Here is a 143888-nt window from a genome sequence, read left to right on the forward strand (position 1 = left end):
AGAGACATGTTGGGGTACAGTCCCATGGGTACTAGCCCTGGGAACAGCGATAGGCTGGGGTATATTTCTGTGGCTGCTGCACATCTATTGCACAAACAGTGAGCAACAGGAGGCTATTTGACTGTGTGGGCATCACAATGAACCTATTCCTGTTCTGGTCTGATGTCTCCACAGCTGCATGTTTCCCCAGAGCTGCCTGGAAGTGTCCAGGAGCTGGTACATAGGCTGTTGTCTCCCTATCGAAGGGATACTGAGGTTAGGTGTAACACCACTGTCCCCAGCTCAGGGCCGCACAGACCAGAGACAAGCTCTGAGTTACTGGGAAAATATGGACCATAAATAAAAGGAAAGGCTCAGTGAACCTTCAAAGTCTTCAGCAGCAGAGGAGACCCTGTCCAGTGTATTCCAGGGGGTAACGGTCACGGTGTCACATCACTGGAGCCCGTCAGTGAAAACTCCCCAGATCACATCACATTTCACTAAAACCACTGATTATACATCGGGAAGGAAAGAAAATAGTGGTGTTGGTGGCAGTGTTGATGAAGGGGAATATTGCAGTGCTGGAGAGAGAGGATGTCCCTGTGGGGCCAAGGACAGACTCTATTTGTTTAGATAGAGTTAAGAAACAATAGAGGTGCCAGTGCACTACTGCGTGTATTCGATCGGCCACCAAATAGTAGGATGGGTATAGAGGAGCAAATTTGCAGGGAAATTACAGAGAGATGCAAGAACTGTAGAGTGGTGATAATGGGAACAGCGATAGGCTGGGGTATATTTCTGTGGCTGCTGCACATTTATTGCACAGTGAGCAACAGGAGGCTATTTGTCTGTGTGGGCATCACAATGAGCCTATTCCTGTTCTGGTCTGATGTCTCCACAGCTGCATGTTTCCCCAGAGCTGCCTGGAAGTGTCCAGGAGCTGGTGCATAGGCTGTTGTCTCCCTATCGAACAATCCCAATATCGACTGGGATTGTGATAGTGTAAAGTGCAAAGAGGGGGATGAATTTCTGAAGTGTGTTCAGGAGAACTTTCTTGCTCAGTATGTTTCCAGCCCAACAAGGAAGGAGGCATTGCTGGATCTGGTTCTGAGGAATGAGGTGGGTCAAGTGGAGCAAGTGTCAGTGGGGGAACATTTAGGGAACGGTGATCATAATATCATAAGGTTTAGATTAGTTATGGAAAAGGTCAAGGAGCAAACTAGAGTAAAAATACTTAATTGGAGGAGGGCCAATTTCAGTGGGTTGAGAACGGATCTGGTCTGGGTAAATTGGAATCAAAGATTGTCAGGCAAAACTGTAATCGAACAATGGGTGGCCTTTAAAGAGGAGATGGTTCGGGTACAGTCGAGGTACATTCCCACGAGGGGGAAAGTTAGGGCAACGAAAGTCAGAGCTCCCTGGATGACGAAAGAGATAGAGAGTAAGATGAAACAGAAAAGGGGTGTCTGACAGATGTCAGGTTGATAATACAAGTGAGAACCAGGCTGAATATAGAAAGTACAGAGGAGAAGTCAAAAGGAAATAAGAGGGGCAAAAAGAGAGTATGAGAATAGACTGACGGCCAACATAAAAGGGAATCCAAAAATTTCCTACAGGCATATATTGGGAAATGGGTAGAAAAAGGAGGGGTGGGGCCAATTAGGGACCAAAAAGGAGAGCTACACATGGAGGCAGAGGGCATGGCTGAGGTACTAAATGAATACTTGCATCTGTCTTTACCAAGGAAGAAGATGCTGCCAAAGTCACAGTAAAAGAGGAAGTAGTTGAGATACTGGATGGGCTAAAAATTGATAGAGGACACATGAGAAAGTACTTAAAGGAGATGAGTTACCCGGTCCGGATGGGATGCATCCTGGGTTGCTGAGGGAAGTAAGGGTGGAAATTGCGGAGGTAGTGGCCAAAATCTTCCAAATATCCGTAGATACGGGGGTGGTGCCAGAGGACTGGAGAATTGCAAATGTTACACCCTTGTTCAAAAAAGGGTGTAAGGATAAACCCGACAACTACAGGCCAGTCAGTTTAACCTTGGTGGTGGGGAAGCTTTTAGAAACGATAATCTGGGACAAAATTAATAGTTACTTGGACAAGTGTGGATTAATAAAGGAAAGCCAGTACGGATTTGTTAAAGGCAAATCGTGTTTAACGAACTTGATTGAGTTTTTTAATGAGGTAACAGAGAAGGTTGGTGTATATATGGACTTTCAAAAGGCGTTTGATAAAGTGCCACATAATAGGTTTGTCAGCAAAATTGAAGCCCATGGAATAAAAGGGACAGTGACAGCATGGATAGGAAATTGTTCAGTGACGGGAAACAGAGAGTAGTGGTGACCGGTTATTTTTCAGACTGGATGAAGGTGTGCAGTAGTGTTCCCCAGGGGTCAGTACAATGACCATTGCTTTTTTTGATATATACTTAGACTTGGGTGTACAGGGCACAATTTCAAAATTTGCAGATGACATAAAACTTGGAAGTGTAATAAACAGTGAGGAGGATAGTGATAGACTTCAAGAGAACATCGACAGGTTGGTGGAATGGGCGGACACATGTCAGATGAAATTTAACGCAGAGAAGTGTGAAGTGATACATTTTGGCAGGAAGAACGAGGAGAGGCAATATAAACTAAATGGTACAATTCTAAAGGGGGTGCAGGAACAGAGAGACCTGGAGTTATATGTGCACAAATCTTTGAAGGTGGCAGGACAGGTTGAGAAAGCGGTTAAAAAAGCATGCAGGATCCTGGGCTTTATAAATAGAGGCATAGAGTACAAAAGTAAGGAGGTCATGTTGAACCTTTATAAAACACTGCTTCAGCCACAACTGGAGTATTGTGTCGAATTCTGGGAACCACACTTTAGGAAGGATGTGAGGCCTTAGAGAGGGTGCAGAAAAGATTTACTACAATGGTTCCAGGGGTGAGGGACTTCAGTTACCTGGATAGACTGGAGAAGCTGGGGTTGTTCTCCTGAGAGCAGAGAAGGTTGAGAGGAGATTTGATAGAAGTGTTCAAAATCATGAAGGATTTTGATAAAGTAAATAAAGAGAAACTGTTCCCATTGGTCGAAGGGCCAAGAACCAGAGGACACAGATTTAGTGATTGGCAAATGAACTAAAGGCGACATGAGGAAAAATGTTTTTACACAGCGAATAGTTATGATTTGGAATGCGCTGCCTGATAGGGTGGTGGAGGCAGATTCAATCGTGGCTTTCAAAAAGGAATTGGATAAATCCTTGAAGGGAAAAAAGTTGCAGGGCCACGGGGAAAGAGTGGGGGGAATGGGACCAACTGGATTGCTCTAACAAAGAGCTGGCACGGGCTCGATGGGCCGAATGGTTTCCTTCTGTGCTGTAACGATTCTATGATTAAAATGTACAATCCAAATAATACGGTATATTTATTAAAATGTACAATCTAAAGAGTACGGTATATTTATTAAAATGTTTCTGATTCTCTGTCCTGCAGGAACTGAAAAGATTGGGAGAAAGGTGAGTACCCAATCCAAACCCAGACTCGGTCTTACACTGTGATCACAGATTGTATCCAGCAGTGAGTGAGTGAATCAATCCCATTCAAACAGGGACCTGGACAAAGGGGAGGGAGGAGAAGGTGCAGAGAGAGGGGAAGATCAAGAGAGATCGTCAGAGGAAGGTGAAGATCAAGAGAGATCATCAGAGGAAGGTGAAGATCAAGAGAGATCGTCAGAGGAAGGTGAAGATCAAGAGAGATCATCAGAGGAAGGTGAAGATCAAGAGAGATCGTCAGAGGAAGGTGAAGATCAAGAGAGATCGTCAGAGGAAGGTGAAGATCAAGAGATAGTGGTGTCTGCAAGTCTGAAATTGGCCGTGTTTCGAGGCCCTTTACTCTACGCAGTGTGGAAGGAAATGAAACAGATCATCTCTCCAGGTATGAAACGACTCCACAGGTTTGGGTGAACTTTCTGTAGAGTTTCCTGCTCTCTTCTCCCTCTCCTGAATGTACTGACTGTTGTGTACCGATCACTGGGGCAGCAGTCTCTGGTACCTCACTCAAGGGGCCGTTCTTTTTGTGTGACCTCAGATTGAGCGATTCAAGTAGAGACAGAATCAGAACATTTTCTCATTTGAATCCAGACACTCGCACCTTCCAGTAGGGTTCACTGGACAGTGGTCAGACTGAGACCCCCCTGACCCAGGGTTCACTGGACAGTGATCAGACTGAGGCCCCTCTGACCCAAGGTTCACTGGACAGTGGTCAGACTGAGACCCCCCTGACCCAGGGTTCACTGGACAGTGATCAGACTGAGACCCCCCTGACCCAGGGTTCACTGGACAGTGATCAGACTGAGACCCCTCTGACCCAGGGTTCACTGGACAGTGATCAGACTGAGACCCCCCTGACCCAGGGTTCACTGGACAGTGATCAGACTGAGACCCCTCTGACCCAGGGTTCACTGGACAGTGATCAGACTGAGACCCCCCTGACCCAGGGTTCACTGGACAGTGATCAGACTGAGACCCCTCTGACCCAGGGTTCACTGGACAGTGATCAGACTGAGACCCCCCCTGACCCAGGGTTCACTGGACAGTGATCAGACGGAGACCCGCCTGACCCAGGGTTCACTGGACAGTGATCAGACGGAGACCCCCCTGACCCAGGGTTCACTGGACAGTGATCAGACTGAGACCCCCTGACCCAGGGTTCACTGGACAGTGATCAGACTGAGACCCCCCTGACCCAGGGTTCACTGGACAGTGATCAGACTGAGACCCCTCTGACCCAGGGTTCACTGGACAGTGATCAGACTGAGACCCCTCTGACCCAGGGTTCACTGGACAGTGATCAGACTGAGACCCCTCTGACCCAGGGTTCACTGGACAGTGATCAGACTGAGACCCCCCTGACCCAGGGTTCACTGGACAGTGATCAGACTGAGACCCCCCCTGACCCAGGGTTCACTGGACAGTGATCAGACTGAGACCGCTCTGACCCAGGGTTCACTGGACAGTGATCAGACTGAGACCCCCCCTGACCCAGGGTTCACTGGACAGTGATCAGACTGAGAACCCCCTGACCCAGGGTTCACTGGACAGTGGTCAGACTGAGACCCCCCTGACCCAGGGTTCACTGGACAGTGATCAGACTGAGACCCCTCTGACCCAGGGTTCACTGGACAGTGATCAGACTGAGACCCCTCTGACCCAGGGTTCACTGGACAGTGATCAGACTGAGACCGCTGGCTGTCTGTTTTCCTCTGCCTGGTCTGTAATATCTGTTCACTGTACACACTGGAGTCTAGGAATATATCGAACTGTACACTGTACCCAGTCTGTAATATCTGTTCACTGAACACACGAGTCCAGGAATATATCGAACTGTACACTGTACCCAGTCTGCACTATTTACTGATACAGAAATTATAGACTGGGGGCCGAGCCCAGTTTTCCAGATATCAGATATTAACCTGTGTCTGTCCACCTTCCTCTGTCTAAAATATTTAACATGATGTCATTTTTATTTCCCCAGTCCCAGCCTCACTGACCCTGGACCCAAACACAGCTCATCGTTCGCTCATCCTGTCTGAGGACTGGACCAGTGTGAGATTCAGTGACAGAGAATTACAGCTTCCCGATAACCCGGAGAGATTCAATTTGGTTCCTTGTGTCCTGGGATCACAGGGATTCACATCAGGGAAACATTACTGGGAGGTGGAGGTCGGGGACAAGACTCAGTGGGCCGTGGGTGTGGCCAGAGAGTCAGTTAACAGGAAGGGAACGATATCACTGGGGCCTAAACGTGGATACTGGGCTGTGTGGCTGAGAAATGGGAATGAATATGGAGCTGCTGAAAGCCCATTTGTCCCACTGACCCTGAGTGTGAAACTCAGGACCATCGGAGTTTACCTGGACTATGAGGGAGGACAGGTGTCATTTTACAATGCTGATGATATGTCCAATCTCTACACTTTCACTCACACATTCACTGAGAAACTCTTTCCTTATTTCTATCCTGGATCGTACGATAAGGGTAAAAATACTGCTCCCCTCAAACTGCGTCATTTCAAACTGTAGCTTCCTAAACTGATGAGTCAGAGTACAGAGAGAATGGGGGCAATATTAAACCCCCACGATGGGCGGGGGAGGGCCGGGGTGGGGGGGTTAAAAATGTCAGATTGCAAAATATGACCCCAACCCGCCGTGTTCACGCCGGCCGCCATTTTTACAGCGGCGGGTTGCGTGGTGAGTCTGTGTCCCGCTCTCGAGAGGTGAGACATCTCATTATTACTGGTACGACCCCCTCCCCCACTTCAAACCCACGATCCCTCCCCCCCCCACCCCCCTGAACCTGCGATCTCTCCGTCTCTCCCTCCCGATTGCCAGTCCAACTTTCCCTTCCTTCAACCCCTGATCTTTCCCGATTGCCGGGCTCTGTCCCCAGTTGTCCTCGGATGTGGCTTTCTACCGCAGGCTTTCCCACGGATAAGAGACTGGAATTCCAGAGAGGCTGTCAGACTCTCATTGTATATTGGGAGTAATGTATCACAATATGTGGAAGCTGTACTGTAATCACACAAAGACTTTCACAACAAATAAAGAGTTTTAAAAGGAACAGAAAAGGTGCAGAGTGAACCCATCACAGGAGCAGGGGCTGAACTGGTCGGTCAAGGTCCTGATGTACTGTATTTGGACACAGGCAGCCTGGCATCATTGATGTGTTTCCATTCCCAGTAAATTCCAGAGCTGAGTTCCCGGTCGATGGGCTGGGACCCATCGTGTGGGGTGAACGAGCGCAGGTCAAATCGGGCAGGGGGCCAATCCCTTTCACACCCGGTCCCCACCGGATTCTGGCTGAGCGACATCTTTAACCAGGACTTCCATTCGATGCCACTTTGTCCTCCTGAGAAACGGGTGAGAGTCTCGAAAGTCCTGAATATTTCTCAAGGGATGGGAATGTGCCACGTTCGGAGATTTCCCAGTGGCTGCTCGACCATGTAAACTGGGCATTGCCATCCTTCGAGGGATTAGTTCCTCAAAGGAGTTTTGCCCCCTGCGGTCCTTTCATGCACTGTTATTTTCCCTTTACCTCTTCTGCACTTTTTTCTGTAATCAATATTCAGAAGTGGGGATTAATCGGGATGATTCCCTTTCGGTCTGTGGTGTTCTGCCCCGAGGGCAGCTCCTAACTCAAGTCTCACACAGGAGGCTCTTGAACTGCTCACTGGGCAAGAGAAGCTGAGAAGGTTTCCATTTGCCTTCCTCATGGTTCTTATCTGCGGAGAACCTTCTCCCAGGTGGGCAGCAACCAAGATTACAGAGCCCACAGGAAACAGACACATCTCTCAGGATAGGGTTACAGGGAACTGACTGACACATCTCTCAGGATAGGCTTACAGGGAACTGACTGACACATCTCTCAGGATAGGCTTACAGGGAACTGACTGACACATCTCTCAGGATAGGGTTACAGGGAACTGACTGACACATCTCTCAGGATAGGGTTACAGGGAACTGACTGACACATCTCTCAGGATAGAGTTACAGGGAACTGACTGACACATCTCTCAGGATAGAGTTACAGGGAACTGACTGACACATCTCTCAGGAGAGTTACAGGGAACTGACTGACACATCTCAGTCAATGGTGAAGATAATTGGACAGGATGTATATCTGCAGCTGATTCACTATTGCCCGATTGTTCACTACTCCCCCCAAGGCCAATTTCACCCCCCCCTCCCCCACCCCGGACTCAATGACCTGACCCCCAGTCAGAGACTCTCACTGGTAATTTCCTCAGGACTGCTCCTGAACGTCTGCCGTAACTTCTGTACAATTTCCACTGATCTTACGCTCAAGTTACGTCAACCAATCGAGAGAATCCTCCAGGAAATCCGACCTCCGACCTGAAACGACTTCGAACTGGAGCAGAGACATTGGTCACACTGATAACATGACACAGTGTTACAGAGTCACCTACAGACTTCACAGGGTTAGTATGGACACATTTAACAGGGCAGAAGTCCATAGGAACTGTTTACATTAGAGGTTTCAATGGGAGACGTGACAGGTAGAGTGATTTAATAATACACTGGCAGATATCCCGTGGTATTGTACACGGTGAGTCACGGCCAAACGTAATCTTCAGGTGAAGCAGGGTTAGAGGGTGGAGGATAATGAGATCTGGGTGAGCAGTTGTAATTCAGAGCCTCTTTAAAATCAGAGACTCGGTCGTTATTTTTGTAAATGACTTTCATTTGACATTATTACTTGGAGTTAAAGAGGAAAACAAGGGGGACTTGGGAAGCAGAGGTCGAATTGTTCGGAGTTCGGAGTTTCTCTGTATTGCAGGCTGAGGCTCTACAGCACCGCCACTGGTGGGAGGGTGAAATTACAGCGTGACTGTTTACATAGGCCGGTTCCATCTCATGGAAAACATTGACATGAAAGTGTGACAAAAAAGTGACAACAGGGAGTAAGGCTTCCTTGACCCCTCTGTCCTTGCAAACTATCGTCCCATCTCCAACCTTCCCTTCCTCTCTCAAGTCCTTGAACGTGTTGCCGTCTCCCAAATCTGTGCCCATCTTTCCCGCAACTCCATGTTTGAATCCCTCCAATCCGGTTTCTGCCCCTGCCATAGCACCGAAATTGCCCTTATCAAAGTCACAAATGACATCCTACGTGACTATGACCGTGGTAAACTATCCCTCCTCATCCTTCTTGACTTGTCTGCGGCCATTGACATGGTTGACCACACCGTCCTCCTCCATCGTCCAGTGGGACTGCCCTCGTCTGGTTCCATTCCTATCTATCCAACCTGCAATGGTTTCTCTTCCTACTCCTGTACCGTTACCTTTGGAGTCCCCCAAGGATCTACACTTCGCCCCCGCCTATTTCTCATCTACATGCTGCCCCTCAGTGACATCATCTGAAAAGATGACATCAGGTTCCACATGTACACTGACGGCACCCAGCTCTACCTCACCGCCACCTCTCAACCCCTCCACTGCCTCTGATTTGTCACGCTGATTATCTGAAGCCCAACAGTGGATCAGCAGAAATTTCCTTGAATTAAATATTGAAATATTGGGAAGACCAAAGCCATTCTTCTATCTATCTTCCCTTTCCTTTTGGATGGGAGGTGGTTGGTGGCGTAGTGCGGTGACTGAAGGAGCCAGCAACACCTGCCCATTGCATTTGAGGTGGGGCCTACAGGGAAAATGTGGCCCTCAGCTGTTCCCTTCCCATCTCCACCCCAATCACTTGTGTTTCCCTCCCCCCACCATCACATCCTTCACCCTTTAACTTCCCACAACCCCTCTCCTTCCAACCACCCCCACTCCCATAACTAACCTCACCTCTTCCCCTTTGAACTATCCACTCAACCTCTGCCTCCTGTGCCCCCTCCCTTCACTGACACTCACCTCACCCTTAACCCTCCACCCACTCCCCTCCGCCCTTATTTGCTCCCTCGAGACCAGTTGGAGAGAATCCAAGCTCCCCCTCCCTCACTCTCAACCCGTTTCCCTCCTCCCCCTCCCTCCCTTCCTAGCTGTTTCCCTCAAACAGACTCTGTTTGCTTTCAAAATTCAATGTACTTGTTTTTAAATTTGCAAGGAAATGTAATTAGAATTGTGGAGAGACTAGTCTGTCTGCCTCTCTCTCGCTCTCAGGTGTAAGCAAATAGCATTTACCTTTTCTAAACAACAAAGGCAAGATAATAAATAGGTTTTAAAATTCAATTGGTTCATTGTTTTATTTACATGTGGGAAAATTCTCTGTCTTTCTGATCCCAGCCTCTCTGTCTCTCAACTTAATGCACTTTCTGACATTTATAGAACAGAAAACAAAAGCTACACCAGGTCTGTCAGTGTGCTGTTGTTTTTTTCCCCACAATCCTCACAAATATACTCACACACAGCAACTCTGTCATAAAAAAAACCCCAAATTTTACCTGAATGAAGCTTCTAGAAATTATCCTATAGCTTTTCTTCAAATAATTTTAAACAATATAACTGCTAGAAACTAAAGGAAAACATCCCATCACCACTGTTCATAGTAGGTACAGTACAGGAGGAGGCCATTCAGCCCATCGTGCCTGTGCCAACTCTTTGAAAGAGCTATCCAATTATTCACATACCTCTGCTCTTTCCCCATAGCCTTGTAAATTTTTTTCTCTTGAAGTATTTATCCAATTCCCTTTTGAAAGTTATTATAGAATCTGCTTCCACCACCCTTTCAGGCAGTGAATTCCAGATCAGAACAACTCGCTGTGTAAAAAAAATGTTTCCTCATGTCGTCTCTGGCTTTTTTGCCGATCACCTGAAATCTGTGTCCTCTGGTTACCGACCCTTCTGCCACTGGAAACAGTTTCTCTTTATTTACTCTGTCAAAACACTTCATGATTTTGAACACCTCGATCAAATCTCTCCTTAACCTTCTCTGCTCTAAGGAGAACAATCCCAGCTTCTCCAGTCTCTCCACAGAACTGATGTCCCTCATCCCTGGAACCATTCCAGTAAATCTCCTCTGCACCCTCTCTAAGGCCTTGACATCCTTCCTAAAATGTGGTGCCCAGAATTGAACACAATACTCCAGCTGAGGCCTCACCAGTGATTTATAAAGGTTCAGCATAACGTCCTTGCTCTATGCCTCTATTAGGACCACTGCTCTTTTTGATATATATTAATGACCTGGACTTGGGTATAGAGGGTATAATTTCAAAGTTTGCAGATGACACAAAACTCAGAAATGGAGTAAACAGCGTGGAGAATAGTAACAGATGTCTGGAGGACATAGACAGACTGGTGAAATGGGCAGGCACATGGCAGATGAAATTTAATGCAGAGAAAAAAGAAAGACTTGCATTTATATAGCGCCTTTCACAAGGTCCCAAAGCACTTAACAACCAATGAAGTACTTTTGAAGTGTAGTTATTGTTGTAATGTAGGAAACGGGCAGCCAATTTGCACACAGCAAGATCCCACAAACAGCAATGTGATAATGACCAGATAATCTGTTTTTAGTGATGTTGGTTGAGGAATAAATATTGGCCAGGACACCAGGGAGAACTCCCCTGTTGTTTTTCAAATAGTGCCATGGGATCATTTACCTGAGAGGGTAGACAGGGCCTTGGTTTAATATCTCATCTGAAAGATGGCACCTCCTACAGTGCAGCACTCCCTCAGTACTGCACTGGGAGCGTCAGCCTGCATTATGTACTCAAGTCTCTGGGGTAGGAATTGAACCCTCAACTTTCCGATATCAGAGGCGAGAGTGCTGCCCACTGAGCCACAGCTGACACTAGTGGTACATTTTGGTAGGAAGAATGAGGAGAGGCAATATAAACTAAATGGTACAATTTTAAAGCCGGTGCAGGAACAGAAAGCCCGGGATCCCCTATGCTTTTTTAACAGCTTTCTCAACCTGTCCTGCCACCTTCAAAGATTTGTGCACATACACCCCCAGGTCTCTCTGTTCCTGCACCCCCTTTAAAATTGTACCATTTAGTTTATATTGCCTCTCCTCATTCTTCCTACCAAAATGTATCATGTCGCACTTCTCTGCTTTAAATTTCATCTGCCCTGTGTCTGCCCATTTCACCAGTCCGTCTCTGTCCTCCTGACGTCTGTTACTATTCTCCACATTGTTTACTGCATTTCCGAGTTTCGTGTCATCTGCAAACATTGAAATTATACCTTCTATACCCAAGTAAAAGTCATTAATATATAAAAAAGAGCAGTGGTCCCATCACCGACCCCTGGGGAACACCACTGTATGTTTCCCTCCAGTGTGAAAAACAACCGTTCACCACTACTCTCTGCTTTCTATCCCTTAGCCAATTTTGTATCCACGCTGCCACTGTCCCTTTAATCCCATGGGCTTTAATTTTGCTAACAAGTGTGGTACTTTATCAAATACCCTTTGAAAGTCCATATACAAAACATCAACTGCACTACCCGCATCAACCCTCTCCGTTACTCCTCAGAGAACTCAATCAGGTTAGTCAAACACGATTTCCCTTTAACAAATCCGTGCTGACTTTCATTTATTAGCCTGTACTTTTCCAAGTGCCAATTAATTTTGTCCCCATTATTGTCTCTAAAAGTTTCCCCACCACCGACGTTCGGCTGACTGGCCTGTAATTGTCGGGTTTATCCCTCTCCCCTTTAATGAACAGGGCTGTAACATTTGCAATCCTCCAGTCCTCTGGCACCGCCCCACATTAAAGAGTTGACAGATGCATTCTGCGAAATCGAACTGCACAATTGCTTAAATGCTCACAGCGTCCCACCTCCGGGTAAGATATTAAGGCAAAGCCCAGGCTTTGGAGACAAAGCTGAGGCCTACAAGTAAAAACTTTAATGAAGGCATTAAAAAAACACAAAGGACAATTCAATGGATAAACTCAATTTTGCAATATTGTACATCTTTTTCTAATTAAAATTGTTCAAACCTTTATTTTTAACATTAGAAAATTCAGTTACCGAGAATAAAATGGCAAATCAAATGTTTGAGATGAATAATTTCCAGAAATCATTCTGAGTGTCAGAAACGACATGGAGCGTTATCCCTCCTCGTCCTGTTCAACCTCCCTGCAGCTTTTGACACTGTCAATCCCACTTCCCTCCTCTCATCCTGCCCCTCCTCTGTTGTCCAGGTGAATGGGGCAGTCCTCACTTCAATCCACTCGTACCTACCTGATCGTAGTCAAAAGCATTTCCAGCATTGCATTCCCACCCCGTGAGTCTCCAAAGTATCCATCCTTCACTCCCTTCTGTTCCTCCTCGACGTGCCGTCCCTCGGCAACTCCATCTGACAACACAGGGTCAGGTGACACCCAGCCCGTCCTCTCCACCACCTCTCTTGACCCCTCCACTGTCTCCGTGCGGTCAGACTGCATGTCCAACATCAAGTCTTGGGAGGAGCAGCGATTTCCCCCAGGAAAAATATTGGGAAGGCTGAAACCAATGCCTTCGGCTCCCTCCACAAACTCCGTACTCTCACCACCGATTGGTTGTATTCACTCTCGGGCTGTGAGCATCGCTGGCATTTATTGCCCATCCCTAGTTGCCCTGGATACAACGGAGTGACTTGTTCGGTCACTTCGGATGGCAGTTAAGTGTCAACCACGTTGGTGTGGGACTGGAGTCACAGATAGGCCCAGACCGGGTAAGGACGGCAGGTTTCTTCCCTATAGATTATACCTATCAGGAAAGACGGAACAGACTGGGGCTCTTTTCTCTAAAAAAGAGAAGACTGAGGGGTGACCTGATAGAGATCTTTAAAATTATGAAGGGGTTTGATAGGGGAGACGTAGAGAAGATGTTTCCACTTGCGGGGGAGACCAGAACTAGGGGCCATAAATATAAGATAATCACTAATAAATCCAATAAGGAATTCAGGAGAGTGGTGAAAATGTGGAACTCGTTACCACGCGGAGTAACTGAGGCGAGTCGAATAGATACGTTTAAGGGGAAGCTGGATAAACACATGAGGGAGAAAGGAATAGAAGGATATGCTGATAGGGTGAGATGAAGTAGGGAGGGAGGAGGCTCGTGTGGAGCATAAACACCGGCATAGCCCAGTTGGGCCGAATGGCCTGTTTCTGTGCTGTAAATTCTATGTAATTCTATGTGAAGGACGTTGATGAATCAGTTGGAATTTTACAACAATCCGACAGCTTCATGGTCACTTTTACTGATTCCAGCTTTTTATTTCCAGATTTTTAAAACTAAATTCAAATTCTCAAACTTCCACGATGGGATTTGAACTCAAATTCTCTGGATTATTAGTCCAGGCCTCTGGATTACTGCCGTACCCAGTTCCATCCCCCTTCCATGGCCACTGCCTCAGACTGAACCAGACTGTTTGTAATTCACCCCGAGCTGAGGTTCAGACCCCATAATCATCTCCATCAGAAAGACCACCTACCTTGCCCTCCATCACATTGCTCGTCTCCGCCCCTGCCTCAGCTCTTCTGCCACTGAAACCCTCATCTTTGTCTGTCACTGACCTACATCGGCTCCCAATCCAGCAACGCCTCGATTTTAAAATTCTCATCCTTGTTTTCAAATCCCTCCACGGCCTCGCCCCCTCGTTATCTCTGAAACCTCCTCCAGCCCAACAACCCTCCGTGATCTCTGCGTTCCTCCAATTCCGGCCTCTTGCGCATCCCCGATTACTTTCGCTCCACTAATGGCGGCCGTGTCTTCAGTTGTCTGCACCCTAAACTCTGAAATTCCCTCCCTCAAGCTCTCGGCCTCTCTACCCCTCTCTCCTCCTTTAAGACGGTCCTTAAATCTAGTTGGACCAAGCTTTTGGTCACCTGTCCTGATACCTCTTTATGTGGCTAAGTGTCAAGTTTTGTTTGATAATCGCACCTGTGAAGCGCCTTGGGACGTTTTAGTACATTAAAGGCGCTATATAAATGCATGTTGTTGTTGTCACCTCCAGACTGGATTACTCCAATGCTCTCCTGACCATTCTCCCATCTCTTACTATGTGGAACCTTTGCATCCAAACCACTGCTGCCCGTCTCCTGTCCCGTATCAAGTCCCAATTACCCAGCACCCCTGTCCCACTGACTCCCACTCCCCTGGTATCTCAACTTTAACATTCTCATCCTCATGTTTAAATCCCTCCAGGCCTCACCCCTCCCTATCTGTAACCTCCTTCAGCCCCACAACCCTAACCCCAAAAACTACCTGTTCCTTTGACTTTGTCCTCTTCTGCATCCTCCCTCCTATTGAACCATCATTGGCAACTGTTCCTTCAGCCACCTAGGTCCCACACTCTGCAACTCCCTCCCTAAAACCCTTTGCCTCTCCACCTCCCTCCCTTCCTTTAAACCCTACTAAAAACTCAGCTCTTTGACCAAACTTTTGCTCATCTCACTTCCTCCTGAAGACTTGTGCTCCAGAAATAGCCACGCCTCGAGCCAAGCTGTTCCAGTACAGCTACAACACTGGTATCTACCCGACAATGTGGAAAATTGCCCAGGTATGTCCTGTCCACAAAAAGCAGGACAAATCCAATCCAGCCAATTACCACCCCATCAGTCCACTCTCAATCATCAGCAAAGTGATGGAAGGTGTCGTCGACAGTGCTATCAAGCGGCACTTACTCACCAATAACCTGCTCACCGATGTTCAGTTTGGGTTCCGCCAGGACCACTCGGCTCCAGACCTCATTACAGACCTCATTGGTTCAAACATGGACAAAAGAGCTGAATTCCAAAGGTGAGCTGAGAGTGTCTGCCCTTGACATCAAGGCAGCATTTGACCGAGTGTGGCACCAAGGAGCCCTAGTAAAATTGAAGTCAATGGGAATCAGGGGGAAAACTCTTCAGTGGCTGGAGTCATACCTAGCACAAAGGAAGATGGTAGTGGTTGTTGGAGGCCAATCATCTCAGACCCAGGACATTGCTGCAGGAGTTCCTCAGGGCAGTGTCCTAGGCCCAACCATCTTCAGCTGCTTCATCAATGACCTTCCCTCCATCATAAGGTCAGAAATGGGGATGTTCGCTGATGATTGCACAGTGTTCGGTTCCATTCACAACCCGTCAGATAATGAAGCAGTCCGTGCCCGCATGCATCAAGACCTGGACAACATCCAGGCTTGGGCCGATAAGTGGCAAGAAACATTCGCGCCAGAAAAGTGCTAGGCAATGACCATCTCCAACAAGAGAGAGTCTAACCACCTCCCCTTGACATTCAACGACATTACCATCGCCGAATCCCCCACCATCAATATCCTGGGGGTCACCATTGATGAGAAATTACACTGGACTAGCCACATAAATACTGTGGCTACAAGAGCAAGTCAGTGGCTGGGTATTCTGCGGCGAGTGACTCACCTCCTGACTCCCCAAAGCCTTTCCACCATCTACAAGGCACAAGTCAGGAGTGTGATGGAATACTCTCCACTTGCCTGCATGAGTGCAGCTCCAACAACACTCAAGAAGCTCGACACCATCCAGGACAAAGCAGCCCGCTTGATTGACACCCCATCCAGCACCCTAAACATTCACTCCCATCACCACCGGCGCACAGTGCCTGCCGTGTGTACCATCCACAGGATGCACTGCAGCAACTCGCCAAGGCTTCTTCGACAGCACCTCCCAAACTCACGACCTCTACCACCTAGAAGGACAAGGGCAGCAGGCACATGGGAACAACACCACCTGCACGTTCCCCTCCAAGTCACACACCATCCCGACTTGGAAATATATCGCCGTTCCTTCATCGTCGCTGGGTCAAAATCCTGGAACTCCCTCCCTAACAGCACTGTGGGAGAACCGTCACCACATGGACTGCAGCGGTTCAAGATGGCGGCTCACCACCACCTTCTCAAGGGCAATTAGGGATGGGCAATAAATGCCGGCCTCGCCAGCGACGCCCACATCCCGTGAACGAATAAAAAAGATCTGAAATAAAATCAGAAAAAGCTGGAAACACTCAGCAGGTCAGGTGGCACCAGCGCAGTGAGAAACAGAGTTCACATTTCAGGTTGATGAACTTTCATCAGTATTGGAGGTGTCTGAAAGTCTTTAATTCAGACTTGATGCGGGTGATTTTAAACCCCGAGAACGGTTGGGTTGTGAGCGGAAGATAATTGTTTTTTGGGTCGCAACCGCAACCCCGGCTTTATTTCCGTGTTTAACGTCGGTACGGAGAAGTCCAGGTTTCCCACTGGGAATGCAAAGTCTGAAAATTTTGCAGTCGCGACCCAAAAAAAACAACTCTTTTCAACTCCCACCCGTCCCCAACCCACCCGTTCTTGGGGTTTAAAATCACCCCTGATAACTCATACCAAGTACCGTTCTCCCATCACTCCTGTTCTCTCTGACCTACATTGGCTTCCGATCCGGAAACGCCTCAATTTTAAAATTCTCATCCTTGATTTCAAATCCCTCCACGGCCCTCGCCCCCTCCCTATCTCTGTAACCTCCTCCAGCCCCACAACCCACCGAGATCTCTGCGCTCCTCCAATTCTGACCTCCTGCACATCCCCGATTTTAATCACTCCACCATTGGCGGCCGTGCCTTCGACTGCCTAGGCCCTAAGCTCTGGAATTCCCTCCCTAAACCTCTCCGCCTCTCTCTCCTCTTAAAGACGCTCCTTAAAACCTACCTCTTTGACCAAGCTGTTAGTCACCTGTCCTAACATCTCCTTATGTTGCTCGGTGTTCAAATTATATTTGACAATCGCTCCTGTGAAGTGCCTTGGGATGTTTTACTACGTTAAAGGTTCTATCTAGTTGTTGTTATTGTTTAGGGGTCCATGTACACAGAACACTAAAATGTAGTGGTCAGGTATAAAAAATAATCTAAAAGTCTAATGGAATGTTAGCCTTTATAGCTGGAGGGCTATGTTCTTATAAAGGGGAGGAGTTTTGCTGCAGCTACACAAAGCCCTGGTTCAGCCACATCTGGAGTACTGTGTGCGGTTCTGGGCACCGACAGTAGAAAGGATATATTGGCCTTGAAAGGAGTTCAGCACAGATTGACCAGAATGTTACCAGGGTTAGATTATGAGGAGAGATTACATAAACGAGGCTTGTATTCCCTGGGATATAGAAGGTTAAGAGGTGATTTGATTGAGTTTTTTAGGATTTTGAAAGGAATTGATAGGGTAGATATAGAGAAACTATTTCCACTGGTTGGGGAGTCCAAGACTTGGGGACATAACCTTCAAATTAGAGCCAGGATGTTCAGGAGAGAAGTTAAGAAACACGTCTTCATGCAAAGGTTGGTAGAAGTGTGAAACTCGCTCCCACAAAAAGCATTAGACGCTTGTTCAATTAATAATTTTAACTCTCAGATCGATAGATTTTTGCTAGCCAAGGGTATTAAGGGATATGGAGCCAAGGTGGGTAAATGCAGTTGGGATTCAGATCAGCCATTGAATGGTGGAACAGGCTCCAGGGGCTGATTTGCCTATTCCTGTTCCTCTGATCATGGCCTGTTCTGTGGCTGAAACAGGTCATTATAACATGTAGTCGGTGAATTTCCCCTCACTGCAGCGCTGAAGAATTCAGAATGATTTGAGCCGAATATCAAAGCAAACATCCCCCCACCCCCGCAAGAAGTGGGTGGCAGGGGTGAGGGGGTCAAGGCAGGCAGGCAGACCAGTCTCTAATTCAAAAGCAAAATACTACGGACGCTGGAAATCTGAAGTGAAGGCAGTTAATGCTGGAAACGCTCAGCAGGTCAGGCGGCGAGAGAGAGATAAGCAGAGTTAACGTGACCGGACATTTCCTTAATACTTTATTTTCTTTTTATACGGAATATAGAATCATAGAAGTTTACAACATGGAAACAGGCCCTTCGGCCCAACATGTCTATGTCGCCCAGTTTATACCACTAAGCTAGTCCCAATTGCCTGCACTTGGCCCATATCCCTCTATACCCATCTTACCCATGTCACTGTCCAAATGCTTTTTAAAAGACAAAATTGTACCCGCCTCTACTACTGCCTCTGGCAGCTCGTTCCAGACACTCACCACCCTTTGAGTGAAAAAATTGCCCCTCTGGACCCTTTTGTATCTCTCCCCTCTCACCTTAAATCTGTGCCCCCTCGTTATAGACTCCCCTACCTTTGGGAAAAGATTTTGACTATCTACCTTATCTATGCCCCTCATTATTTTATAGACTTCTATAAGATCACCCCTAAACCTCCTACTCTCCAGGGAAAAAAGTCTCAGTCTATCCAACCTCTCCCTATAAGTCAAACCATCAAGTCCCGGTAGCATCCTAGTAAATCTTTTCTGCACTCTTTCTAGTTTAATAATATCCTTTCTATAATAGGGTGACCAGAACTGTACACAGTATTCCAAGTGTGGCCTTACTAATGTCTTGTACAACTTCAACAAGACATCCCAACTCCTGTATTCAATGTTCTGACCAATGAAACCAAGCATGCCGAATGCCTTCTTCACCACCCTATCCACCTGTGACTCCACTTTCAAGGAGCTATGAACCTGTACTCCTAGATCTCTTTGTTCTATAACTCTCCCCAACGCCCTACCATTAACGGAGTAGGTCCTGGCCCGATTCGATCTACCAAAATGCATCACCTCACATTTATCTAAATTAAACTCCATCTGCCATTCATCGGCCCACTGGCCCAATTTATCAAGATCCCGTTGCAATCCTAGATAACCTTCTTCACTGTCCACAATGCCACCAATCTTGGTGTCATCTGCAAACTTACTAACCATGCCTCCTAAATTCTCATCCAAATCATTAATATAAATAACAAATAACAGCGGACCCAGCACCGATCCCTGAGGCACACCGCTGGTCACAGGCCTCCAGTTTGAAAAACAACCCTCCACAACCACCCTCCGTCTTCTGTCGTCAAGCCAATTTTGTATCCAATTGGCTACCTCACCTTCGATCCCGTGAGATTTAATCTTATGTAACAACCTACCATGCGGTACCTTGTCATAGGCTTTGCTAAAGTCCATGTAGACCACGTCTACTGCACAGCCCTCATCTATCTTCTTGGTTACCCCTTCAAAAAACTCAATCAAATTCGTGAGACATGATTTTCCACTCACAAAACCATGCTGACTGTTCCTAATCAGTCCCTGCCTCTCCAAATGCCTGTAGATCCTGTCTCTCAGAATACCCTCTAACAACTTACCCACTACAGATGTCAGGCTCACCGGTCTGTAGTTCCCAGGCTTTTCCCTGCCGCCCTTCTTAAACAAAGGCACAACATTTGCTACCCTCCAATCTTCAGGCACCTCACCTGTAGCTGTCGATGATTCAAATATCTCTGCTAGGGAACCCGCAATTTCCTCCCTAAACTCCCATAACGTCCTGGGATACATTTCATCAGGTCCCGGAGATTTATCTGCCTTGATGCGCGTTAAGACTTCCAGCACCTCCCTCTCTGTAATATGTACACTCCTCAAGACATCACTATTTATTTCCCCAAGTTCCCTAACATCCATGCCTTTCTCAACCGTAAATACCGATGTGAAATATTCATTCAGGATCTCACCCATCTCTTGTGGTTCCGCACATAGATGACCTTGTTGATCCTTAAGAGGCCCTACTCTCTCCCTAGTTACTCTTTTGCCCTTTATGTATTTGTAGAAGCTCTTTGGATTCTCCTTTGCCTTATCTGCCAAAGCAATCTCATGTCCCCTTTTTGACCTCCTGATTTCTCTCTTAACTCTACTCCGGCAATCTCTATACTCTTCAAGGGATCCACTTGATCCCAGCTGCCTATGCATGTCATATGCCTCCTTCTTCTTTTTGACTGGGGCCTCAATCTCCCGAGTCATCCAAGGTTCCCTACTTCTACCAGCCTTGCCCTTCACTTTATAAGGAATGTGCTTACCCTGAACCCTGGTGAACACACTTTTGAAAGACTCCCACTTACCAGACGTCCCTTTGCCTGCCAACAGACTCTCCCAATCAACTTCTGAAAGTTCCTGTCTGATACCATCAAAATTGGCCTTTCCCCAATTTAGAATTTTAACTTTTAAAGGCAGTTGGTTGAGTTTAATCTATTATTTTTTGTTCAGGCCAACTTTTATAAGGGGGTGGGGGGAGGGTTAGGTCGTAGCTTTATTTTCAAACCCAAAACAATAAAGAGTCAAAACAATAATTTTCTTCTCCTGGTCAACGATGCCCTCCTCTCCACGGTGCCCAGCGGCCGCGGAAATGTTCCTCAGCACCGGTGAGGTCCGAGAGTCTCCTCTTCAGCCCGGTGCGGCAGGGGAGCGGGCAGCAATGGAGGCCGGATGTCCCACGATGCCCCGCGCCGGGGAAAGCGCCCTATGTCGGCGGGCTGCGGCTCCAGTCCGCATGCGCGGAGCTGGCCGGGGCCCGGGCCGGGCCGATGTGGATGCGGAGCGGGGTGAAGTTGTCGCTGGAGACCGGAGGCCGCGGCTCCCCTCCTCCCCCGGACCCGCCCCACCGCCGCTGGGTACAGATGGGGGGAGAGAGGACGAGGATGAGGTGAGAGTCCATCGGTAGGTGCCCGTTGGGGCCGCGCTGACCCGCCCCGGATCCGGGCCCGCCCGCCCGCCCCAGACAAAGCGCCGAGGGCCGAGGCCGCGGCTCAGCGCTGGGCCCAGCCCCGGCCCCTCTGCACAGAGCGACGGCGGGGGGGGCGAGGAGGAGGAGGAGGGGGATCGCCAATCACCGGGAGATTCATCACCCCCCCCCCCCCCTCACACAATCCTGGGGATCTCCCCCTCCCCCCCCTCACACAATCCTGGGCATCTCCCCCTCCCCCCCCCTCACACAATCCTGGGGATCTCCCCCTCCCCCCCCCCCTCACACAATCCTGGGGATCTCCCCCTCCCCTCCCCCCCCCCCCTCACACAATCCTGGGGATCTCCCCCTCCCCCCCCCTCACACAATCCTGGGGATCTCCCCCTCCCCCCCCCCCTCACACAATCCTGGGGATCTCCCCCTCCCCCCCCCTCACACAATCCTGGGGATCTCCCCCTCCCCCCCTCACACAATCCTGGGGATCTCCCCCTCCCCCCTCACACAATCCTGGGGATCTCCCCCTCCCCCCTCACACAATCCTGGGGATCTCCCCCTCCCCCCTCACACAATCCTGGGGATCTCCCCCTCCCCCCTCACACAATCCTGGGGATCTCCCCCTCCCCCCTCACACAATCCTGGGGATCTCCCCCTCCCCTCCCCCCTCACACAATCCTGGGGATCTCCCCCTCCCCCCTCACACAATCCTGGGGATCTCCCCCTCCCCCCCTCACACAATCCTGGGGATCTCCCCCTCCCCCCCTCACACAATCCTGGGGATCTCCCCTCCCCCCCTCACACAATCCTGGGGATCTCCCCCCCCCCCCCTCACACAATCCTGGGGATCTCCCCCTCCCCCCCTCACACAATCCTGGGGATCTCCCCCTCCCCCCTCACACAATCCTGGGGATCTCCCCCCCCCCCCTCACACAATCCTGGGGATCTCCCCCTCCCCCCTTCACACAATCCTGGGGATCTCCCCCTCCCCCCCCTCACACAATCCTGGGGATCTCCCCCTCCCCCCCTCACACAATCCTGGGGATCTCCCCCTCCCCCCTCACACAATCCTGGGGATCTCCCCCTCCCCCCCCCCCCTCACACAATCCTGGGGATCTCCCCCTCCCCCCCCCTCACACAATCCTGGGGATCTCCCCCTCCCCCCCCCCCCCCTCACACAATCCTGGGGATCTCCCCCTCCCCCCCCCCCCCCTCACACAATCCTGGGGATCTCCCCCTCCCCCCCTCACACAATCCTGGGGATCTCCCCCCCCCCCCTCACACAATCCTGGGGATCTCCCCCTCCCCCCCTCACACAATCCTGGGGATCTCCCCCTCCCCCCTCACACAATCCTGGGGATCTCCCCCTCCCCCCCTCACACAATCCTGGGGATCTCCCCCTCCCCCCCTCACACAATCCTGGGCATTTCCCCCCTTCCCCACACACAATCCTGGGCATTTCCCCCCTTCCCCACACACAATCCTGGGCATTTCCCCCCTTCCCCACACACAATCCTGGGCATTTCCCCCCTTCCCCACACACAATCCTGGGCATTTCCCCCCTTCCCCACACACAATCCTGGGCATTTCCCCCCTTCCCCACACACAATCCTGGGCATTTCCCCCCTTCCCCACACACAATCCTGGGCATTTCCCCCCTTCCCCACACACAATCCTGGGCATTTCCCCCCTTCCCCACACACAATCCTGGGCATTTCCCCCCTTCCCCACACACAATCCTGGTGAATTCCCCCCACAATCCAGGAGGGGATAGCATTACTGGTTAAAGAATCAATTCCAGTTGTGAGAAGGGATGATATGCTAAATGGATCATCAATCGAGGCCATATGGGTTTAGCTAAGAAATAAAAAAGGGGCAGTCACACTACTAGGAGTGTACTCTAGACCCCCGAATAGCGAAAGTGGAGATAGAAGAACAAATATGTAGGCAAATTTCTGAGTGCAAAAAAATAAGAGGGCAATAATAGTAGGGGATTTCAACCACCCTAACATCAACTGGGATTCAAACAGTGTGAGGGGCACAGAGGGCTCAAAATTCTTGATCGGTGTCCAGGAGAATTTTTTTAGCCAATACATGACAAGCCCAACAAGAGGGGATGCAATTCTAGATTTAGTCCTGGGAAATGAAGATGGGCAAGTGGGTGAAGTGACAGTGGGTGACCATAATGGGGATAGTGACCACAATTCAGTTAGTTTTATCATTAATATGGAAAAGGACAGAGTTAAATCAGGAGTGTAAACGTTTTAAATTAGGGGAGAGCAAATTTTACAGATCTAAGACTTGTTTTGGCAGAAGTGGACTGGACACAACTATTTGAGGAGAAATCAGTGGCAAGCCAGTGGGAGGCACTAAAAAGTGAAATTCTACGGGTACAATGCAGACACGTCCCCTCAAAGAAAAAGGGTGGCACTGCCAAATTTAGAGCCCTCTGGTTGTCTAGAAGTATACGGGGCAAGATAAAGCAGGAAAAGAAAGCTTACGACTGTCACAGAAAACTAAATACTGCAGAAGGCCTAGAGGAGTATAGAAAGTACAGGGATGATGTAAAAAAGGAAATAAGGAAAGCAAAGAGAGGGCATGAAAAAATATTAACTAGTAAGATTAAAGAAAACCCAAAGATGTTTTATCAGTACATTAAGAACAAGAGGATAGCTGAGGAAAAGGTAGGACCTATCAGGGATGATAAGGGTAACTTGTGTGTAGAAGCAGAGGATGTGGGTAGAGTTTTAAATGAATATTTTGTCTCCGTATTCATAAGGGAAAGGGATGATCCGGACGTAGTAGTTAAAGAGGAAAGGTGTGAAATATTGGCTAAGGTAAACATAACGAGAGAGGAAGTACTGGAGGGACTGGAATCCTTGAAAGTTGATAAGTCACCAGAACCGGATGGATTGTTTCCTAGGCTATTGAAGGAAGCCAGGGAGGAAATAACGGATGCTCTGAGGATCATTTTCCAATCCTCACCAGATACAGGGGAGGTACCGGAGGACTGGAAGACTGCAAACGTAGTACCGTTGTTTTAAAAAGGGTAAGAGGTAAAGGCCGAACAATTATAGGCCGGTCAGTCTTACCTCGGTGGTGGGCAAACTATTAGAATCAATACTGAGAGATAGGATAAACTGTCACTTGGAAAGGCATGGTTTAATCAGGGATAGTCAGCATGGATTTGTTCAGGGAAGGTCATGCCTTACAAATCTGATTAAATTCTTTGAGGAAGTGACAAGGAGGATTGATGAGGGGAGTGCAATGGATCCTGTCTACATGGATTTTAGTAAGGCATTTGACAAGGTCCCACATGGCAGACTGGTCAGAAAGGTAAAAGCCCATGGGATACAGGGAAATGTGGCGAATTGGATCCAAAATTGGCTCAGTAACAGGAAACAAAGGGTAAAAGTCGATGGATGTCTTTGCGAATGGAAATCCGTTTCCAGTGATATACCACAGGGCTCAGTGTTGGGTCCCTTGCTGTTTGTGGTATATATTAATGAATAGGACTTGAATGTAGGGGGCATGATTGGCAAATTTGCAGACGACACAAAAATTGTCCGTGTAGTTGACAGTGAAGAGGATAGCTGTAGACTCCAAGAAGATATCAATGGGTTGGTGGAGTGGGCGGAAAAGTGGCAAATGGAGTTCAACCCGGAGAAGTGTTAGGTAATGCACTTAGGGAGGGCAAACAGTAAAAGGGAATACGCAGTAAACGGGAATATATTGAGAGGGGCAGAGGAAGTGAGAGACCTTGGAGTGCATGTGCACAGGTCCCTGAAGGTGGCAGTACAGGTAGATACGGTTGTGAAAAGGCATACGGAATGCTCTCTGTTATTAGCCGAGGTATAGAATACAAAAGGAGGGATGTAATGTGGAACTGTATAAAATGCTGGTAAGGCCACAGCTGGAGTATTGTGGGCAGTTCTGGTCACCACATTACAGGAAGGATGTAATTGGAGAGAGTGCAGAGAAGATTTAGAAGAATGTTGCCAGGGCTTGAAAATTGCTAGGAGGAGAGATTGGATAGGCTGGGGTTGTTTTCCTTGGAGCAGAGGAGGCTGAGGGGAGACTTGATTGAGGTGTACAAAATTATGAGGGGCCCAGATAGAGTAGACAGGAAGTACCTGTTTCCCCTAGTGGAGAGTTCAAGAACTAGAGGACATAGATTTGAGCTGATTGGCGGAAGGATTAGAGGGGACATGAGGAAAAGGTTTTTTACCCAGAGGGTGGTGGGTGTATGGAATTTCGCTGCCCGAATTGGTGGCAGAGGCAGGGACCCTCAACTCTTTTAAAAAGTACCTGGACCTGCACCTGCAGGGCTATGGACCGGGTGCTGGAAGGTGGGATTAGAATGGGCACCTGGTTGTTCTTCGAGCCGGTGCGGACACAATGGGCCGAATGACCCCCTTCTGTGCTGTAACTTTTCTATGGTTCTAATCCTGGGGATTTCCCCCCTCCTCCCACAAATTCTGGGGATTTCCCCCCACACCCCACAAATTCTGGGGATTTCCCCCCACAATCCCAGGGATTTCTCCCACACAATCCTGGGGATTTCCCAACCCACGATACTCCTGGGGATTTCCCCCCTCCCTCCCCCCCCCACGATAATCCTGGGGATTTCCCCCCCCCCCCTCCCCCCCCCACGATAATCCTGGGGATTTCCACCCTCTCTTTCCCCCCCCCCCCCCACAATAATCCTGGGGATTTCTCCCCTCTCTTCCCCCCCCCCCAACAATAATCCTGGGGATTTCCCGCCTCCCTCCCCCCACAATAATCCTGGGGATTTCCCGCCTCCCTCTCCCCACAATAATCCTGGGGATTTCCCCCTCCCTCCCCCCACAATAATCCTGGGGATTTCCCCCCTCTCCCCCCCCCCCCCCCCCCACAATAATCCTGGGGATTTCCACCCTCCCTTCCCCCACATTAATCCTGGGGATTTCCCCCCTCCCTTCCCCCACATTAATCCTGGGCATTTCCTCCCCTCCCTCCTCCCCCCACATTAATCCTGGGGATTTCCTCCCCTCCCTCCTCCCCCCACAATAATCCTGGGGATTTCCTCCCCTCCCTCCTCCCCCCACAATAATCCTGGGGATTTCCCCCCCCCCTCCCCCCCCACGATAATCCTGGGGATTTCCACCCTCTCTTTCCCCCCCCCCCCACAATAATCCTGGGGATTTCTCCCCTCTCTTCCCCCCCCCCCCCCAACAATAATCCTGGGGATTTCCCGCCTCCCTCCCCCCCACAATAATCCTGGGGATTTCCCGCCTCCCTCCCCCCACAATAATCCTGGGGATTTCCCCCCTCCCTCTCCCCACAATAATCCTGGGGATTTCCCCCTCCCTCCCCCCACAATAATCCTGGGGATTTCCCCCCTCTCCCCCCCCCCCCCCCCCACAATAATCCTGGGGATTTCCCCCCTCTCTCCCCCCACAATAATCCTGGGATTTCCCCCCTCCCTCCCCCCACATTAATCCTGGGGATTGGGGATTTCCCCTCCCCCCCCTCACACAATCCTGGGGATCTCCCCCTCCCCCCCCTCACACAATCCTGGGGATCTCCCCCTCCCCCCCCCTCACACAATCCTGGGGATCTCCCCCTCCCCCCTCACACAATCCTGGGGATCTCCCCCTCCCCTCCCCCCCTCACACAATCCTGGGGATCTCCCCCTCCCCCCCTCACAATCCTGGGGATCTCCCCCCTCACAATCCTGGGGATCTCCCCCCTCACAATCCTGGGGATTTCCCGCCTCCCTCCCCCCACAATAATTGTGGAGATTTCTCCCCTCCCTTCCCCCAGATTAATCCTGGGGATTTCCCCCCTCTCTCCCCCCCCACAATAATCCTGGGGATTTCTCCCCTCTCTTCCCCCCCCCCCCCCCACAATAATCCTGGGGATTTCCTCCCCTCCCTCCTCCCCCCACATTAATCCTGGGGTTTTCCCCCCTTCTTCCCCACCCCCCACAATAATCCTGGGGATTTCCCCCCTCTCCCCCCCCCCCCCCACAATAATCCTGGGGATTTCCTCCCCTCCCTCCTCCCCCCACATTATCCTGGGGATTTCCCCCCTCCCTCCCCCCACATTAATCCTGGGGATTTCCTCCCCTCCCTCCCCCCACATTAATCCTGGGGATTTCCCCCCTCCCTCCCCCCACATTAATCCTGGGGATTTCCCCCCCCCCCCCCACAATAATCCTGGGGATTTCCACCCTCCCTTCCCCCACATTAATCCTGGGGATTTCCCCCCTCCCTTCCCCCACATTAATCCTGGGGATTTCCTCCCCTCCCTCCTCCCCCCACAATAATCCTGGGGATTTCCTCCCCTCCCTCCTCCCCCCACAATAATCCTGGGGATTTCCTCCCCTCCCTCCTCCCCCCACAATAATCCTGGGGATTTCCTCCCCTCCCTCCTCCCCCCACAATAATCCTGGGGATTTCCCCCCTCCTTCCCCCCACATTAATCCTGGGGATTTCCACCCTCCCTCCCCCCACATTAATCCTGGGGATTTCCCCCCTCTCTCCCCCCACATTAATCCTGGGGATTTCCCCCCTCTCTCCCCCCACAATAATCCTGGGGATTTCCCCCCTCCCTCCCCCCACAATAATCCTGGGGATTTCCACCCTCTCTCCCCCCACATTAATCCTGGGGATTTCCCCCCTCCCCCCTCACACAATCCTGGGGATTTCCCCTCCCCCCCTCACACAATCCTGGGGATCTCCCCCTCCCCCCCCCTCACACAATCCTGGGGATCTCCCCCTCCTCCCCCTCACACAATCCTGGGGATCTCCCCCTCCCCCCCTCACACAATCCTGGGGATCTCCCCCTCCCCCCTCACACAATCCTGGGGATCTCCCCCTCCCCCCTCACAATCCTGGGGATCTCCCCCTCCCCCCTCACACAATCCTGGGGATCTCCCCCTCCCCCCTCACAATCCTGGGGATCTCCCCCTCCCCCCTCACAATCCTGGGATTTCCCGCCTCCCTCCCCCCACAATAATTGTGGAGATTTCTCCCCTCCCTTCCCCCAGATTAATCCTGGGGATTTCCCCCCTCTCTCCCCCCCACAATAATCCTGGGGATTTCTCCCCTCTCTTCCCCCCCCCCCCACAATAATCCTGGGGATTTCCTCCCCTCCCTCCTCCCCCCCACATTAATCCTGGGGTTTTCCCCCCTTCTTCCCCACCCCCACAATAATCCTGGGGATTTCCCCCCTCTCCCCCCCCACAATAATCCTGGGGATTTCCTCCCCTCCCTCCTCCCCCACAATAATCCTGGGGATTTCCTCCCCTCCCTCCTCCCCCCACAATAATCCTGGGGATTTCCCCCCTCTCCCCCCCCCCCCCCCACAATAATCCTGGGGATTTCCTCCCCTCCCTCCTCCCCCCACATTAATCCTGGGGATTTCCCCCCTCCCTCCCCCCCACATTAATCCTGGGGATTTCCTCCCCTCCCTCCCCCCACATTAATCCTGGGGATTTCCCCCCTCCCTCCCCCCACATTAATCCTGGGGATTTCCCCCCTCCCTCCCCCCACATTAATCCTGGGGATTTCCCCCCTCCCTCCCCCCACATTAATCCTGGGGATTTCCCCCCTCCCTCCCCCCACATTAATCCTGGGGATTTCCCCCCCTCCCTCCCCCCCACATTAATCCTGGGGATTTCCCCCTCCCCCCACATTAATCCTGGCGATTTTCCCCCTCCTCCCCCCACATTAATCCTGGGGATTTCCCCCTCCCTTCCCCCACATTAATCCTGGGGATTTCCTCCCCTCCCTCCCCCCACATTAATCCTGGGGATTTCCCCCCCCTCCCCCCACATTAATCCTGGGGATTTCCCCCTCCCCCCACATTAATCCTGGCGATTTTCCCCCTCCCTCCCCCCACATTAATCCTGGAGATTTCCCCCTCCCTCCCTCCACATTAATCCTGGAGATTTCCCCCCTCCCTCCCCCCACATTAATCCTGGGGATTTCCCCCCCCCCCCCACATTAATCCTGGGGATTTCCCCCTCCCCCCACATTAATCCTGGGGATTTCCCCCCTCCCTCCCCTCACATTAATCCTGGGGATTTCTCCCTCCCCCCACATTAATCCTGGCGATTTTCCCCCTCCCTCCCCCCACATTAATCCTGGGGATTTCCCCCCTCCCTCCCCCCCACATTAATCCTGGGGATTTCCCCCCTCCCTCCCCCCCACATTAATCCTGGGGATTTCCCCCTCCCTCCCCCCACAATAATCCTGGGGATTTCCCCCCTCTCCCCCCCCCCCCCCCACAATAATCCTGGGGATTTCCACCCTCCCTTCCCCCACATTAATCCTGGGGATTTCCCCCCTCCCTTCCCCCACATTAATCCTGGGCATTTCCTCCCCTCCCTCCTCCCCCCACAATAATCCTGGGGATTTCTCCCCTCTCTTCCCCCCCCCCCAACAATAATCCTGGGGATTTCCCGCCTCCCTCCCCCCACAATAATCCTGGGGATTTCCCGCCTCCCTCCCCCCACAATAATCCTGGGGATTTCCCGCCTCCCTCCCCCCACAATAATCCTGGGGATTTCCCGCCTCCCTCCCCCCACAATAATCCTGGGGATTTCCCCCCTCCCTCTCCCCACAATAATCCTGGGGATTTCCCCCTCCCTCCCCCCACAATAATCCTGGGGATTTCCCCCCTCTCCCCCCCCCCCCCCCCACAATAATCCTGGGGATTTCCACCCTCCCTTCCCCCACATTAATCCTGGGGATTTCCCCCCTCCCTTCCCCCACATTAATCCTGGGCATTTCCTCCCCTCCCTCCTCCCCCCACAATAATCCTGGGGATTTCCTCCCCTCCCTCCTCCCCCCACAATAATCCTGGGGATTTCCTCCCCTCCCTCCTCCCCCCACAATAATCCTGGGGATTTCCCCCCCCCCTCCCCCCCCCACGATAATCCTGGGGATTTCCACCCTCTCTTTCCCCCCCCCCCACAATAATCCTGGGGATTTCTCCCCTCTCTTCCCCCCCCCCCAACAATAATCCTGGGGATTTCCCGCCTCCCTCCCCCCACAATAATCCTGGGGATTTCCCCCCTCCCTCTCCCCACAATAATCCTGGGGATTTCCCCCTCCCTCCCCCCACAATAATCCTGGGGATTTCCCCCCTCCCTCCCCCCACATTAATCCTGGGGATTTCCCCCTCCCCCCTCACACAATCCTGGGGATCTCCCCCTCCCCCCTCACACAATCCTGGGGATCTCCCCCTCCCCCCCTCACACAATCCTGGGGATCTCCCCCTCCCCTCCCCCCTCACACAATCCTGGGGATCTCCCCCTCCCCCCCTCACACAATCCTGGGGATCTCCCCCTCCCCCCTCACACAATCCTGGGGATCTCCCCCTCCCCCCTCACACAATCCTGGGGATCTCCCCCTCCCCCTCCCCCCCCTCACACAATCCTGGGGATCTCCCCCCCCCCCCCCTCACACAATCCTGGGGATCTCCCCCTCCCCCCCCTCACACAATCCTGGGGATCTCCCCCTCCCCCCCCTCACACAATCCTGGGGATTTCCCCCTCCCCCCTCACACAATCCTGGGGATCTCCCCCTCCCCCCCCTCACACAATCCTGGGGATCTCCCCCTCCCCCCTCACACAATCCTGGGGATCTCCCCCTCCCCCCTCACACAATCCTGGGGATCTCCCCCTCCCCCCTCACACAATCCTGGGGATCTCCCCCTCCCCCCTCACACAATCCTGGGGATCTCCCCCTCCCCCCTCACACAATCCTGGGGATCTCCCCCTCCCCCCTCACACAATCCTGGGGATCTCCCCCTCCCCCCTCACACAATCCTGGGGATCTCCCCCTCCCCCCTCACACAATCCTGGGGATCTCCCCCTCCCCCCTCACAATCCTGGGGATCTCCCCCTCCCCCCTCACACAATCCTGGGGATCTCCCCCCTCACAATCCTGGGGATTTCCCGCCTCCCTCCCCCCACAATAATTGTGGAGATTTCTCCCCTCCCTTCCCCCAGATTAATCCTGGGGATTTCCCCCCTCTCTCCCCCCCCACAATAATCCTGGGGATTTCTCCCCTCTCTTCCCCCCCCCCACAATAATCCTGGGGATTTCCTCCCCTCCCTCCTCCCCCCACATTAATCCTGGGGTTTTCCCCCCTTCTTCCCCACCCCCACAATAATCCTGGGGATTTCCCCCCTCTCCCCCCCCCCCACAATAATCCTGGGGATTTCCTCCCCTCCCTCCTCCCCCCACATTATCCTGGGGATTTCCCCCCTCCCTCCCCCCACATTAATCCTGGGGATTTCCTCCCCTCCCTCCCCCCACATTAATCCTGGGGATTTCCCCCCTCCCTCCCCCCACATTAATCCTGGGGATTTCCCCCCTCCCTCCCCCCACATTAATCCTGGGGATTTCCCCCCCCCCCCCCACAATAATCCTGGGGATTTCCACCCTCCCTTCCCCCACATTAATCCTGGGGATTTCCCCCCTCCCTTCCCCCACATTAATCCTGGGGATTTCCTCCCCTCCCTCCTCCCCCCACAATAATCCTGGGGATTTCCTCCCCTCCCTCCTCCCCCCACAATAATCCTGGGGATTTCCTCCCCTCCCTCCTCCCCCCACAATAATCCTGGGGATTTCCTCCCCTCCCTCCTCCCCCCACAATAATCCTGGGGATTTCCCCCCTCCCTCCCCCCACATTAATCCTGGGGATTTCCCCCCTCTCTCCCCCCACATTAATCCTGGGGATTTCCCCCCTCTCTCCCCCCACAATAATCCTGGGGATTTCCCCCCTCCCTCCCCCCACAATAATCCTGGGGATTTCCACCCTCTCTCCCCCCACATTAATCCTGGGGATTTCCCCCTCCCCCCTCACACAATCCTGGGGATTTCCCCTCCCCCCCTCACACAATCCTGGGGATCTCCCCCTCCCCTCCCCCCTCACACAATCCTGGGGATCTCCCCCTCCCCCCCCTCACACAATCCTGGGGATCTCCCCCTCCCCCCTCACACAATCCTGGGGATCTCCCCCTCCCCCCCCTCACACAATCCTGGGGATCTCCCCCTCCCCCCTCACAATCCTGGGGATCTCCCCCTCCCCCCTCACACAATCCTGGGGATCTCCCCCCTCACAATCCTGGGGATTTCCCGCCTCCCTCCCCCCACAATAATTGTGGAGATTTCTCCCCTCCCTTCCCCCAGATTAATCCTGGGGATTTCCCCCCTCTCTCCCCCCCCACAATAATCCTGGGGATTTCTCCCCTCTCTTCCCCACCCCCCACAATAATCCTGGGGATTTCCTCCCCTCCCTCCTCCCCCCACATTAATCCTGGGGTTTTCCCCCCTTCTTCCCCACCCCCACAATAATCCTGGGGATTTCTCCCCTCTCTTCCCCACCCCCCACAATAATCCTGGGGATTTCCTCCCCTCCCTCCTCCCCCCACATTAATCCTGGGGATTTCCCCCCTCCCTCCCCCCACATTACTCCTGGGGATTTCCTCCCCTCCCTCCCCCCACATTAATCCTGGGGATTTCCCCCCTCCCTCCCCCCACATTAATCCTGGGGATTTCCCCCCTCCCTCCCCCCACATTAATCCTGGGGATTTCCCCCCTCCCTCCCCCCACATTAATCCTGGGGATTTCCCCCCTCCCTCCCCCCACATTAATCCTGGGGATTTCCCCCCTCCCTCCCCCCACATTAATCCTGGGGATTTCCCCCCTCCCTCCCCCCACATTAATCCTGGCGATTTTCCCCCTCCCTCCCCCCACATTAATCCTGGGGATTTCCCCCTCCCTTCCCCCACATTAATCCTGGGGATTTCCTCCCCTCCCTCCCCCCACATTAATCCTGGGGATTTCCCCCCCTCCCCCCACATTAATCCTGGGGATTTCCCCCTCCCCCCACATTAATCCTGGCGATTTTCCCCCTCCCTCCCCCCACATTAATCCTGGAGATTTCCCCCCTCCCTCCCTCCACATTAATCCTGGAGATTTCCCCCCTCCCTCCCCCCACATTAATCCTGGGGATTTCCCCCCCCCCACATTAATCCTGGGGATTTCCCCCTCCCCCCACATTAATCCTGGGGATTTCCCCCCTCCCTCCCCTCACATTAATCCTGGGGATTTCCCCCTCCCCCCACATTAATCCTGGCGATTTTCCCCCTCCCTCCCCCCACATTAATCCTGGGGATTTCCCCCCTCCCTCCCCCCCACATTAATCCTGGGGATTTCCCCCCTCCCTCCCCCCCACATTAATCCTGGGGATTTCCCCCCTCCCCCCCCCACATTAATCCTTGGGATTCCCCCCCCCCCACATTAATCCTTGGGATTTCCCCCTCCCTCCCCCCACGTCAATCCTGGGGATTTCCCCCCTCTCCCCCCACATTAATCCTGGGGATTTCCCCCCTCTCCCCCCACATTAATCCTGGGGATTTCCCCCCTCTCTCCCCCCACATTAATTCTGGCGACTTCCCCCCTCCCTCTCCCAAAATCCTGGAGATTTCCACCCCCCCAAATCCTGGAGATTCAACTGGAGGAGGGCTAATTTCAGGGAGTTGAAAAGGGAATCTGTCCCAGGTGGATTGGAATCAAAGATTGGCAGGTAAAAGAGTAAATGAGCAATGGGAGGCTTTCACAGAGGAGATAGTTCAGGTACAGAGTAGACACGTTCCCACGAGGGGGAAAGGAAGGGCATTCAAAGTTAGAGCTCCCTGGATGATTAAAGATACAGGAGATTAAAATGAAACAGAAAAAGGTGGCTGATGATAGATGTCGGGTTCATAATTCAGTAGAGAACCAAGCTGAATAGAAAAAGTACAGGGGAGAACTGAGAAAGGAAATAGGAGGGGCAAAGAGAGTGTATGAGACTAGATTAGCGGGTAACATAAAAAGGAACCCAAAAGTCTTTTATGCATGTATAAATAGTAAAAGGGTAGTCAAAGGAAGGGTGGGACCGATTAGGGACAAAAAAGGAGATTTTCTTGTGGAGGCAGAGGCCATGGCTGAGGCACTAAATGAATACTTTGCATCTGTCTTCACTAAAGAAGAGGATGCTGCCAATTTCACAGTAAAGGAGGAGGTCGTCGAGGAATTGGATAGGATAAAAACAGATAAAGAGGAGGTCCTGTAAAGATTGGCAGTACTTACAGTAGGTAAGTCACCTGGTCCGTCCGGGTGGGAGGCATCCTGAGTTGCAGAGGGAAGTCAGGGTGGAAATTGCGGAGGCTCTGACCACAATCTTCCAATCCTCCTTTGATATGGGGACGGTGCCAGAGGACTGGAGGATTTCAAATATTACAGACCTGTTCAAAAAAGGGGAGAGGGATAAACCTGGCAATTACAGGCCAGTCAGTCTAACGTCGGTGGTGGGGAAACTTTTAGAGACAATAATCGGGGACAAAATTAATTGGCACTTGGAAAAGTATGGGCTAATAAATGAAAGCTAGCATGGATTTGTTAAAGGAAAATCATGTTTGACTAACTTGATTGAGTTCTTTGATGAACTAACAGAGAGGGTTGATGTGTATATGGACTTTCAAAGTGCCACTTTTTAAAAAATTCATTCATGGAATGTGGGTGTCGCCAGCATTTGTTGCCCATCCCTAATTGCCCTTGAGAAGGTGGTGGTGAGCCGCCGCCTTGAACCGCTGCAGTCCGTGTGGTGAAGGTTCTCCCACAGTGCTGTTAGGAAGGGAGTTCCAGGATTTTGACCCAGCGACGATGAAGGAACGGCGATATATTTCTAAGTCGGGATGGTGTGTGACTTGGAGGGGAACATGCAGGTGGTGTTGTTCCCATGTGCCTGCTGCCCTTGTCCTTCTAGGTGGTAGAGGTCGCAGGTTTGGGAGGTGCTGTCGAAGAAGCCTTGGCGAGTTGCTGCAGTGCATCCTGTGGATGGTACACACTGCAGCCACGGTACGCTGGTGGTGAAGAGAGTGAATGTTCAAGGTGGTGGATGGGGTGCCAATCAAGTGGGCTGCTTTGTCCTGGATGGTGTCGAGCTTCTTGATTTGTTAAAGCTCATGGGATTAAAGGGACAGTGGCAGAATGGGTACACAATTAGCTAAGGAACAGAAAGCAGAGAATAGTGGTGAACGGTTGTTTCTCAGACTGGAGGGAAGTATATAGTGGTGTTCCCCAGGGGTCAGTATTAAAACCACTGTTCTTTTTGATATATATTAATGACCTTGACTTGGGTATAATGGGGGTATAATTTCAAAGTTTGTAGATGACATGAAAGTCAGAAATAGAGTAATCAATGTGGAGGACAGTAACGGACTTATGGAGGACATAGACAGACTGGTGAAATGGGCAGACATATGGCAGATAAAATTTAACACAGAGAAGTGTGAAGTGATACATTTTGGAAGGAAAAATGAGGAGAGGCAATATAAACTGAATAGTACAATTTTAAAGGGGTGCAGGAACAGAGAGACCTGGGGGTGTATGTTCACAAATCTTTGAAGGTGGCAGGATCAGGCTGTTAATAAAGCAGATGGGGTCCTGGGATTTAATAGTAGAGGCATAGAGCACAAAAGCAAGGAAGTTATGCTAAAACTTTATAAAACACTGGTTAGGCCTCAGCTGGAGTATTGTATTCAATTCTGGGCACCGCACTTTAGGAAGGATGTGAAGGCCTTAGAGAGGGTGCAGAGGAGATTTACTGGAATGATTACAGGGATGAGGGACGTCAGTTATGTGGAGAGACTGGAGAAGCTGGGGTTTTTCTCCTTGGAACAGAGACGGTTGAGAGGAGATTTAATGAGGTGTTTAAAATCATGAAGGGCTCAGATAAATTAAATAGAGAAACTGTTCCTATTGGCGGAAAGGTCGAGGACCAGAGGATACAGATTTAAGGTGATTGGCAAAAGAACCAAAGGCGACATGAGGAAAAACTACGGGGAGAGGGGCTCCCTATTAATCCCCGGGGAGAGGGGCTCCCTATTAATCCCCGGGGAGAGGGGCTCCCTATTAATCCCCGGGGAGAGGGGCTCCCTATTAATCCCCGGGGGGAGGGGCTCCCTATTAATCCCCGGGGAGAGGGGCTCCCTATTAATCCCCGGGGGGAGGGGCTCCCTATTAATCCCCGGGGGGGAGGGGCTCCCTATTAATCCCCGGGGAGAGGGGCTCCCTATTAATCCCCGGGGAGAGGGGCTCCCTATTAATCCCCGGGGAGAGGGGCTCCCTATTAATCCCCGGGGAGAGGGGCTCCCTATTAATCCCCGGGGGGAGGGGCTCCCTATTAATCCCCGGGGGGAGGGGCTCCCTAGTAATCCCCGGGGGGAGGGGCTCCCTAGTAATCCCCGGGGGGAGGGGCTCCCTAGTAATCCCCGGGGGGAGGGGCTCCCTAGTAATCCCCGGGGGGAGGGGCTCCCTAGTAATCCCCGGGGGGGAGGGGCTCCCTAGTAATCCCCGGGGGGGAGGGGCTCCCTATTAATCCCCGGGGGGGAGGGGCTCCCTAGTAATCCCCGGGGGGGAGGGGCTCCCTAGTAATCCCCGGGGGGAGGGGCTCCCTAGTAATCCCCGGGGGGAGGGGCTCCCTATTAATCCCCGGGGGGAGGGGCTCCCTAGTAATCCCCGGGGGGAGGGGCTCCCTAGTAATCCCCGGGGGGAGGGGCTCCCTATTAATCCCCGGGGGGAGGGGCTCCCTAGTAATCCCCGGGGGGAGGGGCTCCCTAGTAATCCCCGGGGGGAGGGGCTCCCTAGTAATCCCCGGGGGGGAGGGGCTCCCTAGTAATCCCCGGGGGGGAGGGGCTCCCTAGTAATCCCCGGGGGGAGGGGCTCCCTAGTAATCCCCGGGGGGGAGGGGCTCCCTAGTAATCCCCGGGGGGGAGGGGCTCCCTAGTAATCCCCGGGGGGGAGGGGCTCCCTAGTAATCCCCGGGGGGGAGGGGCTCCCTATTAATCCCCGGGGGGGAGGGGCTCCCTAGTAATCCCCGGGGGGGAGGGGCTCCCTAGTAATCCCCGGGGGGAGGGGCTCCCTAGTAATCCCCGGGGGGAGGGGCTCCCTAGTAATCCCCGGGGGGAGGGGCTCCCTAGTAATCCCCGGGGGGAGGGGCTCCCTATTAATCCCCGGGGGGAGGGGCTCCCTAGTAATCCCCGGGGGGAGGGGCTCCCTAGTAATCCCCGGGGGGAGGGGCTCCCTAGTAATCCCCGGGGGGAGGGGCTCCCTAGTAATCCCCGGGGGGGAGGGGCTCCCTAGTAATCCCCGGGGGGAGGGGCTCCCTAGTAATCCCCGGGGGGGAGGGGCTCCCTAGTAATCCCCGGGGGGGAGGGGCTCCCTAGTAATCCCCGGGGGGGAGGGGGTCCCTAGTAATCCCCGGGGGGAGGGGCTCCCTAGTAATCCCCGGGGGGGAGGGGCTCCCTAGTAATCCCCGGGGGGGAGGGGCTCCCTAGTAATCCCCGGGGGGGAGGGGCTCCCTATCAATCCCCGGGGGGGGAGGGGCTCCCTATCAATCCCCGGGGGGGAGGGGCTCCCTATCAATCCCCGGGGGGGGAGGGGCTCCCTATCAATCCCCGGGGGGGAGGGGCTCCCTATCAATCCCCGGGGGGGAGGGGCTCCCTATCAATCCCCGGGGGGGAGGGGCTCCCTATCAATCCCCGGGGGGGAGGGGCTCCCTATCAATCCCCGGGGGGGAGGGGCTCCCTATCAATCCCCGGGGGGGAGGGGCTCCCTATCAATCCCCGGGGGGGAGGGGCTCCCTATCAATCCCCGGGGGGGAGGGGCTCCCTATCAATCCCCGGGGGGGAGGGGCTCCCTATCAATCCCCGGGGGGGAGGGGCTCCCTATCAATCCCCGGGGGGGAGGGGCTCCCTATCAATCCCCGGGGGGGAGGGGCTCCCTATCAATCCCCGGGGGGGAGGGGCTCCCTATCAATCCCCGGGGGGGAGGGGCTCCCTCTCAATCCCCGGGGGGGAGGGGCTCCCTCTCAATCCCCGGGGGGGAGGGGCTCCCTCTCAATCCCCGGGGGGGAGGGGCTCCCTCTCAATCCCCGGGGGGGAGGGGCTCCCTCTCAATCCCCGGGGGGGAGGGGCTCCCTCTCAATCCCCGGGGGGGAGGGGCTCCCTATTAATCCACGGGGGGAGGGGTCACTCAGGCCTGGTGTTCACCCATTGACCACATCTCGTGTGGGCTTGTAATCTGGAGCTGTGGCTGCTGCTGATTATTTCCCTCTCCCTCTCCCGAGCCCACTTACTGGCCCAGCTGAGACCAGTATCTATGAACTGATCCGAGTCTGAACCTGGATCTTCTGCTCTTTAGACCACTTTACTCACAGGCCATTGGTTGAGGAAACATGCGATTGTCATAAAAAATAAATTATATCAAATTCATCCTCAATTGAGAGGTGGGTGAGAAATACTCATTCCCCGTAGGGGGAGGTAAACATTAGTCTCCCACCAGAGGTACTCCATGTCCTATTGCCAGTCCTGTGGAATCAAAGATTGTCAGGCAAAACTGTAATTGAACAGTGGGCGGCCTTTAAAGAGGAGATGGTCGGGTACAGTCTTGGTACATTCCCACGAAGCAGAAAGGTCGGACATCTAAAGCCAGAGCTCCCTGGATGACAAAAGAGATCGAGAGTAAGATGAAGCAGAAAAGGTGGGGCATGTGACAGATGTCAGGTTGATAACACAAGGGAGAACCAGGCAGAATATAGAAAGTTCAGAGGGGAAGTGAAAAAGGAAATAAGAGGTGCAAAGAGAGAGTCTGAGAATAGACTGGCGGCCAACATAAAAGAGAATCCAAAAGTCTCCTATAGGCATATAAATAGTAAACGGGTAGTAAGAGGAGGAGTGGGGCTGATTAAGGAGATCTACGCATACAGGCAGAGGGGATGGCCGAGGTACTAAATGAATACTTTGCATCTGTCTTTACCAAGGAAGAAGATGCTGCCAAAGTCACAGGAAAAGAGGAGGTAGTTGAGATACTGGATTGGCTAAAAATTGATAAAGAGAAGGTACTGGAAAGGCTGGCTGTACTTAAAGTAGATACGTTACCCGGTCCAGATGGGATGCATCCTAGGTTGCTGAGGGAAGTGAGGGTGTAAATGCTGAGGTACTGGCCATAATCTTCCAAACATCCGTAGATACGGGGTGGTGCCAGAGGACTGAAGAATTGCAAATGTTACACCCTTGTTCAAAAAAGGTGTAAGGATAAACCCAGCAACTACAGGCCAGTCAGTTTAATCTCAGTGGTGGGGCAACTTTTAGAAACGATAATCCGGGACAGAATTAAGTCACTTAGACTTGTGTGGATTGATTAGGGTAAGCAAGCACGGATTTGTTAAAGGCGAAAGACAAGGCTAAAGCGTTTGAAACCATCTTCAGCCAGAAGTGCCGAGTGGATGATCCATCTCGGCCTCCTCCCGCTATCCCCACCATCACAGAAGCCAGTCTTCAGCCAATTCGATTCACTCCACGTGATATCAAGAAATGGCTGAGTGCACTTGATACAGCAAAGGCTATGGGTCCCGACAACATCCCAGCTGTAGTGCTGAAGACTTGTGCTCCAGAACTAGCTGCGCCTCTAGCCAGTAGAGCTACAACACTTGCATCTCCCCGACAATGTGGAAAATTGCCCAGGTATGTCCTGGTCACAAAAAGCAGGACAAATCCAATCCGGCCAATTACCGCCCCATCAGTCTACTCTCAATCATCAGCAAAATGATGGAAGGTATCATCGACAGTGCTATCAAGCGGCACTTACTCACCAATAACCTGCTCACCGATGCTCAGTTTGGGTTCCGCCAGGACCACTCGGCTCCAGACCTCATTACAGCCTTGGTTCAAACATGGACAAAAGAGCTGAATTCCAGAGGTGAGGTGAGAGTGACTGCCCTTGACATCAAGGCAGCATTTCACCGAGTGTGGCAGCAAGGAGCCCTAGTAAAGTTGAAATCAATGGGAATCAGGGGGAAAACTCTCCAGTGCCTGGAGTCATACCTAGCACAAAGGAAGATGGTAGTGGTTGTTGGAGGCCAATCATCCCAGCCCCAGGACATTGCTGCAGGAGTTCCTCAGGGCAGTGTCCTCGGCCCAACCATCTTCAGCTGCTTCATCAATGACCTTCCCTCCATCATAAGGTCAGAAATGGGTTGTTCGCTGATGATTGCACGGTGTTCAGTTGCATTTGCCATCCCTCAAATAAGGAAGCAGTCCGAGCCCGCGTGCAGCAACACTTGGGCTCATAAGTGGCAACTAATATTTGTGCCAGTCAAGTGCCAGGCAATGACCATCTCCAACAAGAGAGAATCTAACCACCTCCCCATGACATTCAACGACATTACCATCGCCGAATCCCCCAACATCAACATCCTGGGGGATCACCATTGACCAGAAACTTAACTGGACCAGCCATATAAATACTGTGTCTACAAGAGCAGGTCAGAGGCTGGGTATTCTGCGGCGAGTGACTCATCTCCTGACTTCCCAAAGCCTTTCCACCATCTACAAGGCACAAGTCAGGAGTGTGATGGAATACTGTCCACTTGGATGAGTGCAGCTCCAACAACACTCAAGAAGCTCAACATCATCCAGGACAAAGCAGCCAATTTGATTGGCATCCCATCCACCACCCTAAACATTCACTCCCTTCACCACCGGCGCACCGTGGCTGCAGTGTGTACCATCCACAGGATGCACTGCAGCAACTCGCCAAGGCTTCTTCGACAGCACCTCCCAAACCCGTGACCTCTACCACCTAGAAGGACAAGGGCAGCAGGTACATGGGAACAACACCACCTGCACGTTCCCCTCCAAGTCTCACACCATCCCGACTTGGAAATATATCGCCGTTCCTTCATCATCGCTGGATCAAAATCCTGGAGCTCCCTTCCTAACAGCACTGTGGGAGAACCTTCATCACACGGACTGCAGCGGTTCAAGAAGGCAGCTCACCACCACCTTCTCAAGGGCAATTAGGGATGGGCAATAAATGCTGGCCTCGCCAGCAACGCCCACATCCCATGAACAAATAATAAAAAAAAGAAAAAATTGTGTTTAACTAACCTGATTGAGTTTTTTAATGAGGTAACAGAGAGGGTTGATGTGGTGTATGTGGACTTGCAAAAGGCGTTTGATAAAGTGCCACAAAATAGGCTTGTCATCAAAATTGAAGCCCATGGAATAAAAGGGGCAGTGGCAGCATGGATACGAAATTGGCTAAGTGACAGGAAACACAGTAGTGGTGAGCGGTTGTGTTTCAGACTGGAGGGAGGTGCACAGTGGTGTGTTCCCAGGGGTCGGTGCTGGGACCACTGCTTTTCTCGATATATATTAATGACTTGGACTTGGGTGTACAGGGCACAATTTCCAAATTTGCAGATGGCACAAACTTGGAAGGGTAGTGAACAGTGAGGAGGATAGTGATAGACTTCAAAAGGATATTGACAGGCTGGTGGAATGGGCAGACACGTGGTAGATGAAATTTAACACAGAGAAGTGCGAAGTGATACATTTCGGTAGGAAGAACGAGGAGGCTAAATAAACTAAAGGGTACAATTCTAAAGGGGGTGCAGGAATAGAGACACCTGGGGTTATATGTGCACAAATTGCTGAAGTGTGATGAGAAAGCGGTTAAAAAAGCATACGGGGTCCGGGGCTTTATAAATGAAGGCATAGAGTACAAAAGCAAGGAAGTCATGCTGAACCTTTATTAAACACTGGTTCAACCAGAACTGGAATATTGTGGCCAATTCTGGGCACCGCAATTTCGGAAGGATGTGAAGGTTTTAGAGGGTGCAAAAAAGATTTACTAGAATGGTTCCAGGGATGAGGGACTTCAGTTACGTGGATAGACTGGAGAAGCTGGGGTGGTTTTCCTTAGAACAGAGACGGTTGTGAGAAGATTTGATAGAAGTGTTCAAAATCATGAAGGATTTTGATAAAGTAAATAAAGAGAAACTGTTCCCATTGGTCGAAGGGCCAAGAACCAGAGGACACAGATTTAAGGTGATTGGCAAAAGAACCAATGGTGACATGAGGAAGAACTTTTTTTACACAGCGAGTGGTTAGGATCTGGAATGCACTGCCCGAGAGGGTGGTGGAGGCAGATTCAATCATGGCCTTCAAAAGGGAACTGGATAAGTTCTTGAAGGAAAAAAAATTGCAGGGCCGCGGGGGAGTGGGACTAGCTGAATTGCTCTTGCAGAGAGCCGGCATGGGTTCGATGGGCTGAATGGCTTCCTTCTGTGCTGTAACCATCCTATGATTCTATAACACCTTCAAACAACACTGGGCAAATACCTGGTTAGCGATGGGATTGTCGATTAAGAATCATAGAATCTTACAGCACAGAAGGAGGCCATTTGGCCCACCCTGCCTGTGCCAGCTCTTTGAAAGAGCAATGCAATTAGTCCCACTCCCCTGCTGTTTCCCCGTAGCTGTGCAGATTTTTACTTTGCAAGCATTTCCTTTTAAAAATTATTATTGGATCTGCTTCCATCACCCTTTCAGGCAGTGCATTCCAGATCATTGCAACTCGCTGCGTAAAACAATTTTCCTCATTTCCAGCCTGGATTTTTTTCCAATTATCCTAAATCCATGTCCTCTGCCAGTGGAAACAGTTTCTCCTTATGTACTCTATCAAAACACTATGATTTTGAACATCTCTATTAAATCTCTCCTTAACCTCCTCTGTTCTAAGGAGAACAACCCCAGCTTCTCCAATCTCTCCACATAACTGAAGTCCCTCATCCCTGGTTTCATTCTAATAAATCTCCTCTGCACCCTTTCTAAGGCCTTGACATCCTTCCTAAAGTGTGGTGCCCAGAATTGGCCACAATACTCCAGCTGGGGCCTAACCAGTGATTTATAAAGATGCTACCCTGGCCGGCGTCCCACCTTGCACCCTCTATAAACTTGAACTGACCCAAAACTCTTCTGCCTATGTCCTAACTCGCACTAAGTTCCGTTCACCCATCACTCCTGTGCTCGCTGACCTACATTGGCTCCCGGTCCTGCATGCTTCTATTTTAAAATTCTCATACCCCTGTTCAAATCCCTCCATGGCCTCGCCCCTCCTTATCTCTGTAACCTCCTCCAGCCCTGCGACTCTCCGAGATCACTGCGCTCCTCCAATTCTGGCCTCTTGCGCATCCCCAATTTTAATCACTCCGCCATTGGTGGCCATGCTTTCAGCTGCCTAGACCCTAAGGTTGGGAATTCCCTCCCTAAACCTCTCCACTTCTCCACCTCTCTCTCCTTTGAGAAGCTCCCTAAAACCCACCTCTTTGGCCAAGCTTTTGGTCACCTGTCCAAATGTTTCATGATGTGGCTCGTTGTCAAATTTTGTGTGCTAATCGCTCCTATGAAGCGTGTTGGGACATTTTACTACGTTAAAGGCGCTATATAAATGCAAGTTATATAACGCCTTTCACAACTTCAGGATGTCCCAAAGTGCTTTCCAGCCAATAAAGTAGTTTGTTGAAGTATAGTCCCTGTTGTAGCGTAGGGAGACGGACTGGACCACGTCACTCTCATTCCGTGATCTTCCACAGTGGTCTCCATTGCTATGAGACCTGCTTTGGGTCAGTCACAGTGAGACGGCTTTTCCTCAGACTAGCAGGGGCACAAAGCTCCTCGTAAATTCTTCTTTTTAAATTTTTATTTGGGGCCCATCGGAGTTGCACTGCAGCCTCGTTATCACCATGGACACGAGACCTCGTGGGGGGGAGGGGAGAGGATGGAGGGGGAGAAGAGGGTCGGAGGGAGGCTCCATGGTAAAGCACCTGACACTGAGAGGTTGGGGTGGGTTTGAAGCTCAGTCACAGATCCAGTACCTTGAATGGTGCCGGTCTCCAGGGTGATGCTGGCGACTGGAGCCTAGAGGAGTGGACGTGTCACTGGCGTCTCCTTCTACTCAGGCCTTGCATGGCATATGTATTGACCATTGGAATGGTCAGACCTGGACAGAGCGGAGTGATTGACCCAGTGCTCTGAGCTGGTCGGAACATTAGGAGCAGTAGTAGGCCATTCAGCCCCTCGAGCCTGCTCCGCCATTCTATCAGACCGTGGTAGGCCGTCCGGCTTCAACTGGTTGAATTCTAGGAGTCCTGGCATTGGCTCTTGGGGCCCCAAAGCCTCGGCTCTTACCAATGGGCACCAAAGCTCTCTGGGCTTTGGCAAGTGGGGTGTGTCCCTAGGGGGAGAGGCTGCGCACTCCATGTCGGGCAAACAGAAACTCTTTTAACTGTGTGGACTTCTCCGGGAGACTGCGACCATGAACTCACACACCCAGCTGACCAAACAGTAATAGACGAGTCAGGGAGGACGTTGAGTTCTTCTGCTGTTATATAACCTATTCTGCTCCATCCCCAAGACCGCCTACTTCCACCTCCGTAACATCGCCCGTCTCCGCCCCTGCCTCGGCCCACCTGCTGCTGAAACTCTCATCCGTGCCTGTGTTACCTCCAGACTGGACTATTCCAATGCTCTCCTGGCCGGCCTCCATAAACTTGAACTCAACCAAACTCTGCTGCCCGTATCCTAACTTGCACCAAGTCCCGTTCTCCCATCACCCCTGTGCTCGCTGACCTACATTGGCTCCCTGTCTGGCAATGCCTCGATTTTAAAATTCTCATCCTTGTTTTCAAATCCCTCCATGGTCTTATCCCCTCCCTATCTCAGTAACCTCCTCCAGCCCTACAACCCTCTGAGATCTCTGCGCTCCTCCAATTCTGGCCTCTTACGCATCCCCAATTTTTAATCACTCATCCTTTGGCGGCCGTGCCTTCAGCTGCCTAGACCCTAAGCTCTGGAATTAGTCATGGGAGTGGGGGTGGTTGGAAGGGGAGGGGGTTGTAGGAAGATAAAGAGTGAAGGATGTGATGGTGGGAGGGAGGGAAACACAAGTGATTGGGGTGGAGATGGGAAGGAAACAGTTGAGGGCCACATTTTCCCTGTAGGCCTCACCTCAAATGCAATGGGCAGGTGTTGCTGGCTCTTTCAGTCACCGCACTACGCCACCAACCACCTCCCATCCAAAAGGAAAGGGAAGAAAGATAGAAGGAGAATCAGGAGAGAGAAGCAAAAAGAGGGGTCAGCCTCGATTTTAAAATTCTCATCCTTGTTTTCAAATCCCTCCATGTTCTTGCCCCCTCCCTATCTCTGTAACCTCCTCCATCCCTACAACCCTCCGAGACCTCTGCACCCCTTCATGCATCCCTGATTCCCTCCCTAAACCTCTCTGCTCCTTTAAGATGCTCCTTAACATCTACATTTGACCAAGCTTTTGGTCCCCTGTCCTGTGTTTGATAATCGCTCCCGAGAAGCATCTTGGGACATTTTACTATGTTAAAGGCGCTATATAAATGCAAGTTGTTGTTAAGTAAGCTCCACTTAGGCTCTTCAGCTCCAGTAATGTTTTATCCGTAAGTAACAGCTCCTGGGGCCCAGCGTCGTAACTAGTTGTTATTTAGCAAATTCGTGCCAATACACGAATTGCAAGAAACATCCAATTGAAACGACGTGTTTCTTGTGTGAGACTCAACTTCGTCATCTCAGATTGTCCCAACCACTAACTTGACCAGGGGAAGCTGGATAAACACATGAGGGAGAAAGGAATAGAAGGATATGTTGATAGGGTGAGATGATGTAGGGGTGGGAGGAGGCTCGTGTGGTGCACAAACACCAGCATGGACCAGTTGGGCCGAATGGCCTGTTTCTGTGCTGTACTTTTGGTGTAATTCTACCAGTACTGCGCCCTAGGGATGCTCGGCCTTAAATGTTGTCCCCAAGTCTCCCAAAAACAGAATCTATACGTAGGCCACGAGTGTCTGCCACGGTGCAAATGGGCCGAGAATGGAAATATCTCAGGCCCCACCACTGCACTGAATCTCGGGCCTTTCAAGCCTCACTCAAAGAAGCCTCATATGTTTTGCTGTAAGAATGTCACCTGTTTATATGTACCTCACTCTTAAACCAGAAAATGTGTCCACTTGTTGGGGAGTGCAAAACTAGGGGCCATAAATATAAGGCAGTCGCTAATAAATCCAATCGGGAATTCAGGAGAAACTTCTTTACCCAGAGAGTGGTTAGAATGTGGAATGCACTATAAATTAGGGAGGGAGGGGAGGGTATAGTTAAGGCTGAGGTGACAAAATACAGGAAGACATTAATAAACTTGCAGAATGGGCGTGCAATTGGCAAATGAATTTCAATATAAATAAGTGTGAGGTGGTACATTTTGGTAGGAAGAATAAGGGGGCCACATACTGCTTGGATAATAAGAGTTTAAATGGGGTAGAGGAGCAGAGGGATCTGGGGGTACAGATACACAAATCACTAAAAGTAGCGACACGGGTTAATAAGGTCATAAAAAAGGCAAACCAAGCACTGGGGTTCATTTCTAGAGGGATAGAGTTGAAAACCATAGAAGTTATGTTAAACTTTTATAAAACCTTGGTTAGATCACACTTGGAGTACTGTGAACAGTTCTGGTCTCCATATTATAAAAAGGATGTAGAGGCACTGGAGAAGGTGCAAAAAAGATTTACTAGCATGATACCAGAGCTGAGAGGTTATACCAAATCGGGAAAGATTGAACAGGCTGGGGCTCTTCTCTAGAAAAGGGAAGACTGAGAGGTGACCTGATAGAGGACTTCAAGATTATGAAAGGATTTGACAGGGTGGATGTAGAGAAGATGTTTCCACTTGCAGGGGAGACCAGAACTAGGGGCCATTAATATAAGATAGTCACTAATAAATCTAATAGGGAATTTAGGAGAAACTTCTTTAACCAGAGAGTGGTTAGAATGTGGAACTCGCTCCCACAACGAATAGTTGAGGCGACTAGCATAGACGCGTTTAAGAGGAAGCTAGATAAACACATGAGAGAGAAAGGAATAGAAGGATATGGTGATAGGGTTAGATGAAGTAGGGTGGGAGCAGGCTCGTGTGGAGCAGAAACACCGGCATGGACGTATTGGGCCGAATGGCCTGTTTCTGTGCTGTATAATTCTATGTAATTCGATGTATATATAATCCCAGCTGAATATGTGTGAACGGGTCTGTGATCTCTCTCACTCTTTTTGACCAGAAATCTCACTCCTAATGTTCATCGGTGTTGAAGGCTCTTGAGATAATCCTGGTGACGACACTGAGTACCTAGCCAGATCAGACCCCGTCTCAACCATCCATATCTACGTGCAGCCACTGCTTCGATAAGGTAATGTAATTTATCCCGTCTCGACTCAGCATTGTCAGAGGGATAGCCAGATCCTGCAATTGCGAGTAAAATGGTTGCTGGGTGATCCCAAGTGACCCACACCCGGTCTGCACTGCTCCCATCATCGCCCTCGCACTCCCACATTGGTCGTCTGACACGTCCATCCTCGTGACGTCCTGCCCCCGCACTGCCACCATTGGTCGCCCGGCACACCCATACTCATGACGTCCTGCCCCCGCACTGCCACCATTGGTCGCCCAACACGTCCATCCTCACGATGCCCCGCCTTCCCACGGCCAATCAGGAAGCGAGCAGATTCTCCGTTACCCGATTGGATGATTCTTGACTATCAGCCTTTCCTCCCCCATCTCCAATCGTCTTATAATTAAATAAACGAAAGTGTTCAAGAAATATAACAAAAAAAAACACCCAATTTTGTTTGATGCCCCTCTGATTTTTCTCCCAGTTGCTCCCAGCAGTGTCCTGGAGATTAATCTTCAATTCCTGGAGCCTGTCGCTCGTCCCTTCCCCGCTCTGGTCCAGATGTGACTCCAGTCCGACACGGTGTGCTTGACTCTTCATGACCTCAGGGGGAACCAGGGATGGGCAGTCGACGCAGCCTTGGCCTTATGCCAGGACCAAATATGAACAAACTCTCCTGCCTGGGGGCGGGATGGATGTTTTCTCAGGGTCAGTCTGGGCCGTGATTCCGACCCGTCACCCTGGTTTCATACTCGGCTGACACTAAGTGTGTAATAGGCCAACGTAGAAATACACGGAGGATAGGACAGGGAAACAGGCCATCCGGCCCAAACAGTTGGTGTCGCATTTACACCTCACCCCCATGCCAGCACATATACCCACCACGCTCCCATTAACTCTTTGTCCCCTCCACCCCCCCCAGTCCCTGGTCCTCCGCCCCATCCCCTCCCCCCAGTCATCCGCCCCCCCCCGGCTTGTTTGACGTGCTCCGGTCCCTGTACCTGGTCTGACTTGGTGTGGTTTCCCCCGCAGTTGCTGCGATCCTTTGTGCGTGGGAGTGGCCTGTCTCCGCTCGGTGGCCGTTTGAAGTGTCCCGCCGACGGGCGAGGTCATGTCCCAAGCGACTGGGTTCCGAGTGGGCGCCGAGTTCTCCTCGTACAGCGAGCTCCACCGGGAGTACCGGCGGTACCAGAAGGACTACGCGGTCCAACTGTGGACCAGACACTCGCGGACCATCGAGGCCCAGAGGAGGAGGGCACCCAAACGGCCCATGAACGACGCGCTGAAGTTCGCTGAGATTGACTACGCCTGCATCCACGGCGGCAAGTTATTCAAGACCAAAGGTTCCGGGAAGCGGCCGATCCAGAGGTGAGAACGTAGCTGCCTTGTGGTGGATGGTGGGAACGTCCAAGGTCACGTCCTCCGCTCCCCTCATTGCCTCGGTTAGTGACGGCAGTGGGTAACTGAACCGTACAGAGCAGGGGAGTGGGACTCATTCGATAGCTCTTTCAAAGAACCCGGCACGGGCACGATGGGCCGAACGGCCTCCTCCTGTGCTGTTATCATTCCAAGATGCTATGAGTGCCAGTACGGGGCTCTGTCATGGGCCTCAGTCCCCTCCGCCCGGCCATGGAGGAGGAAACCGAACCGAAATTCCACCCTGGATCAGCCGTGGCTCAGTGGGCAGCACTCTCGCCTCGGGGTCAGAAGGTCATGGGTTCAGTTCCCACTCCAGAAACTTGAGCACAAAATCTAGGCTGACACTCCAATGCAGTACTGAGGGAGCACTGCACTGTCGGACGGTCAGTACTGAGGGAGTGCTGCACTGTCGGACGGTCAGTACTGAGGGAGTGCTGCACTGTCGGAGGGTCAGTACTGAGGGAGTGCTGCACTGTCGGAGGGTCAGTACTGAGGGAGTGCTGCACTGAGAGAGTGCTGCACTGTCGGAGGGGCAGTACTGAGGGAGTGCTGCACTGTCGGACAGTCAGTACTGAGAGTGCTGCACTGTCGGACGGTCAGTACTGAGGGAGTGCTGCACTGTCGGACGGTCAGTACTGAGGGAGTGCTGCACTGTCGGACGGTCAGTACTGAGAGAGTGCTGCACTGTCGGACGGTCAGTACTGAGGGAGCGCTGCACTGACAGACGGTCAGTACTGAGGGAGTGCTGCACTGTCGGACGGTCAGTACTGAGAGAGTGCTGCACTGTCGGACGGTCAGTACTGAGGGAGTGCTGCACTGAGAGAGTGCTGCACTGTCGGAAGGTCAGTACTGAGGGAGTGCTGCACTGTCGGACGGCCAGTACTGAGAGAGTGCTGCACTGTCGGATGGTCAGTACTGAGAGAGTGCTGCACTGTCGGATGGTCAGTACTGAGGGAGTGCTGCACTGTTGGACGGCCAGTACTGAGAGAGTGCTGCACTGTCGGACGGTCAGTACTGAGGGAGTGCTGCCCTGTCGGACGGTCAGTACTGAGGGAGTGCTGCCCTGTCGGACGGTCAGTACTGAGGGAGCGCTGCCCTGTCGGACGGTCAGTACTGAGGGAGTGCTGCACTGTTGTAGTGCCGTTTTTCGGATGAGACATTAAACTGAGGCCCTCTTAGGTGGATGTAAAAGATCCCATGGCACTATTTAGAAGTAGAGCAGGGGAGTTCTCCCCGGTGTCCTGGCCAATATTTATCCCTCAACCAACATTACTAAAACAGGTGATCTGGTCATTATCACATTGCTGTTTTTGGGATCTTGCTGTGCGCAAATTGGCTGCCGCATTTCCTACATTACAACAGTGACTTGAAAAGCAATTCACTGGCTTTGTAGCGCCTTGGGGCGTCCTGAGGTAGTGAAAGGCGCTATATAAATGCAGGTTCTTTCTTTCACTCCTGCTGATCAGTGCATGTGTAAATGTGCGCGTACACATGGGATTGGATTTGTCTACGATGCCCTCTCCCGTGGGCTGCCGACACTCGCTGTCTGTGATCACACGTGGAATGTGGGCACTTGTGGAACCTGTGGCACAGTGGAAATCGGTGCTTTTAGGAGATTTGGGGGGGTGGGGGAGGGAATAAAGAGAAAATAAACTTGCAAGTGTGAGTAAGCTTGCATTGCAAACGATCACACATAAAAGAATCTTTCTCTGGGAACCCTGCGCGGCTGTGAAGGGAGATCAAAGCTGGGCTCCCGTCAATCTAGTGACACGATGTTGCTCGTTGTCTGTTTCAGAACCAACAAGATGAAGTGCCCCTGTGTTATTAAACTCCGCCTCACCGCTGATGGGGACAAGTTTGTGGTGAAAGAGATGAACGAATCCCATAACCACACAGTACAGCAGGTAAAACCAGTGCACAGATACCGGCCGGTGTAGAAATCTCTGCTCCGTCGCTGCTGCGCATTGTCCGGCCCAGGATCGAACGCCCCCACCTCTCGCTCGCCCGCCCCCTCCCCCCTTCGTTCGCCCCCTCCCCCACTCGCTCGCCCCCCCACCTCTCGCTCGCCCCTCCCCCCCCTCCCGCTTGCCCCTCCCACCTCTGCATTGCCTGTGTACACACATGGCTCCTGCCCTGCTCTCGGCTTGTACAGTGTAACTGTTTCAGGAGTGTCCGCATTCTTGTTTTAAAGGAGCTTTTGAGCAAGTTGAAGTAGTGCCTGGAATATAGTACAGTTATAAGGGGGTGCAGGAACAGAGAGACCTGGGGGTGCACATTCAAAAATCTTTAAAGGTGGCAGGACAAGTCGAGAAGGCTGTTAAAAAAGCATATGGGATCCTGGGCTTTATTAATAGAGGCATAGAGTACAAAAGTAAGGAAGCTATGATTATCTTTTATAAATGACTGATTAGGCCTCAGCTGGAGTATTGTGTCCAATTCTGGGCTCCACACTTTAGGAAGGATGTGAAGGCCTTAGAGAGGGAGCAGAGGAGATTTACTGGAATGGTTCCAGGGATGAGGGACTTCAGTTATGTGGAGAGACTGGAGAAGCTGGGATTGTTCTCCTTAGAGCAGAGAAGGTTAAGGGGAGATTTGATCGAGGTGTTCAAAATCATGAACAGTTTTGACAGAGTAAATAAGGAGAAACTTTCCAGTGGCAGAAGGGTCGGTAACCAGAGGACACAGATTTAAGGTGGTCGGCAAAAGAACCAGAGGCAACATGAGGAGAATTTTTTTTAACGCAGTGAGTTGTTCTGATCTGGAATGCGCTGCCTGAAAGGGCGGTGGAAGCAGATTCAGTAGTAACTTACGAAAGGGAATTGGATAAATACTTGAAGGAGAGAAAATTTGCAGGACTACGGGAAAAGAGTAGGGGGAGTGAGACTAATTGGATAGCTCTTTCAAAGAGGTGGCACAGGCACGATGGGCTGAATGGCCTCCTGTACTGTATCATTCTATGAACATCCTGAACAGTTTGTAAAGCCCGGCCCGGACTTATACTCCATGTGGAGTCGGACGGCCTGTTCTCTCTGAGGTCAGGTCGGGCTGCTGTATTGAACATCCTGTTTAAAGCCAGCCCTGAACGACTGACATTGAAACTGCTGCTGTACAGCGAGGTTAGTTGAGCTGTGGTTTTATATTTTGGGTGTTGGTTGAGAGAGGAACGTTGGCCAGGACGCTGGGAGAACTCCCTACTCTTCAACCACGGTGTCGTGGGATCGTTAACGTTCCTTCTGCCAAAACACCGGCACAGGTTAGTTTAATGCTCCGTCTGAAGGACAGCACCTCCAGCGATGCAGCACTCCCCCAGTACTGCACTGGAGCATCAGCCCAGACTGTGGGCTCACACCCCTGACCAAATCTCTCCCGATCCAGAGGTGACGGCGCGATCAACCGAGCCAAACTGACATCAGATGACTGGTTGTCCTGTGACCGGGCATGTTACTAACTGGTCCCAGCCTTCACATGGAGGCCCATTCTTCAGCCTCTATTTTACTAGCCCTTCTCCCCAAAGGCACAGACTCATTGACTACCGTTTTACCGTGACAGCATTCCAGCCGCCCTGCGCCTTAAGTGTGAGTCCGGCCGCCCCGCGCCTTAAGTGTGAGTCCGGGCGCCCCGCGCCTTAAGTGTGAGTCCGGGCGCCCCGCGCCTTAAGTGTGAGTCCGGGCGCCCCGCGCTTTAAGTGTGAGTCCGGCTGCCCCGCGCCTTAAGTGTGAGTCCGGCCGCCCCGCGCTTTAAGTGTGAGTCCGGCCGCCCCGCGCTTTAAGTGTGAGTCGGGCCGACCCGCGCTTTAAGTGTGAGTCCGGCCGCCCCGCGCTTTAAGTGTGAGTCCGGCCGCCCCGCGCTTTAAGTGTGAGTCCGGCCGCCCCGCGCTTTAAGTGTGAGTCCGGCCGCCCCGCGCTTTAAGTGTGAGTCCGGCCGCCCCGCGCTTTAAGTGTGAGTCCGGCCGCCCCGCGCTTTAAGTGTGAGTCCGGCCGCTCCGCGCTTTAAGTGTGAGTCCGGCCGCCCCGCGCTTTAAGTGTGAGTCCGGCCGCCCCGCGCTTTAAGTGTGAGTCCGGCCGCCCCGCGCTTTAAGTGTGAGTGCGGCCGCCCCGCGCTTTAAGTGTGAGTCCGGCCGCCCCGCGCTTTAAGTGTGAGTCCGGCCGCCCCGCGCTTTAAGTGTGAGTCCGGCCGCCCCGCGCCTTAAGTGTGAGTCCGGCCGCCCCGCGCCTTAAGTGTGAGTCCGGCCGCCCCGCGCTTTAAGTGTGAGTCCGGCCGCCCCGCGCCTTAAGTGTGAGTCCGGCCGCCCCGCGCCTTAAGTGTGAGTCCGGCCGCCCCGCGCTTTAAGTGTGAGTCCGGCCGCCCCGCGCTTTAAGTGTGAGTCCGGCCGCCCCGCGCTTTAAGTGTGAGTCCGGCCGCCCCGCGCTTTAAGTGTGAGTCCGGCCGCCCCGCGCTTTAAGTGTGAGTCCGGCCGCCCCGCGCTTTAAGTGTGAGTCCGGCCGCCCCGCGCTTTAAGTGTGAGTCCGGCCGCCCCGCGCTTTAAGTGTGAGTCCGGCCGCCCCGCGCTTTAAGTGTGAGTCCGGCCGCCCCGCGCTTTAAGTGTGAGTCCGGCCGCCCCGCGCTTTAAGTGTGAGTCTGTCGTCATTTTGACAATTTGACGCGTGATGCCAGAGTGTGACCGACGTGTGCAAAATGCAGTATTTTCATATTTGAAAGACTTGTGCAGAGAGCGCAATTCCTGCGAGCGTCACTTTTGACGTGCCGGGCGTGGCCCACCCCCCCTTAGCAGCGTGCCCCCCCCCCCTTAGCGGCGGGCCGTCCCCCCCCTTAGTGGCGGCCCCCCCCCAATCCCCTCCTTTGTGGCGCTCCCTTTTGTAAGAGATGATCTCCGCCCCAGCCAGGAACAGGTCCAGCTCTCACTTGAAGGAATCCGGTGAATCGGCCTCCACCGCGCGAGGGGGCAGCCTGTTCCAGAGGCCCACTGTTCCCCGGGAAAAGAACCACCTCCTGACATCTAACCTCGATCTGGCCTCTCATAACTTCAAATTGTGACTCCTGGTCCTCCCTAAAGTATTTAATTGGAACAAACTGTCAACAGGAACATAAGGTGCGAGTCTGGCTCAGTTCGAGGCGAATGGTAAAGTAAGCCCTCTCTGTGTAAGGTGTTCCCTTCCCTTCCGCCTTACACCGGATCTTGGACCTCGGAATTACAAGAACAAAATTACACCTGATAAACAGGCTTTGTCTCAACCCAAACTCGTTAGTTTATTGGACCAACAAAACCCCAGTATAAACCCAGTATAAACCCTTCTATGATTTGACTGAAACTTACCATCACCCATGCGGCTAGTCGTTACCGATGCTGATCGTAGGTCTGGACCTGGAAATGACCGGTTCCCTTGACTGCAGCCTCCGTAGTGCAAACCCCTTAGTGATTTGCCCGAAACTTACAATCACCCACGTGGCTGGGCGTTACCGATGTTGATTGTAGGCTGGATCTGGAGGTGACTGGTCTCTGTCCGTCTTCACCTGACTGCAGCCTCCACGTGCTGCTGTTGTACCTTCTTATAGTGTTCCAGTCATGCAAACCCCTACCTGGGCCTCATCCGTGGTTTCAGCTCTCAATCTGTTGGATTGCTTGACATTCACACCTTTTCATCTGGGCATCTCGGTGATTCAAAACTCCTTAGTTGTGCAGAGCTGTGAGGTTGAGAGACAACTCCTTATCTCTTCCCCCACTACCTGCACAGTATCAGGACAATGCGGAATTCCTCATTGTGATGGGCACTTGGCTCACAGCATTGTTTAGGTGTGAAAGGCCTTCCGTTCTTGTCTGAGAGTGAGCATGACTCAGAGGCTCAGTTTCATTGTACGGCGTCGTTTTTTGATGTAAATGAGTCTCTGAAACTGGTCATGGGCTGGAGTCTCTTTGACTGGCAACTGGGGTTAACTATTTCATATCTCACAGCCTGTTTCATGTCTTGCAGTTTTACAGTGTTTTTACAGTATTTTCCACATTTGTAGTCTTACATCTGGTCAATTTGAGCTTAGACTGGCTTTTATTATCGGTGTGTGTGCGACGGAGAAACTTCCATGTGCGATGCAGCCCGCTACTTTATTGAATGGGAAAATGATCAAGGTCCAGATGGCGGTTGTTGGAGCAATGTTAAAACAGGTTACTTTCATCCCCTTCTTTTCAGGCGGAGCAGGAGCGTCTCCCACCGCAGAGGCGGCCGGACAAAGCAGTGCGGGAGGAAGCCCCCTCCGTTCTCTCGCTGCAGACCAACAGAGCAGATGCCAGGGAGCACCTGGGGAACGTGGCAGACCAGGTGACGCAGCGAGAGGAAAACGTGCCCCGCAAAGACAAATGGAGTGCTTACAAAATCCACCGGACTGACCTGGAGCAGATGGTGCCCGCACTGGCAGCCGTCAAGGGTACGTGTCTCTGCGCTGCCCCCCCACCTCTACAATCCAGCCCCGCCTGATGGATCGAGCAGCTCCTCCATCTGATGGCTCTCGGGGATTGGCTAGTGTGGGCGTGGGCCCGATCTGGGATTGTCACTTGGGAAGGCTGCTGCGCCTGCTGGTGTTGGGACTAGGAATGTCATGCTGGGAAACCAGGAGATGGTCGGTCTACTAGGCTGGGACAGTGGAGAGGGAGCTTTACTCTGTATCTAACCCATGCTAAACCTGCCCTGGGAGTGTGATGGGACAGTGCAGAGGGAGCTTTTTTTTTATTCGTTCATGGGATGTGGGCGTCGCTGGCGAGGCCGGCATTTATTGCCCATCCCTCATTGCCCTTGAGAAGGTGGTGGTGAGCCGCCTTCTTGAACCGCTGCAGTCCGTGTGGTGAAGGTTCTCCCACAGTGCTGTTAGGAAGGGAGTTCCAGGATTTTGACCCAGCGATGATGAAGGAACGGTGATATATTTCCAAGTCGGATGGTGTGTGACTTGGAGGGGAACGTGCAGGTGGTGTTGTTCCCATGTGCCTGCTGCTCTTGTCCTTCGAGGTGGTAGAGGTCGCGGGTTTGGGAGGTGTTGTCAAAGAAGCCTTGGCGAGTTGCTGCAGTGCATCCTGTGGATGGTACACACTGCAGCCACTGTGCGCCGGTGGTGAAGGGAGTGAATGTTTAGGGTGGTGGATGGGGTGCCAATCAAGCGGGCTGCTTTGTCCTGGATGGTGTTGAGCTTCTTGAGTGTTGTTGGAGCTGCACTCATACAGGCAAGTGGAGAATATTCCATCACACTCCTGACTTGTGTCTTGTAGATGGTGGAAAGGTTTTGGGGAGTCAGGAGGTGAGTCACTCGCTGCAGAATACCCAGCTTCTGACCTGCTCTTGTACCCACAGTAATTATATGGCTGGTCCAGTTATGTTTCTGGTCACTGGTGACCCCCAGGATGTTGATGGTGGGGGATTCGGCAATGGTAATGCCGTTGAATGTCAAGGGGAGGTGGTTAGACTCTCTTGTTGGAGATGGTCATTGCCTGGCATTTGTTTGGTGCGAATGTTACTTGCCACTTATGAGCCCTGGATGTTGTCCAGGTCTTGCTGCATGTGGGCTCGGACTGCTTCATTATTTGAGGGGTTGCGAATGGAACTGAACTCTGTGCAATCATCAGCGAACATCCCCATTTCTGACCTTATGATGGAGGGAAGGTCATTGATGAAGCAGCTGAAGATGGTAGGGCCTAGGACACTGCCTTAAGGAACTCCTGCAGCAATGTCCTGGGGCTGAGATGATTGGCCTCCAACAACCACTACCATTTTCCTTTGTGCTAGGTATGACTCCAGGCACTGGAGAGTTTTCCCACTGATTACCATTGACTTCAATTTTACTCGGGCTCCTTGGTGCCACACTCGGTCAAATGCTGCCTTGATGTCAAGGGCAGTCACTCTCACCTCACCTCTGGAATTCAGCTCTTTTGTCCATGTTTGGACCAAGGCTGTAATGAGGTCTGGAGCCGAGTGGCCCTGGCGGAACCCAAACTGAGCATCGGTGAGCAGGTTATTGGTGAGTAAGTGCCGCTTGATAGCACTGTCGACGATACCTTCCATCACTTTGCTGATAATCGAGAGTAGACTGATGGGGCGGTAATTGGCCGGATTGGATTTGTCCTGCTTTTTGTGGACAGGACATACCTGGGCAATTTTCCACATTGTCGGGTAGATGCCAGTGTTGTAGCTGTACTGGAACAGCTTGGCTAGAGGCGCAGCTAGTTCTGGAGCACAAGTCTTCAGCACTACAGCTGGGATGTTGTCGGGGCTCATAGCCTTTGCTGTATCCAGTGCACTCAGCCGTTTCTTGATATCACGTGGAGTGAATCGAATTGGCTGAAGACTGGTTTCTGTGATGGTTGGGATATCGGCAGGAGGCCGAGATGGATCATCCACTCGGCACTTCTGGCTGACGATGGTTGCAAACGCTTCAGCCTTGTCTTTTGCACTCACGTGCTGGACTCCGCAGGATCGGGATGTTTGCAGAGCCTCCTCCTCCCGCTAGTTGTTTAATTGTCCACCACCATTCACGACTGGATGTGGCAGGACTGCAGAGCTTTGATCTGATCCGTTGGTTGTGGAATCGCTCAGCTCTGTCTATAGCATGTTGCTTCCGCTGTTTAGCATGCATGTAGTCCTGAGTTGTAGCTTCACCAGGTTGGCACCTCATTTTTAGGTACGCCTGGTGCTGCTCCTGGCATGCTCTTCTACACTCCTCATTGAACCAGGGTTGATCCTCTGGCTTGTTGGTAATGGTAGAGTGAGGAATATGCTGGGCTATGAGGTTACAGATTGTGCTGGAATACAATTCTGCTGCTGCTGATGGCCCACAGCGCCTCGTGGATGCCCAGTTTTGAGCTGCTAGATTTGTTCTGAATCTATCCCATTCAGCACGGGAGTAGTGCCATACAACACGTTGGATGGTATCCTCAGTGCGAAGACGGGACTTAGTCTCCACGAGGACTGTGCGGTGGTCACTCCTACTAATACTGTCATGGACAGATGCATTTGCGACAGGTAGATTGATGAGGTCGAGGTCAAGTAAGTTTTTCCCTCGTGTTGGTTTGCTCACCACCTGCCGCAGGCCCAGTCTGGCAGCTATGTCCTTCAGGACGCGGCCAGCTCGGTCAGTCGTGGTGATACCGAGCCACTCTTGGTGATGGACATTGAAGTCCCCCACCCAGAGTACATTTTGTGCCCTTGCTACCCTCAGTGCTTCCTGCAAGTGGTGTTCAACATGGAGGAGGACTGATTCATCAGCTGAGGGAGGGCGGTAGGTGGTAATCAGCAGGAGGTTTCCTTGCCCATGTTTGACCTGATGCCATGAGATTTCTTGGGGTCCGGAGTCAATGTTGAGGACTCCCAGGACCACTCCCTCCTGACTGTATATCACTGTACCGCCACCTCTGGTGGGTCTGTCCTGCCGGTGGGACAGGACATACCCAGGGATGGTGATGGAAGAGTCTGGGACGTTGGCTGAAAGGTATGATTCTGTGAGTATGGCTATGTCAGGCTGTTGCTTGACTCGTCTGTGGGACAGCTCTCCCAATTTTGACACAAGTCCCCAGATGTTAGTGAGGAGGACTCTGCAGGGTCGACTGGGCTTGGTTTGCCTTTGTCGTGTCCGGTGCCTAGTGGTCCGATGGGTGGTCCATCCGGTTTTATTCTTATTATGACTTCTTTTAGCGAGATTTTACAACTGAGTGGCTTGCTAGGCCATTTCAGAAGGCAATTAAGAATCAACCACATTGCTGTGGGTCTGGAGTCACATATAGGCCAGACCGGGTAAGGACGGCAGGTTTCCTTCCCCTAAAGGACATTAGTGAACTCTGTATCTTACCTGTGCTGTACCTGCCTTGGGAGTGTTTGATGGGACAGTGTAGAGGGAGCTTTACTCTGTATCTAACCCGTGCTGTACCTGCCTTGGGAGTGTTTGATAGGACAGTGTAGATGGGATGAATGACCTACTCCTGTTTCTATGTTAGAAGCTGGAAGATATGAGAGGCCTCCTCCTGTCCCTCTGTCACAGGTGGAGGGGCTGAGTGGCTTCCTATCCCTCTGTTACAGGTTGAGGGGCTGAATGGCCTCCTCCTATCCCTATGTTACAGGTTGAGGGGCTGAGTGGCCTCCTCCTATCCCTATATCACAGGTGGAGGGGCTGAATGGCGTCCTCCTGCCCCATGCCACAGGTGGAGGGGCTGAATGGCCTCCTCCTGACCCTCTGTTACAGGTGGAGGGGCTGAATGGCCTCCTCCTGACCCTCTGTTACAGGTTGAGGGGCTGAGTGGCCTCCTCCTATCCCCATGTTACAGGTCGAGGGGGCTGAGTGGCCTCCTCCTGTACTTATGTCACAGGTGGAGGGGTTGAATGGCCTCCTCCTGCCCCATGCCATAGGTGGAGGGGCTGAGTGGCCTCCTCCTGCCCCAATGTCACAGGTCAAGGGGTTGAGTGACCTCCTCCTGTCCCTATATAACAGGCTTGAAGGGCTGAATGGCCTCCTTTTCCTATTTCACACGGTCGAGGGGCTGAGTGGCCTCCTCCTACCCCATGTCACAGGTCGAGGGGCTGAGTGGCCTCCTCCTAACCCATGTCACAGGTCGAGGGGCTGAGTGGCCTCCTCCTATCCCTATATCACAGGTTGAGGGACTGAGTGGCCTCCTCCCACCCCATGTCACAGGTCGAGGGGCTGAGTGGCCTCCTCCTACCCCATGTCACAGGTCGAGGGGCTGAGTGGCCTCCTCCTACCCCATGTCACAGGTCGAGGGGCTGAGTGGCCTCCTCCCACCCCATGTCACAGGTGGAGGGGCTGAGTGGCCTCCTCCCACCCCATGTCACAGGTGGAGGGGCTGAGTGGCCTCCTCCTACCCCATGTCACAGGTCGAGGGGCTGAGTGGCCTCCTCCTATCCCTATTTCACAGGTGGAAGGGCTGAGTGGCCTCCTCCTGTACTTATGTCACAGGTCGAGGGGCTGAGTGGCCTCCTTCTACCCCATGTCACAGGTGGAGGGGTTGAGTGGCCTTCTCCTGTACTTATGTCACAGGTGGAGGGGTTGAATGGCCTCCTCCTGCCCCATGCCATAGGTGGAGGGGCTGAGTGGCCTCCTCCTGCCCCAATGTCACAGGTCAAGGGGCTGAGTGGCCTCCTCCTACCCCATGCCATAGGTCGAGGGGCTGAGTGGCCTCCTCCCACCCCATGTCACAGGTCGAGGGGCTGAGTGGCCTCCTCCTACCCCATGTCACAGGTCGAGGGGCTGAGTGGCCTCCTCCTACCCCATGTCACAGGTGGAGGGGCTGAGTGGCCTCCTCCCACCCCATGTCACAGGTGGAGGGGCTGAGTGGCCTCCTCCCACCCCATGTCACAGGTGGAGGGGCTGAGTGGCCTCCTCCTACCCCATGTCACAGGTCGAGGGGCTGAGTGGCCTCCTCCTATCCCTATTTCACAGGTGGAAGGGCTGAGTGGCCTCCTCCTGTACTTATGTCACAGGTCGAGGGGCTGAATGGCCTCCTTCTACCCCATGTCACAGGTGGAGGGGCTGAGTGGCCTCCTCCTACCCCATGTCACAGGTGGAGGGGCTGAGTGGCCTCCTCCTGTACTTATGTCACAGGTCGAGGGGCTGAGTGGCCTCCTCCTACCCCATGTCACAGGTCAATGGGCTGAGTGGCCTCCTCCTACCCCATGTCACAGGTCGAGGGGCTGAGTGGCCTCCTCCTATCCCTATAACACAGGTCGAGGGGCTGAGTGGCCTCCTCCTGCCCCATGTCACAGGTTGAGGGGCTGAGTGGCCTCCTCCTGCCCCATGTCACAGGTTGAGGGGCTGAGTGGCCTCCTCCTGCCCCATGTCACAGGTCGAGGGGCTGAAGGTGCTCCTCCGATGAATGTTGCCCGGTGATTAATGGTCTGGGGTCTCCGTTGTTTCCAGACGGCACAGTGGTGGTGGTGGTGAGCAAGGCCAATGTGCTGCAGGCCATCTATTTCCAGGACAGCAGCATGAAGCAGACGTTTGAGAAGTTCCCGGAGGTGGTGCTGATGGACGCCACGTACTGGTGGGACGGCCTGCGGCTGCCCACCTACCTGCTGCTGGTGATCGACGGCAATGGGGAGAGTGAGCTGGTGTGCCTGTGGTTCATGCAGAACGAGGAGCGTGAGACCGTCAAACAGCTGCTGCGCATCTTCAAGCAGAAGAACCCGGCGGCGGAGAGGATCCGGGCGGTGATGAGCAGCGGGAGGCCGTGCCGTGGGGAGGTGGTCTCCGAGGTCCTGCCCAACTCCAGGCTCCTGACCTGCCTCTTCCACACCCTGCGCACCTTCCGAGGGGACGTGACCGCCGAGAAGTTGCATGTGACCGCAGGGCAGCGGTAAGAACAGAGGGGCGTCCAGACTGGGGGGGGGGGGGGGTGTCCAGACTGGGGTGGGGGGGGGGGTGTCCAGACTGGGGGGGGGTGGGGGGTGTCCAGACTTGGGGGGGTGGGGGGTGTCCAGACTGGGGTGGAGGGTGACGGGGGGTGTCCAGACCGGGGTAGGGGGTGGCGGGGGGTGTCCAGACTGGGGGGGTGCGGGGGGTGTCCAGACTGGGGGTGGGGGGGGGGTGTCCAGACTGGGGGGGGGTGGGGGGTGTCCAGACTTGGGGGGGTGGGGGGTGTCCAGACTGGGGTGGAGGGTGACGGGGGGTGTCCAGACCGGGGTAGGGGGTGGTGGGGGGTGTCCAGACTTGGGGGGTGCGGGGGGTGTCCAGACCGGGGTAGGGGGTGGTGGGGGGTGTCCAGACTAGGGTGGGGGGTGGCGGGGGGTGTCCAGACCGGGGTAGGGGGTGGCGGGGGGTGTCAGTCCTGGCTCTGACCAGCCTCCCCCACCCCACCCTTCCCACACTTGCTGTCTGGGCTCACACATTATCAGTGGCCCTTGGTGAGGTGTCAGAGAGCTGCTGATACCCCAGTGTGGGTCAGTGCCTTCAGGAGAGGGGCGAGAACATCAGAGAGAGGAAATATCTATCTATTTGTCTCTCTGTATATCTACATCATATATATATATATATATATACACACACACACCTCTTATCTAATTATCTCTGTCCATATCTATTAGCTGCATGTCTCTTTATGTATCCATCTGTCAGTTTATCAACTTAGTGTCTCTCTTAATGTCTGCCTATCTGTCTCCCTCTAATGTCTCCAGCCATATCTTTATATCTATAAAACTATCTACCGATATAATCAACAACAGCAACAACTTGCATTTATATAGCGCCTTTAACGTAGTAAAAAGTCCCAAAACGTTTCACAGGAGTGTTATCAAAAGAAATTTGACACCGAGCCACATAAGGAGGTATTAGGACAGGTGACCAAAAGCTTGGTCAAAGAAGTAAGTTTTAAGGAGGGTCTTAAAGGAGAAGAGAGAGGTGGAGAGGTTTAGGGAGGGAATTCCAGAGCTTAGCATCTAGGTAGCTGAAGGCACGGCCGCCAATGGTGGAGCGATTAAAATCGGGGATGGGCAATAGGCAAGAATTGGAGGAGTGCAGAGACCTCGGAGGGTTGTAGGGCTGGAGGAGGTTACAGAGATAGGGACGGGGGAGGCCACGGAGGGGTTTGAAAACAAGGATGAGGATTTTAAAACCGGACTGGGAGCCAATGTAGGTCAGCGAGCACATGAGAACAGGACTTGATGCAAGTTAGGATATGGGCAGCAGTGTTTTGGATGAGCTCAAGTTTACACAGGGTGAAAGATGGGAGGCCGGCCAGGAGAGCATTGGAATGGTTGAGTCAAGGGGTAACAAAAGCATGGAAGAGGGTTTCAGCAGTAGATGAGCTGAGGCAGGGACGGAGACGGGCGATGTTACGGAGGTGTAAGTAGGCAGCCTTGGTGATGGAGAGGATATAGGGTCAGAAGCTCATCTCGGGGTCAAATAGGACACCAAGGTTGCGAACAGTCTGGTTCAGCCTCAGACAGTGGCCAGGGAGAGGGATGGAGTCGGTGGCTAGAGAACGGAGTTTGCGGCAGGGACCAAAGACAATGGTTTTGGTCTTCCCAATGTTTAATTGAAGGAAATTTCTGCTCATCCAATACTGGAGGTTGGACAAGCAGTGTGACAAATCGGAAACAGTGGAGGGGTCGAGGGAGGTGGTGGTGAGGTAGAGCTGAGTGTCGTCAGTGCACATGTGGAACCTGATGTGTTTTCGGACGATGTCACCGAGGGGCAACGTAGATGAGAAATGGGAGGGGACCAAGAATAGATCCTTGGGGGACTCCAGAGGTAACGATGCAGGAGCAGGAAGTGAACCCACTGCAGGTGATTCTCTGGCTATGACTGGATAGATAAGAATGGAACCAGGCGAGGGCAGTCCCACCCAGCTGGACGATGGAGGAGAGGCATTGGAGGAGGACGGTGTGGTCAACCGTGTCAGAGGCTGCAGACAGGTGGAGAAGGATGAGGAGGGATAGTTTACCACGGTCACAGTCACAGAGGATGTCATTTGTGACTTTGATTAGGGCCGTTTCAGTGCTGTGACAGGAGTGGAAGCCTGATCGGAGAGATTCAAACATGGAGTTGCGGGAAAGATGGGCACGGATTCAGGAGGAGACAACACGTTCAAGGACTTTGGAGAGGAAAGGGAGTTTGGAGATGGGGTGGTAGTTTGCAAGGACAGAGGGGTCAAGGGTGGGTTTTTTGAGGAGGGGGGTGATGACGGCAGATTTGAAGGGGAGGGGGACAGTACCTGAGGAGAGGGAACTGTTAACAATATCAGCTAACATGGGGGCCAGGAAGGGAGGTTGGGTGGTCAGCAGTTTGGTGGGAATAGGGTCGAGGGAGCAGGAGGTGGGTCTCATGGTCAAGATGAGCTCGGAGAGGGCATGAGGGGAGATAGGAGAGAAACTAGAGAAAGATGTGAGTTCAGGCTGGGGCAGGGGGGAACCGGAGGGGAAGTTTGGCTCGGTGGGCTAGGGGGAGGGAGGGAAAAGGCAGAGGCAGCTGAACGAATGGTCTCAATCTTAGTGACAAAGTCCATGAGCTCCTCGCACGTGTTGTTGGAGGTGAGGGTGGAGGGGGCAGGGGAGAGGGGTTTGAGAAGACGGTTTGTAGTGGAGAAGAGAAGCCGGGGATTATCTTTACATTCCAGGATGATCCTGGAATAGTGAGCAGTTTGAGCAGAGGAGAGCAGGACCCGATAGTGCTTTATGTGGTCCAGCCAGATCTGGCGATGAATGGCTAAACCAGTTGTCCGCCATAAACGTTCAAGTCTGCGTCCCTTGGACTTAAGGGAGCAGAAATGAGGGCCGTACCAGGGGAACGACCAGGGTGAGAGAGAGAGTAATGGTTTTAATGGGGACAAGAGCATCAAAGGTGGAGGTGAGGCTGTGATTGAGCAGATCGGTAGTTGCAGAAATGTCGTGGTGAATGGAGGGCCAAAGGCTGGAGAGTGGGGAATTTGAAAGTCCCGTTGTCAGTGACTTGGGGGAGAGTTTTTTTCCCAGGGACGTATACAAAAGGAAGTGTGGTTGGGAGGGGGAAGGGGGACGTGGGTGGAGAGGGATACAAGGAAGTGATCAGGGATGGCCTTATCCGTGATTGAATCGATGGGAGTAGAGAGGCCACGTGAGAGGGCCAGGTCGATGGGGTTGTTGTGAATATGGATGGAGGAGTTTATATGGAGGGAGAGATTGAGGGAGGATAAGAGGGCAGTGAACTCAGGAGAGAGGGAAAGATGAGTTGAGATGGAGGTTGAAATCACTGAGGATGAGAAGTCGCTCGGTGCAGAGGCTGAGGGAGGAAAGCAGTGAAGATATCTCGGTGAGAAACTTGGCGTGGTATTTGGGTGGACGATAGAGAACGAGGATTTTAAAGGAGAGGTGAGAGGGGCAGAACAAGGTGAGATGCTCAAAGCATGAGAAGGTGCTAGAAGAGTAGGGGGACAGACCAAGGTGTGTATTGGTGATAAGGACCACACCCCCAGCGTGGCGGTCTGGACGGGGCAAGTGGTGGAAGGTGTAGCCAGGTGGGGAGGTTTCATTAAGGGGGAGGTATCATCACCCGTCAGCCAGGTTTCCATCCAGGCCATGGTGTCGATGCAATCATCCACAATAAGCTCATGGGTGGCGGGGGCCTCGTTCACAAGTGAACAGACATTCTGGAGGGAGATGCGGAGAGGGGTGGCGATAGCTGATCCACTGGCAGAGTCCACAGGGTCAGCGCTGGGAGGGGTGAATGGGATGGGAAGGAGTCCGGCAGGAATAGCCCCCAGCGGGAGCACTGGGCGGGAAGGTCGGTGAGAGAGTAGGATGGGGCAGTGACGAGTGCCTCGATGGGCCCTTCGGAGGATGATGAGGGGCACAGAGGGAAGCAGTAGGCTGATCAAAGAGGGAGTCAAGCCTGGATCGGCGGCAGGAGAGTAGGAAGGTCCAGGAGTGCTGAAGGGTTGGAGTAGGGATTTAGTACCCGAGAGGGGAGGAATGAAAGGAGGCAGGATGATGGGAGAGAGGGGCCTAGGAGGGGTAAAGAGAAAAAAGGGGGAAAAAAATGGAAAATAGAAGCTGTGGTCTCGTGCCCGGAGCGGCATTCAAAGCAACACGTGAATGGACACAGAGAATCTGAAGTTACATCGGCATGGTTACATTGCAAGATTGGGATGGATATGTCCTGTTACTAAACGGGGAACAGAGAGGAGACAATAGGAGGGAGTCCACAGTTAAAGTCAGAGGTCCTGTGGTGGGATAAAGTTGATGTAGATAGGGTGGAGTCAGCTTGGAGCATCAACCAACTGATGTCCAGGTTCGGTGACAGGGTGTGGAGGGTGAGTGAGTCCAGAAGCTATTTGAAGAGTAGAGTATCGGAGGACGCACTGCTGGGGGGGATTTCCGTGGGGATGAAGAGCCAGGAGGTTTGGAGAATCGATCGCAGAGCAGAAGAACGATGGTGAAGTTGGAGGTCACTGTAAGATCTAGAAGCAGCGGAGGAATGGACTTCGGCCAAGGGGAGTGAATTTCTGGCCAGGAACCAGAGTGTAGAAAAATAAAGCTGAAATACCAGTAGTACAGTCATAAACTCAGCAGGTAATAGCTGGGGGATGGGCTGTGGGCTGGACAAAGTTACCTTAACTCTTAAGCAGCTGAGTCTTCCAGTGGAGTAGCGTAGTGTTGAGAAGTCGAGGAATTTAGAAGCCAAATTTGAGCAAAGATCCAGTTTTCTCTGATGTAAACAAAGAGCAGGCCCGGTCGGGGAATGGGCAGTGGGCCCAGGTAAGTTTAAACTTGCAGCTTGAACTTGTGGGTAGGGGTAAAATGCACCCACTATTAGAGCCAGGGAATTTAACCAGTGGAAGAGAGGAGATTGGGGGAGAAAGGGCAAAGGATGGCAATGGATGACCAAGGATAGGATTGTCCAGCAAAGGAGCTCCCGAGGGAGCAGCCAGCCCGAGAGCCATGACATCAGTCTACGACTCTGTCCATCTATAACTTTATCTATCTATTTGTCGAACAATCTCATTTCTGTCTCTCTGTCTTTCTGACTATTTATGAACATGTAAAATGGGCGTGTAATTGACAAATGAATTTCAATATAGATAAGTGTGAGGTGGTACATTTTGGTAGGAAGAATAAGGGGGCCACATACTCCTTGGATAATAAGAGTTTAAATGGGGTAAAGGAGCAGAGGGATCTGGGGTTACAGATACACAAATCACTAAAAGTAGCAACACAGGTTAATAAGGCCATTTATTAAACAAAAAAGCAAACCAAGCACTGGGGTTCATTTCAAGAGGGATAGAATTGGAAAAGCAGAGAAGTTATGTTAAAGTTTTATAGAACCTTGGTTAGACCACAATTGGAGTAGTGTGAACAGTTCTGGTCTCCATATTATAAAAAGGATATAGAGGCACTGGAGAAGGTGCAAAAAAGATTTACCAGGATGATACCACAACTGAGAGGTTATATCTATCAGGAAAGATTGAGCAGGCTGGGGCTCTTTTCTCTAGAAACGAGAAGGCTAAGGGGTGACCTGATGGAGGACTTTAAAATTATGAAAGGGTTTGATAGGGTAGACGTAGAGAGAAGATGTTTCCTCTTGCGGGGGAGACCAGAACTAGAGGCCATAAATATCAGATAGTCACTAATAAATCCAATAGGGAATTCAGGAGAAACTTCTTTACACAGAGAGTGGTTAGAATGTGGAACTCACTATCACAGGAGTGGTTGAGGCAAATAGCATAAATACATTTAAGGGGAAGCTAGATAAACACATGAGGGAGAAAGGATTGGAGGATATGTTGATGGGGTTAGATGAAGTAGGGCGGGAGGAGGCTCGAGTGGAGCATAAACACCGGCATGGACCTGTTGGGCCGAATGGCCTGTTTCTATGCTTAAATTCTGGGGATGTTGGCATTGCTGGCAAGGCCAGCATTTATTACCCATCCCTAATTGCCCTTGAGAAGGTGGTGGTGAGCCGCCTTCTTGAACTGCTGCAGTCCGTGTAGTGAAGGTTCTCCCACAGTGCTGTTAGATAGGGAGTTCCAGGATTTTGATCCAGCGATGATGAAGGAACGGCGATATATTTCCAAGTCGGGATGGTGTGTGACTTGGAGGGGTGCAGGTGGTGTTGTTCCCATGCACCTGCTGCTCTGATCCTTCTCGGTGGTAGAGGTCACGGGTTTGGGAGGTGCTGTCGAAGAAGCCTTGGTGAGTTGCTGCAGTGCATCCTGTGGATGGTACACACTGCAGCCACTGTGCGCCGGTGGTGAAGGGAGTGAATGTTTAGGGTGGTGGATGGGGTGCCAGTCAAGCGGGCTGCTTTGTCCTGGATGGTGTCGAGCTTCTTGAGTGTTGTTGGAACCGCTGTACTCACCCAGGCAAGTGGAGAGTATTCCATCCATCCATCTCTCTCTACCTGAGCTAGAGAAGCTCAGCAGGTCAGGCAGCATCTGTGGAGAAAGAAACAGAGTGAACCTTTCAGGGTTTCAGAGTCAGAACTGAGTTCTGACGATGGGTCTTCGACCTGAATCGTTAACTCTGTTTCTTTCTCCACAGACGCTGCCTGACCTGCTGAGCTTCTCCAGCATTTTCTGTTTTTATTTCAGATTTCCAGTATCCGCAGTATTTTGCTTTTGAAAGGGATGATGGTGCAAGGCGAGGAGATGATAATGAGACGAGCATAGAAACAGAAGATGGGTCCAGAGGAGATGTAAATGGTTACAGCAGAATAGAAGAGTTGGAGGGAAACATGGAAAATCTGGCAGAGTGGAGAGGGTTGCCGTGGCCCCGGGAATGTGGTGGGAGAAAGGCAGGTGGACCCCAGGGGTGTGGACCAACCCACCGGCCATGTACTGATAGGGGATCCCCACCCCAAGCACCAGTCCACACCACCCCCATTCCCAGTGGCTCTGGTACAGTCATCCTCCATTACGAGCATCAGCTGTCCGAGAGAAGATAGAAGCAGTGGTTAAGGTGTAAAGTTGTTAAACTCAATATTGAGGCTGGAAGGTTGTAAAGTGTCTAATAGAAAGATGAGGTGCTGTTCCTCGAGCTTGCATTGAGCTTCATTGGAACAGTGTAAGAGGCCGAGGACAGAGAGGTCCGAGTGGGAGTGGGAAGGGGAATTAAAATGGCAAGCGACCGGCAGGTCAGGGTCACACTTGTGGACTGAGCAGAGGTGTTCAACAAAGTGATCACCCAATGGAGAGGAAGACTGCATTGTGTGCAGCGAATACAGTTTACGAAGTGGAAATAAGTACAAGCAAATTACTGAGCATTTCCCAGCATCTTCTCTCTTTATTTCATATTTCCAGTGTCCGCACTATTTTGCTTTTGTTTCTCGATATCTGTTGCTGCCTTTATCTCCGTTTTTTCTTTGTTTATAAAAGTCTTTTGTCTGTTGTTCAAACATCACAATTTAGATGTCAGACCTTCAAATTGTTAAAACCGATTGAGAGAGAGAGAGAGAGAGAGAGAATGCAAGCCAGTAATTTGCTGCCAAATTTTCTAATCTTCGGGAAGAACTCGGAGATTTGCCGATCTGTAGTTAACCTTGTAGTTGTGCCAACCGGATCGGGAACCTCAGATTAATCTCAGTTACCTCAGCCCTAAGCTCTGGAATTCCCTCCTTAAACCTCTCCGCCTCTCTACTTCTCTCTCGTCCTTTAAGACGCTCCTTAAAACCCATCTCTTTGACCAAGCTTTTGGTCACCTGTCCAAATATCTCCTTTTGTGGCTCAACGTCAAATTTTGTCTGATAATCGCTCCTGTGAAGCGCCTTGAGACGCTTTACTACGTGAAAGGCGCTATATAAATACAAGTTGTTGCCCATTTGCATCAACCAGCCCTTGTGGCCTTAAAGGGACAGGCACCTGAGCAGCGGAATAATACATTGCATCTCGCGTGTCCTTATGGATGGCGTATCCGGGAGCAATGCCAGGGAAGGAGCGGGAGCATTTCCTAATCTTGTTTCTTCCCCCCTCCCTTTCAGAAACCTGTTGCTGCAGATCCTCCACAACATGTGTTACGCGGCCTCGGCCGAGGAATATGACCTGTTGTACCATCAGCTCCTCGACACCAACACCCAGCGAGCCATCGACTACTTCCACAAGAACTGGCACGACAAACGCAGCCAGTGGGTGGAGGGCTTCAAGCACGAGACCGAGAGCTACTTGACCAGCACCATCAACCGCGTGGAGGCTCTGAGCCAGAAGCTGAGGACCATGGTCGGGAAGTTCTCGGACTCAGCCTCCTTCGTCCGAGACCTCCTGAAGGCGATCGACTCGCTGCGGACGGAGTGCGACTACCGGGCGGTGCGAATGTTCCAGAAGGCGCCCGTCGTGGCCCTGGAGGCAAGCTCCGCCGCCTCCGGCTACTTTGGCCTGCTCACCAACTTTGCCTTCTGCCGCGTGCAGAGCGAGCTGGAGGAGTCGCAGTGGGTGACCTTCCTCTCGGTGGAGGCCGAGCACGCCCAACCCGTCTCCCGCCGGAGAGCCATCGCCGCGGGCCAAGCCAGCTGCCAGTGCGCCTTCCACACCTCCATGAAGCTGCCCTGCCGCCACATCCTGGCCTTCCGCCAGCTGCGGGGGTCCGACCTCTTCGAGCCCTCGCTCTGCTCCAGCCGCTGGACCCGGGAGCACTACCTGAGGAACCACCCGGTCTTCCGCACCAGCCCCCCACCGCCCGAGGCCAGCTCCCCCGTCAAGCCAGCGGAAGCGCCGAGCCAGCGGGTGACGGTGCAGCAGGAGCGATACCGCCAGGCATTCAAGGTAGCTCAGAAACTGTCCTCGCTCGCTGCCGAGTGTCCCGCCGAGGAGTTTGACGACTGCTTGGCGGTCATGACCGCTATCACCAACATCTGGGCCAGAGGTGGCCAGGTACAAGTCACCGAACTGAACGGTTGGTAGAGACACGGCTTCCGAGAATCAGTCGCAAATTACAACGACCAAAAAAAAAATGTAGATAACGGGACAGTGGGAATGTAAAATGGGAGGTCAGGCAGCAGGTCGGTCGGCGTCCGAAAGAGAGAGGTTTCGGGCAGAGTCTCAGCCAGTTCCGACTCGAAGCCATAACCGCCTGTCTCTCTCCCACGTGATGCTGATCGACCTGCTGTGGTACTTCCTGCCCTGTCCCCAACAGGTACGATGTACTTGATACCTGTGAGGGTAAGGTGAACGACTGCTGGGGAAGGATTGTCACAATGCTGACCCGGGCACTGTGGAGCAGGGGATTGTCCAAAGTGGGGGGGAGGAGCAGACTAGAAAGGTGGTCGTTAACGGGGATTCAATAATTAGTGGGATAGATAGCGTCCTCTGCAGCCACGATCGAGAGTCCGAAGGGTGTGTTGCCTCCCTGGTACCAGGGTAAGGGATATCTCGATGCGGCTAGAGAGGAATTTGGAAAGGGAGGGGGATGATCCAGTTTTCTTGGTCCATGTTGGGACTCGTGAGATAGGAAAGAACCTCGGTCCTCCTGAGGGAGTTTGAGGAGTTAGGAGCTAAATTAAAAGGCAGGACCTCGAGGCTAATAATCTCTGGATTATTACCCGAGCCACATGCAAATTGGCATAGGGACAAACAGATTTGGAAAAGTTAACAGGTGGCTAAAGGAATGGTGTGGGAAAGCAGGGTTCCATTTCATGGGACACTGACACCAGTACTGGGACAGCAAGGAGCTGGACTGCTGGGATGGACTCTACCTGGGACTAAGGTCCTAGTGGAAAGGGCAAGTAGGGCTGTAGAAAGGATTTTAAACCAATTACAGAGGAGGAGGGCTCAGACAAAAATAAAAATAGCTTAAAGACTAAAAGGAGGGATGAGAGCGAAGTCCGGATCTTTAGTAGTGTTAAAGGTAATATAAATACTTTGGGTTCAGAAACAAATATAGGAAATAACAAAATAACTGATCAAAATACAAACAGAGGTGATTAAAAAAAACAAGGAATGTGATAAGTTAAAATGTGTGTTAAAAACAGCATCAGGGCAAAAGGGCAGGACAGGATCCATAGCCCAATTCAAAGTTCGATACACTAATACACGTAGCATAAGAAATAAAACAAGTGAATTAGAACTGAAAATTCAGCTTAAAGTGTCCGATGTAGGGGCCATCACTGAGACCTGGGACAAGCTGGGCATGACTGGGAGATACATATTCCAGGTTATAAATTCTTTAGAAAGGACAGGGAAATTGGAAAAGGAGGAGGAGCAGCAATATTGGTTACGGACACTATCACAGCATTAGAGAGTGGGCTATCAGTAAGGGTGAGCAGGCAGTAGAAACTCTCGGGGTAGAATTGAGGAATAGAAAAGGATGTAAGACATTGGTGGGAGTTGTCTACAGATCTTCTGATAGCAGTGATAAAGTAGCAGGATAGATAAACACAGAGATCAGAGAAACTTGTTGCAGAAGCAGAGTGGTTATAATGGGAAACTTTAATTTTCACACAAACTGGGAGGAGCAGAACAGCTCGAGTCCCACAGGCAGTGAATTTACTGAGTGTATTCGAGACAATTTCCTGGAACAATATGTTCATGAACCAACCTGAGAACAGGCCACATTAGATTTAGTGATGAGTAATGAGCCTGAATTAGTCACCAATCTAATGGTAAGGGAACACCTAGCTAATAGTGACCATAATATGATTGGATTCGATATTAGGTTTGGGAGGGAGATGGTGAGTCACGAACTAAGGCTTTAAATTGAGGAAAGGCGGACTTTGGAGGATGAGGCAGGAATTGACCGCAGTAGACTGGGCAGAACTATTAACGGATAAAACTACAAATGAACAGTGGGAGGTGTTCAGAGCAGTATTTGGGAGAATACAAGACCTGTTCCATCTACAGGGTGAGAGCTGTACTTGTGTAATTAAATAACCTTGGTCAACAAGAGAAGTGAGAGATAGTATCAAACTAAAAGAAAGGGCTTATAGAAATGCAAAGAACAGGAGAGATCGGGGGGATTGGGAGAGATATAAAGAACAGCAAAGGGATACAAAGAAAATAGTAAGAGCTGCAAGAAGGGAATAGGAGAAAAAACTTGCGAGGGACCAAGGATCACACGAAAGGATTTTACAGGAATATTAAGAGAAAGAAGGAGGCTTGAGGGTAATGTGGGCCTCTTAAAGACACACCCAGGTGATATAATTGGAAATCGGGAAACGGCAGACTCGCTAAACACTTACTTTGTCTTGTTCTTCACAGTAGAGGGTGAGGATAAAGTACCAGAGGTACGAGGAAAACTAAAAATCAATCAGGGGGAGGAACTTATTGGATTTAATATAAGTCAATAAATGGTAATGGAGAAAATAATATTATTAAAGACAGACAAAGGACCTGATGGTTTCCACCCCAGGGTATTAAAAGAGATAGGTGAGTAAATTGTAGATGCTCTCGTCATGATCTCCCAAAACTCTCTCGATTCAGGAATTGTCCCCTTGGATTGGAAAATTGCCAATGTCACTCCACTATTTAAGAGGGGTAAGAGAGATAAACCAGGAAATTATAGGCCTGTTAATCCGACGTCAGTTGTGGGGAAGTTACTGGAATCTATTAAGGACAGAGTGACTGAGCATTTGGACACTATGAACTGATCAGAGTGAGCCAGCATGGATTTGTAACGGGTACGCCTTGTCTAACGAATCTCATTGAATTTTTTGAGGAGGTAACTAACGTGGTAGATAAGGGAGTGTCGATGGATGTTATTTATATGGACTTCCAGAAGACATAGAAAAGATACAGAACAGAAGGGGGCCATTCGGCCCATCGTGTCCGCGTCGGCTCGAAGAACAACCAGGTGCCCATTCTAATCCCACCTTCCAGCACCCGGTCTGTAGCCCTGCAGCTTACAGCACTTTAGGTGCAGGTCCAGGTACTTTTTAAAAGAGTTGAGGGTCCCTGCCTCTACCACCAATTCAGGCAGCGAATTCCATACACCCACCACCCTCTGGGTAAAAAACCTTTTCCTCATGTCCCCTCTAATCCTTCCGCCAATCAGCTTAAATCTATGTCCTCTAGTTCTTGAACTCTCCGCTAGGGGAAACAGGTACTTCCTGTCTACTCTATCTGGGCCCCTCATAATTTTGTACACCTCAATCAAGTCTCCCCTCAGCCGCCTCTGCTCCAAGGAAAACAACCCCAGCCTATCCAATCTCTCCTCATAGCTGCAATTTTCAAGTCCTGGCAGCATTCTTGTAAATCTTCTCTGCACTCTCTCCAATTACGTCCTTCCTGTAATGTGGTGACCAGATCTGCGCACAATACTCCAGCTGTGGCCTTACCAGCGTTTTATACAGTTCCATCATTACATCCCTGCTTTTGTATTCTATACCTTGGCTAATAACGGAGAGCATTCCGTATGCCTTCTTCACAACCTTATCTACCTGTACTGCCACCTTCAGGGACCTGTGCACATGCACTCCAAGGTCTCTCACTTCCTCTACCCCTCTCAATATATTCCCGTTTACTGCGTATTCCCTTTTACGTTCGACAAGGTTCCACATAAGGGACTGTTAATAAAAATGAGTGCACATGGAATTGGAGGCAACCTATTGGCTTGGAGAGGGAATTGGTCAGGAGGTAGGAGACAGAGCGTGGGGATAATGGGAATGGACCGAAGTAGGCAGGATGTGACTAGTGGTGTCCCCCGGGGACCTGTACTGGGGCCTCAGCTGCTCACTTTATTTATAAATGACTTGGATGAAGGAATAGAGAGCCGTATATCTGAGTTTACTGACGACACTAAGTTAGGTGGCACAGTAAATAGTGCAGATGGGAGCAGGAAGTTGCAAAGGGACATTGATAGATTCAGTGAGTGGGCAAAACTGTGACAGATGGAGTTCAATGTGGGAAAGTGTGAGGTCATCCACTTTGGACCTAAGAAAGATAAATCAGAGTATTTTCTAAATGGTGAGAAGTTATGAGCTGTGGAGGAGCAGTGAGATTTAGGGGTCCAAGTACAGAAATCGCTAAAAGCAAGTGGACAGGTACAAAAAATAATTAAAAAGGCTAAAGAAATGTTGGCCTTTATCTCAGGGGGCTGGAATACAAGAGGAGGAAGTTATGTTCCAGCTGTACAGAGCTCTGGTTAGACCACATCTGGAGATACTGCATTCAGTTCTGGGCACCGCACCTCAGGAAGGATATATTGGCCTTGGAGGGGGTGCAGTGCAGATTCACCAGGATGATACCGGGGCTAAAAGGGTTAAATTATGAGGACAGGTTGCAGAGACGAGGCATGTATTCCCTCGAGTATAGAAGATTAAGGGGTGATCTAATTGAGGTGTTTAAGATGATTAAAGGATTTGATAGAGTAGATAGAGAGAAACTATTTCCTCTGATGGAGAAGACCAGAGCAAGGGGGCATAACCTTAAAATTAGAGTTAGGCCATTCAGGGGTGATGTCAGAAATCAGTTCTTCACACAAAGGGGAGTGGAAATCTGGAACTCTCTTCCTCCAAAAAGAGAGGTTGGTGGTCAATTGAAAATTTCAAAAGGGAGATTGATGGATTATTTGTTAGGCTGTGGCAGAAGGGTTGGTAACCAGAGGACACAGACTTACGGTAATTTGCAAAAGAACCAAAGACGACATGAGAAAAACATTTTTATGCTGCGAGTTGTTCTGGTCTGGAATGCGCTGCCTGAAAGGGCGGTGGAAGTAGATTCAATCGTAACTTTCAAAAGGGAATTGGATAAATACTTGAAGTGGAAAAAATTGCAGGGCTCTGGGCAAAGGGCAGTGGAGTGGGACTAATTGGATCGCTCTTTCAAAGAGCTGGCACAGGCACAATTGGCTGTATCATTCTATGATTCTACAAGGGTTACAGAACCAAGGAGGGTGGAAGTAGTTAAGATACAAATCAGCCATGATCTAATTGAATGGCGGAATAGGCTCGAGGGGCTGAATGGCCTACTGCTGGACCTATGGTTCCTATGTCTGTTATTTCAGAAAATGTTTGCTGATGATCCTAAAATTACTATTTATTTCTGTTTGACGCTCTCTCGCTGTCTTCATACACCTGCATGCACAGTAATAACGGTGTTAGAGGGCGTGCAGAGTAATAACGGTGTTAGAGGGCGTGCAGAGTAATAACGGTGTTAGAGGGCGTGCAGAGTAATAACGGTGTTAGAGGGCGTGCAGAGTAATAACGGTGTTAGAGGGCGTGCAGAGTAATGACGGTGTTAGAGGGCGTGCAGAGTAATGACGGTGTTAGAGGGCGTGCAGAGTAATAACGGTGTTAGAGGGCGTGCAGAGTAATAACGGTGTTAGAGGGCATGCAGAGTAATAACGGTGTTAGAGGGCGTGCAGAGTAATAACGGTGTTAGAGGGCGTGCAGAGTAATAACGGTGTTAGAGGGCGTGCAGAGTAATAACGGTGTTAGAGGGCGTGCACAGTAATAACGGTGTTAGAGGGCGTGCAGAGTAATAACGGTGTTAGAGGGCGTGCACAGTAATAATGGTGTTAGAGGGCGTGCAGAATAACAACGGTGTTAGAGGACGTGCAGAGTAATAACGGCATTAGAGGACGTGCAGAGTAATAACGGTGTTAGAGGACGTGCACAGTAATACCTTTTATTACTATGCGTGTCTTCTATCACTTTTATTACTGGGTGCCCTCTAACACCTTTTATTACTGGGTGCCCTCTAACACCTTTTATTACTGGGTGCCCTCTAACACCTTTTATTACTGGGTGTCCCCTAACACCTTTTATTACTGGGTGCCCTCTAACACCTTTTATTACTGGGTGCCCTCTAACACCTTTTATTACTGGGTGCCCTCTAACACCTTTTATTACTGGGTGCCCTCTAACACCTTTTATTACTGGGTGTCCCCTAACACCTTTTATTACTGGGTGCCCTCTAACATCTTTTATTACTGGGTGCCCTCTAACACCTTTTATTACTGGGTGCCCTCTAACACCTTTTATTACTGTGTGTGTCCTCTAACACCTTTTATTACTGTGTGTGTGTCCTCTAATATCTTTTATTTATACTCGTGATCTCTAAAGCGCTATCAGGGGTCTTCTACAGACCATCTAGTAGTGGCAGGGAGGTGGAGGAATAAATATGTAATTAAATCTATGAAATGAGTGGAAGATGTAGATTAATAACCATGGGTGATTTCAACTACCCTCAAATATACAGGCAAGAAGAGGTAGGTGGCGGGGAAAAGGGAATGGAGTTTTTACAAGTGTGTTCAGGACTCCTTTCTTACCCAGTGTGTGAGAATCCAAACAAGAGAGGAATCAGTGCTGCATTTGGTAATGGGTAATGAACCAGAGCAGATAAGGGAAGTAAGCAAAGGGGAACATCTCGGGCAATAGCGATCACAACATAATAAGGTTTAAGATTGAGTTTGAGAAGGACTTAAGTAAGACAAAGACCAAAGTAATAGTTTGGAAAAAGCTAATTTTGAGGGGATGAGAATGGAACTAAGGAAAATAAATTGGAAAAAATATTGACGAACAAAGAAATGGAACAGCAGTGGGAAATATTTCAAACAGTGATCAACAGAATCCAGCAGAAATAAATTTTGCCAAAATCAAGAACAAACTCGCCAGTAATGATACACCATGGATGAATAAAGAGCGAAGGGTCAAATTGAAACTGAACAAAAAGGCATAGTCGAAGTACACAGACAATAAAGGAGAGGATGACAAGAGGGAATATGAAGAGGTTAGAAAAGAAATCAATAAAACAATTAGGAAAGTAAAGAGGAACAACAAAATTAAATTATCAAGGAATATAAAAAGAAATAATAAAGTATTCTACAGACACATAAATAACTAAAGAAAAATCAGGATAGGGATCGGGACAGGGCCACTAAGGGATACACACGATAAACTCACAGGAAATGGCAGAAATATTGAATAGCTACTTTGCCTCAGTATTTATTTACCGGGGAGACTGACAACGTGGACAGGATATTAGAAAAGAGATCAAAAAAGATATAAAGCATTTAAGATAGAAAGGGGAGAAATAATTGATAAACTAATCAAACTTAGAGAGGATAAAACCCCTGGTCCGGATGGATTGCATCTGCGAATATTAAAAGTAATTAGGGAAGAGATAGCAGAGGCCCGATTACATATATATAAACATTCATTAGAAAAGGGAATGGAGCCAGAGGACTGGCGGACAGCTCTATTTAAAAAGGGAGTTCGAATCAGTCCAGGGAACCATAGACCAGTTAGCTTAACATTGGTGGTAAGAAAGATAATGAAATCTTTACTCAAAGATGTAAAAGAAAACGTCTAGAAACCAAAAGTATAATAAAGAATAGTCAGTACAGATTTCAGAAGCTAAGGTCATGCTTGACCAAACTTATTCTTTGAAGAAGTAATAGAGAGGGTAGACAAGGGTAATGTAGTAGATGTAATATATTTGGATTTTCAAAGGGCCTTCGTTAAGGTACTGCATTATAGGTACTGCATCATGACTAAGGTCAGAGCGCGTGGAGTCAGGGGACAAATAGCAGAATGGATAGCAAGCGACAAAACAGAAAACAGAGTAGAGGTTAAGAGAAGTTACTCAGAGGGGCAAAAGGTGGGAAGTGTTGTTCCACAGGATCGGTGCTGGGACCACTGTTATTCACCATTTACATCAACGATTTAGACTCTGGAATCGGAAGTACAATTTCAAAATTTGTAATTGTATATTATATTATACACCAAATTGGGGGGTATAGTTAATACTGAGGAGGACAGCGACAAAATACAGGAAGACATGAATAAACTTTCAGAATGGGCGTGTAATTGGCAAATGAATTTCAATATAGATTAGTGTGAGGTGGCACGTTTTGGTAGGAGGAATAAAGAGGCCACATACTGTTTGGATAATAAGAGTCTAAATGGGGTAGAGGAACAGAGGGATCTGGGGTACAGGTACACAAATCACTAAAAGTTGTGACATAGGTTAATAAATCCAATTTTTAATAAAGCAGACAAAGCACTGGTGTTCGTTTCTAGAGGGATAGAATTGAAAAGCAGAGAAGTTTGGTTCAACCTTTATCGAACCTTAGCTGCACCAGAATTGTGCACAGTTCTGGTCTCCATATTATATAAAGGATATAAAGGCGCAGGAGAAGGTGCAAAAAAGATTCACAAGGATGATACCAGAGCTGAGAGGTTATACCTATCAAGAATGATTGAACAGGCTGGGGCTCATTTCTCTGGAAAAGAGAAGGCTGAGGGATGGCCTGAGAGAGGACTTTAAAATCATGAAAGGGTTTGAAAGGGGAAACATAGAGAGGAGATGTTTCCACTTGTGGGGGAGTCCAAAAATATAAGAGAGTCACTAATAAATCCAATCGGGAATTCAGGAGAAACTTCTTTACCCAGAGAGTGATGAGAATGTGGAACTCGACTACAAGGAGCAGTTGAGGCGAATAGTACAGGTGCATTGAAGGGGAATCTAGATAAACACATGAGGGAGAAAGGATTGGAGGGTGAGATGAAAAGGGGTGTGAGGATGCTCATGTGCAGCATAAACACCGGCATGGACCAGTTGGCTCAAATGGGCTGTTTCTGTGCTGTACATTCTTTGCAATATGTATTATTACTGTGCGTGTCCTCGATCACCTATTATTATTGTGCGCGTCCTCTGTCACCTATTATTACTGTGCGCGTCCTCTGTCACCTATTATTACTGTGCGCGTCCTCTGTCACCTATTATTACTGTGCGCGTCCTCTGTCACCTATTATTACTGTGCGCGTCCTCTGTCACCTATTATTACTGTGCGTGTCCTCGATCACCTATTATTATTGTGCGCGTCCTCTGTCACCGATTATTACTGTGTGCGTCCTCTGTCACCTATTATTACTGTGCGCGTCCTCTGTCACCTATTATTACTGTGCGTGTCCTCGATCACCTATTATTATTGTGCGCGTCCTCTGTCACCTATTATTACTGTGCGCATCCTCTGTCACCTATTATTATTGTGCGCGTCCTCTGTCACCTATTATTATTGTGCGCGTCCTCTGTCACCTATTATTACTGTGCGCGTCCTCTGTCACCTATTATTACTGTGCGTGTCCTCGATCACCTATTATTATTGTGCGCGTCCTCTGTCACCTATTATTACTGTGCGCGTCCTCTGTCACCTATTGTTACTGTGCGCGTCCTCTGTCACCTATTGTTACTGTGCGCGTCCTCTGTCACCTATTTTTACTGTGCGCGTCCTCTGTCATCTATTGTTACTGTGCGCGTCCTCTGTCACCTATTATTACTGTGCGCGTCCTCTGTCACCTATTATTACTGTGTGCGTCCTCTGTCACCTATTATTACTGTGTGCGTCCTCTGTCACCGATTATTACTGTGTGCGTCCTCTGTCACCTATTTTTACTGTGCGCGTCCTCTGTCATCTATTGTTACTGTGCGCGTCCTCTGTCACCTATTATTACTGTGCGCGTCCTCTGTCACCTATTATTACTGTGTGCGTCCTCTGTCACCTATTATTACTGTGCGCGTCCTCTGTCACCGATTATTACTGTGTGCGTCCTCTGTCACCTATTATTACTGTGCGCGTCCTCTGTCACCTATTATTACTGTGCGCGTCCTCTGTCACCTATTTTTACTGTGCGCGTCCTCTGTCATCTATTGTTACTGTGCGCGTCCTCTGTCACCTATTATTACTGTGCGCGTCCTCTGTCACCTATTATTACTGTGTGCGTCCTCTGTAACCTATTTTTACTGTGCGCGTCCTCTGTCACCTATTATTACTGTGCGCGTCCTCTGTCACCTATTATTACTGTGCGCGTCCTCTGTCACCGATTATTACTGTGCGCGTCCTCTGTCACCTATTATTACTGTGCGCGTCCTCTGTCATCTATTGTTACTGTGCGCGTCCTCTGTCACCTGTTATTACTGTGCGTGTCCTCTGTCACCTATTATTACTGTGCGTGTCCTCTATCACCTATTATTACTGTGCGCGTCCTCTGTCACCTATTATTACTGTGCGCGTCCTCTGTCACCGATTATTACTGTGTGCGTCCTCTGTCACCTATTTTTACTGTGCGCGTCCTCTGTCATCTATTGTTACTGTGCGCGTCCTCTGTCACCTGTTATTACTGTGCGTGTCCTCTGTCACCTATTATTACTGTGCGTGTCCTCGATCACCTATTATTACTGTGCGTGTCCTCGATCACCTATTATTACTGTGCGCGTCCTCTGTCACCTATTGTTACTGTGCGCGTCCTCTGTCACCTATTATTACTGTGCGCGTCCTCTGTCACCTATTGTTACTGTGCGCGTCCTCTGTCACCTATTATTACTGTGCGCGTCCTCTGTCACCTATTGTTACTGTGCGCGTCCTCTGTCACCTATTATTACTGTGCGCGTCCTCTGTCACCTATTATTACTGTGCGCGTCCTCTGTCACCTATTATTACTGTGCGCGTCCTCTGTCACCTATTATTACTGTGCGCGTCCTCTGTCACCTATTATTACTGTGCGTGTCCTCGATCACCTATTATTATTGTGCGCGTCCTCTGTCACCGATTATTACTGTGTGCGTCCTCTGTCACCTATTATTACTGTGCGCGTCCTCTGTCACCTATTATTACTGTGCGTGTCCTCGATCACCTATTATTATTGTGCGCGTCCTCTGTCACCTATTATTACTGTGCGCATCCTCTGTCACCTATTATTATTGTGCGCGTCCTCTGTCACCTATTATTATTGTGCGCGTCCTCTGTCACCTATTATTACTGTGCGCGTCCTCTGTCACCTATTATTACTGTGCGTGTCCTCGATCACCTATTATTATTGTGCGCGTCCTCTGTCACCTATTATTACTGTGCGCGTCCTCTGTCACCTATTGTTACTGTGCGCGTCCTCTGTCACCTATTGTTACTGTGCGCGTCCTCTGTCACCTATTTTTACTGTGCGCGTCCTCTGTCATCTATTGTTACTGTGCGCGTCCTCTGTCACCTATTGTTACTGTGCGCGTCCTCTGTCACCTATTATTACTGTGCGCGTCCTCTGTCACCTATTATTACTGTGCGCGTCCTCTGTCACCTATTATTACTGTGCGCGTCCTCTGTCACCTATTATTACTGTGCGCGTCCTCTGTCACCGATTATTACTGTGTGCGTCCTCTGTCACCTATTATTACTGTGCGCGTCCTCTGTCACCTATTATTACTGTGCGCGTCCTCTGTCACCTATTTTTACTGTGCGCGTCCTCTGTCATCTATTGTTACTGTGCGCGTCCTCTGTCACCTATTATTACTGTGCGCGTCCTCTGTCACCTATTATTACTGTGTGCGTCCTCTGTCACCTATTTTTACTGTGCGCGTCCTCTGTCACCTATTATTACTGTGCGCGTCCTCTGTCACCTATTATTACTGTGCGCGTCCTCTGTCACCTATTATTACTGTGCGCGTCCTCTGTCATCTATTGTTACTGTGCGCGTCCTCTGTCACCTGTTATTACTGTGCGTGTCCTCTGTCACCTATTATTACTGTGCGTGTCCTCTATCACCTATTATTACTGTGCGCGTCCTCTGTCACCTATTATTACTGTGCGCGTCCTCTGTCACCGATTATTACTGTGTGCGTCCTCTGTCACCTATTTTTACTGTGCGCGTCCTCTGTCATCTATTGTTACTGTGCGCGTCCTCTGTCACCTGTTATTACTGTGCGTGTCCTCTGTCACCTATTATTACTGTGCGTGTCCTCGATCACCTATTATTACTGTGCGTGTCCTCGATCACCTATTATTACTGTGCGCGTCCTCTGTCACCTATTGTTACTGTGCGCGTCCTCTGTCACCTATTATTACTGTGCGCGTCCTCTGTCACCTATTGTTACTGTGCGCGTCCTCTGTCACCTATTATTACTGTGCGCGTCCTCTGTCACCTATTGTTACTGTGCGCGTCCTCTGTCACCTGTTATTACTGTGCGTGTCCTCTGTCACCTATTATTACTGTGCGTGTCCTCGATCACCTATTATTACTGTGCGTGTCCTCGATCACCTATTATTACTGTGCGCGTCCTCTGTCACCTATTATTACTGTGCGTGTCCTCGATCACCTATTATTACTGTGCGTGTCCTCTGTCACCTATTATTACTGTGCGTGTCCTCTGTCACCTATTATTACTGTGCGCGTCCTCTGTCACCTATTATTACTGTGCGCGTCCTCTGTCACCTATTATTACTGTGCGCGTCCTCTGTCACCTATTGTTACTGTGCGCGTCCTCTGTCACCTATTATTACTGTGCGCGTCCTCTGTCACCTATTATTACTGTGCGTGTCCTCTGTCACCTATTATTACTGTGCGTGTCCTCTGTCACCTATTGTTACTGTGCGCGTCCTCTGTCACCTGTTATTACTGTGCGTGTCCTCTGTCACCTATTATTACTGTGCGTGTCCTCGATCACCTATTATTACTGTGCGTGTCCTCGATCACCTATTATTACTGTGCGCGTCCTCTGTCACCTATTGTTACTGTGCGCGTCCTCTGTCACCTATTATTACTGTGCGCGTCCTCTGTCACCTATTGTTACTGTGCGCGTCCTCTGTCACCTATTATTACTGTGCGCATCCTCTGTCACCTATTGTTACTGTGCGCGTCCTCTGTCACCTGTTATTACTGTGCGTGTCCTCTGTCACCTATTATTACTGTGCGTGTCCTCGATCACCTATTATTACTGTGCGTGTCCTCGATCACCTATTATTACTGTGCGCGTCCTCTGTCACCTATTATTACTGTGCGTGTCCTCGATCACCTATTATTATTGTGCGCGTCCTCTGTCACCTATTATTACTGTGCGCGTCCTCTGTCACCTATTATTACTGTGCGCGTCCTCTGTCACCTATTATTACTGTGCGCGTCCTCTGTCACCTATTATTACTGTGCGCGTCCTCTGTCACCTATTATTACTGTGCGTGTCCTCGATCACCTATTATTATTGTGCGCGTCCTCTGTCACCGATTATTACTGTGTGCGTCCTCTGTCACCTATTATTACTGTGCGCGTCCTCTGTCACCTATTATTACTGTGCGTGTCCTCGATCACCTATTATTATTGTGCGCGTCCTCTGTCACCTATTATTACTGTGCGCATCCTCTGTCACCTATTATTATTGTGCGCGTCCTCTGTCACCTATTATTATTGTGCGCGTCCTCTGTCACCTATTATTACTGTGCGCGTCCTCTGTCACCTATTATTACTGTGCGTGTCCTCGATCACCTATTATTATTGTGCGCGTCCTCTGTCACCTATTATTACTGTGCGCGTCCTCTGTCACCTATTGTTACTGTGCGCGTCCTCTGTCACCTATTGTTACTGTGCGCGTCCTCTGTCACCTATTTTTACTGTGCGCGTCCTCTGTCATCTATTGTTACTGTGCGCGTCCTCTGTCACCTATTATTACTGTGCGCGTCCTCTGTCACCTATTATTACTGTGTGCGTCCTCTGTCACCTATTATTACTGTGTGCGTCCTCTGTCACCGATTATTACTGTGTGCGTCCTCTGTCACCTATTTTTACTGTGCGCGTCCTCTGTCATCTATTGTTACTGTGCGCGTCCTCTGTCACCTATTATTACTGTGCGCGTCCTCTGTCACCTATTATTACTGTGTGCGTCCTCTGTCACCTATTATTACTGTGCGCGTCCTCTGTCACCGATTATTACTGTGTGCGTCCTCTGTCACCTATTATTACTGTGCGCGTCCTCTGTCACCTATTATTACTGTGCGTGTCCTCTGTCACCTATTTTTACTGTGCGCGTCCTCTGTCATCTATTGTTACTGTGCGCGTCCTCTGTCACCTATTATTACTGTGCGCGTCCTCTGTCACCTATTATTACTGTGTGCGTCCTCTGTCACCTATTTTTACTGTGCGCGTCCTCTGTCACCTATTATTACTGTGCGCGTCCTCTGTCACCTATTATTACTGTGCGCGTCCTCTGTCACCGATTATTACTGTGCGCGTCCTCTGTCACCTATTATTACTGTGCGCGTCCTCTGTCATCTATTGTTACTGTGCGCGTCCTCTGTCACCTGTTATTACTGTGCGTGTCCTCTGTCACCTATTATTACTGTGCGTGTCCTCTATCACCTATTATTACTGTGCGCGTCCTCTGTCACCTATTATTACTGTGCGCGTCCTCTGTCACCGATTATTACTGTGTGCGTCCTCTGTCACCTATTTTTACTGTGCGCGTCCTCTGTCATCTATTGTTACTGTGCGCGTCCTCTGTCACCTGTTATTACTGTGCGTGTCCTCTGTCACCTATTATTACTGTGCGTGTCCTCGATCACCTATTATTACTGTGCGTGTCCTCGATCACCTATTATTACTGTGCGCGTCCTCTGTCACCTATTGTTACTGTGCGCGTCCTCTGTCACCTATTATTACTGTGCGCGTCCTCTGTCACCTATTGTTACTGTGCGCGTCCTCTGTCACCTATTATTACTGTGCGCGTCCTCTGTCACCTATTGTTACTGTGCGCGTCCTCTGTCACCTGTTATTACTGTGCGTGTCCTCTGTCACCTATTATTACTGTGCGTGTCCTCGATCACCTATTATTACTGTGCGTGTCCTCGATCACCTATTATTACTGTGCGCGTCCTCTGTCACCTATTATTACTGTGCGTGTCCTCGATCACCTATTATTACTGTGCGTGTCCTCTGTCACCTATTATTACTGTGCGTGTCCTCTGTCACCTATTATTACTGTGCGCGTCCTCTGTCACCTATTGTTACTGTGCGCGTCCTCTGTCACCTATTATTACTGTGCGCGTCCTCTGTCACCTATTGTTACTGTGCGCGTCCTCTGTCACCTATTATTACTGTGCGCGTCCTCTGTCACCTATTGTTACTGTGCGCGTCCTCTGTCACCTATTATTACTGTGCGCGTCCTCTGTCACCTATTGTTACTGTGCGCGTCCTCTGTCACCTATTATTACTGTGCGCGTCCTCTGTCACCTATTGTTACTGTGCGCGTCCTCTGTCACCTATTATTACTGTGCGCGTCCTCTGTCACCTATTGTTACTGTGCGTGTCCTCTGTCACCTATTATTACTGTGCGTGTCCTCGATCACCTATTATTACTGTGCGTGTCCTCGATCACCTATTATTACTGTGCGCGTCCTCTGTCACCTATTGTTACTGTGCGCGTCCTCTGTCACCTATTATTACTGTGCGCGTCCTCTGTCACCTATTGTTACTGTGCGCGTCCTCTGTCACCTATTATTACTGTGCGCGTCCTCTGTCACCTATTGTTACTGTGCGCGTCCTCTGTCACCTGTTATTACTGTGCGTGTCCTCTGTCACCTATTATTACTGTGCGTGTCCTCGATCACCTATTATTACTGTGCGTGTCCTCGATCACCTATTATTACTGTGCGCGTCCTCTGTCACCTATTATTACTGTGCGTGTCCTCGATCACCTATTATTACTGTGCGTGTCCTCTCACCTATTATTACTGTGCGTGTCCTCTGTCACCTATTATTACTGTGCGCGTCCTCTGTCACCTATTGTTACTGTGCGCGTCCTCTGTCACCTATTATTACTGTGCGCGTCCTCTGTCACCTATTGTTACTGTGCGCGTCCTCTGTCACCTATTATTACTGTGCGCGTCCTCTGTCACCTATTGTTACTGTGCGCGTCCTCTGTCACCTATTATTACTGTGCGCGTCCTCTGTCACCTATTGTTACTGTGCGCGTCCTCTGTCACCTATTATTACTGTGCGCGTCCTCTGTCACCTATTGTTACTGTGCGCGTCCTCTGTCACCTATTATTACTGTGCGCGTCCTCTGTCACCTATTGTTACTGTGCGCGTCCTCTGTCACCTATTATTACTGTGCGCGTCCTCTGTCACCTATTGTTACTGTGCGCGTCCTCTAATATCTCTCACTGGTGTTTATATTATTTTCAGTGAGATCATCGGCTCCACCCAACGAGTCAAGTGATGTTGAAGAAATGCATCAGAACTGATTTCAGGCCCGTCGTACGTACAGTGAGAGCCCCTCAAGGTCACCGTGACTGCCCACGTTATGAAGATCCCAAGAGTCTGGAACTGAGGTTGTCTTCTCTTGCCATACTCAGACACCGCATGTGTGTGTGTGTGTGTGCGTGTGTGTATATCCACACTTATATTAGATATACACACGCACACACCCAATCACCACTGCACAGTGAGCTATCGACAGGCCTTTGATTCAGCTACGAAGTAAATTAATTTTGTGGGCGTGAACGTCAATGAAATTCGGCTTGCCTTCTTCGGGAAAGAGATTTTTGTGGTGATCTCAGTATAAAGTTTTCAAGATTTGTGAAGGGAATTGTCAAATGGTTCCCTGGAGTGAAGGGTTCGAATATACGGGGGCACGAGTCTAAACATGAGGACGTTGGGAGTAGGAAGGGGAGACCCGGTGGACATTTGTAACCCCTGGGGTAACTGAGTTGTGGGATGGGTGGGCAGAGAAGGGCATTGAAGTGGACAGTATTATCAATCTCTGCAGGCAATCGATGCGTTTCTGGTGCGAGAGGGCAATGCGGGATAGGGCTGGGTTTGCCCATACTGTTCCACAGGTACTGACACACCTCTGGTACCTAGTCTGAGCCTCGATACTGGTGTGGACACGATATTAGACAACAGCCGTCCAGCCTGACCCTGTCAGTGACTGACACGGAACAGGAGCCTGTCCTGCCATTCAATTAGATCATGGCGCCCTCACACTTTCCAACAGGGGTCGCTGGGCAGTGATCGGCCTGATTTCCCTGAGCCGAGGATGCCGGGAGCAATTGTACCACCCTTGCTGGCTGACTGAGATCAGCTAATTCATTGCAGGCCGGGAACGGAGCCTGGGGCTTTCCTGGTCAGTGCACCTCCGTACAACATCACATCGTGTCCTTACCTTGTCAGGCCATTGGCGAGAGAGTGCCCTAAAAGTTCTTAAAAGATTAAAAATAGAAAATGTTGGAACGAGGCAGCAAGTAAATCAACACCTGTAAAGAGAAGAGAGGTTATGACATTTAACCTGTGTTTAACCCTTCATCAAACTCTGGCAGATTCTTATTTGACTGGGATCAACAAGAACTATTTTCCAAAATTCCCTGAAAACGTACACTTACAGTTCAAATTAGATGTCAATTTGGGTCTTTTCATCGCACTCTCACCTCTCAGTCAGAAGGTCATGGGTTCAAACCCCACACCAGGACGCGAGCCCGTATTCTTAACCGTCACTTGTTGCCGTGCTGAAGTGCTGCATTGACGGGTGAAATGTCAAACCTAAGCCCTGTTCAGGTGGACGACTCACTCCCTAAACTCCCTCCACCTCCCTCTCCTTCTTTAAGACCCTCCTTAACACCCACCTCTTTTGGTCACCCCTCCTCCTTTGGCTTGTGAAGGATTTTGGGATGTTTTTTCCACATTAAAGGCGATATCTCGACTGCGAGTTGTTGATGTAAAAGATTCCATGAGATGATTTGAGGGGCAGCAGGGAATTCTCAGTGTCCTGGGCCAACATCCATCCCTCAACCAACACCACCTGACACAGATCAACCGGTCATTTATCTCAATTTGTGGGGCGTTGGGCACATGTTTTGCTGCACAATAACAGTCATTACACTTCAACAAGTAATTCTTTGACTGTGAAGTGCCTCAGGACATCCTGTGATATGATACAGCACAATATAAATATCATTCTTCTAGATTTTGAGACACTGACAGTGTAACACCACTGCCAGATTGTAACAGTATAACACCGTGTTATAAGCCATGCGGTGATGTTAAACTGGGAAGGGCTGGACCGAGCATTGTTTCAATGGGAGGAAGGGAAAACTGCTGAAAATCCACCTCTCGAGTTCCGGGATGGTCAGGTTGAAAGATGGTGAACAAATATTTGAATAGGGCAGTGGGAGAGACTGAGGCCATAGAGCGCCTGAGGGTCATTACATCTGTCAACTGGGTGAGAGTGCAGGTCAGCAAGGTCCCAGGCCCAGTCTTCGGTCCGTGTGCAGTTAGCTCATCTCAGCTGGGGCCCCAGCCATGCTGTAGTTATCCTCAGTGCCCGGAGCTAGTGAGGGGATCGGCTGCTGTCCAGTGGACCGGACTGGAAGCACATTGTTTGCTGGAGCCGGTTAGTCCAAGAACAACTTGCATTTATATAGCGCCCTTAACGTAGTAAAACGTCCCAAGGCGCTTCACAGGAGCGGTTATCAAACAAATCTTGACACCGAGCCACGTGAGGTTTTAGGACAGGTGACCAAAAGCTTGGTCAAAGATTGAGCTTGGTTTTAAGAGCGTCTTAAAGGAGAGAGAGGTAGAGAGGTTTAGGGAGGGAATTCCAGAGTTTAGGGCCTAGACAACTGAAGGCACGGCCGCCAGTGGTGGAGCGAAGGAAATCGGGGAGGTGCAAGAGGCCAGAATTGGAGGAGCGCAGAGATCTCAGGGGGTTGTAGGGCTGGAGGAGGTTACAGAGATAGGGAGGGGGCGAGGCCGTGGAGGGATTTGAACTTGAGGATGAGAATTTTAAATTTGCGGTGTTGCCGGACCGGGAGCCAATGTAGCTCAGCGAGTTCTTCATCTCGTCCGCAAGGCCACTGGCGGCAGCGTGACCGTGCACTGCAACTGATGGGCTGGCAGGACATCCCCAGGCCCAAGGAGCCCTAGGTTCCAGCCAAGTGACTCTCCTCTGTCTGCTGCCTGTGAGGGTCTCGATATGCAACGAGTTTTGCTGACCTGAGCCCACTTCCTAGTCCGTGCAAAGCTGGACCACCATCTGTCACCGTCACTCAAAGAGCTCAGGGGGATAGTGTGATCAATGGTGGAAGTCTCACTTGTAGTGGGCGGTGTTCTGTTGAAGTTGGGGTTGAGGGGGGTTTTACTGTGCCTGACTGCACAGTGCTTGATTCTACACTGGATCCAGAAGCTGGGTGAAGTGTTCCATTGACCAAAGGTTTCGGGTTCGGTCAGAGGATTTGGTGCGTTCTGTTTGTCATTTACAACACAGCAGGTGCACTGTATCTGCAGACACGGCACCAGAGGTACGGCACAGACAGCGATCAGCCAGATGACCGGTTAGCCTGTCTTTGGTGGGATTAGTTGAGGGATGAATGTTGCCCGGGACACTGGGAAAACTCTTTAGTGCCACCGGGCTTACAACGTCCAGCTAAATGGGCAGCTCGGAGCTCATTCAGCCTCTCATCGGGAAGACCAGAAATATGGGGCGATCCTGGACATGTGCGTGACAGGAACCCCTCCCCCCTCCCTCACCCCCACCCCATCTCTTAATAATCCACCCTGACTATCCATAGGGGCCACTGCCAACAAACAGTCCTCACTCTTTCAGATGTAATGTATGTGTCGCCTGAGTATGACATAATAGGAATGTACAGGATTAGAAGAAACCACTCCATCTATCTGGCCAAAACCAAATTTCAAAGAATCCTGTACACCTCTCTCTCTATCTCTCTCTGTCTCTCTCTCGCTCTCTGTCTCTTTCTGTATCCCTCTATATCTCTTTGTCTGTCTATCTACCTTTGTTTCTTTATCTCTGTATCTGTCTCTATCTCTGTCTCTCGCGATGTCTCTCTCTGTATCCCTCTCTATCTCTCTCTTTATATTTTTGTTTCTTTCTCTCTCTCTGTCTCTCTCTGTATCCCTCTCTATATATCTCTTTATCTTTTTGTTTCTTTCTCTCTCTCTGTCTCTCTCTGTATCCCTCTCTATCTCTCTCTTTATATTTTTGTTTCTTTCTCTCTCTCTGTCTCTCTCTGTATCCCTCTCTATCTCTCTCTTTATCTTTTTGTTTCTTTCTCTCTCTCTGTCTCTCTCTGTATCCCTCTCTATATCTCTCTTTATCTTTTTGTTTCTTTCTCTCTCTCTGTCTCTCTCTGTATCCCTCTCTATATCTCTCTTTATCTTTTTGTTTCTTTCTCTCTCTCTGTCTCTCTCGCCGTGTCTCTCTATATCCCTCGATATTTCTTTTACTCTGTCTTATCTTTGTTTCTTTCTATCTCTGTCACTCTCTCCATGTCTCTGTCTCTCTCTCTATCCCTCTCTATGGGGGTGATTTTAAACCCCAAGAACGGGTGGGTTGGGGGCGGGTGGGAATTGAAAATAGTTGGTTTTTTTGGGTCGCAACCGCAAAATTTTCAGACTTTGCATTCCCAGTGGGAAGCCTGGACTTTTACTCTCCGACGTTCAACCCGGAAATAAAGCCGGGTTACAGTCACGACCCAAAAAACAACTATTTTCAACTCCGAACCCACCCGTTCTTGGGAAAATTGCCCCCAATATCTCTCTTTCTCTGTCTATCTATCTTTCTGTCTCTCTGTCTCTGTATATCTCTGTATCTCTCTCTCTTTCGGCTAGTATCTGTCCAGTTCCCCATGTGCTGACATTATCTGCCTCCCCTCACTGCTCTGCTCCGTGTGTTCATCGCCCTCTCTGCAAAGCAGTTTTAATCTAAATTGTTCAGCTTCTCTCTGGAGCTTCTGTGCAATGGCTGATTCTCGATGATCAATGTACCCGATTGATTCTCATGTGAATGAAAACATTTCTTTTTAATTAATACATCAAGTCTTTTGTCAAAACGGGAAACATTTTTCCGACAGTGTTGGGATAGCTCAGTGTATAGTATTGGTTCGAATTATTTTCCTTGTGTGAAAGGTCCTATGTGATTGTGAATTGTTCACACTTTTTAACAGTTGTAGTGAAGCTCGTGAACCTACAGAGTGAATTCTGTACAATAAAGGATTTTTTTAAACTGGAACTTTCATTTTATGTAGAATCTCCTCTCTGGTCATGGCGGGGTGGCTGCCAGTGGGGCTCCGGGGGTGGCTGCCAGTGGGGCTCCGGGGTGGCTGCCAGTGGGGCTCCGGGGTGGCTGCCAGTGGGGCTCCGGGGGTGGCTGCCAGTGGGGCTCTGGGTGGCTGCCAGTGGGGCTCCAGGGGTGGCTGCCAGTGGGGCACCGGGGGTGGCTGCCAGTGGGGCTCCGGGGGTGGCTGCCAGTGGGGCTCCGGGGGTGGCTGCCAGTGGGGCTCCGGGGGTGGCTGCCAGTGGGGCTCCGGGGGTGGCTGCCAGTGGGGCTCCGGGGGTGGCTGCCAGTGGGGCTCCGGGGTGGCTGCCAGTGGGGCTCCGGGGGTGGCTGCCAGTGGGGCTCCGGGGGTGGCTGCCAGTGGGGCTCCGGGGTGGCTGCCAGTGGGGCTCCGGGGTGGCTGCCAGTGGGGCTCCGGGGGTGGCTGCCAGTGGGGCACCGGGGGTGGCTGCCAGTGGGGCTCCGGGGTGGCTGCCAGTGGGGCTCTGGGTGGCTGCCAGTGGGACTCTGGATATTTTGTTCAAGTCAAGCAAGACAATTCACTGAAGTGGGGAAGCATAGCACGCTCATTGTTTTGTATTATTATACAACAAAAGGTTGCACTGATTGAGTTAAATAAGTCCGACAATAATTGCTGAGAAATGAATTGGCATTAATGACTGATTTGTCCTGGTCAGCCTGCAATGTGAACACTTCCACCCACTAAAAGCACACAGGAGGCTACATGAAAGGCACGATGGGGATTAGCTCCTTGCTGTTTCCAGCGCTGGAACAGCATTGGCAATTTTTCCAGTGAATAAAGTGGGAGGGGGTGGGGGGAAGGTACTTGTGAGTTTGGAAAGATTTCCCCCCCCCGCCCCCCCCAGGTTCCCTCGCGATCCTGGTACCCGTCGAGTCGCCACTCGCCTCGTCTACGTGCGGCCGTCTGAGGGACAGTGGCGCTGTGGGGGAGAGTTTCCTGGACTTACCCCGATACTGCACTCGGGGTAAGTTACGCCCGTCGGTATGAAGTGTAACAGCTGTGAGGATCCGCTGTTTAATGGCGGACGGGAGGAGTTCCTGCAATAGAAGAGGTGGCAGATTTATTATTGAAGATTTCTGACGGTAGGAAATATTTTTTGGAAGTTTCTTTTGTATTCTGCCCACAGACACCTGTACTTTCCTCCGACTGCTTCTCGGGGTGGGGCGGGGGGGACAGGCAGATTTGCGGACCCCAGCGCCCAATGACGGGTTCTCAGGAGGAGGTATGGCATTCTTATGGGCACCTCATCTCAACAACAACTTGCATTTATATAGCGCCTTTAATGTAGTGAAACGCCCCAAGGTGCCTCACAGGAGCGATTGTCAGACAAAATTTGACACCGAGCCTCGTAAGGTATTAGGACAGGTGATTAAAAGCTTGGTCAAAGAGATAGGTTTTTAGGAGTGTCTTAAAGGAGGTAGAGAAGTTTGGGGAGGGAATTCCAGAGCTTGGGGCCTAGACAGCTGAAGGCATGGTCGCCAATGGTGGAGCGATTAAAATCGGGGATGAGCAAGAGGCCAGAATTGGAGGAGCGCAGAGATCTCGGAGGGTTGTTGGGCTGGAGGAGGTTACAGAGATAGGGCTGCTTCTAGGTGCCCCCCTGAGGAGCAAGGATCGTGGGAGGTGGTTGGCTTCTTAAGTTGCACCAAAGGGTCATGACACTGAGCTGGCCCTTGACCCTTGACACTGAGCTGGCTCCTGTCCTGGAGCTGCTGTGGGCTGCGACCCCAGGGAATGCTCCTGGGCAGCCTGCCCTTGCCTTCCGCCGGTGGAGACCTGGCACATGCTACTGTCCTTAGCTTGGCCTGTTGCTGTGGTGGGGCTGCAGGAAAGGGAGGGTGGAAGGCAAGAATGGGTGAGTGTCAGTCCCTTGGGATTAAGGACGGTTCTCCTCCCACCTGGTGCTTCACAAGGATCCCAGGGTGATACTGCCGTGCTCAGTCAGTAACCTGGCACCAGAAAGACACTGCTGACCTCACTATCTCGACGACAAGAGCTGAGTGACCTCCACACCCCCAACACTCCCAACCACCCCCGCCCGCCCCTGATGGCTGTGGGGCCTCGTCCTCGAAGAGGTGAGGGGTTTACAGGTGGTGAAATCCCCGCTGGCATTGTGTGCCAATCTCTCCTGCAAGGAGTTAAGTAACTGAGGGAGTTAAGGTGCGTGCAGCAAGTGGGATGGGAGAAGTGAAATGTGGGGTGTGGGTGTCGAGGTGGAGGAAGGGGTTTTGGGGTTGTGTGTGGGGAGCTGTGTAGTCAGGATGGGGAGTTGGATCTGTCCTTACCAGGGAGCTTTGTGAAGGATTCGTTGTGGAAGTGTTGCTTTGAGAGGGTGAAGAGTTAGCTGGTGCCCAGGGTGGGAGAGGTGTGCAGTCTGTTACTTTGCCTGCTTTACTGAGGATGTGGAATTTGTGGTGGCACTGAGGGAGTTTCACTCATTGCCAGTCCTGAGGGTGAGGGAGTTGGCTCTCAGTGCTCGTCCTGGAGTGAGGGAGTTGGGAGTCAGTGTCAGTCTTGGGGTGAGGGAGTTGGCTCTCAGTGCTCGTCCTGGGGTGGGGGCATTGGGACTCGGTGCCAGTCCTGGGGTGAGGGAGTTGGGAGTCAGTGTCAGTCCTGGGGTGAGGGAGTTGGGAGTCAGTGTCAGTCCTGGGGTGGGGGCATTGGGACTCGGTGCCAGTCCTGGGGTGGGGGCACTGGGACTCGGTGCCAGTCCTGGGGTGGGGGCACTGGGACTCGGTGCCAGTCCTGGGGTGGGGGCACTGGGACTCGGTGCCAGTCCTGGGGTGGGGGCACTGGGACTCGGTGCCAGTCCTGGGGTGAGGGAGTTTCACTCAGTGCCAGTCCCACCTCCCTCCTGGTGGTACGAGTGATAATTCTGGGTGATACCAACACCCAGGTGTCTTCATCCTGCCTTCAATGCCCCCGAGGAGTGATTGACGGTGATTGAATGAGTATGAACGAAAGCGGGGGCTGCAGGGTGGATGAGCAAACTGACCATGGCATCATCGTATAGGAAACCATTCAAGTGGGGGGAGTTAGTAGGAATGTAGTGGTAGTAGGGGACAGTATAGTCAGGGGGATAGACACGTTCTCTGCATTCACTCCCTTCACCACGGGCGCACCGTGGCTGCAGTGTGTACCATCCACAGGATGCACTGCAGCAACTCGCCAAGGCTTCTTCAACAGCACCTCCCAAACCCGCGACCTCTACCACCTAGAAGGACAAGGGCAGCAGGCACATGGGAACAACACCACCTGCACATTCCCCTCCAAGTCACACACCATCCCGACTTGGAAATATATCGCCATTCCTTCATCATCACTGGCTCAAAATCCTGGAACTCCCTTCCTAACAGCACTGTGGGAGAACCTTCACCACACGGACTGCAGCAGTTCAAGAAGGCGGCTCACCACCACCTTCTCAAGGGCAATTAGGGATGGGCAATAAATGCCGGCCTCACCAGCGACGCCCACATCCCATGAACGAATAAAAAAAAAGCAGTGGTTGTGCAATCTTCGTACTTATCTTAAATGTGCAACAGTAGTGTAAATCACATCTGGGCTAATCCCGTTTGTATATCAAGAAGCTGCTGTTGTTACCCACCCCACACCCCCCCACACCCCAAGGTTATGCAATGATAAGTGGATATCGGGGCAGTGTGGGTCAACTCCAGACGTGAGGGACTTGGGGTCCACTTATAGGAGCGACTGACCCCATTGAACCCAAGAAGGCATCTACTGCAGGCCCAAATGGGGAAAAATGGGTGGCAACTCCCTGGGCTGCTGATTTGCCCTCTGGAGATGTTTGCACTTAAAGACTGAAGGGAACAGGAACCATAATATCCAAAAACATTGAGCAGATCAAAAGAGGCAGAAACTGAGAGTGAGAGCAGAGCGGGGATATAAACAGTGCGGAGAAAGCGGGGGTTCAGTCGGTGAGGGGGGGGGAGAGAGTGAGAGCAGAGCGGGGATATAAACAGTGCGGAGAAAGCGGGGGTTCAGTCGGTGAGGGGGGGGGGAGAGAGTGAGAGCAGAGCGGGGATATAAACAGTGCGGAGAAAGCGGGGGTTCAGTCGGTGAGGGGGGGGGGAGAGTGAGAGCAGAGCGGGGATATAAACAGTGCGGAGAAAGCGGGGGTTCAGTCGGTGAGGGGGGGGGAGAGAGTGAGAGCAGAGCGGGGATATAAACAGTGCGGAGAAAGCGGGGGTTCAGTCGGTGAGGGGGGGGGGGAGAGTGAGAGCAGAGCGGGGATATAAACAGTGCGGAGAAAGCGGGGGTTCAGTCGGTGAGGGGGGGGGAGTGAGGGCAGAGCGGGGATATAAACAGTGCGGAGAAAGCGGGGGTTCAGTCGGTGAGGGGGGGGGAGAGAGTGAGAGCAGAGTGGGGATATAAACAGTGCGGAGAAAGCGGGGGTTCAGTCGGTGAGGGGGGGGAGTGAGGGCAGAGCGGGGATATAAACAGTGCGGAGAAAGCGGGGGTTCAGTCGGTGATGGGGGGGGGAGAGTGAGCAGAGCGGGGATATAAACAGTGTGGAGAAAGCGGGGGTTCAGTCGGTGAGGGGGGGGGAGAGAGTGAGCAGAGCGGGGATATAAACAGTGCGGAGAAAGCGGGGGTTCAGTCGGTGAGGGGGGGAGAGTGAGAGCAGAGCGGGGATATAAACAGTGCGGAGAAAGCGGGGGTTCAGTCGGTGAGGGGGGGGGGAGAGTGAGAGCAGAGCGGGGATATAAACAGTGTGGAGAAAGCGGGGGTTCAGTCGGTGAGGGGGGGGGAGTGAGAGCAGAGCGGGGATATAAACAGTGCGGAGAAAGCGGGGGTTCAGTCGGTGAGGGGGGGGAGTGAGAGCAGAGCGGGGATATAAACAGTGCGGAGAAAGCGGGGGTTCAGTCGGTGAGGGGGGGGGAGAGTGAGAGCAGAGCGGGGATATAAACAGTGCGGAGAAAGCGGGGGTTCAGTCGGTGAGGGGGGGGAGTGAGAGCAGAGCGGGGATATAAACAGTGCGGAGAAAGCGGGGGTTCAGTCGGTGAGGGGGGGGGGAGTGAGGGCAGAGCGGGGATATAAACAGTGTGGAGAAAGCGGGGGTTCAGTCGGTGAGGGGGGGGGAGAGAGAGCAGAGCGGGGATATAAACAGTGCGGAGAAAGCGGGGGTTCAGTCGGTGAGGGGGGGGAGAGTGAGAGCAGAGCGGGGATATAAACAGTGTGGAGAAAGCGGGGGTTCAGTCGGTGAGGGGGGGGAGTGAGGGCAGAGCGGGGATATAAACAGTGCGGAGAAAGCGGGGGTTCAGTCGGTGAGGGGGGGGAGTGAGGGCAGAGCGGGGATATAAACAGTGCGGAGAAAGCGGGGGTTCAGTCGGTGAGGGGGGGGGGAGAGTGAGCAGAGCGGGGATATAAACAGTGCGGAGAAAGCGGGGGTTCAGTCGGTGAGGGGGGGGGGAGAGTGAGAGCAGAGCGGGGATATAAACAGTGCGGAGAAAGCGGGGGTTCAGTCGGTGAGGGGGGGGAGAGAGTGAGAGCAGAGCGGGGATATAAACAGTGCGGAGAAAGCGGGGGTTCAGTCGGTGAGGTGGGGGGGGAGAGTGAGAGCAGAGCGGGGATATAAACAGTGCGGAGAAAGCGGGGGTTCAGTCGGTGAGGGGGGGAGAGTGAGCAGAGCGGGGATATAAACAGTGTGGAGAAAGCGGGGGTTCAGTCGGTGAGGGGGGGGGGGAGAGTGAGAGCAGAGCGGGGATATAAACAGTGTGGAGAAAGCGGGGGTTCAGTCGGTGAGGGGGGGGGGAGAGTGAGCAGAGCGGGGATATAAACAGTGCGGAGAAAGCGGGGGTTCAGTCGGTGAGGGGGGGAGAGTGAGAGCAGAGCGGGGATATAAACAGTGCGGAGAAAGCGGGGGTTCAGTCGGTGAGGGGGGGGGAGAGTGAGAGCAGAGCGGGGATATAAACAGTGCAGAGAAAGCGGGGGTTCAGTCGGTGGGGGGAGAGTGAGAGCAGAGCGGGGATATAAACAGTGCGGAGAAAGCGGGGGTTCAGTCGGTGAGGGGGGGGGGAGAGTGAGCAGAGCGGGGATATAAACAGTGTGGAGAAAGCGGGGGTTCAGTCGGTGAGGGGGGGGGGGAGAGTGAGAGCAGAGCGGGGATATAAACAGTGCGGAGAAAGCGGGGGTTCAGTCGGTGAGGGGGGGGAGTGAGAGCAGAGCGGGGATATAAACAGTGCGGAGAAAGCGGGGGTTCAGTCGGTGAGGGGGGGGAGTGAGAGCAGAGCGGGGATATAAACAGTGCGGAGAAAGCGGGGGTTCAGTCGGTGAGGGGGGGAGAGTGAGCAGAGCGGGGATATAAACAGTGCGGAGAAAGCGGGGGTTCAGTTGCTCCCAGTCTGAACCCACCCACCACCTTCGGAGAAAAATCCAAGTGTGATATCACAGGGAAACATGTAAGTAATTGGTTGTTGAGTAATTGACTTGTTTAACTTTCGAAACAAGTGTAACTTAGTAATTGTAAGGTTTTAGTAATAGTAAAAGGTTCACTAGCAGTTGTAAAGCTTATTGGGAGTAGTAGGGTCTTTAAATTATAAATTTAATTATTAATAATAATAATAATAATAAATTAATTATCACATAATAAAGATGGTACGGCAGATGATGTGCAGCGACTGCAGAATGTGGGAGCTCATGGACCCCAGTGTGATCCGGGACAAACACGTCTGCAGTAAGTGTCTGTGGCTTGAGGAGCTTCGGCTCAGAGTCATTGATCTGGAGGCTGAGCTGCAGACACTGCGACACATCAGGGAGGGGGCACTCGGATCCAGGAGGCAGTCACACCCCTTAGGATCAGGGCGTCTGAATTGGTCAGGGACAGGAGGGTGTGACTGTGAGCGAGGCAGGTAAGAGGATCGAGAAGGTAGAAGTGGAGGAGCCTCAACCTTTGCAATTGTCCGACAGGTTTGAGGTGCTTGCAGCCTGTATGGACGAAAGCGGGGGCTGCAGGGTGGATGAGCAAACTGACCGTGGGCACCATGGTACAGGAAGCCATTCAAGTGGGGGAGTTAGTAGGAATGTAGTGGGAGTAGGGGACAGTATAGTCAGGGGGAGAGACACAGCTTTCTACAGACGAGAGAGAGAGTCCAGAAGGCTGTGTTGCCTGCCTGGTGCCAGGGTTCAGGACATCTGCTCCGGGCTGGAGAGGAACTTGCAGTGGGAGGGGGAGGATCCAGTTGTCGTGGTCCATGTAGGTGCCAATGACAAGGGAAGAGGTTCTGCTTAGGGAGTATGAGCAGCTCGGGGCTAAATTAAACACCAGAACCTCAAAGGTAATAATCTCTAGATTATTGCCTGAGCCACGAACAAATTGGCAGAGGGTAAATAAGATTAGAGAGTTAAATTCATAGCTCAAAGATTGGTGTGGGAGAAATGGGGCACTGACACCAGTCCTGGGGAAAGTGGGAGCTGTACCGTTGGGACGGCCTTCATCTGAACTGTGCTGGGGCCAGTGTTCTGGCGAATCGTATAACTAGGGCGGTAGAGAGAGCTTTAAACTAAATAGTGGGGGGCGAGGAGTCAAGGAAGGGAAGATGTGATAAATTAAAGAAAGAAGACAAGGCAAGAGAGCAAGGTAGCAATAAGGGAAATGATAATCAGAGAGTGGCAGGAAGGGACAGAGTGTGCAAACTTAAGAATGCGCCAGCGGATAAGGCTCGAGGTTGCAAAAATAGTAAAAAGACAGCACTAAAGGTTTTGGGTGGTGATTTTAACCCCCAAGAACGGGTGGGTTGTGGGCGAGCGGGAGTTGAAAATAGTTATTATTTTGGGTCGCAACTGCAAAATTTTCGGACTTTGCATTCCCAGTGGGAAGCCTGGAATTTTCCGTGCCGACGTTAAACCCGGAAATAAAGCCGGGGTTCCATCGGGACCCAAAAAACAACTATTTTCAACTCCCACCCGCCCCCAACCCACCTGTTCTTAGGGGTTAAAATCACCCCCCTTATGTCCTCTTCACAACTTACTTTCCTACCTATCTTTGTGTCTTCAGCAAATTTAGTAACCATACATTCGGTCCCTTCATCCAAAGGGATATCGACAGGTTCAGTGAGTGGGCAAAAATTTGGCAGATGGAGTATAATGTGGGAAAATGTGAACTTGTCCACTTCAGCAGGAGGAATAGAAAAGCAGTATGTTATTTAAATGGAGAGAGATTGCAGAACTCTGAGGTACAGAGGGATCTGGGTGTCCTAGTACATGAATCACAAAAAGTTAGTATGCAGGTACAGCAAGTGATTAGGAAGGCAAATGGAATGTTGTCATTTATCGCAAGGGGAATGGAATATAAAAGTCGAGATGTTTTGCTGCAGTTGTACAGGGCATTGGTGAGACCACATCTCGAATACTGTGTGCAGTTTTGATCTCCTTATTTAAGAAATGACATAATTGCTTTAGAGGCGGTTCAGAGAAGGTTCACTCGACTGATTCCTGGGATGAGGGGGTTATCTTATGAGGAAAGGTTGGACAAGTTGGGCCTGTATACACTGGAGTTTAGAAGAATGAGAGGTGATCTTATTGAAACATATAAGATCCTGAGGGGACTTGAAGGGGTAGATGCTGAGAGGATGTTTCCCCATGTGGGAGAGACTAGAACTGGGGGCCACAGTTTAAAAATAAGGGATCTCCCATTTAAGACAGAGATGAGGAGAAATTTTTTCTCTCAGAGGGTCATCAGTCTGTGGAACTCCCTTCCCCAGAGAGCGGTGGAGGCAGGGTCATTGAATATTTTTAAGGCTGAGTTAGATAAATTCCTGATGAACAAGGGAGACAAAGGTTATAGACAGGAAAGTAGAGTTGAGGTCACAATCAGATCAGCCATGGTCTTATCAAATGACAGAGCAGGCTCGAGGGGCCGAATGGCCTACGCCTGCTCTTAATTTGTATGTTCATATGTTTAACAGTCTCTTCTTCTTGATGCGGTGAAAAATCCTTTGCTCTTGCCCGTGAAACCGTCTCGTACTCCCTCCCACCTTCCTTGTTCTATTCTTGGCCTCCTCTGTTGCTCTCTGTATTCCTCCCATTTCCCATCCTTCCCAATGTTGTTCACACGTACATCTGGCTTTTGGAAGTATGAGGATGTATTTATTCATTCCCCCCTCACCGCGCCCTCCACCCTTATCCCCTCAACCCCTCCGCCTCCCCCCACCCCTCATCTCACGGAGGGGCAGTACTGAGGGAGCGCTGTACTGTTCGAGGGTCAGTACCGAGGGAGTGCTGCACTGTCGGAGGGTCAGTACTGAGGGAGCGCTGCACTGTCAGAGGGGCAGCACTGAGGGAGTGCTGCAATGTCAGAGGGTCAGTACTGAGGGAGTGCTGCACTGATGGAGGGGCAGTACTGAGGGAGATCTGCACTGATGGAGGGGCAGTACTGAGGGACCGCTGCACTCTCAGAGGGGCTGTACTCAGGGAGACCTGCACTGTCGGAGGGGCAGTACTGAGGGAGTGCTGCACTGTCGGAGAACATAAGAACATAAGAAATAGGTAAGGAGTCTTACAACACCAGGTTACAGTCCAACAGCTTTATTTAAAATCATAAGCTTTCGGAGGCTTCCTCCTTCGTCAGGTGAGTGTGGGATTCCATAAATGTACTGCATATATAGTCAGAGAACAATGCCTGGTGAATAGAGATAATCTTTCCAACTGCCCGTTATCAAGGCAATCAAAGGAGTTGAATAGTGTTCAGACAGAGAAACATTACATACAAGACTACTGAATACACAAACGGTCAGATCACAAAGACAGAGAGAGAGAGAGAGAGAGAGAAACATCCGACAGGTAGAGAAAGAGAGAGAATGACCAGTTGCATTAAAAACAGATAACTTTTTTTCGCTGGTGGGGTTACATGTAGCGTGACATGAACCCAAGATCCCTCAACCGGCATCTCCACATCATAAGAAATAGGAGCAGGAGTAGGCCATTCGGCCCCTCGAGCCTGCTCCACCATTCAACAAGATCATGCCTGATCTTCTACCTCAACGCCTTTTTCCTGCTCTATCCCCATATCCCTTGATGCCTTTAATATCTAGAAATCTATCAATCTCTGTTTTGAATGCACTCAATGACTGAGCCTTCACAGCCCTCTGGGGTAGAGAATTCCAAAGACTTACCACCCTCTGAGTGAAGAAATTTCTCCTCATCTCAGTCCTAAAACATCCTCCCTGCATCTGCCCTGTCGAGCCCTGTAAGAATTTTGTATGTTTCAATGAGATCACCTCTCATTCTTCTAAACTCTACAGAATACAGGCCCAGTCCACTCAATCTCTCCTCATACGACAATCCCACCACTCCAGGAATCAGTCTGGTGAACCTTTGTTGCACTCCCTCTATGACAAGTATATCCTTTCTTGGAGACCAAAATTGTACACAATACTCCAGGTGTGGTCTCACCAAGGCCCTATATAATTGCAGTAAGACATCTTTACTCCTGTACTCAAATCCTCTTGTAATAAAGGCCAACATACCATTTGCCTTCCTAATTACTTGCTGCACCTGCATCTTAGCTTTCAATGACTCATGTATAAGGAGATCCAGGTCCCTTTGAACATCAACATTTCCCAATCTCTCACCATTTAAAAAATACTCTGCATTTCTGTTTTTCCTACCAAAGTGGATAACTTCACATTTTTCCACATTATAATCGATCTGCCATGTTCTTGCCCACTCACTTAGCCTGTCTATATCCCCTTGAAGCCTCTTTGCATCCACCTCACAACTCACAATCCCACCTGGTTTTGTGTCATCAGCAAACTTGGAAATATTACATTTGGTCCCCTCATCCAAATCATTGATATAGATTGTGAATAGCTGGGGCCCAAGCACCGATCCCTGTGATACCCCACTAGTCACAGTCTGCCAACCTGAGAAAGACCCGTTTATTCCTACTCTCTGTTTTCTGTCTGTTAACCAATTCTCAATCCATGCCAGTATATTCCCCCCAATTCCATGTGCTCTAACTTTGTTCACCAACCTCCTGTGTGGGACCTTATCGAAAGCCTTCTGAAAATCCAAATACACCACATCCACTGGTTCCCCATTATCTATTCTACTAGTTACATCCTCAACGAACTCCAATAGGTTTGTCAAACATGATTTCCCTTTCATAAATCCATGTTGACTCTGGCAAATTCTATTATTATTTTCTAAGTGACCTGTTATCACATCCTTTATAATAGATTCTAGGGGGGGGCTGCACAGAGGGAGAGCTGCACTGTCGGAGGTGCTGTACTGAAGGAGTGCTCGCTGTCAGAGGTGCTGTACTGAGTGAGTGCTGCGATTTTGTAGGAGCAGGACTGAAGGAGCGCTGCACTGTCGGAGGGTCAGTACTGAGGGAGCGCTGCACTGTCGGAGGGACAGTACTGAGGGAGCACTGCACTGTGGGAGGGACAGTACTGAGGGAGCGCTGCACTGTCGGAGGGTCAGTACTGAGGGAGTGCTGCACTGTCGGAGGGACAGTACTGAGGGAGCACTGCACTGTGGGAGGGACAGTATTGAGGGAGCGCTGCGCTGTCGGAGGGTCAGTACTAAGGGAGCACTGTACTGTCGGAGGGTCAGTACTGAGGGAGCACTGCGCTGTCGGAGGGTCAGTCCTGAGGGAGTGCTGCACTGGCAGAGGGTCAGTGCTGAGGGAGCACTGCACTGTCGGAGGGACAGTACTGAGGGAGCACTGCACTGTGGGAGAGACAGTATTGAGGGAGCGCTGCGCTGTCGGAGGGTCAGTACTGAGGGAGCACTGTACTGTCGGAGGGTCAGTACTGAGGGAGCACTGCGCTGTCGGAGGGTCAGTCCTGAGGGAGCACTGCACTGTCTGAGGGGCAGTACTGAGGGAGCACTGCACTGTCGGAGGGACTGTACTGAGTGAGTGCTGCACTGTCGGAGGGACAGTACCGAGGGAGTACTGCACTGTGGGAGGGCCAGTACTGAGGGAGTGCAGCAGGTTCGGAGAGGCAGTACTGAGGGAGTGCTGTTCTGTCGGAGGGGCAGTACTGAGGGAGTGCTGTTCTGTTGGAGGGACAGTGCTGAAGCGTGCTGTACCGTCGGAGGGTCAGCACTGAGGGAGCACTGCAATTTCAGTGGGGTAGTAGTGAGGGAGTACTTTTTTATTATTTGTTCATGGGATGTGGGCATCACTGGCAAGGCCAGCATTTATTGCCCATCCCTAATTGCCCTCGAGAAGGTGGTGGTGAGCCGCCTTCTTGAACCGCTGCAGTCCCTGTGGTGAAGATTCTCCCACAGTGCTGTTAGGTAGGGATTTCCAGGATTTTGACCCAGTGACGATGAAGGAACGGCGATATATTTCCAAGTCGGGATGGTGTGTGACTTGGAGGGGAACGTGCAGGTGGTGTTGTTCCCATGTGCCTGCTGCCCTTGTCCTTCCAGGTGGTAGAGGTTGCGGGTTTGGGAGGTGCTGTCGAAGAAGCCTTGGCGAGTTGCTGCAGTGCATCCTGTGGATGGTACACACTGCAGCCACGGTGCGCCGGTGGTGAAGGGAGTGAATGTTTAGGGTGGTGGATGGGGTGCCAATCAAGCGGGCTGCTTTGTCCTGGATGGTGTTGAGCTTCTTAAGTGTTGTTGGAGCTGCACTCATCCAGGCAAGTGGAGAGTATTCCATCACACTCCTGACTTGTGCCTTGTAGATGGTGGAAAGGCTTTGGGGAGTCAGGAGATGAGTCACTCACCGCAGAATACCCAGCCTCTGACCTGCTCTTGCAGCCACAGTATTTATATGGCTGATCCAGTTAAGTTTCTGGTCAATGGTGATCCCCCAGGATGTTGATGGTGGGGGATTCGGCGATGGTAATGCCGTTGAATGTCAAGTGGAGGTGGTTAGATTCTCTCTTGTTGGAGATGGTCATTGCCTGGCACTTGTCTGGCACAAATGTTAGTTGCCTCTTATCAGCCCAAGCCTGGATGTTGTCCAGGTCTTGCTGCATGCGGGCTCGGACTGCTTCATTATCTGACGGGTTGCGAATGGAACTGAACACTGTGCAATCATCAGTGAATATTCCCATTTCTGACCTTATGATGGAGGGAAGGTCATTGATGAAGCAGCTGAAGATGGTTGGGCCTAGGACACTGCCCTGAGGGACTCCTGCAGCAATGTCCTGGGGCTGAGATGATTGGCCTCCAACAACCACTACCATTTTCCTTTGTGCTAGGTATGATTCCAGCCACTGGAGAGTTTTCCCCCTGATTCCCATTGACTTCAATTTTACTCGGGCTCCTTGGTGCCACACTCGGTCAAATGCTGCCTTGATGTCAAGGTCAGTCACTCTCACCTCACCTCTGGAATTCAGCTCTTTTGTCCATGTTTGGACCAAGGCTGTAATGAGGTCTGGAGCTGAGTGGTCCTGGCGGAACCCAAACTGAGCATCGGTGAGCAGGTTATTGATGAATACGTGCTGCTTGATAGCACTGTCGACGACACCTTCCATCACTTTGCTGATGATTGAGAGTAGACTGATTGGGCGGTAATTGGCCGGATTGGATTTGTTCTGCTTTTTGTGGACAGGACATACCTGGGCAATTTTCCACATTGTCGGGTAGATGCCAGTGTTGTAGCTGTACTGGAACAGCTTGGCTAGAGGCACGGCTAGTTCTGGAGCACAAGGCTTCAGCACTGCAGCCGGGATGTTGTCGGGGCCCATAGCCTTTGCTGTATCCAGTGCACTCAGCTGAAGACTGGCTTCTGTGATGGTGGGGATATCAGGAGGAGGCCGAGATGGATCATCCACTCAGCACTTCTGGCTGAAACGCTTCAGCTTTGCCTTTTGCACTCACGTGCTGGACTCTGCCATCATTGAGGATGGGGATGTTTACAGAGCCTCCGCCTCCCGTTAGTTGTTTAATTGCCCACCACCATTCACGACTGGATGTGGCAGGACTGCAGAATTTTTATCCGATCCGTTGGTTGTGGAATCGCTTAGCTCTGTCCATAGCATGTTGCTTCCGCTGTTTAACACGCATGTAGTCCTGAGTTGTCGCTTCACCAGGTTGGCACCTCATTTTTCGGTACGCCTGACTCACACCAAGTCCCGTTCTCCCATCACCCCCTGTGCTCACTGACCTACATTGGCTCCAGTCCACCAACGCCTTGATTTTAAAATTCTCACCCTTGTTTTCAAATCCCTCCATGACCTCGCCCCTCCCTATCTCTGTAACCTCCTCCAGCCCTACAACCCTCTGAAATCTTTGCACTCCTCTGATTTTGGCCTTTTGTCCATCCCTGATTTCCTTTGCTCCACCATTGCTGGCCGTGCCTTCAGCTACCTCGGCCCTGAGCTCTGGAATTCCCTTCCTAAAGCCCTTCGCCTCTCCACCTTTCTCTCCTCCTTTAAGACACTCGTTAAAACCGACCTCTGACCAAGCTTTTGGTCACCTATCCTCATATCTCTTTATGTGTCTCTGTGTCCAATTTTGTTTGATAATTGCTCGTGTGAAGCACCTTGTGATGTTAAAGGCATTATATCAATGCAAGTTGTTGTTATAATTGGATTTCATTTCAAGACTGTAATTAAAGTGATTTCCCCTAGTTAGACTTAATTAGAATATTATAATGAGGCTCCGTCCTGATTTCAATGTGAGTTTTTCCTCCCTCCACATTCGAAAGAGGACCCAACGATCCAGTTCTGGACAGGGACCCAACGATACAGTTCTAGACAGGGACCCAACGATCCAGTTCTAGACAGGGACCCAGCGATCCAGTTCTAGACAGGGACCCAGCGATCCAGTTCCAGACAGGGACCCAGCGATCCAGTTCTAGACAGGGACCCAACGATCCAGTTCTAGACAGGGACCCAGCGATCCAGTTCTAGACAGGGACCCAGCGATCCAGTTCTAGACAGGGACCCAGCGATCCAGTTCCAGACAGGGACCCAGCGATCCAGTTCTAGACAGGGACCCAGCGATCCAGTTCCAGACAGGGACCCAGCGATCCAGTTCTAGACAGGGACCCAACGATCCAGTTCTAGACAGGGACCCAACGATCCAGTTCTGGACAGGGACCCAGCGATCCAGTTCTAGACAGGGTCCCAGCGATCTGGTTCTAGACAGGGACCCAGTGATCCAGTTCCAGACAGGGACCCAGCTATCTGGTTCGAGACAGGGACCCAGAGATCTGGTTCTAGACAGGGACCCAGTGATTCGGTTCCAACCAGGGACGCCAGAAATGTTGGAAATATGTTATTATTAATGCTACCAAGGGTTGTTAATCCTTCTTAATAATAATTTCCACCATGATTCGGGCCCGAGTGTGACCGAAGATGCAAGCTTCGACACAAGAACAACGTTCTAATACAGTTATATCAAATAAACAAGGACGGTACAACCTGTCCCTTGGAAGTTTCAAGCTGATCAGGCCTGGTGTCGTAGGGTGTGTTGGCCTTCGTTGCCCCAGAAGCTGCTGCTAACTGTAGTGGGCCAGTGTCCCAGTTTATACATCTTTCCGAAGCATAGTTGCTTCTGGTGGCTTAACGACGTTATCCCGTGATGTCATCTGTCTCGAACGTCTCTTCCCCCCCACCCCAGGGTGCCCATTGTTCCAGACATCTTTCAGATATCCATCCCATGGTGTTAACTGTTGTCCATTCTATCTTATGGGGGTGGGCCATCCCCTTATCTTTCTGTGTATTTAATCTGTGCCCAGGTCCTGGGTCTTTGATTGTGCCTTGGAATGTTTTGTTATCTGTTCCTGACAATTTGGTCTTCAATGCGTCAGTTCACAGTTTTCTTGACTTTGCAATATTCCCAATCACTTTGCCTGATGTCAGGCATATCATTTCCTGTGGAGTGTTGGCTCCCTTTGTAGTCTCACAGAGGCAAGGTCTGCCCACAGCCTCGCTTTTCAGACAAGCGCCTAAAGCTTTGCAGGATGGGATACGTGACTATGATTTGGTCCAGAAAGCGTCTTTCTTGCAGCCTCCTCCTGTGCTGTGATACTATAAACAGTGGTGATGGGATGTTTTCCTTTAGATTCTAGCAGCTTTATTGTTCAAATTATTTACAGAAATCGACAGGATGATTTCAGAAGCTTTGAGGGAGAAAGTAATCGAGGGATATCCTGAGAGGGTAGAGGAAGTGAGGAGGGAGGAGGCTCGTGTGGAGCATAAACACCAGCCTGGACCCGACCGCATAATAAAATAATGCACCAATTGAATTTTAAAACCTATAGATTATCTTACCTTTGTTGTGCTGGTTGTTAGAAAAGGTAAATGCTATTTATTTACACCTGTGAGAGAGAGAGAGGAAGACAGGTGAGTCTTTCCTCATTCTAATTAGATTTATTGAATTTTGAAAGCAAACAAAGTCTGTTTGAGGGAAACAGCTTGGAAGGGAGGGAAGGGGAGGAGGGAAACAGGAAGAGTGGGGGGGGGGTGCCTGAGCTCTCTCTCCAACTGGTTTTGGGGGAGCAAATAAGGATGGAGGGGAGTGGGTGGAGGGTTAAGGGTGAGGTGAGTGTCAGTGAAGGGAGGGGGCACAGGAGGCAGAGGTTGAGTGGATAGTTCAAAGGGGAAGAGGTGGGGTTAGTTATGGGAGTGGGGGTGGTTGGAAGGGGAGGGGTGGTGGGAAGATAAAGGGTGAAGGATGTGATGGTGGGGGGAGGGACACACAAGTGATTGGGGTGGAGATGGGAAGGGAACAGCTGAGGGCCATATTTTCCCTGTCGGCCCCACCTCAAATGCAATGGGCAGATGTTGCTGGCTCTTTCAGTCACCGCACGACGCCACCAACCACCTCCCATCCAAAAGGAAAGGGAAGAAAGATAGAAGGAGAATCAGGAGAGAGAAGCAAAAAGAGGGGTTAGTTTCGGTTTTAAAATTTTCAACCTTGTGTTCAAATCCCTCCATGGCCTCACCCCTCCCTATCACCTCCTCCAGCCCGACAACCCACCGAGAACTCTACACTCCTCCAATTGTTGCCTCTTGCGCATCCCCGATTTTAATCGCTCCACCATTGGCGCCCGTGCCTTCAACTGCCTAGGCCCTAAGCTCTGGAATTCCCTCCCTAAACCTCTCCACCATTCTACCTCTCTCTCCTCCTTCAAGGAGCTCCTTAAAACCGACCTCTTTGAGGTTTTGGTCACCTGTGCTGTCATCTCCTTATGTGGGATGACGGGTGAACGGGCAGCAGAGTTCTGGATGAGCTCAAGTATATTGAGGGTGGAAGGTGGGAGGTCCTCCAGGAGAGCATTGGAATAGTCAAGTCTGGAGGTAACAAAGGCATAAATGAGGGTTTCAGCAGCAGATGGGCTGAGGCAGGGACGGAGACGGGCGATGTTACGGAGCTAAAAGTAGGCGGTCTTGGTGATGGAGCGGATATGTGGTGAGAAGCTCATCTCAGGGTCAAATAGGACGCCAAGGTTGCGAACGGTCTGGTTCAGCCTCAGACAGTGGCCAGGGAGAGGGATGGAGTCGGGGGTCTAGGGAACGGAGTTTGTGGCGGAGACCGAAGACAATGACTTCTGTTTTCCCAATATTTAATTTGAGGAAATTTCTGCTCATCCAATACTGGATGTCAGACAAGCAGCGTGACAAATCAGAGGCAGTGGAGGAGTTGAGAGGTGATGGGGAGGTCGAGCTGGGTGTCCTCAGTGTACATGTGGAATCTGATGATGTGTTTTCGGATGATGTCGCCGAGGTGCAGCATGTAGATGAGAGATGGGCGGGGTCCCAGGATAGATCCTTGGGGGACTCCAGAAGTAATGATGCGGGAGTGGGAAAGGAAACCATTGCAGGTTGAATAGATAAGAATGGAACCAGATGAGGGCAATCCCATCCAACTGGACGACGAAGGAGAGGCATTGGAGGAGGATGGTGTGGTCAACCATGTCAAAGGATGCAGCAGTTTAAGAAGGATGAGGAGGGATAGTTTACCATGGTCACAGTCACAGAGGATGTCATTTGTGACTTTGATAAGGGCCATTTCAGTACTGTGTCAGGGACGGAAACCTGATTGGAGGGATTCAAACATAGAGTTGCGGGAAACGTGGGCTTGGATTTGGGAGACGACAACACGTTCAAGGACTTTGGAGAGGAAAGGGAGGTTGGAGATGGGGCGGTAATTTGCAAGGACAGAAGGTTCAAGGGTGGGTCAAGGAAGCCTTACTTCCTATTGTCACACTTTTGTCACACATTTGTGTCAATGTTTTCCATGATATTGAACCTGCCTATGTAAACAGTCACGCTGTAATTTCACCCTCCCACCAGTGGGGGTGCTATAGTGTCTCAGCCTGCAATACAAAGAAACTCCGAACTCCAAATAACTCGACTTCTCTGCTTCCCAAGTCCCCCTTGTTTTCCTCTTTAACGCCAAGTAATAATATCAAATCAAAGTCATTCACAAAAATACCGACCGAGTCTCTGATTTTAAAGAGGCTCTGAATTACAACTGCTCACCCAGATCTCATTATCCTCCACCCTCTAACCCTGCTTCACCTGAAGATTACATTTGGCCGTGACTCACCGTGTACAATACCACGGGATATCTGCCAGTGTATTATTAAATCACTCTACCTGTCTCGTCCTCCCATTGAAACCTCCAATGTAAACAGTTCCTATGGACTTCTGCCCTGCTAAATGTGTCCATACTAACCCTGTGAAGTCTGTAGGTGACTCTGTAACACTGTGTCATGTTATCAGTGTGACCAATGTCTCTGCTCCGGTTCAAAGTCGTTTCAGGTCGGAGGTCGGATTTCCTGGAGGATTCACCCGATTGGTTGACGTAACTTGAGCGTAAGATCAGTGGAAATTGTACGGAAGTTACGACAGACGTTCAGGAGCAGCCCTGAGGAAATTCCCAGTGAGAGTCTCTGACTGGGGGTCAGGTCATTGAGTCCGGGGTGGGGGAGGGGGGGTGAAATTGGCCTTGGGGGCAGTAGTGAACAATTGGGCAATAGTGAATCAGCTGCAGATATACATCCTGTCCAATTATCTTCACCATTGACTGAGAGATGTGTCAGTCAGTTCCCTGTAACTCTATCCTGAGAGATGTGTCAGTCAGTTCCCTGTAACTCTATCCTGAGAGATGTGTCAGTCAGTTCCCTGTAACTCTATCCTGAGAGATGTGTCAGTCAGTTCCCTGTAACCCTATCCTGAGAGATGTGTCAGTTAGTTCCCTGTAACTCTATCCTGAGAGATGTGTCAGTCAGTTCCCTGTAACTCCATCCTGAGAGATGTGTCAGTCAGTTCCCTGTAACCCTATCCTGAGAGATGTGTCAGTCAGTTCCCTGTAACTCTATCCTGAGAGATGTGTCAGTCAGTTCCCTGTAACCTTATCCTGAGAGATGTGCCAGTCAGTTCCCTGTAACCCTATCCTGAGAGATGTGTCAGTCAGTTCCCTGTAACTCTATCCTGAGAGATGTGTCAGTCAGTTCCCTGTAACTCTATCCTGAGAGATGTGCCAGTCAGTTCCCTGTAACTCTATCCTGAGAGATGTGTCAGTCAGCTCACTGTAACCCTATCCTGAGAGATGTGTCTGTTTCCTGTGGGCTCTGTAATCTTGGTTGCTGCCCACCTGGGAGAAGGTTCTCCGCAGATAAGAACCATGAGGAAGGCAAATGGAAACCTTCTCAGCTTCTCTTGCCTCGTGAGCAGTTCAAGAGCCTCCTGTGTGAGACTTGAGTTAGGAGCTGCCCTCGGGGCAGAACACCACAGACCGAAAGGGAATCATCCCGATTAATCCCCACTTCTGAATATTGATCACAGAAAAAAGTGCAGAAGAGGTAAAGGGAAAATAACAGTGCATCAAAAGCACTGCAGGGGGCAAAACTCCTTTTTTGGACCCCTGCCCTTTCACACCCGGTCCACACCGGATTCTGGCTGAGCGACATCTTTAACCATGACTTCCATTCGATGCCACTTTGTCCTCCTGAGAAACGGGTGAGAGTCTCGAAAGTCCTGAATGTTTCTCAAGGGATGGGAATGTGCCACGTTCGGAGATTTCCCAGTGGCTGCTCGACCATGTAAACTGGGCATTGCCATCCTTCGAGGGATTGGTTCCTCAAAGGAGTTTTGCCCCCTGCAGTGCTTTTGATGCACTGTTATTTTCCCTTTACCTCTTCTGCACTTTTTTCTGTAATCAATATTCATAAGTGGGAATTAATTTACTGGGAATGGAAACACATCAATGATGCCAGGCTGCCTCTGTCTAAATACAGTACATCAGGACCTTGACCGACCAGTTCAGCCCCTGCTCCTGTGATGGGTTCACTCTGCACCTTTTCTGTTCCTTTTGAAACTCTTTATTTGTTGTGAAAGTCTTTGTGTGATTACAGTACAGCTTCCACATATTGTGATACATTACTCCCAATATACAATGAGAGTCTGACAGCCTCTCTGGAATTCCAGTCTCTTATCCGTGGGAAAGCCTGCGGTAGAAGGCCACATCCGAGGACAACTGGGGACAGAGCCCGGCAATCGGGAAAGATCAGGGGTTGAAGGAAGGGAAAGTTGGACTGGCAATCGGGAGGGAGAGACGGAGAGATCGCAGGTTGAAAGGGGGTGGGATCGGGAGGGAGGGATTGGGGGGAAGGGATCGGGAGGGAGGAGGGATCGTGGGTTTGAAGTGGAGGAGGGGGTCGTACCGGTAATAATGAGATGTCTCACCTCTCGAGAGCGGGACACAGACTCACCACGCAACCCGCCGCTGTAAAAATGGCGGCCGGCGTGTATGCAGCGGGTTCGGGTCGCGTTTTGCAATCTGACATTTTTAACCCCCCCACCCCGGCCCTCCCCCGCCCATCGTGGGGGTTTAATATTGCCCCCATTCTCTCTGTACTCTGACTCATCAGTTTAGGAAGCTACAGTTTGAAATGACGCAGTTTGAGGGGAGCAGTATTTTTACCCTCATCGTGCAATCCCGGATAGAAATAAGGAAAGAGTTTCTCAGTGAATGTGTGAGTGAAAGTGTAGAGATTGGACATATCATCAGCATTGTAAAATGACACCTGTCCTCCCTCATAGTCCAGGTAAACTCCGATGGTCCTGAGTTTCACACTCAGGGTCAGTGGGACAAATGGGCTTTCAAGAGCTTCATATTCATTCCCATTATCCAGCCACACAGTCCAGTATCCACTTTTTGGCCCCAGTGATATCGTTCCCTTCCTGTTAACTGACTCTCTGGCCACACCCACGGCCCACTGAGTCTTGTCCCCGACCTCCACCTCACAGTAATGTTTCCCTGATGTGAATCCCTGTGATCCCAGGACAGAAGGACACAAATTGAATCTCTCCGGATTATCAGGAAGCTGTAATTCTCCGTCACCGAGTCTCACACTGGTCCAGTCCTCAGACAGGATGAGCCAACGATTAGCTGTGTTTGGGTCCAGGGTCAGTGAGGCTGGGACTGGGGAAATAAAAATGACATCATGTTAAATATTTTAGACAGAGGAAGGTGGACGGACACAGGTTAATATCTGATATCTGGAAAACTGGGCTCGGCCCCCAGTCTATAATTTCTGTATCAGTAAATAGTGCAGACTGGGTACAGTGTACAGTTCGATATATTCCTGGACTCCAGTGTGTTCAGTGAACAGATATTACAGACTGGGTACAGTGCACAGTTCGATATATTCCTGGACTCCAGTGTGTTCAGTGAACAGATATTACAGACTGGGTACAGTGTACAGTTCGATATATTCCTGGACTCCAGTGTGCACAGTGAACAGATATTACAGACCAGGCAGAGGAAATCAGTCAGCCAGTGGTCTCAGTCTGATCACTGTCCAGTGAACCCTGGGTCAGGGGGGTCTCAGTCTGATCACTGTCCAGTGAACCCTGGGTCAGGGGGGTCTCAGTCTGATCACTGTCCAGTGAAACCTGGGTCAGAGGGGTCTCAGTCTGATCACTGTCCAGTGAACCCTGGGTCAGGGGGGTCTCAGTCTGATCACTGTCCAGTGAACCCTGGGTCAGAGGGGTCTCAGTCTGACCACTGTCCAGTGAACCCTGGGTCAGGGGGGTCTCAGTCTGATCACTGTCCAGTGGACCCTGGGTCAGAGGGGTCTCAGTCTGATCACTGTCCAGTGAACCCTGGGTCAGGGGGGTCTCAGTCTGATCACCGTCCAGTGAACCCTGGGTCAGGGGGGTCTCAGTCTGATCACTGTCCAGTGAACCCTGGGTCAGAGGGGTCTCAGTCTGACCACTGTCCAGTGAACCCTGGGTCAGGGGGGTCTCAGTCTGATCACTGTCCAGTGAACCCTGGGTCAGAGGGGTCTCAGTCTGACCACTGTCCAGTGAACCCTGGGTCAGAGGGGTCTCAGTCTGACCACTGTCCAGTGAACCCTGGGTCAGGGGGGTCTCAGTCTGATCACTGTCCAGTGAACCCTGGGTCAGAGGGGTCTCAGTCTGATCACTGTCCAGTGAACCCTGGGTCAGAGGGGTCTCAGTCTGACCACTGTCCAGTGAACCCTGGGTCAGGGGGGTCTCAGTCTGATCACTGTCCAGTGAACCCTGGGTCAGAGGGGTCTCAGTCTGACCACTGTCCAGTGAACCCTGCGTCAGAGGGGTCTCAGTCTGATCACTGTCCAGTGAACCCTGGGTCAGAGGGGTCTTAGTCTGACCACTGTCCAGTGAACCCTGGGTCAGGGGGGTCTCAGTCTGATCACTGTCCAGTGAACCCTGGGTCAGAGGGGTCTCAGTCTGATCACTGTCCGCTGAACCCTGGGTCAGGGGGGGTCTCAGTCTGATCACTGTCCAGTGAACCCTGGGTCAGGGGGGTCTCAGTCTGATCACTGTCCAGTGAACCCTGGGTCAGGGGGGTCTCAGTCTGATCACTGTCCAGTGAACCCTGGGTCAGGGGGGTCTCAGTCTGATCACTGTCCAGTGAACCCTACTGGAAAGTGCGAGTGTCTGGATTCAAATGAGAAAATGTTCTGATTCTGTCTCTACTTGAATCGCTCAATCTGAGGTCACACAAAAAGAACGGCCCCTTGAGTGAGGTACCAGAGACTGCTGCCCCAGTGATCGGTACACAACAACAGTCAGTACATTCAGGAGAGGGAGAAGAGAGCAGGAAACTCTACAGAAAGTTCACCCAAACCTGTGGAGTCGTTTCATACCTGGAGAGATGATCTGTTTCATTTCCTTCCACACTGCGTAGAGTAAAGGGCCTCGAAACACAGTGTATTTCAAACTTGCAGATACCAGTATCTCTTCATCTTCACCTTCCTCTGATGATCTCTCTTCATCTTCACCTTCCTCTGACGATCTCTCTTGATCTTCCCCTCTCTCTGCACCTTCTCCTCCCTCCCCTTTGTCCAGGTACCTGTTTGAATGGGATTGATTCACTCACTCACTGCTGGATACAATCTGTGATCACAGTGTAAGACCGAGTCTGGGTTTGGATTGGGTACTCACCTTTCTCCCAATCTTTTCAGTTCCTGCAGGACAGAGAATCAGAAACATTTTAATAAATATACCGTACTCTTTAGATTGTACATTTTAATAAATATACCGTATTATTTGGATCGTACATTTTAATCATAGAATCGTTACAGCACAGAAGGAAGCCATTCGGCCCATCGAGCCCGTGCCGGCTCTTTGTAAGAACAATCCAGTTAGTCCCATTCCCCCCACTCTTTCCCCATAGCCCTGCAACTTTTTTCCCCTTCAAGTATTTATCCAATTCCTTTTCGAAAGCCCACGATTGAATCTGCTTCCACCAACCTTTCAGGCAGCGCATTCCAAATCATAACTATTCGCTGTGTAAAAACATTTTTCCTCATGTCGCCTTTAGTTCATTTGCCAATCACGAAATCTGTGTCCTCTGGTTCTTGGCCCTTCCACCAATGGGAACAGTTTCTCTTTATTTACTTTATCAAAATCCTTCATGATTTTGAACACCTCCATCAAATCTCCTCTCAACCTTCTCTGCTCTCAGGAGAACAATCCCAACTTCTCCAGTCGATCCAGGTCCCTCATCCCTGGAACCATTGTCGTAAATCTTTTCTGTTCCCTCTCTAAGGCCTCACATCCTTCCGAAAGTGCGGTTCCCAGAATTGGACACAATACTCCAGTTGTGGCTGAAGCAGTGTTTTGTAAAGGTTCAACATGACCTCCTTACTTTTGTACTCTCTGCCTCTATTTATAAAGCCCAGGATCCTGCATGCTTTTTTCACCGCTTTCTCAACCTGTCCTGCCACCTTCAAAGATTTGGGCACATATAACCCCAGGTCTCTCTGTTCCTGCACCCCCTTTAGAATTGTACCATTTAGTTCATATTGCCTCTCCTCGTTCTTCCTGCCAAAATGTATCACTTCACACTTCTCTGTGTTAAATTTCATCTGACATGTGTCCGCCCATTCCACCAGCCTGTCAATGTTCTCTTGAAGTCGATCACTATCCTCCTCACTGTTTATTACACTTCCAAGTTTTATGTCATCTGCAAATTTTGAAATTGTGCCCTGTACACCCAAGTCTAAGTATATATCAAAAAAAGCAATGGTCCTTGTACTGACCCCTGGGGAACACCACTGCACACCTTCATCCAGTCCGAAAAATAACCGGTCACCACTACTCTCTGTTTCCCGTCACTTTACAATTTCCTATCCATGCTGTTACTGCCCCTTTTATTCCATGGGCTTCAATTTTGCTGACAAGCCTATTATGTGGCACTTTATCAAACGCCTTTTGAAAGTCCATATATACACCAACCTTCTCTGTTACCTCATTAAAAAACTCAATCAAGTTAGTTAAACACGATTTGCCTTTAACAAATCCGTACTGGCTTTCCTTTATTAATCCACACTTGTCCAAGTAACTATTAATTTTGTCCCAGATTATGGTTTCTAAAAGCTTCCCCACCACCAAGGTTAAACTGACTGGCCTGTAGTTGTCGGGTTTATCCTTACACCCTTTTTTGAACAAGGGTGTAACATTTGCAATTCTCCAGTCCTCTGGCACCATCCCCATATCTCCGGATGTTTGGAAGATTTTGGCCAGTACCTCCGCAATTTCCACCCTTACTTCCCTCAGCAACCCAGGATGCATCCCATCCGGACCGGGTAACTCATCGACTTTAAGTACTTTCTCATGTGTCCTCTCTCAATTTATAGCCCATCCAGTATCTCAACTACTTCCTCTTTTACTGTGACTTTGGCAGCATCTTCTTCCTTGGTAAAGACAGATGCAAGTATTCATTTAGTACCTCAGCCATGCCCTCTGCCTCCATGTGTAGCTCTCCTTTTTGGTCCCGAATTGGCCCCACCACTCCTTTTTCCACCCATTTCCCAATATATGCCTAGAGGAAACTTTTGGATTCCCTTTTATGTTGGCCGTCAGTCTATTCTCATACTCTCTCTTTGCCCCTCTTATTTCCTTTTGACTTCTCCTCTGTACTTTCTATATTCAGCCTGGTTCTCACTTGTATTATCAACCTGACATCTGTCAGACACCCCTTTTCTGCTTCATCTTACTCTCTATCTCTTTCGTCATCCAGGGAGCTCTGACTTTAGTTGCCCTAACTTTCCCCCTCGTGGGAATGTACCTCGACTGTACCCGAACCATCTCCTCTTTAAAGGCCACCCATTGTTCGATTACAGTTTTGCCTGACAATCTTTGATTCCAATTTACCCAGACCAGATCCGTTCTCAACCCACTGAAATTGGCCCTCCTCCAATTAAGTATTTTTACTCCAGTTTGCTCCTTGTCCTTTTCCATAACGAATCTAAACCTTATAATATTGTGATCACTGTTCCCTAAATGTTCCCCCACTCACACTTGCTCCACTTGACCCACCTCATTCTCCAGAACCAGATCCAGCAATGCCTCCTTCCTCTTTGGGCCGGAAACATACTGAGCAAGAAAGTTCTCCTGAACACACTTCAGAAATTCCTCCCCCTCTTTGCCCTTTACACTATTACAATCCCAGTCTATATTGGGATAGTTGAAGTCCCCTATTATCACGACTCTACAGTTCTTGAACCTCTCTGTAATTTCCCTGCAAATTTGCTCCTCTATACCCATCCTACTATTTGGTGGCCGATCGAATACACCCAGTAGTGCACTGGCACCTCTATTGTTTCTTAACTCTATCTAACCAAATAGAGTCTGTCCTTGGCCCCACAGGGACATCCTCTCTCTCCAGCACTGCAATATTCCCCTTCATCAACACTGCCACCAACACCACTATTTTCTTTCCTTCCCGATGTATAATCAGTGGTTTTAGTGAAATGTGATGTGATCTGGGGAGTTTTCACTGACGGGCTCCAGTGATGTGACACCGTGTCCGTTACCCCCTGGAATACACTGGACAGGGTCTCCTCTGCTGCTGAAGACTTTGAAGGTTCACTGAGCCTTTCCTTTTATTTCTGGTCTATATTTTCCCAGTAACTCAGAGCTTGTCTCTGGTCTGTGCGGCCCTGAGCTGGGGACAGTGGTGTTACACCTAACCTCAGTATCCCTTCGATAGGGAGACAACAGCCTATGTACCAGCTCCTGGACACTTCCAGGCAGCTCTGGGGAAACATGCAGCTGTGGAGACATCAGACCAGAACAGGAATAGGCTCATTGTGATGCCCACACAGTTAAATAGCCTCCTGTTGCTCACTGTTTGTGCAATAGATGTGCAGCAGCCACAGAAATATACCCCAGCCGATCGCTGTTCCCAGGGCTAGTACCCATGAGACTGTACCCCAACATGTCTCTGTTCCCAGGGCTCGTACCCATGGGACTGTACCCCAACATGAATCTGTTCACAGGGCTAGTACCCATGGGACTGTACCCCAACATGTCTCTGTTCCCAGGGCTAGTACCCATGGGACTGTACCCCAACATGTCTCTGTTCCCAGGGCTAGTACCCATGGGACTGTACCCCAACATGTCTCTGTTCCCAGGGCTCGTACCCATGGGACTGGACCCCAACATGAATCTGTTCTCAGGACAGAAGCAAAGTGAAGCAAACTATAGGGCCTAAACTCTCAAAACCTGAATGAAGAATCCTCAGTAACCTGTGGGAGATATTCAGATGGTGAGTTCATCGGATATTTACAGGTGAGGGAAGCCATTTGGCCCATCAATTCCTCCATCTCGAACGACTAAAGGTGCCCCCCTACATTGCATCATCTAATTGGTTCCTGTCCTAACGCTGCCCATTTGCTCATTACTGTTGTGTGAGAGGAACTTCCTGATATCAGTCCCGAAATTACATTTACACGTTTGACCCTGTGTCCCCTTGGCCGACTCCAACAATTAAAGTATGATTTTGATTTACCATTTCCATACTGTTTACTATCCCTTATACCGCGATATAATCACCTCTCGGACACCTCGGGGATTATTTAGACTTTGGGCGATAATGTAGCACGGACGATATTGGTTCGGTCTCTCGTTAAACACCTCTCCCCATTTTTATTTCTATTGACTTCAAATCTGGAGAGATGTTTAATAGGTGACTGAGCTGATATCGGTCCTTTTACACTGTCGCCCAGTGTCAAAATTACACCACTCCTTTCCAGAGTGAAGTGTTCAAGTCTCTCCAGTCTGTCCCAATAACTGAGACCCTTGATACCAGGCCTCACTGCTCTCCTCTGCCCTGCCTTACTTCTCGGTGACCAGACCTAGGCACAGTATTATATCGAATTACATAGAATCTACACCACAGAAACAGGCCATTCGGCCCAACTGCTCCATGCCAGTGTTTATGCTCCACACAAGCCTCCTCCCACCCCTCTTCATCTAACCCTATCAACATATCCTTCTACTCCTTTCTCCCTCATGTGTTTATCCAGCTTCCCCTTGATTGTATCTGTGCGACTCACCTCAACCACTCCATGTGGTCGCGAGTTCCACATTCTAACCACTCTCTGGGGAGATAAGTTTCTCCTGAAATAGTGACTATATTACACTTATGGCCCGTAGTTTTGGACACCCCCACAAGTGGATACATATTCTCTATGTCTACCCTATTAAACAATTTCATAATTTTTAAGTTCTCAGCCTTCTCTTTTCGCCGAATCCCCCACCATCAACATCCTGGGGGTCACCATTGACCAGAAACTTAACTGGACCAGCCACATAAATACTGTGGCTACAAGAGCAGGTCAGAGGCTGGGTATTCTGCGGCCAGTGACTCACCACCCTAAACATTCAGTCCCTTCACCACCAGCGCACAGTGGCTGCAGTGTGTACCATCCACAGGATGCACTGCAGCAACTCGACAGCACCTCCCAAACCCGTGACCTCTACCACCGAGAAGGACAAGGGCAGCAGGCACATGGGAACAACACCACCTGCGCGTTCCCCTCCAAGTCACACACCATCCCGACTTGGAAATATATCGCCGTTCCTTCATCGTCGCTGGGTCAAAATCCTGAAACTCCCTTCCTAACAGCACTGTGGGAGAACCTTCACCACACGGACTGCAGCGGTTCAATAAGGCGGCTCACCACCACCTTCTCAAGGGCAATTAGGGATGGGCAATAAATGCTGGCCTCGCCAGCGACACCCACATCCCATGAACAAATAAAAAAAATGAGCCCAGCCTGTTCAATGTTTCCTGATAGTTATAATCTCTCAGTTCTGTTATCGTCCTTGTGATTCTTTTTTGTACCTTCTCCAGTCCCTCTATATCTTGTTTATGGAGACCACAACTGTTCACAGTAGTCTAATTGTGATCTAACCAAGGTTTGATACAGGTCTAACATAACCTCTCTGCTTTTGAATTCTATCCCTCTATTCAAAGTGGGGTCTGATCAGAGTAACTGCACAGTGTGATCACAACTTTCTCTGACCTGTATGTACGAGTCAGCCCATTGACTGCAAATGAAAATTGGGTGCAATGTAAAACAGGCTGTCGATTCGTTATCGCCTGTTTTGCACGACCGTCTTTGGCGAATTTATACCCTTCTGTGTCTCGACCCGCTGCCAACGACCTTCTGCTCTACGACTTGTCTCGGCTGAATCTGCTTTCCTCCCTCCACCTATCTACTTTGAATGATTTCCGATTGCTGCCTCAATGTTCCTCACAAGTCTCTTTACCCCTCCTTGGTCTAGATGCAGCCCATTTCTTCTGTAACAGTCCTTTTTTGGACATTGTCATCTGGTTCCAGTTATACAGGAAGATACTGTTATACCTGACAGGTTCAGACAGTCTCCTCCACAGTCAGAGCTCAAACTGGACTGATACCTGTTTGTCCTCAGTTATACTGCACGTTGTACAATGTTGTGATGTGGTTTGAGCCCTATTATAATGTGCTGTTTACACTTACACCAACAGGTTGGGGATTGGTTTATAAAAGGATCACCTTGAGAAAAGAGATACTGTCTTGCTGCTCGATGTCTGCACAAAGGTTCAATATGTTCTCCTCAAGTGATCTCAGTTCCTCCTCAATTCTTTTCAAGTTCTTCTCCATTGGGCGCAGATCTTCCTCCTTTTGCCTCCTCAGCTCTTCCATTAAATGTTTCTCTTTGTCTTCAAGATATTGATGAATTTTGGCAAATTGTGCAGCGATGTCTTGCTCCAGGGATCCTGTGAGCTCCTAAGATGGTGAGAGAGATTATTTAAGCTGCAGGTTGTTAAAGGGCCGCAGTGTTTAAAGGTGACGTAAGTAGGACTTACATTCAGTTCTGAAATCTTCTCCTCCTGCCACCGTTTTAATTCACTTTTACTTTTCTTTTCATCCTCCATGGAATCCAAGGACAATTTCAGCTGGTCCTAAAAATGGAATCAGATCTCATCATAATCCATTTCAATGTCAGCCATTGTATTCCAAAACAGTGGGGTCGGACGTTCAGGGAATATTACATGTGTTACTAGTGTGTACCCCTTTCTTTACAAGAGGCAGAGTGAAAAGTACCCAATCAAACCAGGCACAGCTTCAAACCAACAACTGGTTTATGTTATATTAAATATATGAAAGGGTTTGATAGGGTAGACGGAGAGAAAATGTTTCCACTTGTGGGGGAGACCAGAACTAGGGGCCATAAATATAAGATAGTCAGTAATTAATCTGATAAGGAATTCAGAACAAGCTTCTTTCCCCAGAGAGTAGCTAGAATGTGGAACTCACTACCACAAGGAGTAGTTGAGGCGAATAGTACAGAGACGTTTAAGGGGAAGCGAGATAATCACATGAGGTGAAAGGGACACAAGGATGTGCTGATAAAGTTAGAAGAGGGGTGGGAAGAGGCTTGTGTGGAGCATAAATGCCGGCATGGACCTGTTGGGCCGAATGGCCTGTTTCTCTGCTGCATATTGTATGTAATTCCATGCAAGTCTATACGGCTTTCACACTGAAAACAATCAGATCCCTCACTCCCCAGTTATTAAATACAATAAAGATACAACACTCATCAAACCTTCTCTCGCTAAGCTTTCCAAATGAGCTGGTCCAGACTTTGAATTTGTGGACAGCTTCTCACTGCTGATGTGAGAACACAGCTCACTCTCCCTGTCTGGGAGAGAGAGAGAGAGAGAGACTTATTTGTCACCTGCCGTAAGTCTATGAGATGGAGAATTCCTCCCACTGAACTGTCAATCAATGTTATGACCCCTGCCGTGGAACACCTACCCACTGATGAGGCAACAGCAGAGCGTTTATGTGTCGGTTTCAGCTAAGCCCCCTGCTGGGACAATGGAATGGGAGGATACCTGGATCCTCAGGTATTGCACAGACTGATCTTCACACAATGGCTCGTCATGTTTGACATTGTACACATTGACCCTCCCATTGTTCATTCACATTTTAAGTCACTGTGGTTGAGAATAATTCAAGGCTACTGGCTCATTGTAAACAAAATCATTGTGTGTGCAACCTTGGGAGTTCGTCCCTTATAAACTGAATCTAACATTGCAGAAATATTATATGTTAAAAAATCAGCGCAAACAACACTGGGACAAACCAAGTTCCTACAATGACATTTGTATTTTCAACAGACCAACCAGACCGAAAGTTACCTGAACAGTAATTCTCCAACATCCAACCCCCTGTCTTAGTTCACCGAGGGAGTTTTACCCTCTCCAGACCCAGAACAGAGACAATATACCCCATCCAACTCCCCACCCTCTCACACAGACACTGTACCCCATCCAACTCCCCACCCTCTCACACAGACACTGTACCCCATCCAACTCCCCACCCTCTCACACAGACACTGTACCCCATCCCACTCCCCACCCTCTCACACAGACACTGTACCCCATCCAACTCCCCACCCTCTCACACAGACACTGTACCCCATCCAACTCCCCACCCTCTCACACAGACACTGTACCCCATCCAACTCCCCACCCTCTCACACAGACACTGTACCCCATCCAACTCCCCACCCTCTCACACACAGACACTGTACCCCATCCAACTCCCCACCCTCTCACACAGACACTGTACCCCATCCAACTCCCCACCCTCTCACACAGACACTGTACCCCATCCAACTCCCCGTCCTTTCACACAGACACTGTACCCCATCCAACTCCCCACCCTCTCACACAGACACTGTACCCCATCCAACTCCCCACCCTCTCACACACACACTGTACCCCATCCAACTCCCCACCCTCTCACACAGACACTGTACCCCATCCAACTCCCCACCCCCTCACACAGACACTGTACCCCATCCAACTCCCCACCCTCTCACACACAGACACTGTACCCCATCCAACTCCCCACCCTCTCACACAGACACTGTACCCCATCCAACTCCCCACCCTCTCACACAGACACTGTACCCTATCCAACTCCCCACCCTCTCACACAGACACTGTACCCCATCCAACTCCCCACCCTCTCACACAGACACTGTACCCCATCCAACTCCCCACCCTCTCACACACAGACACTGTACCCCATCCAACTCCCCACCCTTTCACACAGACACTGTACCCCATCCAACTCCCCACCCTCTCACACAGACACTGTACCCCATCCAACTCCCCACCCTCTCACACACAGACACTGTACCCCATCCAACTCCCCACCCTTTCACACAGACACTGTACCCCATCCAACTCCCCACCCTCTCACACACAGACACTGTCCCCCATCCAACTCCCCACCCTCTCACACAGACACTGTACCCCATCCAACTCCCCACCCTCTCACACAGACACTGTACCCCATCCAACTCCCCACCCTCACACACAGACACTGTACCCCATCCAACTCCCCACCCTCTCACACAGACACTGTACCCCATCCAACTCCCCACCCCCTCACACAGACACTGTACCCCATCCAACTCCCCACCCTCTCACACACACACTGTACCCCATCCAACTCCCCACCCTCTCACACAGACACTGGACCCCATCCAACTCCCCACCCTCTCACACAGATACTGTACCCCATCCAACTCCCCACCCTCACACAGACACTGTACCCCATCCAACTCCCCACCCTCTCACACAGACACTGTACCCCATCCAACTCCCCACCCTCTCACACAGACACTGTACCCCATCCAACTCCCCACCCTCTCACACAGACACTGTACCCCATCCAACTCCCCACCCTCTCACACAGACACTGTACCCCATCCAACTCCCCACCCTCTCACACACACACTGTACCCCATCCAACTCCCCACCCTCTCACACAGACACTGTACCCCATCCAACTCCCCACCCTCTCACACACACACACTGTACCCCATCCAACTCCCCACCCTCTCACACAGACACTGTACCCCATCCAACTCCCCACCCTCTCACACACAGACACTGTACCCCATCCAACTCCCCACCCTCTCACACACACACTGTACCCCATCCAACTCCCCACCCTCTCACACAGACACTGTACCCCATCCAACTCCCCACCCTCTCACACACAGACACTGTACCCCATCCAACTCCCCACCCTCTCACACACACACACTGTACCCCATCCAACTCCCCACCCTCTCACACAGACACTGTACCCCATCCAACTCCCCACCCTCTCACACAGATACTGTACCCCATCCAACTCCCCACCCTCTCACACAGACACTGTACCCCATCCAACTCCCCACCCTCACACACAGACACTGTACCCCATCCAACTCCCCACCCTCTCACACAGACACTGTACCCCATCCAACTCCCCATCCTCTCACACAGACACTGTACCCCATCCAACTCCCCACCCTCTCACACACAGACACTGTACCCCATCCAACTCCCCACCCTCTCACACAGACACTGTACCCCATCCAACTCCCCACCCTCTCACACAGACACTGTACCCCATCCAACTCCCCACCCTTTCACACAGACACTGTACCCCATCCAACTCCCCACCCTCTCACACAGACACTGTACCCCATCCAACTCCCCACCCTCTCACACAGACACTGTACCCTATCCAACTCCCCACCCTCTCACACAGACACTGTACCCCATCCAACTCCCCACCCTCTCACACAGACACTGTACCCCATCCAACTCCCCACCCTCTCACACACAGACACTGTACCCCATCCAACTCCCCACCCTTTCACACAGACACTGTACCCCATCCAACTCCCCACCCTCTCACACAGACACTGTACCCCATCCAACTCCCCACCCTCTCACACACAGACACTGTACCCCATCCAACTCCCCACCCTTTCACACAGACACTGTACCCCATCCAACTCCCCACCCTCTCACACACAGACACTGTCCCCCATCCAACTCCCCACCCTCTCACACAGACACTGTACCCCATCCAACTCCCCACCCTCTCACACAGACACTGTACCCCATCCAACTCCCCACCCTCACACACAGACACTGTACCCCATCCAACTCCCCACCCTCTCACACAGACACTGTACCCCATCCAACTCCCCACCCCCTCACACAGACACTGTACCCCATCCAACTCCCCACCCTCTCACACACACACTGTACCCCATCCAACTCCCCACCCTCTCACACAGACACTGGACCCCATCCAACTCCCCACCCTCTCACACAGATACTGTACCCCATCCAACTCCCCACCCTCACACAGACACTGTACCCCATCCAACTCCCCACCCTCTCACACAGACACTGTACCCCATCCAACTCCCCACCCTCTCACACAGACACTGTACCCCATCCAACTCCCCACCCTCTCACACAGACACTGTACCCCATCCAACTCCCCACCCTCTCACACAGACACTGGACCCCATCCAACTCCCCACCCTCTCACACAGATACTGTACCCCATCCAACTCCCCACCCTCTCACACAGACACTGTACCCCATCCAACTCCCCACCCTCTCACACAGACACTGTACCCCATCCAACTCCCCACCCTCTCACACACACACACTGTACCCCATCCAACTCCCCACCCTCTCACACAGACACTGTACCCCATCCAACTCCCCACCCTCTCACACACAGACACTGTACCCCATCCAACTCCCCACCCTCTCACACACACACTGTACCCCATCCAACTCCCCACCCTCTCACACAGACACTGTACCCCATCCAACTCCCCACCCTCTCACACACAGACACTGTACCCCATCCAACTCCCCACCCTCTCACACACACACACTGTACCCCATCCAACTCCCCACCCTCTCACACAGACACTGTACCCCATCCAACTCCCCACCCTCTCACACACACACACTGTACCCCATCCAACTCCCCACCCTCTCACACAGATACTGTACCCCATCCAACTCCCCACCCTCTCACACAGACACTGTACCCCATCCAACTCCCCACCCTCACACACAGACACTGTACCCCATCCAACTCCCCACCCTCTCACACACACACTGTACCCCATCCAACTCCCCATCCTCTCACACAGACACTGTACCCCATCCAACTCCCCACCCTCTCACACACAGACACTGTACCCCATCCAACTCCCCACCCTCTCACACAGACACTGTACCCCATCCAACTCCCCACCCTCTCACACAGACACTGTACCCCATCCAACTCCCCACCCTTTCACACAGACACTGTACCCCATCCAACTCCCCACCCTCTCACACAGACACTGTACCCCATCCAACTCCCCACCCTCTCACACAGACACTGTACCCCATCCAACTCCCCACCCTCTCACACAGACACTGTACCCCATCCAACTCCCCACCCTCTCACACACACACTGTACCCCATCCAACTCCCCACCCTCTCACACAGACACTGTACCCCATCCAACTCCCCACCCTCTCACACACAGACACTGTACCCCATCCAACTCCCCACCCTCTCACACACACACACTGTACCCCATCCAACTCCCCACCCTCTCACACAGACACTATACCCCATCCAACTCCCCACCCTCTCACACACAGACACTGTACCCCATCCAACTCCCCACCCTCTCACACACAGACACTGTACCCCATCCAACTCCCCACCCTCTCACACACACACTGTACCCCATCCAACTCCCCGTCCTTTCACACAGACACTGGACCCCATCCAACTCCCCACCCTCTCACACACAGACACTGTCCCCCATCCAACTCCCCACCCTCTCACACAGACACTGTACCCCATCCAACTCCCCACCCTCACACACAGACACTGTACCCCATCCAACTCCCCACCCTCTCACACAGACACTGTACCCCATCCAACTCCCCATCCTCTCACACAGACACTGTACCCCATCCAACTCCCCACCCTCTCACACACAGACACTGTACCCCATCCAACTCCCCACCCTCTCACACAGACACTGTACCCCATCCAACTCCCCACCCTCTCACACAGACACTGTACCCCATCCAACTCCCCACCCTCTCACACAGACACTGTACCCCATCCAACTCCCCACCCTCTCACACAGACACTGTACCCCATCCAACCCCCCACCCTTTCACACAGACACTGGACCCCATCCAACTCCCCACCCTCTCACACAGACACTGTACCCCATCCAACTCCCCACCCTCTCACACAGACACTGTACCCCATCCAGCTCCCCACCCTCTCACACAGACACTGTACCCCATCAAACTCCCCACCCTCTCACACAGACACTCTCTCCCCCCGTGGCCCTGCCAAATCTTCCCAACACTCTCCCTATCAGTTCATGCTGGCACTTAACCAATATTACTCTTATTGCGTTTCGTGGAGACGGGTCGCTCACTTAAACCCCTCACCTTGTACTTTTGAACTGCCCTCTGGACCGGCAGGAACCTGTGGTCTGAATGTGCGGGAGAATCTACACAACTGGCACAGATCAGGATCTCATCCTCCTCACAGAACAGCTTCAGTTTCTCATTATGTTCCTCACAGTGAGACCGACCTTTCTCTGGGTTCGGGATCAGCTCTGGGTTCAGGTTCAGGTTCAGGTCTGGGTCTGGGTTGAGGTTCAGCTGCCGAGCTTTCTCGGAGAGATTGGCCAACACCCTGTTACTGCCGTAGTTTCTCCGGGGGAAAACCACCCGACATTCCGGGCAGGACACGGTCTCCCCCTGCTTGTCCCAACACTTCTCGATACAGGATTTACAGAAGTTGTGATCACAGTCCAGCCGCACCGGCTCCACAAACAGAGAGAGGCAGACGGAGCAGGTTAAATCCTCACTCAGGGTTACGATCTGTTTGCTGACGGCCATCTCAGTTCCTGCTCCTTATTCTGTCGCTCACTTTACTTTCAGTTTCATTTCCCTCAGTTTATTGTGAAACTCACTTCACAATCTGTCCTCTGAAAGGGACACTGTCAGCAAACAAAACTGTCTGGCAAATCTTTATTTCTTTGAATGTCAAACGTGCAAAACACAATGGCCCCAAAATTCCTGAGTCTGAGGGGGGAGGGCTGGAATTTGGACTGGGACCCTGTTCCTGCGAGGTCTCTTGTGCTGCACCCCTTCCATGGTGATATCACAAAGACTGGCAGGATCACATCTCCACCCCATCCCCTGCCAAAAATCCCACCAGTTCCACCAGTACTACAGGCCAGGAGAAAGTACACCTGCAGGAAGCGGGCGAACATTTTAAAATCACCCCCATATTCTTTTTTTTTATTCATTCATGGGATGTGGGCGTTGCTGGTGAGGCCGGCATTTATTGCCCATCCCTAATTGCCCTTGAGAAGGGGGTGGTGAGCCGCCTTCTTGAACCGCTGCAGTCCGTGTGGTGAAGGTTCTCCCACAGTGCTGTTACGAAGGGAGTTCCAGGATTTTGACCCAGCGACGATGAAGGAACGGCGATATATTTCCAAGTCGGGATGGTGTGTGACTTGGAGGGGAACGTGCAGGTGGTGTTGTTCCCATGTACCTGCTGCCCTTGTCCTTCTAGGTGGTAGAGGTCGCGGGTTTGAGAGGTGCTGTCGAAGAAACCTTGGCGAGTTGCTGCAGAGCATCCTGTGGATGGTACACACTGCAGCCATGGTGGTGGAGGAAGTTTAAGGTCGTGGATGCCGATCAAGTGGACTGCTTTGTCCTGGACTAAGATGGAGTTGTGAGCCTAATACTGGTCTCTGAAAGGCAATCAGTGGCAGAGACATTAGGAAAGGGCCACAGGTGAATCGCCAGCAATTTTTAACATTAAAATCTTCATCCGAAATGGCCAGCACCCCTCCCCTCCCCAGGGTGGAGAAGTGAGATGCTCCTCCTGCTTTCTGGCCCTCTAAGGGCAGACAACAGCGAGCAATGTGTGACCTTATAATGGTGACCAGCGTCCCAGGATTTGGGATCAGGCAAATAGAGGGTGGAATGTTCCCAGTGTTGAACTGGAGGAAATTGCAGCTCATCTGGGACTGGATTTTAGACAAGCAGACTGATAGCAGAAAGATGACGGAGGGGTCGAGGGAGGTGGTGGTGAGGCAGAGCTGGGTGCCGTCAGCATACATGTGGAACCTGACTCCATGGCTGCAGATAACGTCGTCAAGAGAGGCAGCATCTAGATGAGGACGACGAGGCAGCCAAGGACAGATCCTTGGGGGACTCCAGAGGTAACGGCGAGGGTGAGAAGAGGAACCATTGCAGGAGATTTTCTGGCTATGACTGTACGCGGAGGAGTGGAACCAGGTGAGGGCAGTCCTGCTGAGATGGACAATGGAGGAGAGGTATTGGAGAAGGAGGTGTGGTCAACCATGTCAAAGGCCACAGAGAGGTCAAGGAGGGACAATGTCTACAGTCACAGTTACAGAGGATGTCACTTGCGGACGTTTAGGGATGTTTTGGATCTGTCGAAGGGGTGGAAACCTGATTGGAGAGGTTCAAATATGGAGTTGTGGGAAAGATGGGCACGGATTCAGGAAGTGACAGCACGTTCAAGGACTTTGAACAGGAAAAGGAAATTGGAAATGGGTATCAAGGGATGAAAGGGGCAGCAGTTGACATTGGACGTGATTAAGAAGCGAAGAGAGACCTGTGGAATTTCAGGGTAAAACCTCCCCACCCCAGTATTGTTCTGTCAGATTCCCCAGGGATATGAGGCAAGGAATCTCCATTGACAAACTAATCCCACTGCCCCGCCCTCTCTCCATAGCCCTGTATCAATCCCACTAATCCCACTGCCCCACTCTCTCCGCAGAGCCCTGCATCAATCCCAAACTAATCCCACTGCCCCACTCTCTCCCCATAGCCCTGTATCAATCCGAAACTAATCCCACCGCCCCACTCTCTCCCCATAGCCCTGTATCAATCCGAAACTAATCCCACCGCCCCACTCTCTCCCCATAACCCTGCATCAATCCCAAACTAATCCCACTGCCCCACTCTCTCCCCATAGCCCTGTATCAATCCCAAACTAATCCCACTGACGCACTCTCTCCCCATAACCCTGTATCAATCCCAAACTAATCCCACTGCCCCACTCTCTCCCAAAAGCCCTGTATCAATCCCAAACTAGTCCCACTGACCCATTCTCTCCCCATAACCCTGTATCAATCCCAAACTAATCCCACTGCCCCTCTCTCTCCCAATAGCCCTGTATCAATCCAAAACTAATCCCACTGACCCACTCTCTCCCCATAGCCCTGTATCAATCCCAAACGAATCCCACTGTCCCACTCTCACCCCATAGCCCTGTATCAATCCCAAACTAATCCCACTGCCCCACTCTCTCCCCACAGCCCTGCATCAATCCCAAACTAATCCCACTGTCCCACTCTCTCCCCATAGCCCTGTATCAATCCCAAACGAATCCCACTGTCCCACTCTCACCCCATAGCCCTGTATCAATCCCAAACTAATCCCACTGCCCCATTCTCTCCCCACATCCCTGTATCAATCCCAAACTAATCCCACTGCCCCACTCTCTCCCCATATCCCTGTATCAATCCCAAACTAATCCCACTGACCCACTCTCTCCTCATAGCCCAGTATCAATCCCAAACTAATTCCACTGCCCCACTCTCTCCCCATAGCCCTGTATCAATCCCAAACTAATCCCACTGTCCCGCTCTCTCCCCATAGCCCTGCATCAATCCTAAACTAATCCCACTGCCCCACTCTCTCCCCATAGCCCTGTATCAATCCCAAACTAATCCCACTGCCCCACTCTGTCCCCATAGCCCTGTATCAATCCCAAACTAATCCCACTGTCCCACTCTCTCCCCATAGCCCTGTATCAATCCCAAACTAATCCCACTGCCCCACTCTCTCCACATAGCCCTGTATCAATCCCAAACTAATCCCACTGCCCCACTCTGTCCCCATAGCCCTGTATCAATCCCAAACTAATCCCACTGTCCCACTCTCTCCCCATAGCCCTGTATCAATCCCAAACTAATCCCACTGCCCCATTCTCTCCCCATCGCCCTGTATCAATCCCAAACTAATCCCACTGTCCCACTCTCTCCCCATAGCCCTGTATCAATCCCAAACTAATCCCACTGACCCACTCTCTCCATAGCCCTGTATCAATCCCAAAGCTTCTCCAAATACATAAAGGGCAAAAGAGTAACTAGGGAGAGAGTAGGTCCTCTTAAGGATCAACAAGGTCATCTATGTGCGGAACCACAAGAGATGGGTGAGATCCTAAATGAATATTTCACATCGGTATTTACGGTTGAGAAAGGCATGGATGTTATGGAACTTGGGGAAATAAATAGTGATGTCTTGAGGAGTGTACATATTACAGAGAGGGAGGTGCTGGAAGTCTTAACGCGCATCAAGGTAGATAAATCTCCGGGACCTGATGAAATGTATCCCAGGACGTTATGGGAGGTTAGGAAGGAAATTGCGGGTCCCCTGGCAGAGATATTTGAATCATCGACAGCTGCAGGTGAGGTGCCTGAAGATTGGAGGGTAGCAAATTTTGTGCCTTTGTTTAAGAAGGGCTGCAGGGAAAAGCCTGGGAACTATAGACCGGTGAGCCTGACATCTGTAGTGGGTAAGTTGTTAGAGGGTATTCTGAGAGACAGGATCTACAGGCATTTGGAGAGGCAGGGACTGATTAGGAACAGTCAGCATGGTTTTGTGAGTGGAAAATCATGTCTCACGAATTTGATTGAGTTTTTTGAAGGGGTAACCAAGAAGATAGATGAGGGCTGTGCAGTAGACGTGGTCTACATGGACTTTAGCAAAGCCTTTGACAAGGTACCGCATGGTAGGTTGTTACATAAGGTTAAATCTCACGGGATCCAAGGTGAGGTAGCCAATTGTATACAAAATTGGATTGACGACAGAAGACAGAGGGTGGTTGGAGAGGGTTGTTTTTCAAACTGGAGGTCTGTGACCAGCGGTGTGCCTCAGGGATCGATGCTGGGTCCGCTGTTATTTGTTATTTATATTAATGATTTGGATGAGAATTTAGGAGGCATGGTTAGTAAGTTTGCAGATGACACCAAGATTGGTGGCATTGTGGACAGTGAAGAAGGTTATCTAGGATTGCAACGGGATCTTGATAAATTGGGCCAGTGGGCCGATGAATGGCAGATGGAGTTTAATTTAGATAAATGTGAGGTGATGCATTTTGGTAGATCGAATCGGGCCAGGACCTACTCCGTTAATGGTAGGGCGTTGGGGAGAGTTATAGAACAAAGAGATCTAGGAGTACAGGTTCATAGCTCCTTGAAAGTGGAGTCACAGGTGGATAGGGTGGTGAAGAAGGCATTCAGCATGCTTGGTTTCATTGGTCAGAACATTGAATACAGGAGTTGGGATGTCTTGTTGAAGTTGTACAAGACATTAGTAAGGCCACACTTGGAATACTGTGTACAGTTCTGGTCACCCTATTATAGAAAGGATATTATTAAACTAGAAAGAGTGCAGAAAAGATTTACTAGGATGCTACCGGGACTTGATGGTTTGACTTATAGGGAGAGGTTGGATAGACTGAGACTTTTTTCCCTGGAGAGTAGGAGGTTTAGGGGTGATCTTATAGAAGTCTATAAAATAATGAGGGGCATAGATAAGGTAGATCGTCAAAATCTTTTCCCAAAGGTAGGGGAGTCTATAACGAGGGGGCATAGATTTAAGGTGAGAGGGGAGAGATACAAAAGGGTCCAGAGGGGCAATTTTTTCACTCAAAGGGTGGTGAGTGTCTGGAACGAGCTGCCAGAGGCAGTAGTAGAGGCGGGTACAATTTTGTCTTTTAAAAAGCATTTGGACGGTATAGAGGGATATGGGCCAAGTGCAGGCAATTGGGACTAGCTTAGTGGTATAAACTGGGCGACATGGACATGTTGGGCCGATGGGCCTGTTTCCATATTGTAAACTTGTATGATTCTATGATTCTATCCTTATCTAATGAAAATCTATTGATCTGAGTCTTGAAAATTTCAATTGACCCCCAGCATCCACAGCCTGTTGGGGGAAGAGAGTCCCAGATTTCCATGCCACTTTGTGTGAAAAAGTGCTTCCTGATTTCACTCCCGAATGACCTTGCTCGAATTTTAAGATTTTGCTCCCATGTTGTGGCTTCCCTGTATCTCCTCTATCGAATAAATTATCATTTTTTACACTTCGGTTAGATCACCCCTAAAGCTTCTAAACCCAAAGGAATATAATCCAAGTTTATGCTCTTCTGCCCTCGTAATTTAACCCTGTAAATTCTGATGAATCTGTGCTGCGCCCCTTCAAGGCCAATATATCCTTCCTGAGGTGCGGTGTCCAAAACCGTCCGATTCCCCATATCAATGTTTTAGAATCTCTGCCCCAGCAGCCACCCCTCGCAAAGCATTCCATATCTTTGGAGAGATTAGAGAAGCTGGGATTGTTCTCCTTGGAGCAGAGAAGGTTAAGGGACATTTAATCCAAGTGTTCAGAGGACACGGATTTAAGATAATTGGCAAAAGAACCAAAGGTAAGATGAGGAGAAATGTTTTTACGCAGTGGGTTGTTAATTATCTGGAATACACTGCCTGAAAGGGCGGTGGAAGCAGATTCAATAGTAACTTTCAACCGGGAATTGGATATATACTTGAAAAACAAAAATTTGCAGGACTGTGGAGAAAGAAAAAGGGAATGAGATTAATTGGATAGCTCTTTCAAAGAGCATGATGGGCTGATTGGCCTCCTTCTGTGCTGTAAGATTCTATGATCTCAATGAAAAGTTTTTTCCAACTTTCCCCTCCCAGTTCACTGACAGTCCTGAGCCTATGCACCCCTGTTACTGCCTCACCGACTGGTGTAACCGTTCCTTGTCACTAATCCCCCACAGAACTTTGTAAATCGCTGAGATCTCCCAATAAGAAAAGCCCCAGTTCTTTGAGCTGTTCTTTATAGAATGTTCAGCATGAATTCACAATCTTCATCTAAGCCTGGCCTGATCTCTCTCTCTCTCTCTCTCTCTTTCTCACACACAGGCATCTCATACTTGTCAGTTATTACCTGTGGTTGAATAGATGCCCAGTTTTGACTAATCAGATCACTGCCAGCTGGTGACTGGTTTGTACACTAACACATCATCTCCATTTACTTTGCCAGTATTTAATATTCTCTGCAGTAATATCCTGGACTATGGAACAGATCCTGTTCTGATTTGTACACCAAGGATTATTTCCACTGGAACAGAAAAGGCTTGGGGGAAGATATAACATAATTTAAAAAATACTGTGACTAAGGAAAGAGCATCTCTCCCACAATTGGGAGATGCTCTTTCAGATGTGATGCGTCCATCCTCTGGAGAGAGACAGAGAAAACAGGCACAGATAAGATAGACACACAGGCACAGATGCTTCTGCTCTCTGGGGAGAAGAGGGACAGGCACAAACAAAAAGAGTCAGACAGATATAATTTTTCGTGATATTTAAAGGAGTCACATTTCACCCCTCTGCAATCAGAAGGGTTTCAGAAGCCAAGAATTTTCAGACAGGCTCGAAGGTTGAGAGAAAGTTGTAAAGAGATTTGAAGCATTCTTTGAAAGCTAGAAGGTGTTTAAAAGCAGAATTTGGAAGTCTTATGGTAGTCTTTAGCTGAGCAGAAGCAAAATAATGCAACATGTACTGCTACAGGTGATGAAGTTCAGTGAAATAGAACAGAATTCTAGCACTGACCAGGTTTTGCTAAAGCTAGAAAACAACTAAAGAAAGATGACAATGACCATGAGGTGGAGCCTGAGCATCAAAGAGGAAGGTGGAACTGCCCAATGTCACAGCAGCCACCCTCCTGCAAAAGGACAGGTTGTGTACCTTGTATCCCGAAAGGACAGTCATAACACTGGAAACTGAGCAGTGATACATTGACTGTGGACTGTAAACTTAACCTTGCCAAATCTATAACTTGTACTGCCACAATGCTGAGATACTGTTGAACCTGTCGTGGTTTGGGTTCTCTGATCTCTTTGCTCTTACTGTAAAGTCTAACTTAACCGTATGATGGTATTAATTGTGTTTTTACAGCTGTTAAACAAGTTAGTGTTAGTTAATTATCCTTGTCTGGTTCAAACTTAGATGACTGATAAATTGGGAGTTAATGTCCATCCAGTGTTGTCCTGCTGTTTATTGATGTGGTTCAGTTAACTAAGAGTTTTTCTCTTTGAAATATTAATCCCCATCATTTTTAAAGCATTCTCACATTGCTCATAGCAATCACTCAGTTGTTCATACATTTGCATGTATGTGCTCAATATATCACCATGGAAACCACCGAGAGTCTCTCTCTAAACATATATATATATATATAGTGGGTATGTATATATATATATATATGTATAGTTTCTGTTGTGTGATATCCGAACAGGAGCCAAAGGAAGTGGGACCCTAACTGTTTACAGTCCCCTCCATCCTTCTGATACTTCAGTATAGACAATATAGGCTGGCTGTGCATTTCCCTTACACTTTTCTTAACACGTCCAATGTTCACAATCGGGTGGATGTAATAAATCACGCCCCTCTCAGCATCAGAGATTCGACGTCGCACTAACATTCTCAATTCTAAATGGACAGATGTAGGATCATCTTTGTTGGGGGGAGGGTTTCTTGCTCAAGTCAAGTTTCAGAGAAGGGACCTGCCCTGTTTTTGGATGTCTTTATAAGTCTACTCCAGTATACCTGGTACAACTTGCCCACAATCATAAGAGTATAGCTGACGGAATTTTATACTTTGACTCGTCCGTATCCTTTCCAACCAGATTGTGACGTTGGCCATACTGGACTCGGATGGTTTTAGTATTTAATAGATCGACACGGATGCCTCCCTGTATTATTTGTTCTAATGATCTGCTCAAGATGTTTACTATCTGTTGTGGATATATAGTAGGTGTACCTGGTCTGAAGGCTATCGGTTGATTACATCGACTTGTTTGTCGGCTACTCTGGCCAGAGTTTTTAAGTCCATAATAGTCTCAATTTCATCCAGAGGCAGACCTATCTGGATATGTTTTGTAAATTTGTCAACCTGACTTTCTAAAGCCTTAACTGATGAGATATTCCAACCAGTCGCTATACCGAATCCTCCAATTTCAAACGAGCCTCATAGGGACCTTTTCCTTACCACTCTCTTCCTCCTCTGGATCATTATGTGGTTCCTTACAGATCAGGGCGCATCTTTTATATCGGTTCAATAGGTTGGCAGATTTCCAGTCCATGATCCAGGTTTGTTCTTTGATCCCGAATTCAAAGAATCCTTGGTCGAATTCTTGAAATTGATTGTTGCCCATTTCCTGTTGCCCAGTTCTCCTCGCACAGTACCTCGAAGTCTGTGCTTCCCTCCCTATTGCAGTATCTTGTCCTATGATTACATTTTGGCAGACCAGTCCAATTGGTACAGCGTATCAGTGCCCATTTTTGTAAATCAGTAACCAATGGTTTTTCCCCATATTGTACATTGTGAATGATAATATCATGATACTCCTGGATCAGGAGTCCATTAGTGGGGCAGATTTTATATCTGGATTATCTCTTACCACTTCGACATGGTCCTTTTTATAAGGTTTTGTTTGGTCCACATGGAACCACTTACTTTGTCTTTTGGGGTCCTTAGTTCGAACCTTTAGCACTGATGGACCCAATGGGGTCGATTTTGCAATGGTGGCGGGTTGGTGACGGGGGCGGGGGGTGAAGGTGTCCGTGGCAAACCCACATAAACAAAACTTACCGTTTCCAACACGACCGCATGGTGATTGCTGATGATTGACGTCCTCTCCGGGTTGATTGACAGGCTGGCTGCCGTCAGGAGCTGCAGCGCGGGTGGGGGGTGGGGGCTGCGAGAAAAAGAGAGAGAGAGAGAGACGTCATCCGGCGCTGGAATGGAAGATGGGGGCGAGAGGGGAAGATCGGGGGGGGGGAAAGATCGGGGAAGATCGGGGGGGGGGGAAGAGAGGGGAAGATGGTGGGGGAAGAGAGGGGAAGATCGGGGGGGGAAGAGAGGGGAAGATCGGGGGGGGGGGGAAGAGAGGGGAAGATCGGGGGGAGAAGAGAGGGGAAGATCGGGGGGGGAAGAGAGGGGAAGATCGGGGGGGGAAAGAGAGGGGAAGATCGGGGGGGGGAAGATCGGGGGGGGAAGAGAGGGGAAGATCGGGGGGGGGAGGGGAAGATCGGGGGGGAGAGGGGAAGATCGGGGAGGGGGAGATCGGAGAGGGAGACATCGGAGCAGGTTGGAAAGGTAGGTTGATTTTGTGTTTTAACTTCCTTCTGTGGTTTTTGATGTACTTTATTTTGTTTCTTTTTCCCTGATCCTGCACCAGGCATGAATCAGGAGCGGTGGGCAAGCCACCCAGGTAAGTTAAAAATCATTACAATCATTTAATCTGTTACAGGTAATGTGCCTTAAGTACCTCAATGAGGTACATTTTGCTCTTTAACGACCATCCCGCCGGCTTTAATTGCTGGCGGAACTTCTGGTTTCGGGTCGCTCACGCGCACACAGGTGCGTCCTTGGGAAACTCAGAAGTTGGTGGGTTGGAGCCGGCTTCCGAACCTGAACGGGATTTCTGCGATTTTCGGAGCCCCCCGTCCCCCAACGCACCCGCAGTTTCCCCCTAAAATTGAGCTAATATCTCTATTACTGTGAACGGTCTTCTCCACTTGGGATACAGTGAGTGGGATGGATTACTGAACCATTTTAACATAACGTCTCACCAACTAGGGACAACTGCTCCATCTGTGTAAGTTCCTGGTTTCTTTTTACTGTATCAGTAAACCTTCCCAATTGGTGGGCAGTCCACTCGTTAATTTACCTGATGGCCTTCTTTAGATTAATCTTCAGTTTGATCAACTGCTCGTTTCAGAGAGTCCCGACAACCCCTCGTACATGAGGTGGGAGTCACGTACTTCACCTTGTCTTTAGGGACTCAATCCCCTGGCGGAGGAAGGAGTTGATCCTCTGGCCACCCAGGCTAATGGCCACTTCACATCCCAATTGTTGCTACACGTTTTCTGACAATTATTTTTGAAGTGCAATTTGCTCTTTCCACTGTCCCGGGTGACTGGAGACAGTATGAAATGTGAAGCTGTTGTCTTTACGCCCAACAGATTCATGCATTCACGCACGGCCTCTGCAGTAAAATGGGGACCTTGGTCAGTCAATTTCCTTTGGCGAATCCCACTGAGTGCTAACTTGTCCTTTCAGAGCTCCAGCACTTGGGATAGCTTCCACCCATTTTGAAAAGGGGTCCACTACAGTTAAAATATATTTGTTTCATCTTGCGGTTGTGGTTAAAGGCTCTATTCAATCAATCATGATCCCTCTTTTAGTAGGGTCACCGGGGTGGGGGCTTTGTTTTGTAGTGGTCGGGTTTATGTGGGTGCATGTGAGACGTTGGTTATAACGTATTGTTACATCCTTCGTCATTTCTGGTCAGCCGTGGCTCAGTTGGGAGCACTCTCACCTCAGAGTCAGAAGGGTGTGGGTTCAAGTCCCACTCCCGAGACTTGAGCACAAAATCTAGGCTCACGCTTCAGGGGGTACTGAGGGAGTGCTACACTGTCGGAGGTGCTGCTCTTTGGATGAGACATTGAACCGAGGCCCTGTCTGCTCTTTCAGGTGGAGGTCAGAGATCCCAAGGCATTATTGAAGAAGAGCAGGGGAGTCCTGGCCAATATTTATCCCTCAACCAATACCTAAAACAGTTATCTGGTCATTATCACACTGCTGTTTTTGGGACCTTGCTGTGCGCAAATTGGCTGCCACGTTTTCTACATTACAACAGTGACTACACTTCAAAAGCACTTCATTGGTTGTGAAAGGCGCTATATAAAATGCAAGTTTTTCATTTAGCAGCCAAAGTCTTTTACCCACTGTGTGGTTTTCATTATTGTGTCCAGCTGTTGAGACACTGTGTGCCATGTACAGTAATATGGCCCAACTCATTAAGCCTCCTTTCAGTACTGGAGAATGGGCTGTATGGAGCACAATTTCTTCTACTGTCAACTTATTTAAATGTGGATGAAATTTTGGGTGGATTTGTGGTTGTGGTTCCCTCCAGAAACCCATTCAGTGATCAGATTTCGGTATTTTATGCCTGCAATTATTGAATATGTGGTATCTCTTGTTCTGTTGTCATTTTCTCCCCTTTTGCTCATGTCACAGCAGATACTGGTATTGGGGAAGGTGCTTCCTAAATCTGCCTCCCTTGGGCACGGTGATGTACTAACAGATCCAGTCGATCATTCCTGGATTTATCAGACCCTGGAGTGTGGAAGTGTCCCTTTTAATACTAATAGCAATCAGGGCATTATTTCCGAAGCAAAAAATGTATTGAAACAAGTGGGCATAATGGACTGGCTTCCCATCAGAGGAAGTGAAATCATTAATCACCCAGTTTCTCCCTGTTTGGTTTAACGAATTGCACAAAAAAGGAAGAGTCAATAAACAGGAGACACCACAATGGGGGCACCAGGCAGGGAATTAAAGGGCTTCAAGAGCAGCGGCTACGGCTGCACCTTTGCCATATTGGACAGAATGGGCCCTAACACCATGAGGAGGGAGGGACAGATACTATACTTACACCCGAATACTGTACTCCTCCAGAGTAAAATGGTGTACCATCGGTATATACAAAAAGAAGGGCTTTGGGCGCCTTCCTTCCATGGTATAAAGGGTACAGAGGCCGGTGGGGAAGAGATGTCACACCGGCAGCATCTCTAATAGCACAGCCAGACTTGACTGACCGCAGTTGGTTTGGTTGGAACACTATGGATGTCCGGATCCTGGAGCGATTGAGCCCAGTTTGATGCTCAACCTTCTTGTAGGCGTTGGACAATTAACAGACAAAGTGGGCCGGTGTGAAGAGTGTAGATCAGTTCTGTTAAACCCTGTAATAGGCGCAAAATAGTGGACAGCCCAGGTTGTGGCTCGGACGCGAAGCTCATGTAGCAGAAAACGGTGGTTCTGCTGATGTCAGGACATGGCTAGGATAAGCAATGGCCCAACGGAGTCCTTGTACCCTCTGGAATAAGGCAGTGGATATCGCAGAAGAGGAGCATGAGACTTCTGAACGAAATGGGCATGTGGGATCTGTGGAATCCAGGCAGAGTCAGTGCCTCTTTAAGAAAGAAGGTGTCTTGTCTGGCTGCAGTCCATTCCCACCGTTGCTCCTTTTTTTTAGAAGAAAATACAATGGTTTTGTGATATCTGCAAATTTAGGTACGAACCATCGGGGAGAATCCGAAAAGCCCTCAAAATGCCCCGAGTATTTTTTTAGGTCATGGGGTGGGGGTAACCTTAATATATCATTCACTCGGTCTGGGACCGGGCATCCAACCTGTGCGGAAACATTGTGGGCGGGAATAGGTGCTGAATGGGTTAAAAATGGCTCTTTGACAGGCTGAGTTTTAGCCCAGCTTGTGACGGTGCTGTGAATAAGTGTGGTAACACTTGGAGATGTTGCACTGGCGTCTCTGTACAAGCAAGTCGTCAACATAAAACAGAACTTGAGGCTCCAACTGTAAGGGTTCGAAAGTAGATTCCGTAAATTAGTGAAACTAATTAGTCAAGTTGTTTATATACACTTAACATTTTTTGAGGCGGTAACAAGGAGGGTCGCTGAGGATAGTGTGTTTGATGTCGTCTACGTGGATTTTAGCGAGGCCTTTCACAAGGTCCCACATGGCAGACTGGTCAAAAAAGTACAAGCCCATGGGATCCAAGGGAAAGTGGCAAGTTGGATCCAAAATTGGCAGGAATCAAAGGGTAATAGTCGAAGGGTGTTTTTGCGACTGGAAGGCTGTTTCCAGTTGGGTTCCGCAGGGCTCAGTACTCGGTCCCTTGCTTTTTGTAATGTATATTAATGATTTGGACTTAAATGTAGGGGGCATGATTGAGAAGTTTGCAGATGATACAAAAATTGGCCATTAGGTTGATAGTGAGGAGGAAAGCTGTAGACTGCAGGAAGATTTCAATGGACTGGTCAGGTGGGAAGAAAAGTGGCAAATGGAATTCAATCCGGAGAAGTGTGAGGTAATGCATTTGGGGAGGGCAAACAAGGCAAGGGAGTACACAATAAATGGGAGGATACTAGAGGTGTAGAGGAAGTGAGGGACCTTGGAGTGCATGTCCACAGATCGCTGAAGGTAGCAGGACAGGTAGATAAGGTGGTTAAGAAGGCATATGGAATACTTTCCTTTATTAGCCGAGGCATAGAATATAAGAGCAGGGAGGTTATGCTAAAACTGTATAAAATACTAGTTAGGCCACAGCTTGAGTACTGCGTACAGTTCTGGTCACCACATTACAGGAAAGATGTAATTGCACCAGAGAAGGTGCAGAGGAGATTTACAAGGATGTTGCCAAGACTGGAGAATTTTAGCTATGAGGAAAGATTGGATAGGTTGGGGTTGTTTTCTTTGGAATAGAGGAGGCTGAGGGGAGATTTAAGGAGGTGTATAAAATTATGAGCGGCCTAGATAGAGTGGATAGGAAGGACCTATTTCCCTTAGCAGAGAGGTCAATAACCGGGGGCATAGATTTAAAGTAATTGGTAGAAGGATTAGAGGGGAGCTGAGGGAAATCTTTTTCACCCAAAGGGTGGCCGGGGTCTGGAACTCACTGCCTGAAAGGGTGGGAGAGGCAGAAACCCTCAACTCATTTAAAAAGTACCTGGATGTGCACCTGAAGTGCTGTGACCTTCAAGGCTGCAGACCAAGTGCTGGAAAGTGGGATTCGGCTGGGTGGCTCATTTTCGGCCGGCACGGACAAGATGGGCCGAATGGCCTCCTTCTGTGCCGTAAATTTTCTATGATTCTATGAACATAAGCCCTGAAACTTAAAACTAATAGTAATAAATGTAAGCATAATTTCTTTACGCTGAGATCTGTAACTAGCAAGATTTTTACTTGGTAAATATTGAAGCAGAGTTGAAGATCTGATCTTAGATTCTCAATGACTGGAAGAAACAGTAGAACCATGCTGCCCCCTGCTTTTCCAATGGTTTTACGGTGGTTTAATGCACACTGTGGATTTGTGAAAACTGCTGCAATCAGCTTAATATAAAATAAATTTCCACAAAGATCATGATGCAATTAAAATGTCAAAAGTACGATTTGCCCAATCAAGTGCATATGAATTCTGCCAAGTAAACTTCAGCTTAATTGGATCTAGGTTAATCCTCTTTAATTTTAACTAAACGGACAATTTTTAAACAGTAAAGACACACAAGTTTTTTTTTATTACCCCAATTACTAGTTTCACAGAGATGTTTAACTGAGTATATTACTTATTTACTGGTATCGTTGCTATCTTAAGCGACCACAGCACATTGTATAACTGTATAAGTTCTCAAAATTGAAGTTTTATAAAAAAAACACCTAAATTGCATCAAGAAATGCAAACTTGATAAAATATACAGGAACCATTAGTTGATTAGCTACATTATCACTGTCGCTACCCATCATGTTTTTGTAGCCTGTGTAGCGCAATTCTGTTGATGTAAATACTTTCAATTTTTGCTCGTGCATCTCAGTAAAATGAAAGGTAGTATTTTCTTGGATCTGACTTTGAGTATAGAAGATTGAGGGATGATCTACTTGAGGTGTTTAAGATGATTGAAGGATTTGATAGGTAGAGAGAAACTATTTCCTCTGGTGGGAGAGTTCAGTATCGGGGGGGACATAAGCTTAAAATTAGTGCTAGGCCGTTCAGGGGTGATGTCAGAAATCACTTCTTCACACACAGGTTAATTGAAATCTGGAACTCTCTCCCCCAAAAAACTGCTGAGTCTGGGGGTCAATTGAAAATGTCAAAACTGAGATTGATCGATTTTTGTTCGGCGAGGTTATTAAGGGTTACGGAACCAAGGCGGGTAGATGGAGTTGAGATACAGATCAGCCATGATCCAATTGAATGGCAGAACAGGCTCGAGGGGCTGAATGGCCTCCTCCTGTTCCTAAGTGCAATTTAACCAGTTTTTATTTTCTCCTTCCAACTTATCATTGTTCAAATTTGTTTTTACTAACTGTTACTCCAATTCTACCTTTTCCTGTGTTCGATCATTTGTCCTTTTTTTCACTCCTAAATTTCATTTTGTAACCTCTGTTGCTCTCTACCACAAACAGTCTCACACTGATTATTTTCTTCTTGTAACACAATTGCTTGTGTTTTTGTTTCTTTCACCGACGTCCTCCTTTATGTTGTTCAATAAAAAAATGAATTCTGAGTTTTCCGTCTCCTTTCTTGGATCTAATAAATCTACCAGACCTTGTTATTTCTCGAGAGTTCACTTATTTCTTGCCCATGGGACATCTTGTCCCATTGTTTTTTCCATTCGTTCCTTTAAACTTTTACTGTAAGCACCCCGAAGGGTTAAATATTGTTCAGTGTAATCGACCATTCTGCCAATTGTTATATTAATTCCACCCAGGTATTATAGAGCCAAGTGTTTAATCCGTGTTGACCATTGTTATATTTATTTGTCCAATTTGCAAGACCAGCTGTCAATCCATGTGGATGTTTGTTTATTTACTGCTTTATAACAGGGACCTGGATTCCGTCTCTGCATTTCTCAGTTAACTTTTTCAGAGGTTCACTGCCCAATCTGACTATTGCCAGGAAATTATCAATATGTTCTGACATCCTTAAAGTTATGAGGATGTCCATAATCCTTTATTAATCTTCCATGGCCAACTCACTGAGACTAAACTAAACTTAAACTCATCAGCTATATCAAATTTTATCTGACGTTAATAATTCAGCTTCTCTTTCTTTCTTAGAACTCGAGTTCTTTTGTCAATTATTTTGGTTTCCCATTACCCACAACCGATCCAGTCTCCCTTCTGGATGAACTTGTACCCATCCTTCACTGGAGGGCTTGTCCTGGAAGTGTCGCTATTTTCAAAGTCCATGGGCTGCTTTTAACCAGTCCGAATGGCCCAGATTTTGCTGTCAAAATAATGGTGAGGCTAATGGAGCTCGCCATTAATTATGCTCAAATGGTCCAGCAACCAGCCACATCAATACTGTGGCTGCAAGAGCAGGTCAGAGGCTGGGTATTCTGCGGCGAGTGACTCACCTCCTGACTCCCCAAAGCCTTTCCACCATCTACAAGGCACAAGTCAGGAGTGTGATGGAATACTCTCCACTTGCCTGGATGAGTGCAGCTCCAACAACACTCAAGAAGCTCAACACCATCCAGGACAAAGCTGCCCGTTTGATTGGCACCCCATCCACCACCCTAAACATTCACTCCCTTCACCACCGGCGCACAGTGGCTGCAGTATGTACCATCCACAGGATGCACTGCAGCAACTCTCCAAGGCTTCTTCGACAGCACCTCCCAAACCCAGGACGAGAGCAGCAGGTACATGGGAACAACGCCACCTGCACATTCCCCTCCAAGTAACACACCATCCCGACTTGGAAATATATCGCCGTTCCTTCATCGTCGCTGGGTCAAAATCCTGGAACTCCCTT

At 50.3% G+C, this 143888-nt stretch overlaps 3 protein-coding genes across 8 annotated transcripts in view; 2 read left to right on the forward strand and 1 right to left on the reverse strand.

The window, feature by feature from the left end:
* LOC137311561 (zinc-binding protein A33-like) overlaps positions 1-9712 on the forward strand; it is a 16590-nt gene extending 6878 nt beyond the window's left edge. The window contains exons 4-6 of the mRNA XM_067978690.1: positions 3462-3484; positions 3577-3902; positions 5502-9712. Of these exons, the coding sequence (XP_067834791.1) occupies positions 3462-3484; positions 3577-3902; positions 5502-6046 (894 nt within the window). The 3' untranslated portion in view covers positions 6047-9712. The remainder of the gene's footprint in view (positions 1-3461; positions 3485-3576; positions 3903-5501) is intronic.
* Positions 9713-20807: 11095 nt separating this feature from the next.
* On the forward strand, positions 20808-90685 carry LOC137311560 (zinc finger SWIM domain-containing protein 1-like). Of its 5 annotated transcripts, none has more exons than XM_067978686.1 (8): positions 20808-20964; positions 47005-47133; positions 48148-48483; positions 50330-50438; positions 54717-54951; positions 60433-60868; positions 68959-69866; positions 85846-90685. In XM_067978686.1, exons 3-8 carry the CDS (start codon positions 48227-48229, stop codon positions 85902-85904), a joined length of 2004 nt encoding a protein of 667 aa, XP_067834787.1. In that variant the 5' UTR covers positions 20808-20964; positions 47005-47133; positions 48148-48226; the 3' UTR covers positions 85905-90685. The 5 variants fall into 5 exon arrangements, with proteins under 5 accessions (XP_067834787.1, XP_067834786.1, XP_067834789.1 ...); XM_067978685.1 differs by having other exon boundaries at positions 20808-20950; XM_067978688.1 differs by having other exon boundaries at positions 20808-20950; positions 68959-69844.
* Positions 90686-110908: 20223 nt separating this feature from the next.
* Positions 110909-127369, reverse strand: LOC137311563 (zinc-binding protein A33-like). 2 transcript variants are annotated; one of them, XM_067978693.1, is made up of 6 exons: positions 126813-127290; positions 120321-120416; positions 120007-120240; positions 114122-114144; positions 113824-114029; positions 110912-112112 (listed from the first exon to the last, which is right to left on the reverse strand). In XM_067978693.1, the coding sequence occupies exons 1-6, from the start codon at positions 127266-127268 to the stop codon at positions 111568-111570; spliced, it is 1560 nt and encodes a 519-aa protein (XP_067834794.1). In that variant the 5' UTR covers positions 127269-127290; the 3' UTR covers positions 110912-111567. The 2 variants fall into 2 exon arrangements, with proteins under 2 accessions (XP_067834795.1, XP_067834794.1); XM_067978694.1 differs by lacking the exon at positions 120321-120416 and having other exon boundaries at positions 110909-112112; positions 126813-127369.
* Between the last annotated feature and the right edge of the window lie 16519 nt (positions 127370-143888).

The sequence above is a fragment of the Heptranchias perlo genome, unplaced genomic scaffold, assembly GCF_035084215.1.
Source record: "Heptranchias perlo isolate sHepPer1 unplaced genomic scaffold, sHepPer1.hap1 HAP1_SCAFFOLD_358, whole genome shotgun sequence".
Taxonomy (NCBI): domain Eukaryota; kingdom Metazoa; phylum Chordata; class Chondrichthyes; order Hexanchiformes; family Hexanchidae; genus Heptranchias; species Heptranchias perlo.

Bases quoted from the DNA above. Each gene is read 5' to 3' on its own strand.
- LOC137311560 (XM_067978686.1), top strand. From the start codon at position 48,227: ATGTCCCAAGCGACTGGGTTCCGAGTGGGCGCCGAGTTCTCCTCGTAC. The intron at 54,952-60,432 runs GTACGTGTCTCT...CGTTGTTTCCAG, and splicing joins CGCACTGGCAGCCGTCAAGG to ACGGCACAGTGGTGGTGGTG. The intron at 69,867-85,845 runs GTTGGTAGAGAC...TATTATTTTCAG, and splicing joins ACAAGTCACCGAACTGAACG to TGAGATCATCGGCTCCACCC.
- LOC137311563 (XM_067978693.1), bottom strand. From the start codon at position 127,268: ATGGCCGTCAGCAAACAGATCGTAACCCTGAGTGAGGATTTAACCTGC. The intron at 114,030-114,121 runs GTGAGTACCCAA...CCATTCAAACAG, and splicing joins CTGAAAAGATTGGGAGAAAG to GTACCTGGACAAAGGGGAGG. The intron at 112,113-113,823 runs GTATGAAACGAC...TTATTTCCCCAG, and splicing joins GAAACAGATCATCTCTCCAG to TCCCAGCCTCACTGACCCTG.